We start from the raw sequence: 122,015 nt of genomic DNA, 5'->3' as shown, positions 1-122,015 counted from the left end.
GACCAGGATATTCTTCTCTCCTCATCAGGCAGAACTTGTCCAAGTCTTCGTTACAGAAAACCAGTTGCAAAGACTTGTCGCATGATCATTCTATTATTTGGTCAAGAAGTTGTGGGCTTAGATCGGATACGTTAATGGCCTCTTCAATGAAGGAGTTTAACATCCATCTTGAACCAGCACCTTCGTCGTTGGGAATATAGATATTACAGTTACTGTATCCACTGTCAGTGCCGGACGCCTAAAAAAGGGGCCACATATTTCGGAGGAGGTGTGTTACTCATGTTAGGAAAGTGCATGTGCACATGTGTAAAATAGAAGGAAAACGTAATAAAATGTGCTCAAAATTAAGGAAAGGTAGGGTTTATTTTGAAAATGTTATTGAGCTTCGTGCCAACCATGGTGGCGCTTCGTAGCTAGTCTGTCGACGTCACTCATATATACGGTGACATCGTACTATACTCTCGCCCCGGGCAATGATTTTCCATGGCACTGTTCACTATAAACAAAAAAATGGATTCTACTATTATAGAAATAGGTATGTTAAAAATCCCACACAAGCTTATTATAAAACAAATTATAAAAGGGTCGCTGGCAAGAGCGTGTGATAAAAGGGGATCGTGATAGGAATTAGATTGAGAACCACTGGCGTAGAGTAATTTTAACCACATTTCTTATAGTTTCAAAAAGAGTGCTGTCGGGTTACCTATGGTGAATGGGAGGGGGATACATATAAAAGATTGCTAGAAAATGATCGATATTAGATTCATAGTTTTCGGGGTCGCTTAGATAAATAGTGAGACTTTCAATTTCGCTTAACTCCGATTAAGCTCTCATTAGTAGGGATGGGCACGAACGACTTTTCTTTGAAACTCGACTCGACTCGAAACAGACATCTTTGAGGTCTACTCTTGGACTCGGCGCGAAAAATATCTTCCAACTCGACTCGGATTAGAGTCAAGTCGAACCAAAACGACCCAAATCCTGTGTGTAGTCCTACCTAGACAATACATAGACAATAATTATTCTATCATCAATTATACTACTGTTACTACAAATAATAATAATAATAATAATAATAATAATAATAATAATAATAATAATAATAATAATAATAATAATAATAATAATATATTATTATTATTATTATTATTATTATTATTATTATTATTATTATTATTATTATTATTATTATTATTATTATTATTATTATTATTATTATTATGACAACACCGTGTACAAACATGAACGATAGATGGTTAATAAAGGAATACTAAAAGCTAGTTGACTGCCGACGTCGGTAGTCATGAAGTCTACAAGGCAAGGACATCATTCATTACCCTAAGCTGTAAGCGTCGGTGGACTACAGATGGTCAACTATTAACCTCTCGCCAGAAATTGGTGGCCCCGCAGCGACGATCCGTGATGGCCCAAGTTCAATTTTGAAAACTTTACTACCAGCGGCAGAGACGCGATGAAACGCCAACGAACCACAAAAATTACTCTCCCAAAATATGTTAAAATGCCTGTATGTGTGATTTGTTTATATTTAGGTGAATCAAAAAAACACAAAACAAATACGCCGGGGTGGACGCGAACTATCAATATTACGATTACTAGGCACGTGTTCTTCTGACTTCCCCACGGAAACGATCATAAAAAGCTTGGTTGTTGAAGGATAAATCATTGACGTCTTAATTTAGCCAATCAGACAAACCCCTACATCTCGAGTTCTAGGAGGTGATACCGTGAACCGTTTCAGATTTATTGCTTTCTGGTGGAGTACTATCCATGCGCAAAATTTGAGCATAATAGCCGACATGCATCTTCGGTGCCTCTTATCTTTAGTACAATTTTAACCAGAGATGGTGTGGGTCAATGAAAATTTGATCCACGACCCACCATGACCCACTATCACCCACCACCCAAATGACCCATTGGCCCACTCTGACCCATCAACCATCGTGATCCACTCTGACCCACCACCAACTATGAACCACTCTGAACCATTGCGACCAACTCCGACCCACCAAAACCCATCGACATCAACTCTGACCGATGACCCACGTCCTCCTCTCCATTGACTAAAGAGATTACACTTGTAATAAAACAAGACTGTGAAATTATCACTTATCGGAGTTTGAATTTCTACCGTCATTGGCTCAAGCACCTCTTTGTTACAATACTGGTGGGTCTGACCTTTACGATATATAATGGCAAAGTGTTTCTCATTTTCTGAATTAAAATGAATTTAAATTTATCATATGTAATTATTTCTTTGTTGCCTTACAGACACATTCAGTAGAAAATAGGGTGAAATTTAAAAGTTTCGAATCAAGGAAAAGTAGACCAACGTTAAAAAAAAAAAAAAAAAAAAAAAAAAAAAAAAAAAAAAAAATGAAAATGCCCATGTAATTACGTTTAGAATACAAATTTTATGGCCATTTTCTCTAACTTTATGGCTTGATTGCCTTATGCTCGGAACGCTCCATATATTAAACACCAGCTTCAGCAATTATAAATAGAAAGCAGTGGGTATAAAATTCAAAAAGAACTTTAGTTTGCATTACTCAATTTTTTTTCTCAACTAATATCAATCGTTTTCGATTATTTTTACCAATCAACCCACTATTAATTTCCACTATATAGAAAAGGCACCCCCCGTCCCCCCGCTCATAAAAGACAATTTTAAAAAATGCCAGGGCATATTCTCTTTATTTTTAATAAAGAGTTGTATGCTGAATTTCAGCTCTCAGTTGAACGGCTTGTGAGATACTAAATTTTTCGCAAAAATTCGGACTTCTACTCCCCCTAAGGATATGTATTATAATGAAAGTGACACGGGTATGATAACTTCCCAGTTGGGATTGGAGCCTGATTATATACCAAACGTCAATTCATTTGACTTTGCAATTTGACCGTGATGATTACGCAGACATAGTTACTTTCAATTTTTTATGATACATATCCTTATTTCATATGTTACAGATGATTCAAAAATATTTTTTCAAGCAGTTAGCTCCTCTAGAATCTCACAGGCTGCATCCCAAAATCCAACTCCTACTATCCTATGACAATCCAAAAGTGACTGAACTTTTTTTATTAGGAACAAATGACAAAAGAAAAATGGAGATCTTGAAAGTAAAATGTAGAAAAGCTCGGTGCCGCCAATAACTACATATTTCTCCGCCCCTTCATTCCGAACTTAAAAATAAAACTTAATTCGAATATGGTTAATTACTGAATTTATTACAGTTAAATTCCACTCACTACATGCTATAGCTACAACTATGTAACAAAAAATAACAACTGTGAAACATGTTCTGAATTACTATTACATTTCTTACGCAATTATTAAACATATTAGAATAGTAAAAGAGGATTGTTCGTGAAATAGTATATTTGCCCATGATTTTTAACTTTTTCATACGGAAAAAATTAAAATATTATTCAAGTTTTAAAATTTGCACTCTGCAAATATGTTGCCCTCTAGGCAATGGGACTAATGTGGACTAATGGGAAATGCTACACTGTTAGCGGCGCTGAAAACTTACGATTCGATTCTAATATCGGTTGATTTCGATATCTTTATGTCGCTACGTAACCACCCTGGGTGCTAATGGGAGCTTAATTGGACTTGAATTGAAAGTAGAGCTATTCACCTAAGCGACCACGAAACTATGAATTCGATACTAATATCGACCCGTTTCTAGCATTTTTGATATGTATCCCGACAGTACTCTTTTTCCAGACTGTAAGAAATATAGTTAAAATTGCTCTAGATATATTAGAATTATGTTGAAACACACACATAAATCCACTTTTATATTCTGTATAAATAGAGAGTGAGCGAGCGAGCGAGCGAGAGAGGGCGACTCAAGGCATCACCACTTCCACATTGCAAAAGCATATATCAGGAATTGAATTGAAAATCTATGTAAAAACTTTCTGCTGTGGCATGCTTCATAAGCACAATTTCAGTCTGCTCACGTGACCATTGGGGTTCATGAATTTTTTTGCGAGCGTTCCGACTTTGGATTCTCTGTTTATACCCTCTGTTTATGCATCGAATAACTTTTCAAGAACATAAATGACATTCTGTATTATGAATGTTGAGAATTACTCTCTATATGACAAATAGCTGCAAATAAATACACTACATGATTTATTTATTGCTATTGAACGAGTTTCTTAACTTGTATTTACATCCTCATATATAATACCGACCTACTGTGAAAATTATCTCAGATGTTATATTTTAAACATAATAATTACTATGTTCTGCAATTATTATGTTATATATAAACAACTTATGTATTTTAATGTAATTATTTTATATAATTTTTCATGCATTGCGGAAAATGTAATTTTAAAAAAAGTATTGGCCCAGACGAGAATCGAACTCTCAACCATATGATTTGAAATCCGACAGCTTACCAATGAGCTAACACAAGGACTTCTAGAACTAAGCTTCTAGCAACGTATAACGGATCTCAAGATGATTATGACATTCATATTCATTACAAACGCAGTTTCTGTTCTACTTTGACTTTTATTTTAGTACTCAGGCGATAATTATGTTCTATTTCTTAATTTTGAGCATTCTTTTACATATGGAAAGATTCTTTAACGTATTTAAATGTTCCATTACGTATAGAGAGCTAAATGACAAACAAGCATGTGCTCACATTAATAAAAACGTTTCGAAATATTGTATCATTTAGTATTTCAATCAATGTTGCTTTTTTAAACACTTGGCAACAAGTCTTATTATATTTAAAAGAAGAAAAACACATCTGCAAACTTTTTCCCTTTTGCAAAGGCTGGCTTGGAGGTTCGAACCTGGCTTACTTTTTCCCGAAGATACCCGAAGCTGGACTTTGAAAATTTTTGCCTCAAAACACCAATAAAGAATGCGCTCAACCTTTTTGAGACAAGGTGTACATTATCTTCCACTTTGTTTAATTCGGTTTTCTACTTTTACATTATAAATGACAACACACTCTATTTTTTCTTAAGTACTATAAGAGCAATGAACAATACATTCACATAGTATCTTTGAAATAAAATAAGGCATGCTTCAATTCTTTTCTGCTTTTCCCCGAAGCAGTATTGCTAAGTTATACGCAAATAAAATCAGGAAACTAGCAGTCATGTTAAGAAAATTTAAATTTTTTTCTCTGTTATTTCTCTACTTTTTGGGAGTATTCAAACTGAACTTCTACCAAAGAAAGGTAACTTAATTGCAATTCAAGTTAGGTGTAATTCGTATTTCTATTTACTTAGGGCTTGAGCTATAGACGTGTAAGTAGGTTACGATTTTACCAGAAGAGTAAAATCTTATAACATGTAGAAGTTTTCAAGATTTTTTCTACCAAATCAATGGAAATTGGGTTGCGAATATTCTTATGAGAACTAGTTTTGACATGTTGAATATAATCAAAGGAGAAAAAACTTTTTTTTTTTTTTTTTTGTGCCCTCATCCGAATCTTTGCTTGTCTGTCAAAAAGTATTTGTAATTTTACTTCATTTTTGTAAAGAAGACAATCATCTGCGTATCAATAATATGGCATGTGCCTTACACGTGTTCTTTTACTTTTATCAATTAAAGATTCAAAACTATTTATAACCACATTACCTAACAAATTGGTAATGGACTAACCACAGCGGGGTGAATTTTGAATGTAAATAAATTTGTAAGCAATCTTAATGTTTTATGAACATTTATAAAATTTTGAAGCAGTCATCGTATCGACTTGTCCTTTTACTTCTATTACAAGGGTAGCAAACCACAATTTCTCTCACGTCTAGAGGTTTCAATTAAAAAAGAAAATGAAAAGAAGCACTACTTTTTGCTTCGTCCTGCAATGAAGGTTTATGTATATCAGCATCAACAATAATGCGCATAATATTCCGAGCCAAAGAAATTGCTGTTTTTTTTAAGTAAATTTCGTTAAGGGTTCGTTATATTTAAGTACAACGAACTTAAAAAAAAAAATATATATAACCTTCTCATTCCTTACTTATACCAAAAACACCCAAAATTAACTGATTATGGACGTTTTAACAAAACGTTATTGCCTTTCTCAGTACATATCCTTTCAGAAAAATAACGTATTTGTGGAATTAAATCCTGTTGATTATTTTCTGCCGAATATCACTTTTCTTACTTCCACTATACGCTGACAAAGGCAATAACGTTTTATTGAAACGTTCAAAATTACTTAATTTTGACACTTTTGGGGTAAATATATTTATAATGAATATGGAATATGCGTTTTCTTAACTAGCCATAGTATTCCTAATTTACAATTATTCTTGAAATATTTTCGGACATATGTTCTTTTTTATATATATATTCTTTTTCTTATATATGTTCTTTTTCTGCACTGTTTTCAATACTTTGTCTCATGAACGTTGTTTTCTTAATGTATGTAATTGCTAAAGACAGGTAACAAACTTTTTAGACACAGCAGTGCATTCAACTGAATAATGCTCGGTCAATGCATCAACTTCAAGGCCGCTATAATTGGCTCATTTTCGTCAATAGCCTGCGACTTCCTTACTCAAGTGGCTCACTATCATTTCTCACAACGATGGGTTGATGCCCCGAACTCTTGAAGTATAGGCAGAAAATGAGAGAGTATAAAACTACCTAGGACTTCCATTTTATAAAATGTTGTACACAAATATGTTTGATATCTGTTACGAACACAAGTATTTTAGTTTGAAACGTATTCGATATTGACCAATTGTATGATTGAACACTGGCCTTACAGAAACAAAGCGTTTCATTGTTCCATGCTCCTCCCAGGTTACCATTTTTCGATAGTTCACGTAAGAACTTCAGCTGAATTTTGCTGGTTAAGGAAGTACGTACTGGACGTTTGGCTGGTAAATGTCAAATCACTGGTATTTGCTTGGTCAATATATATATAATTGGGTTGGGTTTCACTTGACCATTTAGATAAAGATCACTGAAGTTTTACTAAACCAGCAAGAAATTTTACTCTCAGATTCCAACTGCTTGTTCCATTTACCTTAAAATATTTGATCCCAATGGTTTTCTAATATCATATATGTTAAATTATTTAAAACAAATCATATAAAATGTCCAATACAATTGTACTTGGTTCATTGTTTAAAAACAAATAAATGCAGAATTACTTGGGGCTGCAATCTCTTTACCTTAAGCCCTTTAATACCACCTCTTTTTCTTCTATACCATGTAATAAAATTTAAGGCCTTGAGTATAAAGAGTATGAGCGTCCAGAAGCAAACGTTTCTTTCTTATCTAAGCAGAGGAAGATCCCCATTTCATGTTATATTTTCCACACTCTCCTTTTAATCCTCTGTGTTTACGTTATTCAAAAATTTAAGTGGAAACAAATGTCCTCCCGATTCTTTTCCATCCTTTCCACTCTTGCTAGAAATACGTACATACGATAATGATCAAAACATACAAAATATCAGTACAATCAAGACGTTTACAAAATATAGGAAAGTGTACTTAAATCGTAAATAATGAATGGCATTACTCTGAAGATGACATGAAATAAAAAAAATATCTATGGAACTTTTATAGGCCTTGTACATCCTATACAATTTTGAGATGTATAATTGAAAGCAATTCCCAGCTTAATGGTTATCGTAATTCACTAAAGGTTGGTAGCGTCCTGACCAACCTCGTCTGTTGTCTGCTATGTTTTCATCCTGGAACATTCCTCGGTTAACAAGGCTTGGACCCAAAGTAGAACGGAGATTACCCCAGAAGGCTTCTTGGTTTGCACGATCCGATGGCCATTCTATTATTCGATCAGTTGGAATATGAGGAAACACAAGGTCATCAGCAACATCACACCGTTTTACTATGACAAGATTGGTATTTGTCTGCTGGTCAGTCTCCTCTGCTCGTTCCAACACTCGTCGACAGCTCTGGAATATGAGTGAATTGAGTGAGTATACAAGTTAGTTGACTACATGCTTTAATTAAAGAAAGGGGCTACTTAATAATTATTTAAAAATAAAAATTAAATTTAATCAATCAGAAATATATTACTTTACAATTCACCATTGATGCATCAGTCTATTTTTTTTTTCCTGAAGGGCGATATCTTGCGACAAATACGCTTCTAGTATATAGAATAATAAAATAATAACCACCAACACATATGGTGGTAAAACACATTTTGAAGAGAAAAGAACAACTAATTGGGGAAAATTAACAATTAATTAAAATTAACCATATATTATATATAAAATATATATAAGGGTGATCCTTATTCTTACTTCCAAGATTTTTTTTTTCGAGTTTCACCCTCTAAGATGGTTCCATGTAAGGCCAAAGTAACCCATAAAGAAAATTAGATCAATTGGATAATATTAAATGGTGCCTCAAGCGATCTCAAGTTTTGAATGTATTTACAGTATACAATATGAGGCAAAGATACCTTTTAAGTTTTGAAAAAAAAACAATTATAAGTTAATAAACAGATATTATGAAGTTAATAACTATTAAATGATTACAGGTAACTTGGAAATAACATTACATGTGTGTCTTTGGTGAAAAGCAACCCCAAAACCATGTCATATGACCCTTCTTACTAAAAGTTTTAAACGTGAATCCAAGGTGGCTAACTTCAAGATCACCGCCATGATGGTATTAGACACTAATAGATGCGGTTCTATTTCCGTTATCCTTATCCAAAATATGATGTTACTACCTCTAGCCATTCCATACTTGTAAGTTATCTTTGTCTCATATTCTATACTGTAAATGAATTCAAAACTTGAGGTCAGTTGGGGCACCATTCAATTGAACTAATTTTTCTCATGGATTTCTTAGGTCTGATATGAAACCGTTTGACGGGCTGACACTCAAAACCTTGCAAGTGGAAAAATAAGGACCATCCTATAGTAAAGTCGCTGTATCTCTGGCTCTGACAGCTATGCGAAAAAGAAAGCGAGAGTTGATACTACACTGACACACCCCCATAAGGCTCAATGAGTGACCGCTTTGTCACCACGCTGGCATGGAAACCAGACGGTGTTGCCGCTCCGTGTTCTTCCTTTTGTTTGTGCATAGTTGAGTGAAAAGTGCTTTGAGATTGTGTTCGGTTATTGCGACTTTGTATTTTTTTCTTTTCTTTTTTTGTGTTTAGGTGTGCTGTTAAGAATATTGTTGTAATTAATTGGTGACAATGGCTAGTTTTTCAGAACCGAAGCCAAAGAAAACAGAAGTGTATAAAGGACAAAGCCGAGAATTGATATACAGAGCCAAAAATAGAAATGTATAATGGACAAAGCCGAGAATTGATATACAGACTTCGTGAATATTTCGAGAAAGAGCGCGATAATGGTGGCCCTCTTCTCCCTGTGGCCAGAGTGGTGGACAAAGTGACTGACGCCCTGCGTGTGGGAAAATCAACTGTTAAGAACATAACAGAAGAAAGGTGTCCCCGAAGAACTACTGGAGTTCAACCTATCGATAGTGACGAATACATGTAGGCAGCGAAGGTAAGTCGGTTTACTCGATTAATTTGTTATGTTTAATTCTGGCTATTTTCGTTTTATTTCCTTATACAGAAAGTTTTAAAAATCCATGAAAATTCAGCATTTATTAAGCAATTTATTTCGATTGTATTGCTTGCTTTTTCTTCTTAGTGTGTGCGCTTAAATCCACGACAAATTAGAAACATTGTTTTGTCCAAGTGCAGAACTGTCAGAGCCAGAGACATTGGAAAGTAGTTCCTAAAAGCAAGAAAACGTCTAATAAATGACAATTTAAAAGAAAGGTGTTTACACATATAAGCTACTAATAACTAACTTACTAACTTTTAGAAAATTACCAACTAGTACAGACCTCTGTAAAATCTTTATCTAAATATCCACGTTTTATAACTGTTGTAACTGTACAACTCATTTTGAATTGAAAGCAGATTTTTGGAAGTATTTCCAGCTGAAAATCATCTTTCTTATTAACTTTGTTATGTAAATACGTGCAGTTTGCAAATATGGTTATTCCGATATAATTTATACAAGCTTGCATAGAAAGAAAATTACTTGCTGTGAATTACTTAAAAATACCATCACAAAACAAATATTAGAGAAAGTAAATATGCTGTAGGTACTTTCGCTAAAGCATCATCACAATGGAAAGGAAATAAGTAGGAACAAAAGAAATATTAAAGAAAAGGGATTACTCCTGACTAATTTCAGCTACATACTAGGGATATTCTTGTCTAAAGAAAAAATAAAAATAAAATAAAAAATGAAATATAAACCTATGTTTGGTGACGGTATTCATGAAATTTATGTGCAATATATCTTTTAAGTTGAGATAAGTTCATCCCCAAATTCTTGACCAATTCCAATCTGAGTGATGATGGTTGGAAAATCTCAAAAATAAGTTACATCTAATCAAAATTAAAAGACTTTCACAATAGTTATCAATGAATATTGTTTTAAAATACTGATATTATATATATATATATATATATATATATATATATATATATATGTATGTATGTATGTATGTATAGGGTGTTTCAAAACAACATCGACAACGTTTGGAAGGTGATTCCTGACACCAAAAAAAGACAAAAAGTGTAGATCAACCTTGGTGCACAAATGTTTCCTTTAGAAGTTATAGGCTGCCGAAAACATGAAAAAATGAACTTTAAAGGTTCATAGCTCCAAAACTATGGCACTTATCGTAGTCGGGTAAAGACTTCACTTAGGAACTAGTATGTGTGCTATTCAAAAATACATGTTTCAGAGTCCTGCGGTACTTACACAACAATTTTTATGCAGGAAGTTTGGTTACGGGCCTATAGTTTGAAGTACTCACCAACTACCTCTATAAAAATTGTTGTGGAAGTACCACAGGATTCGAAAACTTGGATATTTGGATCGAGCACGTATTAGTTCGTAAGTGAAGTTTTGACCTGACTACGATAAGTCCCATAGTTATTTAGCTACGTACCTTTAAAGTTCATTTTTTTATGTTTTCGGCAGCCTATAACTCCGAAAGGATACATTTGTGTACCCAGATTGGTCTATATTTTTTGTCTTATCTTGGTGTCAGAATCACCTCCCAAATGTTGACATTGTTGTTTTCAAATACCTTATATATATAGGCTTTTCAACACCAAAAATGGAAGTGATTGAAAATCTTAAAAGAAAATATAAGCCATATCAAATCAAAATCAAGTAACTTTTCGAAAGCTATCGTAGAAAATTGTTTTGTTATTACATTATTTTACAAAGATTAGGAAATGGTTGATTTTTACTTCATTCTATCCTTCAAATTCCTCACAGATTTTAACCCCAAATAATAGATTTCATTCCCAAGTTTCAGAAAAGCGCAAATAAAAATTTTCTTTAAAATTAGATACAATTTACGGAGGTTATTTTGGGGACAGATACACAAAAGAATGTTAAGTGGAATACTAGAAGCTGAAGCTTGGTTACACTCAACTGATATAGCTAGTTGATGTCATTATTGTAAAAGCGATCGACATTTTATTTTTCATTTATTTATTTAAACTTGGGAGATTTCACTACCTCATCCTTGACCAACAGAAATAATTCTAAAGTTCACCGTCTTACCCTTAACACTATATGTACATATTTTAGTAAAATCTCTAAATTTGTTAATTTTGCCTTATTTTTTTTAAACTACGCGGACATAAACTTGCATCTCTTTCAGACTGGGTGAGGTGTTATCTCCAAACATTTCTCAATTATGTTTCTGGTAAGAGGGTCCCCTTCCTTTCTCTTTACTATTACTTCTCTATGATAATGAAACACTTAAGATTTTAATTTCGCCACATGTTCCTTATCTATAGGAAATAAAATATAATCTTTTGAATATCCGGAGAGGGCATGATGTGTTTTACAACTCATATGTAGCGAAATGGACGCGTCACCGAGTCTTAAAATTATGCCATGCACTGTACTTTGGTCATTTCAAGAGGTACGATACTGATGGAAATGTCTAGTGGGTGGGATATGTGTGTACTGATTTGCTGTGCTGTTCCCATATTGAACAATGTGGTTATGAGCAACGTTTTTATTTGATACATCATGAACAAATATAGAACAACAGTAGTTGATTTCCCTATCTTCCCGTCTTCCAGTGCTTTTAAAACCTAAAAGGAAACTTTCTGTTTCTATTTTCCTCTCTTAAGTCAGTTCTTATAATGAGTTCTGTTTCAGTGTTGTTCTGTGATACAGTGGCAGAAAGATTTATCAAGATATTCTAATCACGATGAGGATCTGAGTTGTATTGATATAGTGACGTCCAAGCGCAAGACATTCGCTTTCGCAGTCGTAAAATTATTACATGTGCTTATATACATCAAACGAGAAAGAGAATGAAGTATAAGAACATTTAACCTTTCTTATACTATTTTCATTTATTTGTGCTACACACAGTGATGTATGTATATATATATGTGTGTATAGCGGTAGTGTAGTGGTCCGAAAAGATAACAAAATTATATGCAATATATATGAGCAACTCGGGAAAATATAATGATATGTCGTATTTTCTAACTTTCGAGTAAAATGCAAAAGCAGGTTCAATTCCTATGCAATCCAATGCAATGACACATACCAAACAAGTTTTCCCTGCCATCTGAAGGTACATTTCCGAAATTAAACTACCTACATACTATTCTGTGGTTCGATACCAACCCATTCCACCTAATAACTCAATTTTACCAGAAGTGGCGCTTACCATTATGTAGCCGAAACCGCTCATCTATATGCACAGGTAAATCAGAAAGCCCCTGCCACGACAGCGAGTGTACGTAGCCGGAATTGGTAATTGACGGACACGTCAGGCCAAGGGGAACCTTTACTGTGCGTGTCAAGTGAACGGCCTTCATCTTGTTGTCCACCCCGTTCCACATCTCGCTCGAAAAATGGCAAGGGTGTCATGTTATATACATATGAAACAGGATTAGAATTTTAAGAGAACCTTAATGGTACAATCTGATTTAACGTAACTGCAATAACTATGAAGTTATAATCACATGAAATTCAAATTATCTCTTATAAAAATGTGTTTAATGTGCTTGACGTGTTGCGTTATGCATGTTTGTAGACGTGTCTCCCAAGCTATATGAACACGGAGAAATGTGATTTGTCCACGTTCATCCTGTATCCGTTGCTCCAAATGATCCAGATTCCTAATCGCCATAAACCATTGCCTTTAGGTGACTCTACAGGTATTAGTCGAATGGTAATAAATCAGGTGATCTGGCAGAGCATTCCACTACACGTCGACCAATCCATCAATCAAAAAATTGTTTATCGAGATACTGACGAAACTGCAGTCCATAATGAAGTAGCGCACCATTATGTTGGTAAAATAAGGGAAAGCTGCCATCCGAGGCCGACACTGAGGGAAGAATGAATTGTTCTATTATGTCCAAATAACGCTCTCCGGTTAAGGTGCCAGGTATAACAAACAGTTCAATGATACACGTCACCCAGATCCCTATCCACACCATAATTTTCCATGCATCAAACATTTTACACGGATCCGTCCACTTAGTGTTATCCGATAGGAAACCAGTAGCATAGACTCCGTTTCTTTACCTCTCCTGTAATATAAAAATTTGCTTCATCGGTGTGTAAAATTTGCATTGCAAAGTTGGAGTCCTGCCGCAATTGTTCCACTGTCTACTAATAAAATTGTACTCTCCGATCTGGGTCATTCTCAGAAAGATGTAAGGATACCACTTATGGGTCTGTAATAACCAGCAAATGCAGGTTTGGCTAATTGACGTGACATTCTCGTGATAGTCAGCGTGTGTTGCGCTGTGGAGACTTTACAAATGATGCGAGCACTGCCGCAGCTGTGCCTTCGTCAATGGCAGTTTTGGCTCTACCTGATCGTGGGCTGTCCTCGATTACACATGTCTCTTCGAAGTTGGTTAGTAACTGTGCCAATGCAACGTGCGAAACTGAAGCATTTTAAGGATGTTTTTCATTGAAATCACGAGCTACAGCACGGACACTTCTACCATTCCACATTTTCACGATTTCGATGCGGTCTGTTTTGACTAATGGCATGTTCAGCACCTGGAAGTAAGAGATAAATTTGAGATTCATGTGATTATAACTTCAAAATTAATACAGTTACGTTAAATCTGATTACATCATTCAGTCTTTCAAAAAAATTCTAGTCGTTCCACAAATCACGTGACACCTTTTCCACTGAAACTTCCTGAGCAAGATGCGGGCAGCAAGATGGCTGCCGTTCACCTGACATGCACCATAAGGATTTCCTCTCGGTTTAACATTTACCAATTCCGGCTATCTACATTCTTTTTCATTTTATAAGGGGTGGTAGAGAATTTTGACTCATCCTGTACATAATGACATATAGGAATCAGCTCCTTTATTTAATATTTGGATGAATAACATTGTTTATATGTTGATTTCATGTATGACCTGCATAGGAAGTATGGTGTAGATCATCATACATGTACCATAAATATTTCGACTCATATATTAGTTGCCTGTATCAAGAATCCAATTCTCGGGAGCTCCAACTGAACAAGTTCCTGGATACTGTGCACCGTAAATTGTGTACTTCAATGTGGTATGATTATCTTTCGTCGACTCCACAAATGATTTTGGATCTTACGTTAGCGGGCTATTTGGTAACGAAATCGAAACCATTAGCTTTTATTGTGTATATATCAAATGCACAGGAGCTGAAAATCGAACGGAACGTGTATGTTGTAACTTTGACTTTTTCTCCACGGACGTGTGACAGAAATTGAATCATCGTACATAAAGTTGTAGATGAAAAACTTAGCGTATTTCTTCACCAAAATTTTTGTACATCATTTTGTTCCCAAAGCAGGACTGAAATATCTTAGCAGAAAACTTCAGCCGGAATTGTTGACTTTTGGTATTTCTGTATTCAACTAATAAGGACTTTACGGAATACCGTACTTCCGAGTCCTAAGTTGAATACGGTCGGCTGGCTTGATTAATGTTCAGAAGAGAGTGGAGTGCCTTGCTCATCACCAAGGCTAAGTTATGATACCCAACTTATCATTAGGGTTCTTATGTTTTAAAACTTACCCAGGTTTTATTATTATTATTATTATTATTATTTTATTTATACCAAGTTTTAAATCACTGAATATTTGTTTCTTTCGGTGTTTGACTAACTGTTTGGATTGCTTAACCACAATGTTATCAGTGCGTGAAATTTATACATATTGTTCCTTCTTCTTTGTGCGTAATTTCAAACTTGCAGGCACAACTAAAGGTAAACGCAGGTTTGAAAGGTAAATGTAAAGTAGTTCGAAATAGAGCAAAGAAACAAAAATAAGGCATTTTCCTTTTCTTCATTCATTCACTAGAAATAAATCCAAAAGTTTACTGTATCCAAAAAATAGTTGAAAAGATTTTATACGTCAATATACTAGGAAGAAAAATGTGCTTCATTCGCGAAGTTAGTAATGCATGGCTCTAGGTTCGATTTCTGATATGAGTGCGAAGTCTCGGATAAAAACGCTAATAACAATTTGGATTTCTTTGAAAGCAATAAATCTGTAAGCAATAAATCTTTTCACATACAGCCTCGATAGTGAAAAGGACACATTCAAAGCTAACTAACCAATCAGCTGAAATAGAAACTTTATTAATGGCGTAATGATTTGATAAGGCTTTCTTGTTATATGTTATAAATTATGTTTGGCCTATACTCCCTATAAAATGTAGCTTTAGAACATGTGAGTAACTGAAGTTTTAGTATAATGGTGATTCTGAGAAACAAAATATGATCACTACATTCTAAGAACAGTTAAATCTGACACTATTAGTCTTGCGATTAAACTACTTTTATCGTTAACCATTATACATTTTACATCACAAACTATAGAACATTAGTTGAATATGAAAAATCTCATCGAGTTTATGATTTGGCACTTCTATAAATGGGATTATTTCTCTTCTTTTATTCGTGAAATTTGTTCTCTTTCCAGAATAATAATACATTATTATTATTATTATTATTATTACAAGAACAGTAATATGGAATATATTTTTTCTTCAGTTACATTGAGATTCTGAAAAACAAGATATAAAAATTTTATTTAAGTTGATTATTTTGAAACTTTTGCATCTTTGCCTACAATTGAACACAGAAGGTACTAATTCAAAATAACTTACCTCATTATTTAAAAATCTGTCACTAACAATACAGATTATGGAGTTAGATGCAGCAACCAACATATCAAATAATATAAGAGAGCCTCCCATATCTTCAGCATTACAACGGTACACTCGGAAACTGTATGGTTCCATCACAAGATTGGGTTCCAGGGACTCGATCACCCAGTTTCGGTCATCCAAACTGCAATTAAAATCCACGCAGATTGGTAATGTAATTTTAATTTCCATAAAATATTCTGAACAGCGGTTATGTAAAGTAACATGCAACAATATCTGATCGTATTTTTAAGCAACAGAAGAAAAATTAAACATATGTACGCTAGTAACAAAGGCATAATAACATTACTCGAATAGTCATTTCTTCAATACTGATTCGAAAGATTCTTCTCCAACTGTTCTAATATTCGTTAGATTTCTAGAAATGTACGATCAGTTATTTGGAGATTGACTTATTCAAGTATTACTAGCTCTAGTGTAAGCTTTTGTTCATTCCAAAGAATCTTATTCTTTTTTCATCAATACTTCTACGTGTTAAGCAAGTTTTAAAACTAATTATAGCAAATACTCAAACCATATAATCAAGTGAGTATATACAAGTAACACGAGTGGTAATAAGTAAAGCTCGGAATTAATGGCAAAAGTGCCATTATTGCAATTTTCATGATATTTTCAGGAAAAGAGCAATTTCACAATTTAGAAGCAATTTGTTGCCATTGTTACAGGTTTTCTCTTCCACTACTCTTTATTTACTCATGAATGACAGCATATCACAGATCTGAGTCGCTCTTATCTGGCAGAGTGATCTCGGTGTCTGATAATAACTGGTCTATTCCCGTTGTTGGAATGTGATAAGTGGAGGGGCGGGGATGCTAGTGCGTACTCAGTTCTTGGAATTTTGAAGCAGTGTTCGGTTCTTGGAATGACAAACGAAGGTGCTTACTTTCAAGAAGTAGCCAGGTGGGTAGTTATTGTGAATCTTAGGCGTGCGTGATACAGAACTGGTATTTATGTGCGTTTCAATATTTCTAGATACCGAAAGTTGGTCTTCCTGGGCAACAGAAGTTGGAAAAAATTGTGAGTGAGTTCGGGCGTACTGTGTTTTCAACAGATGGTTCTGTACTGTTTTGTAAGTAATGTGAAATTGTGTGTCCGCTGAAAAGAGATATTTTTTAACACACCATACAAGCACTGCAAAACACAATTCTGCAAGGACACGCAAATCAGCTGGTGAAAAGGTTCCAAATCTTCTTGGAACAGTCACAAATCCCGCTTCGCGTACTAACAGTTTTGCGAATGATCTGTGTGAAGCTCTAATTAACGCGGACATTCCTTTATGGAAGTTAGAAAATGTTTCCTTTGGACACTTTCTCGAGAAATACACAAAACAAAAAGTTCCAAGTGAATCATCTTTGAGAAAAACTTACGTTGATAGCGCGTACAGCAGAACTATTGACGATATCCGTAAAAGTGTTGCTGACAAAAATATATGAATTCCAATTGATGAAACTTGCGATATTCTAGGACGTTCCATTGCCAGCGTTGTAACTGGAACTTTGGGAGGGGAAGAAGGCACAAACATTTTTGACTGCATCAGAAGTTCTGAATAAAGTAAATGGTACGGTAACTGCACAGCTTTTTACAAAATCGCTGAGTACTCTATGGCCAGAATGTGTAAAATACGATAAGGTCTTTGTCACAGGCGGAGCTGCATACATGAAAAGTGCAGCAAGTACAACACTCAGTTCGTTGAGAGTATCGTTGAAGATTTTCAGAGAACTAGCGAGAGTCTGTTCTTTTTCTCAAGCTTGGCAACAGCATCTGGTAACTTTGCAAAATGTTTTGCAATGAAGACTTTGCAAAATGTTTTGCAATGAAGACTAAGTCCTTCATTCGGCTTAAGTGTGATCGTGTTGTACGTGCTAATCCAGATTTGGGAAAATTGAAGGACATCGCTAGTGTTATGGAAGGTGATGCTGATACAACTGCCGACAGTGACATGGATCCTTCCCAAATTACATGTTTCAAGTATGCTCCAGTGACATCTGTAGATGTGGAAAGATCATTTTCACATCTAAAGCGAATTATTTCCGACAGGATACAAAGTCTTTCCTTTGTAAATCTTAAAAAGATGTTAATAATTTCAGAGAAAAAATATGAAAAACCTTTCGTAAGTGAAAACAAACTGCTAGTGTAGTGTAAAATGACTTCACTTTAGTATTTCTTGTGCTTTGAATGTTTGTGCTAATGTAACCACAGAATAAAATGTAATAGTGTTTTTAAGTTATTGTTTCATTGTTACTACTGAAGAATGGCGAATGAATTGTTACGATGTCGTCCCTTCACGGGTTGCACAAGTTTCCAGAATTTTAAATGGTAAGTACAAAGTGCAAAATGAAACATTTTATTCGATTAGTAAACGAATTATAGCCTATTATAGCTTTTACATACAGGGTCGTATCCAGTAGTAGGACTGATTTTTCCCGCGCGCGCGAAGCAATATGGGGGGGGGGGGGCTTCAAGGTCGGATGTTATGGATACAGGTGTCGACCGGTGGCAGTGACACATGTAGGGCCTATCCTGCGTGCATTACTTAAGTGTGGACCACTGTGTTAGTGACCTCCTGTTGTGACGCCTCGTCGTCAGTTGCGATGGAGCGAAATTTGGAGCAGCGGTACGCCATCAAGTTTTGCCTCAAACTGGGAAAATCAGCGACCGAAAACAAGGACATGCTTACGCAGGCCTACAAGGAGGATACCATGAGCCGCACAATCACCCCGCAAAAAGAAGGCCAGAATGTCGAAATCGAAAGTGATATCGATGTTGAATGCATTTTTTTTACTGTCGTGGCATTGTCCATAAGGAGTTTGTACCTCCTGGACAGAGTGTAAATGCAAGATTTTACGTGGAAGTGCTCACACGGCTGCGAAATCGGATCACACGTGTGCGACCAAACCTGGTGGGGAAATGGAAGCTCCACCATGACAACGCGCCGTACTACGGTGCGTGGATTGTGAGGGATCTCCTGACCAAATTCGGCGTTTCCACGTTGCCTCACCCTGATGTGGCACCGCCAGACTTCTTCCTGTTCCCCCGTATCAAGAGGCAGCTCCAGGGGCATCGTTTCGACTCAGTGGAAGCGGTCCAAGCGGCGACGACGAGGGTGCTGAACGGCATTCCGGAGGACGACTTCCAGAAGGCCTTCGCGACCTAGAAGGCTCGCTACCAGAAGTGTGTGAATGCTCAAGGGGTCTATTTTGAAGAGTATTAAGTCGTTGTACCAAATTGTTCAATATTAAAAAATAAATAAATAAATAAATAAATCAGTCCTACTACTTCTGAATACGACCCTGTATTTTAGTATCTATTTTTTCCCCAAAAAGTTCGTGATTGCTTGTTTATTTTATTTTGCCATTTTTGGGTGTTTATTTTGCAATTTTGCCAGCCATTTTCGGGCTTTTATTTCACCATTGATTCCGGGCTTCGATCCATTTCATATAATTTAAAGTTTACAAGTACCTTTTATAACTTTCAAGTCTATGAAACACAAACATTAGTACAACAGTAGAAAATAACTTCTAAATGCGCATAATCATCTTACGGCAGTTTATCAAATGCAGTTGCACTTCACACAAACCTAAACATTTTCTTTTAATAAATAGCACACAAATATAACAAAACTGTAGTATCTTTATGAAATGTCTCCAGAGAATTCTTTAAAGTGCACAACTCGTAGAAGTCAAAATTTTTACAAGTACAGGATCTGGCAGAAAATCCTAATGGTCTTCAAATTAAAATTGTGACCAGACTGATTATTTCACAAATGATCTTTTATTTCCGAATTGAACTAGAAAATCCACAGCGATTTGCTTCCAACAACAATCATTTATTAAACAGCGCACTTATTTTTTGAAAATTACATTTTTACATGATTCAGATGGTTTCCCATTTCTGAAAGCCGTTAAGTCACGACTGGCGTAAATGAAACCTTCGTTTCTCTTTGTCTTTATTTTCTTAGATCAATTCTGTGCAGATATGATTGTTAATGTTGGCTGTGACATTGTAGCCAGCTCGCTATGACATTCAGTCGCCATAGAGCGTTGGTCAGCAAAACATCGACCATCCACACTGGAGACTTCAAGAAAAAAATCAGTGATTGTTACACAGTGTGCATTTCGCTGCTGATTCAGCGCTCATAAGAGGCACACTGTTCAAAGCCCCAATACCATAACAGAACTTTCGGGAAGCAGCTTCAGCCGTAAACAAGTAACTATCAGGAAAAAAGCGTACCATTCGAACTCTAGAGAATATTGAACGTGTAAATTCCTCTGTTCTCCGAACTTCGTGGCGAGCTGCAATAAAATACTGTACGCTTGGAATTTCTGACCGCTCTATACGCAGAATATTTTATATGGACCTTAACTTCCACCTATGCAAACTTGTAATACAATAATTAAGTACTGCTGATGAGAGAATTTGCAATCTTCGTCCCAATGACATTTTGAATATTCTTAGTGTGGGATTTTTTAAATTGAATTTTCAAAAAGTAAAAGAGTGGTATGTTTCATATCTAAATGTTGTAAGCGAAATACTTCGAGTTATAGTCCAATTCGCAAATAAAACATCATTTGTAAAAAAAATCAGTCTAGTCACAATTTCAATTTGAAAATCGTCAAGTTTTTCTCAAATATGACAAACCGCAGGAAACCGAATTGGTGTACAGTCACGAACATTAATAAATGGAGGTTAAAGCCATAAGAAATAATGGCTTCAGCCTCCATTTATTAATATTCGTGACTGTACAAGTGACATTTACTATTGTACTAGTATGTTCGATTTTAAAAATACATCAAGTTTTAAAAGCTGCCTATAAAACTAGCTGCAAGTTAATAGATCAACGAATCCTTGTCGAAATTACAGATCTAAATTTTAAAGAAATTTGGAACCCGCCAGAAAGATTATACATATCTATAGGATAAAGATAAACCGAACCAAACATGGGAGATAAACCGAATACCGCTAGTGTATTGACATAGCAACCCGCAATAATATTTCGTAGTCCACGTAGTGAGTTGTGAAAGAAGCACACTGATCTTGAACGGAAAGAGGGGAAAAGATGATCTGCAGCTATGAAGGGAAAACAGTTAAGGTAAAATCAACCACCAATGTGGACACGACGAAGAAGGCCAATATATTCATCCTAAAATAAATATTATTTATAGGGCAAGATCGCTGAAAGGAATATAAGACAACTTCGTTCCGAGTTCAACAGCGATCCACCCGTCAAGTATCCATACACGAACTCATAACAAACAAACAGAAAAAAAAAAGGTTGACCGTGTTGGACCTGCGTTTCATAAGAAACATAAGTACCCGCGTTGAAAAAAGAGCAAGGCGAAGAAGGAAGATATTCGCCAGCAAATGCTACAGCACCACTAAGTCCATGATGAGTCTGGTGCAGCGGGCAGAAGTGTGTCGCAAACAATGTGCCGGTGTATTCTGAAAGACCTTAACCGAAAGTAATAGAGATACGGCAATGACTTAACAGAAGTTGAAGACTGTAGACCATGCTACACATGTACAGTATTGCACATGCAGGCAATCGGAAGTAGTATTCTCAATAGGATCATCTACTTCATGACGGATAAGGCGTGGTTCCACCGTAGTATCTACGATAGTTCGCAAAATACGCGATATTGATTTGATGAAAAAACGTGACAAATATTCGAGGTACCGCTGCATGATGAAAGGATTGAAGTGTGGTGCGCTGTATTGGGGACAAAAATCATTGGACTCATTTTCTTCGTAGTCACAGCGAACATCGTTACATTGCAGAAATCTTTAAGCATGGATCAACTGACGCCACACAAACGACTTTTTGCGTGTTTTCAGCAAGACAGTACAACAGCACACGCCTCCTTGGGAACAGTGAACTTCATTTTTGGACTTGACAGAATTGTTTCGAAAGATCTATAGCCTCCAAGGTTCCCTGATCTACTATATGTAGTTGCAATTTTTGTGGGGCAACTAGAAAGGTAAGATAAATCACAAAAGGTAAGATGAACCATTGACGCACTTCAACAGAACACACAACGCCATTTACAGCATCCAACGAGACGACTTACAGCAAGTCGCACTGAATGTGATTCACCGGTCAACCTGCGCCTGGAACATAGCGGTCAACATTTTCAGCAGTGTTTGTGGAAACGAAGAAACGCATATAAGTATGGCTTGTTTGTCTCTGATCTACTTGTATTCCCTTGCAATTCACATATTCATCACTTGGTTTGAGTTCGGTTTATATTGGCTCCTCTCTGTATCTATACGTATGAATGACTTTCACCAACAAACTTAAAAAAAAAAAAAAAAAAATGATTTCTCACATCAAAATAAGGGTCAAAAACGGTCATATGGTCTTGCAGGGAGAAGTGCTTAGTTTCGGAGTCAGGGCTACAACGATAACATTGTTATGTTGTTGTATATAGTATTGGCAATCTGTGCCAGCTTATAAAAAGGCGATCAGAGGCGAATTAGTGGAACAGTATTATGTGAAAAGAAAAGAAAGATACATAGAGATATCAAGAGATTATTCTTTTGTAATTGTAAATTAGAAAAAAAGAGTGGTTGCTATGGATACATAATAAATAAGTGTGTGTAGAGATAGACATCTTGATATGTACGCTTCTCGTGAGTGGATATTAAACTCAGTTAAGAAAGTGATACAACGTATATGAGTTTTATTATTTATGAAATTTATTCTTCTAAAATTGGTGCCTTAAACCCGGGAAATAAGTTTGTCGTTTCGAAGTACAGTAAAAACGGACAACATTATAAGTGAACTTAGTGTGACCACTCTAAGAAGCGGAAGTGATACGCCGAAATAGTATCATGAGTGTCACAGATAGAAATACAACTGGAGAGCGGAATACTCATCTAGAAATTAATCCCAACGAAAATCTTACTGACATCTTAAAAGATATAGCACAACAAATTAGGAATCTTGACGAAAGAGAAGCTCGAAAAAGTGAAGAAATAGCACAACAAATTAGGAATCTTGACGAAAAGACTCAAGATCAAGCTCGAAAAAGTGAAGAAATAGCACAACAAATAAGGAATCTTGACGTAAAGACTCAAGATCAAGCTCGAAAAAGTGAAGAAATCGCACAACAAATTAGGAATCTTGACAAAAAGAAGCTCGAAAAAATGAAGAAATAGCACAACAAATTAGGAATCTTGAAGAAAAACTAGACCGGAAAATAAGCCAATAAACGAAGGATTTTGAAGAAAAGCTAGAACAGTTAGAACAATGCAACGAAAACAAGTGGGAAGCTATTCAACGTCAACTTTCACAGATGAACCAGCATATTGTAGTCAAATTTGAGCAATATGACGAAAAGATGGAGAGAGTATCACAGAGAGTCACGGAATTTCAAAACTCTGTAGATCTCATAAAGGCAACATTAAACGCCCATGATACCCACATCAAGCTATTACAGGAGGAGGTTAATCTTATAAAAGAAAATTGTGTTTCCGAGAGTGCAACGTAAGACGATGGATATAGGAACATGGTGGGTCCTGCATTTAATACTCGTGAACCTAGTCGCCATCCTAGGACGATGTTGGAAGCTAATGAACCTTCAAGTTGTGGAGAGGAAAGTATCGATAGGGAAAGAAGAGTGAGACAGTCATCCCGGCGAAGCTCCAACAGGTATATGAAGACTATAACAGGTAAACCTATACGATTCAGTGAAGTTAAATCACTTACCAAATTCAGTGGCATACCGGAAGATGTACCCGCTAGGGAGTTTCTTGAAAAATTTGAGGATGAGTGCAAGCTTATAGGTGTAGATGAGTCGCAGTATTTAAAATTATTGCCGCATATATTGTTACCACCCTGTTTAACATGGTACAAGGCTATCAGGGGTAGTCTTCATACATATTCTGATTTTAAGAATGCTCTATTATCTAATTACGAAAATGATTTCATGACAGCGAATAGAGATGCCATCTTGAGAACAAAACATTTTAATCCAAAATTGCATAGGAGTATTACGGAATTTGTAGTATCTACATATAATGAGTTGAGATCACTAAATCCAAATCATCCGGAATCTCGTATTATAGCTTCCATTAGAATCTTATTGCCATTCCGATTACAACAACTGTTAATGTCGGCACAATGCATCAACTTTAACCATTTAATTATGCTTATTCAAAGTTATGAAAGTCAGTCAGCAATACAGAATAATAGAATACAAGATAGAGGTCAGGGTAATTCTGGACGTAATCAGCCACAATATGCTTCTGTTCGTAATGTAAATGTACAACCTGAAAATAATTCCAATGTGCCTAGTTTTAATAATAGAATAAATACTTCTAATCGTACCGGTAATCAAACACAACCCAATCACAGAAATGGTGTTAGGAATTTTAGAAACAGCAACAGAAATTTCAGTAAGAATAACAATTTTCGCCGATTTTCATAAAATCAATTTGTAGATGGCAGGAATTCTGTAAATCAAAATATGGTAACATCCTATGAAAGACAAGAATGTACACAAGATTGTGCTATACAATGTAGCTTAAATGAACCCTTTGAACGTATAACCTGAACTATCAAAAAGGCGTCCGATGGATTTGTATTAAATCGACCTTTGCTTACGTCTATGGTTATTATGTTCTTTATTCGATTTATTATTAAAATGTATGTTAAGTAATGAAATTATGTTATGGTAACTAAGGATTTTAAATTTGAACATCGAATCAAAATTTGTGTTCCGCCTAAAATTGGTGCCTCACATATTGAAATCTCATAATTACTTATATGAATATTATAAATATGTAAAAATCATAATTTTAATGTAAACGCATCAAGGTAATGACAGATATATAAAACAGATGCAACTTATTGAAAGAATATGAATAACAAATATCGAATCTCTTAATTTTTCATATGTTTATATGTTCTAATGCTTTCTGATCCTACTAATATTTAATATTTTAAAGATCTTTATTTGTGATTAATGTTGTTTGAACCTGAAGGAAACTATTAGTTAGATTTAAATTTTGAATAGGCCCATTGATGATAATTGTAAATCGACATATTAATAAATGTAAAAAAAAATGTAATGTTATAATATATTATATATTTGAAGAGTAAAATATTTGTATTAAAAATAATATTGAGTATATACGACAGCTATTCAAAAGGTAGGTGTTTCATGAACATTAACCCAGGGTTCTTTCCTTCATAGTGAAACTATTACAGAAGTCCCGTTCGGACGATATTCTACAACGATAACGTTGTTATGTTATTGTATATAGTATTGGCAATCTGTGCCAGCTTATAAAAAGGCGATCAGAGGCAAATTAGTGGAACAGTATTATGTGAAAAGAAAAGAAAGATACATAGAGATATCAAGAGATTATTCTTTTGTAATTGTAAATTAGAAAAAAGAGTGGTTGCTATGGATACATAATAAATAAGTGTGTGTAGAGATAGACAGCTTGATATGTACGCTTCTCGTGAGTGGATATTAAACTCAGTTAAGAAAGTGACACAATGTATATGAGTTTTATTATTTATGAAGTTTATTCTTCTAGGGCCGTATAAAAGCGTGAAAAAAATATATCGAAATACGTGTAATTTCAAACCTAGAAACCATGGAGCTGACGGTTTATGACATACAGGTAGTCACACATATTCTATCCAAATATACGTATCTCAGTAAGTGCAATGGGTTTACAAAGGATTCTCCACAAGGCATAAAAAATTCCCAGATATGCTTGGAATTAAAGTGGGTCCAAAGTAGGTAATAAATAAATAAATAAATAAATAAATAAATAAAACTTCAGCTTTGACAATGAAAACGGAATGAGTTCGTGGGAAGTTGGAAGTGTTATGTACCGTCAGCTACACAGTTTCTCGTGTTCAAATTAACGGGTGCTGTAATATATCTTTAGTGACACCTCGGACGGCTCTAGCTCCGAAACCTAGACGGTTATCAATATGCATATTGCTAACAACATTAACGAGGAAATTTTTAAAATTCAATTTATACAACTTTGGTTTCTGCAAAAGTTAGACATATATTTTCGATTCTGGAAACTCTGTTATTCAGTCAGACTCTAAGTGTTCAGAACTACGCTGTTTCATTGTTTCAGTTACTGAGAATTACATTTTATATTGTTTCCATGGTTTTAGTGAGTTACTCTGGCACTAGAATTGACGAATATCATTTTGTTTAACTCAAACATATAATGAAGACCGATATGCGCAACTTAATGTTTCACCTGAAATTTACACAAACACACACAGACACACGCACATATTTAAATAATAATAATAATAATAATAATAATAATAATAATAATAATAATAATAATAATAATAATAATAATAATAATAATAATAATAATAAAATAAAATAAAAAATTATGGTTACAGGAATCAACAGAGTCATGACAAGGCCACCACTCCTAGACTAGCTGAATGGTAAAAACAAAATTATAAGATGAAGAAAAGTTACGTTGTCTACTATGATTAAGAAAAATAATTGAAATTTTACTTACCAGTAAAATATGACAGCATCCCTCCTACGACGTATGGTTTGTCGGCGTCTAAATACTTGCGAAAGTGATAATGGTCTTTGTTGAGAATAAAGTGCGAAACATGAAATCCCCATTCCAACAAACAGAACTGCAGCTATTATTGTTAGTCCTATGATGTACGGAATAGTATCCGAACAATGTCCCCAACTGACTTTCACTTTGATCACAGGTTTGTCTTTCCATTCTTTAGGTATGGAGCATAATACGGGACTTGTTGTGCCATTCACTAAAATACGATCCTGTGGTTGACTTTTCAGCCACTGTTGAAATTCAATAATTGCACAATCACCACAGTCAACAGGGTTTCCACCCAGGTCGATTTTCTTAATGCCGTCTAAAGATGAAGTCATTTCTTCAGTAAATATGGATATTTTATTATTCGATATATTAAGCAATTTTACAGAACTCTCATCAGGATATGTAAAAATACTTCTACTGTTGCTCCAGTCAACAAATTCATTCCATGACAAGTCTAGTAATGTAATATTTCCTTTAGAAATAATGTTTACAGGAGATGTCATCATGTTCCACGACATATCTAGTTTCTCTAAATAAGTTACTATTTGTAAACCACTTACAACGTTAAGCTGGTTTCTAGACAAGTGCACAGATTTCAACGCTTGAAGATTCACAAACAATAATGATGGTAGTGTTACAATTTTGTTAAATGAAAGATCGATAATTTCTAAGGAAGAAAGCTTGTCAAAGGCATCTTCCTGCACAACGGTGAGACTGCACCTGCTCAAATTCAGGACTCGAAGCTGCGTTAATTCTGATGGAACTGTATACGCCGTTATCACTCTTATCCCATTACCCGAAACATCTAACGTAGTGACACTTTTCGGAAGAGAAAGTTCCATTAAACTCTGGTTTGTAAATTTATTCGAGCTTATATTCAAAGTTCTAAGTGTGCTTAGTTGAGAGAGATCAATATCATCGAGATCACCTAAACGGTTACCACTTATGTCAAGGTATTCCAAGTGTGGAACATCTCTCGCCTCTGAAAATAAAAATTTAGATACAAGCTATAGCACAAATGTGTGTGTGTGTAAAACTATCATTTCAATTATTATTATTAAATTAGTGCAAAATGAAAAATGAACACTCAGACGAAAACGACATACACGAAACGTGTTCACGCGAGTTACTTGTAGAGGGAGATACTTGTAAAAGTCACGAGAAACAGCATCGCACTATGAACACAGTACGATGCGAGCAGCAGCAGCGGTACAACTTTGAAATCGGAGCAATATTTAGTTACACAGCAAAGGAACGGTCAAGTATGTTCTGCACCGCAATGTGCGTCGTTTTGTGAGTGAACGTTGGAGACACACCAGTACGTTGTAAAGGAGCTCAATTCATGCAGTTAACGAGGGTTTTCGAAGATATATCGTAGACCTTGTTGGCCAGGAAATTTCACAGAATCGAGCCAACACGCTGCACAGCATCCGCTGTATATTAATATTGGTGACATTGGTTCGACGAAGGTGAACACCGCACACATACACGCACACACACAAACAAACATACATACCAGCCCGATCCTGAATCGCAGCACAATACAAATAAACGCCTGGATTACATTCCGATTTCTACACTACCAGGAAGATGTGTTCCTCCGATAGGACAATCCCCACCCATATAGTGCTGTATTACACGATGTGTTTTCCACAGTATGCGTCAACTTCACTTGGTTGTACGATCATCAGACACGTTTCTTATTGCGAACATGTGTGAGATTAGACAATGTCTGTTCCAGTTTGAAATTCGGAGACAAACCTTCGACCAACTGCGCCAACAGGTAGAAGAACATGGAACATTATTTCCTATGATGACATCCGATACTTCTACCACAGTCTTCACGTGAGAGTGGAAACCAATATTGCAACTGAAGAAGTAGGTATACAATGTACTCACGTATTTCTGACACACCTAGTACATTCTCCTTAGATGTAGCCCCCTAATGCATGATCATGTGTAGTATATAAGCTATATAGAATGTGTGAATAAAATTAATTTACGTGAAGCCATGATTTCGAGAAGTTCATTTTCCTTTTTCTGTAGGTATATTATTATCTAGAAAACATTTTACGAGCACCGTAAGTATAGTTCCAGATTGATACAATCTAAAGATCCTCAAAATGAGCTCCGAAGAACCTCGAGAGTTTTACAGAGCAGTTTTCGGATTCCGTAAAATATATCTGTAACGATGGGCAAAAGGTTACATACACTTAACAAAAGAGAAACCATACAGAATCTACACACTTAATCTTGGTAACTTCGAAAACTATCATATTACTATTAAATACACTTAAAATATTTATCCTATCAAAACTTCACCATATTTTCTCGGTTTTCCAGTGTTCTTTCTGAACTGTTAGAAACGTAATTGGAAACAATGATACTCAATTTTACAGAAAATATGATTTATTGATTGTATCGAGTTTTCCGCCACCGAATTAAATTGCTGCATTTATATAGCGATTTTACGTCAGTAGTGTGACCACGCCATCTCACAAGTTGGTTTTATTTATTTACTTCTCCGCCTAAGGAACTATGGCTTCGTACGGAAATACAATAATAATAATAATAATAATAATAATAATAATAATAATAATAATAATAATAATAATAATAATAATAATAGAAACACTTTAAAGATACTATACAGTGACAAGAAAACTAACATAACAGCAATTGTATTATAATAAAAGGCTGAATAATTTTTAAACATTAATTATCGTTTACAATAATCTTGCTAGTTACAATTTCCTATTAGCTATTAGCTATAAAGTTTCCATCATGATTGAGATTGGAAGTACATGTGTATCTGTCAGATTAACAGTAACGTATTTCACAACACGTTAGTAATGAGAATGGACGTCAAAAGAATTTTATGCACCAGATGTGTATCAGTTTTCTTCTCCACGAAGTTTTGCAGTCTTAATAAACAATGAAATCTACAGCGTAGAAGTGTTTCCAACTAATTAAATAAGAATATATACATATAATTTTGTTCTAAGAAATGAAGAAACAAACTGAAGAGAGGAAATAAGGAGATTAAGAATGAAATGGCATGGGCTTGTGATAACAGGACCAGGAGTCACTTTTTCTCTCCTGGAATCTTCCATTTAGTATTTAAACGTAGATACGCACCAACAGGAAGAAGGGCATAACCATACGTTAAATTCCCTCTGTCATTGTAATTTACAGCTGACCGTGACCAGACATAATTCTTTGTCCTATGTATATTTGAAAGTTCATGTTAATGGCCCAAAAGCTATAGTCGGCCACAACTAAACATAGTTATGTCTACTTGCAACGTTTCTGCTAGCTGCGAATCAACATAAAAATGTTGAAATCAGAGACATCTTCACCTATGCTCTGTTAACTTAATGGCCCCACTAGCAGATCTTAAGTTACATGAAGAAAATTGTTTGGTTAAGGAAATACTGTCATCTAAAAACCTAGGGTCGTATTCATACATGATGCCAAATTAAAACGTGTCTTGCGTAAAACTTAATCTTAGCTAGAATTTCGTTTCTGAGCAAATTCTTATTCATAAACATGCTATGCATCTTGGGAAAGACTACTATCCTTGTCTTGTAGAAAATATTAGGCCGCTACTCCTATCCACTGGTTATGACTATGAATTAGTGGATCCGAAACTTGTCTTGAAAAATATTTATAAATAAATTCAAATTGCCATTTTCACCAAGACCTTCTTATGGAAAATCTATACCTTAAAATCTTGCCTGAATGGGATTATGGAATAGCAATTCTATTCCTAGACAGATCTTTGAGATATATTTTCATTACATCTATGAATATAGCCTTAAGCAAGTTAGATCAGGCGAAGAAAAGTACAAACTCATTTTTAAAGGAATTTTCTTCTGTAAATTTCATGTTTTGAAAGAGTAAAATTGACGTCTTTCTTTTAAGTATGCCGGACGCATTTTATTCTACTTCTACAGATTGAAAATACTCCTGTTAAAAAACTGAGGATCCTAACACACTGATAAATTCTATGAAGAATATTGTACGGTTTAGAATTGTATTGTATTGTACTTATTTCGTCCTTTTTTCATACATTTAGCACTGTATTGCAATACATATGAAGTGGACACATCATTTAAACACAAAAGTAAAAAGAACAATAATAATGAAAATTACACACACTAGGTTAATAATTAAGCATTGCACCTTACATCTTATTATACATTACATTTTGCATGATATTATTAAAAATAAAGTAAGAGTACTTATTACTTGCAGTGTATGTAGAAATCCTTGAACATATATCAAATGCTAAAAACAAGCAACGATACTGGTTACTATACATAATGTAGTTTTTTAAAAAAAAAAGCAATTCATGTATTCCTTTATCGAGTAAAAGCAGTGTTGTAATAAATATTTCTGTAGTTCTTTTTTAAATTTAGCAACATATTCCTGAGTCTATATCTTTGGGAAGTTTATTGTATAGTACGATACCCGAGTATTTACAACATTTTTCATATAATACGGTTCTGTGTTCTACAATGGAAAAGTTTTTTTTTTTTTTTGTTTGTTTGTTTGTTTGTTTCTTGTATCATGATCATGTTTTAATTCTACCCGCGTAAGGACACCCTCTAGGTGTCTCTTTGCAAATATCAGTAGATTTAAAATGTACAAACAAGGTACTGGGAGTATACGATTTTTTTTTTTTTTTTTTTTAAATATTGGTTTGCAGTGATCTTTTGGTTTAGCGGCTGCCATCATTCTTATTATTCGTTTCTGCATCGTAAAAATTACCTTGGCTTTGTGTGTATTTCCCCAAAATATAATGCCATATGTTAAATTTGACTGGAATAATCCAAAGTAAGTCGTTTTTAAAGTAGACTCTTTTAAAACATTTTTAAGTACTTTAATTCCGAAATAAATTTGATTTAATTTTTTACTAAGCTTAGTTATTTGTACATCCCAGGAGAGATTTTTATCTATCCAAATTCCTAAGAACATAGTTGAGTTCACATAGTGTATTCCGTTATTTTCAATTAAAATACCGGTATTAACAGGCTGCGTATGTTTGTACAGGCTGCATACGATGAAAACTGGTTGCTTGTGTCTTTTCAATGTTTACTTTAAGTTTATTTTCTTTAATCCACTGAGATAGTTTATGAAGGATTTCATTTGCATTACCTTCAACATCCTCATTTGTGTTCCCTTTTACTATTATATTAGCATCATCTGCATAAAGGGATAGTTCTGCTGGAGCAATATTACATGGTAGATCGTTAATGTATATCAAAAATAATCATGGCCCTAATACGGATCTTTGTGGCACTCCACATGATATTTCTTGTTTTCCCGATGTGTAGTATGTAGTTTGGTTTGTATCTATGTTACTGTATGTAATTTCTACTACTTGCTGCCGATTTTCCAGATACGATTTAAACCATTTGGACGCAATGCCTCTTATTCAATAATCTTGGAGCTTTGAAAGAAGATTTCTATGCGACATTAAGTCAAATGCTTTGGAAAGATCAAGGAAAACACCTATACATTTCTCCTTACTATCTAAACTTGCATGTACAATTTCTACAAAATTACATATTGCTGTTTCCGTTGATTTCCCTTTTACTATAACCTACAAAGCTAAAGCAATTCACACCAGAAGAAGAAAAGTATCGTCTTACATTTTTCCATAACCAACTGCAATGTTAAATGTGAGATAATAAATTCAAAATTGATAGATTCAATGTCGAAACAGTAAAAGCAGAACTTAGACTAGAATTATGGACAAAGTGGAGTAGATGGTGATAATGAAAATGAAATGAAATCTTTGAGTTTTACGTCCAACGTTTATGCCGGTTAGGCTAAAGGAGACGGTGATGATGAGTAATGAATGAAATGGTGGAATGAAGAAAGTGGGAGGAAACGGGGGGACCCCGAGAAAACCCACGGACACGGTGTTTGTCCACCACAAAGTTCAATTGGCGGGGGCTGGGATCGAACCCGGGACCCCAAGCACCAGAGGTGAACGCTCTACCACTGAGCCACCACGGCCCTTCATGGTGATAATGAATCTAAAACATGTTTCTGTATTACAATGTATAGCAAATGATATTTTTAATATAAATAAAATTAACAGTTGTTTGTCTGTGTGTGACCTGGGGACCAGACGAGGTATCTTATTATTCGATATATTAAGCACTTTTACAGAACTCTCATCAGGATATGTAAAAATACTTCTACTGCTGCTCCAGTCAACAAATACATTCCATGACAAGTCTAGTAATGTAATATTTCCCTTAGAAATAATGTTTACAGGAGATGTCATCATGTTCCACGACATATCTAGTTTCTCTAAATGAGTTACTATTTGTAAACCACTTACAACGTTAAGCTGGTTTCTAGACAAGTGCACAGATTTCAACGCTTGAAGATTCACAAACAATAATGATGATAGTGTCACAATTTTGTTAAATGAAAGATCGATAATTTCTAAGGAAGAAAGCTTGTCAAAGGCATCTTCCTGCACAACGGTGAGACTGCACCTGCTCAAATTCAGGACTCGAAGCTGCGTTAATTCTGATGGAACTGTATACGCCGTTATCACTCTTATCCCATTACCCGAAACATCTAACGTAGTGACACTTTTCGGAAGAGAAAGTTCCATTAAACTCTGGTTTGTAAATTTATTCGAGCTTATATTCAAAGTTCTAAGTGTGCTTAGTTGAGAGAGATCAATATCATCGAGATCACCTAAACGGTTACCACTTATGTCAAGGTATTCCAAATGTGGAACATCTCTCGCTTCTGAAAATAAAAATTTAGATACAAGCTATAGCACAAATGTGTATGTGTGCAAAACTATTATTTGAATTGTTCTGGTGGAGACGAATTACCACATTTTGGTTACAGATACCTTCGTCCAGGTCCCAGACCAAGACGAATAAGTGTGTGTGTGTTTTTTTTTTTTTTTTTTTTTAATTTCGAGCGAGGGGGTCTCAGGGGGGAGGGGGTTTACTGCGACATGTAAAAGTAGTAGAAAATGACCGATATTAGTGTCGAATTCATAGTTTTCGCGGTCGCTGAGATCAATGGTGAAACTTCGATCGCATAAACTTCCAAATTCACTCCATTCGGCTGCGGGCCGGGGGTCACCGTGGAAGAGATTAGAGATGCAAGGGCTCGGGAAAAAAACGGCTTTTTTGGGAATGACTCGGTTTTTTCTGCTTCGCTTTTTTGCTTGGGAAATTTTGGGATTTTCTTTTTAAATTCTGCTTTAAATTGATAAACCAGATTTTGTTTCGCTTCTCTACAGCACAAGAACTCATTAGATTAGTGGTTGATGTAGATAATAATATAGAACCTCTAAAATAAAGCACGAATTTCGAAAAAGATTTTTTAAAAATTCTTAACATATTTACATTATGAATTCCATATATATATATATATATATATAATTTTTTAACTTTTTATGCACAAAAATAGGTACTTTTTTTAAAAAAGATACACAAATAAATAGCAAAATTGTATGTAGTATTTTTACTTCAAAATATCACACACCCTCTTTTTGCAACAAAAAATAAAACATGAGAGAAATGCATTTATATGATAATCTTAAAAGCTGCACATTAAGAGCTTGGTTTCGGGTCAGGGGCGTCATTTCAGACTTTGCTTGGGGGGGGGGGCAAGAGCACCACCGACATAAGACTTTCACGTTTTGTACTAGTATATTAGTAGGCAATCTATTAAAGTATATGTATTCCTCAAACTCTTGGGGGGGTGGCAATTGCCCCCTCCTGCCCCCCTAAATGACGCCCCTGTTTCGGGTGGTTCTGTACATTCTTGAAATTTTTAAGTTTTAACTTTCATACACATTATATGAATATTTCGAACAAATTTTTCATTCATTGATCACCTACGTAATAATGTTACCACCTATCAGGTGCTTGGAATCTGCAAAATCGGTAAAAAGGCACTGACTGTTCCTTAAGCTTGTTCAGAATCGGGAAAGTACCAAGTTTTCTGTTAATGGATCATATGCGTAGTACAGTAGACTGTTCATCTGATCGTGCGGTTTCCTAGACTTATAATCACCATCACGGTTTACCCAGTCCTGAAGATTTCTGAATTTTTAACGACAGGAATTCCACATATCATTACGAAAAAAAAAAAAAAAAAAAAAAGAGAGAAAAACTATGGAATACATTTAAGAAGAGTGGAAAGAATCAATCACTGTTCCAATTGACAAGAAAGGCGACAAAACTGAATGTAATAATTATCGAGGCATCTCTCTTAACATTCTGTTAACAAGATTGATTCCATACGCAGATGAAATTATTGGAGATTACCAGTGTGGATTTAGAGAAATCGATCAACTATCGACCAGATACTTATTATTCGATAAATACTCGAAAAGAAATGCGAATATATTACCCAGTACATCAGCTGCTTATTGGTTTTAAAAAGGCTTACGACTCGGATAGGAGGGAAACATTGTACAACACTCTTAAATTGTACAATTCGTAATGCCGAAAAAGCTAGTTAGATTAATTAAAATGTGTTTAAATGAATCCCAGATGAAACAAGGAGATGCGTTATCGCCATTATTGTTCAGCGTTGTTCCGGAGTACGCTATAAGGAAAATTAATGATAGCAGCCAGGCTCTAGAGCTGAATTGTATTCACCAGCTTACGGCGTATGCTGATGTTGTAAATTTAATAGGGGATGATAGGAGAACAATAGAAAGAAATGCAGAGTCCTTATTAAATGCTTGCAGCGACATTGGTTTAGAAGTAAATGCAGAGAGAACTAAAGTACATGGAAGTTCACCGGGATTGTAATATGGCAAATGAATGCGTTAAAATATCAAATAATACTTTCGACAAAGTGGATACTTTTAAATATCTGGCATAATATCACCAGACCAAAATCATATCCGCAAAGAAATTAAATGTCGACCAAAGTCAAGAAATTCGTGTTATTATTCAGTTCAAAATATCTTGTCGTCGCGAATTCTGTCGAGGAATTTAAAACTTAAAATATATAAAACGATAACCATGCCTGTTGTGTTTTATGGTTGTGAAATATGGTCGCTTGAGGGAAGAACGCAGACTGAAAGTATTTTAAAATAAAATCCTGAGACGAATATTCGGGCCCAAGAGGAACGGGAATGATGGAAACTTCATAACGAAGAACTGCATAATTTATACGGTTTACCAAACATAGTTACGGTCATCAAGTCTAGGAGGCTCAGGTGGACAGGTCATGCAGCCAGAATGGAAGGAGGTAGGAACGCTTTCAAAGTTTTAACTGAAAATCCAATCGGAAAACGTCCATTAGGAAGACTTAGGTGCAGATGGGATGACAATATTAAAATGGATCTAGCAGAAATAAGAATACAACGTAAAAACTGGATCCAGTTGTCTAAGGATTGAAGTCAGTAGAGAGCTTTTGTGAACGCGGCATTGAACCTTCGGATTCCATAGGCGATAGAGAGAGAGAGAATATATTTAAGTTAAGCACAACTGCACAACAACCATGAGTGAGTGGTTAGCTTTCGCGCTTCTATCGGGAAGTCCGGGATTCAACCCCGCATTCGACCATATTGACAAAAGTTTTTCTTAATTGTATCTGTGAATGTGGAGATAATGCGTGTACTGTGAGTTCTGGCCGACTTCCTTTCTTATCGTTTTTAAATTGTTATTATTAATTACCAGCAGTGACGGATTTGCGAAGGAGGTTAGGGTGGGGATGTTTTACGGGTGAAGCTTGTACCCCGAAATTACAGAATTTCTAAAACACACGAAATATTTGTTATGCCTTTACTCATAAACTTCAAGCTCTTCTCAAATAAAAATTAGGTATTTTTAGAAAAACTAAACATTAATAAGAAAAACCGCTCCCAAAATACTTTTCTAAATACGCCACTGATTATCAGTATAAAATGGTCTTCAAGGTTGTATCCGGAAGGTTATTGGTGAGTATACAAACAAAACGAAATATTAGTTATCAGGGTTGGCTGGTTTAAAAGTGTTTGTAAAATCTTGATGAACACACATTTGTGGGCTATCACGTTTCACTCTCGTATATTATTCGTATTATATTCAGACCTAAATTCCCCATTCATTACTCAAAAAGATTATAGTACAAAAGCAACTTTTTTTTACAAGTTTATAAATGTTTATTTTGTGATTTTTTTGTAGTTGTTATTATTGTTATGTAATTGCAATCGAAGAAAAATTCTAAATATTGTTTCGTTTCAATGTTTACTATTGATAAAATACATCGAAAATGCCGTACTTTTTTTTGTGTGTGTGTGTGGGGGGGGTCATACAGACCCCACGAGAGGCATTTAGTGAAATAAGTATCTTTGGTATCTATCTATGTATAAATGAGTTTGAGCCAAAGTGGACTCAAGTAATTCGTATCTTTATTCACTGTTCTTATTGATATGCAGATTAAGTCGGTGTATTTCTTTAATTTGGACCAATAAAAGTCGTTGTTAACTAACTTGAACTAAATTAGTTCTTCTGTACTCCGTAGTACTTTGAAATTGTTCATATGTAATTCTGTACAATGGTTTCACTTGTGCAACTGTTTATCTTTTTGTCCTTCTGAAATGACTCTTGACAGTTGTATTAAGAAGCATGTAAAGATCAGTACAACGTATTTTTTTTTATCAGGATTCCTTCGTGAGTGAGTCGGCAGACGTATCGCATTTGTGGCCAATTAGTCCTGGTTTTGAGTTCAAATGGAGGACAATTTCTCTCGGATGTAACTCGAGAAGCGGTTTTTATTCCGCTTTAATCGTATGTGACCCCTTCCAGCATAACCCCGTTGTTGCATAATAACATCAAGGCGAAACAAACTTATTTCTGTCCATATATGATATGAATATATAGAGCAAATCATTTAAACCATAAAAACCTGGTTTAAACAAAAAAAAAAAACGTTTTTTTTTTGTTTTTTTTTTAATAAAAATCATGGTTTTTGCCAACACTGTTAGTTATGCTTGTACTCATAAACTCCCAAATAAAGATTAGGAAATTTTAGAAAAAACAAACATTAAGCAGAGAAACACCTCCCAAAATACTTTTCTGAATCCGTTACTGATTATTTGTATAAAATGGTATGCAAGTTTGTATCCGGAAGATTATTGCTAAATCATTGCACAGCTACAGTATAACAAGAACGCTTTGACAGATATATTGACAAACGTACGCTCTGACCAAGGGCGCCGATCAGGGGGGGCAAGGTGGGGCGATTGCCCTCTCTTTAGAGGAAATTGTGCTTCTGAAGATCGAAAACCCAATAGATATTTTAGAATATTTACCGCAAAATTTGAGACTACATTTAAAATGTCGCTTATACTTGCCCGCCCCCCGGAAACCACAACATGGGCGCCCTTGGCTCTAACGGATATATTGAAAATGAAAAGTTTAACTTTTTTCCAAAAGCTAGAGTAGACCTACTAATCTCTAGGAAATGAAACACGGATGACTAAAAAGAAATGATGTAGAAAAGAAAAAATGTCGATAAGTCAGAAGTTAAAATAAAGTTAAATATCTTCTACAGTTGCCCTCAAATACTACGTACTTTATGTTTACTTTAATTCATAAAACATGTGTTCCATCTATCATGATGGTGAATTCCAGAGCGAAATATAGCATTTAGGTCATGAAATCTTATTTAACTTTAGAGTATATTATAAGAAAGCTATTTAAATAGAAAAATCATGAAAATGAAAAAAGCCAAAATTTCCAAAATTCTCGTTTTTTCCCCCAAAAAAAGCCGGCTTTTTATGTGCAAAAAACCATCGGTTCAAAAAAGCCGGTTTTTTTTTTGCATCTCTAGAGGAGATACCGAGACATGTAAAAGTAATCCAAAATGACCGATATTAGTGTCAGATCCATAGCTTTCGCGGTCGCTGAGATCAGTGGTGACACTTCCATTAGTGATGATTTTCAAATACAGCCCACATGCGAAGAATGGGTATTTCAGCTAGTACATATTAACTAACGAACTCTATGGCCTATGGAACCCGGAGGTTCAATGCCGCGTTCACAAAAGCTCTCCACTGACTTCTATCCTTAGCTAACTGCATCCAGTTTCTACTTTGCATTCCAATCTCTGCGAGATCTATCTTAATATTGTCCTCCCATCTGCGCCTAGGTCTTCCTAATGGTCGTTTTCCGATTGGTCTTCCAGTCAAGACTTTGAAAGCGTTCCTACTTTCTTCCATTCTAGCTACATGACCGCCCACCTAAGCCTCCTAGACTTGACGACCCTAACAATGTTGGGTAAACCGTATAAATTATGTAGTTCCTCATTATGAAGTTTCCGCCATTCCCCATTCCCGTTCCTCTTGGGTCCGAATATTCGTCTCAGGATCTTGTTCTCAAATACTTTCAGTCTATGTTCTTCCCTCAGAGTAAGTGACCATGTTTCGCAGCCATACAAAACAACAGGCATGATTATCGTTTTGTATATTTTAAGCTTCAAATTCCTCGACAGAATTCTCGACGACAAGAGATTTTGAACCGAATAGTAACACGAATTCCCTGCTTTTAGTCGACATTTAATTTCTTCGTGGATATGATTTTCCTCTGTTAATATTGATCCTAGATATTTGAAACTATCCACTTTATCAACAGTATTATTTAATATTTTAACGCATCTATAATTTGCTGTATTACGGTCCCGACGCACTTCCATGTATTTAGTTTTCTCTGCATTTACTTCTAAACCCATGTCCCTGCAAGAGTTTAATAATATCTCTGCATTTCTTTCTATTGTTCTCCTATCATCCCCTACTAAATTTACATCATCAGCATATGCCATAACCTGGTGAATACTGTTCAACTCTAGGCCCTATAAAGTGGAAAGCTATAATCGAAGCAGCTCAAGGTAACAAGTACCACTACATCTGCTTTCTTTCTGAGAGTCATAAGTATACACAAATTTCCCTTTGCATTACCTTTGTAATTAAAAAAGATATCAGCTGTTTATATAATACAAAGGAGTTACTGTACCTAAACATCAATATTGGTAGTTTCAGATCATTTTATTAGGAAAGGGACGAGGTGGTTTTAGATTTTAGAAATTGGCAACTTCTAGTTTTAATATGTGGTAAATTTGATGGATATCCCATAACATTGAACTCTGTGTTCTTAATTTTCCATAATCTCTACATACAACAATGAACTGAAGTTAGTGTAATAATAATCATCATCATAGGTATTCTGCCTTTATTGGCAGGGCACTTGCCGCAGCTGAGAAGCTTCCATGCTCCACGGTCCTCCGCTAACTTCTCCGTCTTCGCGTATGATCTTTCTGTTTTTATATCATCCATTAATTGTAGTCTCCTTCGCTCCCTCCCTCTCTTTCCCGACACCATACCCTCTAGGACAGGCCTGTCCATGAATTGGCTCCCGGAGCCGAAGCGTGAGCGAGCACGAGCGGAGGTAAGAACAGGTAAGCACTAGTTTCGCCCCTTCCACTGCATCCGATAAGTATTGCCAACCACACATGATGGCAAAAAACCTACGGCCAAGCCTAGGTCAGAAATTCGCACGATGTTGAAGCATTGAGCAGACGCAAGCGTGAAATGTGCAGGTGTGCTCTCCCCCTCCCCATTTCCAAAGCAGTGACTCGAAAACACTGCAGGAAATAAAATTGGTACTTTTTTGGTCGAGGAAGACGCATGATAGAGGTTACAGTTAGCGTTGAAGTAACTAACAAATGAACAAGAAAGAAAGAAACTAATATTAAACATGTCAGCTTACAGACGTACAAACGACTGCAAAAATCGGAAACGAATTGTTTCAGACCTCTTTAGCTTGCTTACTCAATTCGTGACGTTGTATTACATTAGCACTCGGTCTATAACTTGTCATTCGCTTCACGTTTGCTAAGTTGTAAACGCCTTTTGTTGCTGGAGTGATAGCAGAACGACGAGAGGTTGAATAATAATAATAATAATAATAATAATAATAATAATAATAATAATAATAATAATAATAATAATAATAATAATAATAATAATATTAATGGTATTATTATTATTATTAGTAGTAGTAGTATTAGTATTATTCGGACCAAACAGGAATGAAAATGGGGATTGGAGGAAATTCATAACGAGGAATTGCACAGTTTATACCGCTCACCTAACATTGTTAGGGTCATTAAGTGTAGAAGGCTCAGGTGGGCAGGCCATGTAGCTAGACTGGAAGAAAATAGAAACGCTTTCATAATTTTAACTGAAAACCCAATTGGAAGAAGACCACTAGGAAGACCTAAGGCGTAGATGGGAAGACAATATTAAGATGGATCTTGCAGAAATAAGAGTACAGAGTAGAAACTGGATCCAGTTGGCTAAGGACAGAAGTTAGTGGAAATATTTTGTAAACGCGGCATTGAACCTTCGGGTTCCATAGGCCATAGAGTTAGTTAGTTATTATTATCTAAAAGAAATGTTCAACTGTTGTTAAGAGAGAATTACACAGAAGAACTGAGTTCCGACCAAACACTAATTTGCCGGAAGGAAATTCCAGTGCAGTCCAGCCCACTTTAAGCGTTATCCGTGTAACCCACGTTTCATGTTCAAGACATTGGGAATAATTGTTCGTATCATTCAGTCGGAACGTTTCTTTTCGAGTTTACGCTGTTACAGTAGGCCTACAACATTGTGACTTTCAAAATCAGTCAGTAACTATCGAAGAAAGACAAGCGTGTAGCTTCAGTCGTTGATATGATTTAACATTCTTTTTCACTTTTAACAAGCCACCGGCAAGCAACCAGCCAGGGACAATATATTTTTCCTTATTAAAAAGACACTCCTTGTTAAAAAAAAAAAAAAAAACACTAATGGTAGTCACTAATGGCCACTCTTAAAAATGGAAAATCTCTTTGGCTCTCTTAATATTTTGTTTGATTCTTTGCGATCAAAGTAACTTTAAAAGTGGAGTAAGAAATACTATTCTTCCTATTGATAGTATAATAGTGGCTTCTAATCTCCACAACCAACCCCTTGCTAAGCCTATTCGCATACACATACATGCATAAGCTAATTTTCTGGAGATAATACTTAGATAATTACAAACAAGTGCTACAGTATTTTTTTCGTATCAACAGATTATCTCTTTTCCTAAAAAGCGAAACAACATAATATAACAAACCCACACTCGGATTAAGAACTTGATAATATATATATTGAAAACTGGTTTTCCATTGGGCAAACTAGCAAATTTTTATAAATGTAAGCGATGGTTTGGTTCCACCACATCCTTCTTTAACAAAAGAAAAGAAAAAAGAAGAAAAGGAGCGTACATAGTTTATCATTTGATTGCTGTTACAAGTTTGTGTTGTCTATAGTTAACGGTTACCACATTGTAAAAAACACTATACACTAAATGGCAATCAGTTACCATACATACTTTTTTTTTAATTTGGTAAGCTAGTGATTACCGCCAAGGTGGACAACACTTCCGCTCCTCGAAGGACGAAACCCGAAGATTCACGAAGCACGAACAACGATATTTGCACTTAGAATGCTCGTGAGCGCTCACGAGGAGAGTTTCCACTATCTGCTCGCCGTGGCCAGGGCTGCTCTAGGACGTCCCTCATGATACAATCTGTTCTTAGGCAATGCCCCAACCAGTTTCTCTTCCTCTTCCTAATAATATCTAAAAGCGTTCTTTTCTCACCCACCACTTTTAACACTTTCTCATTCGTTTTAATTTACGTTAATAATTAATTACGTTAATTAATTAATAAACGTAAATAATAATAAACAATTTGCATCAATAATAGTGTGTTTGTTTACCATTCTGCAGATTATGAAATAGATGGCTGATTATCAGGGCCCGGATCTTGTTGACAAGTCAACTTTCTTCTGTTACGCATAGGACAAGGCAAGTTCAAGTAAAAACGTTATCCATCAACTCTAGGTTCTAAAAATATAGTTTTTTAGGATCAACTTTTGGTCTCTTTTTGCTGTTTTGAAATTTCAGGTCATTTTTTAATATTTTAAGGTAACTTTTAGGTCACTTATGGTCTTTTTATTCTTTTTTTCTACATAAGGAAATCTTTAAATGAACACGGTTTACGGATGTGGAAAAGACGAAGTTGAATAATCTCTTTTCTTACTTCCTGACTATTGGAGTGGAAAAACTGCATTCTTAACAAGCTAATGAAAACTAAACTGTAGCTGGTTAACGAAAGGCGGGGGTTGGTAGGTGGCCAAACAGATAGTTTTGGGTTATTAACCACAAAGAATGTGATCACGTGAATAACTAAAAATGCATTAGAAGGCGTACAAGGGCTTTAAACGTGTTTTTATCTATTATTTTCATGTAGTCTAAACTTCCTAAGTTTTATTGTTTAAGAGTGCTTCCTAGTTTCAACTCGGGAGTGAACTGACGCTTTCAATACTTACAATGCCATACAATGGACTGATCAATGGACATAAGTGATCAATGGACTGCAACTAACTGAAACAAAACTTTTTGAATATGAGTGAGAAATGTTAATTAAAAATGCAATGGATATTAAAAAATGTTAATGTTTAATGAAATAAAAGTTTGAGAAAACGTAAGTTTTAAGGTCAATTTTTGTGATTTTTAGGGTCATTTTACAGGAATTTTAGTTTCATTTTATAGGTCACTTTTTAAAATTTTTTAGGTCGAGAAGATCCAGGCCCTGCTGATTATCAATAAAATTAACTCATTTATAAATAACGTGTCTTACCAATATCGAAGTAATCTATGCTGCACTGAATTAAGCTCAAGCTCGTCAGAAACTTCATATTTTTGAAGAACTTGCGAGAAAAATGCTGAAAGTAGCTCGAAATGAGATACAATTTATCCACTGGTAGGTCACCAAGTAAACTGATCAACTGATGGGAGCTGCCAACGTTATTTAAACTAGCGCTGAAATCTGACACCATGCCACCAAGAACTTCCACATAGAGGTCTTCAATAATTCGTTTCAGTTGATACTTAGTTACATTAAAATGCTTATTAGGCATTAGCACTCGTGATAATACTTGAACGCTGACAGTGCATGGGGCCCTATAATGAAAACAAAACAAATGCAATTATAAAATCATCGTATTGCACTACATTAATTTCTGGTTCACTTAGTGTTGCACAGGAATGTAATAAAAAGAAAGTAATATATTTTAGTTTTTTTTAAAGAAATATGTTTTCTTCATTTAGTAAGAATTTGGATTACCAAACAAACAAACAAACACACACACACACACACACACACACATACAAACACACACAAACACACACACATATATATATATAACTTAATTAATATAATATAATAAAATAAAAAATAAATAAATAATAGGCCTATAAATAAAATTTTAAAAAATAAATAACAATAGCAGTACGTATAGTATATTTGGATAGTATTAATATGAAAAACTGATTCTCTTTTATTTCACTTGCACAAATAAATTTTCCAAAATAGGGCAATACTTCTTTTCAAGCTTATTAAAATAGGGTATACGTAATCTTAGTCATTCATCGAAAAAAAAATCTTAGCGCAATGGTACTTATGATTTCAAACAAATTACGAATAATTCAGGAACTTGCAGTAGTGCCACTCTTATCAAGAGAACTTGAACTGTATTATGAATTAACTGGAAGAAATTTTTCCATTATATATTTCCTACTTTTAAGGGACTTTACTATTTGGTTCAATGCAAAAAAAGATTAATGTTGTTTCCAGCACGAAACAATTTTATTAAATTCAAGTGTAGAATTTGATTAACAAATTCCAGTATAATCAACTTTCATAACAGACTATATACAGTGGAAATGCTATCATTCTTGTTAATAATTTGTGTAAGTGCGATATTTCTGTAAGTTAATGAGCCATCAAGCATAACAAGTTTATTTCATTGAATTCTCAGCTGTATATTATAAATTAAATAAAGTAAATAAAGTTTATATTCACGTGCTAACAGAAAACAAAAACTCAGTCTGGATTTTCTTTTCAGTTTTGACCTTTGTTACTAGCTCTCCTGATAAACTGACAAAATCTCGTTTAGTCAATACTATTAAAAGCAATGCTATTGCCATACAGATTTGCTACCATAACGAATTAGGTTTTTTTTCTTTCTTTTCAGCAATAAGTCAACGCAATATTTCATTATATACAAAATCTTTGAGCTTTACGTCTCACGGTTATGCCGGTTAGGCTAAAGGAGACGGTGATAATGAGAAATAATTGAAATGGTGGAATGAAGAAAGTGGGAGGAAACGGGAGAACCCCGAGAAAACCCACGCACATGGTGTTTGTCCACCACAAAGTTCACTTGGTGAACCCGGGACCCCAAGCACCAGAGGTGAACGCTCTACCACTGAGCCACCGCGGCCCCTTCATTATATACATCAAGAAACACAGTATTATATTTCTTCAAGATAACAATTCCATATTCTATCAGCATAATGATTCAACACTCATTATCACGTGAAACAAATGCTTGAAAATTCTTCCGATTTGTATTTTAGGGTGTAGAATAACATTATCTATTATTGTGGTAAGTTACATTTCATTATCTCTTTACTTTCGAAACGGGCAAAAGAAAAATTGTTAGCTTTTGAAAAATATTTAGTAGTCTGCCCCCTTAATAATTAGTCTAAACTAGTAATGCAAAGTTTATACAGAGTTCCTCCTTGTCAGGGAAGTGAGGGAAAACTTAGCGAAAATGGTGCATTTCAGGGAAGTTCAGGGCGAAAGACTGGAAATCAAGGGAAGTCAGGGAAATTTTATGTGTTTTCGAACAGTAATTTATACCAATTTCAGAAGCCAACCATTATAATGGTCGTTGTTCAGATTTTTATGAAAAGTAGGTGGAATTTACATATGAACGATTGATTACTACTTGCCTCTATAGAATAAATGTTCTCATATATAAATATTCAATTATTTATTCCTTATTTATATGTCAACGTTATCCGACACCTGTCATGGAAGTCAGGGAATTCCCTGCCAAAGGTCAGGGAAAGTCAGGGAAAAGTCAGGGAAATAGATTTTTCCAGATCAGTAGGAACCCTGTTATACTTACATACAAGTTTTGATTATAATAGCTTTATCTACATTCAACAAATATCATAGAAAACTCAAGTTATGTTTGCACCAATATAAAAAGCAACATAAAGTTCGTGATTCTGGGATAATACATTTTAATATTTACGTAAGTCTCTCACTCACTGTTTGAGATAAATAGAGCAACAGCATTTATAAACTTAACGGTACTTTCCTTGCTTTCACACTTGCAAACTCTTTCACTAGGATTTTCGGATTTATTTTTTTATTTCATTTATTTATTTATTTCAACAGATACTCAGATACAGCACAACGAGTGCCATTTACACATAACAAACATGTATTAACAATAGAAGAAATAAAAATAATAAAAAAGACAAAACAAAGATGTTTTTTTAATTCATATTGAGTTATTTTGAATTTATATAATTATTTGTCAAAGCTGAGTACCTTAAAAAACGTCAGCTTAAATGATACGTCAGTTATCTGATTATATAAATTTGTACTCTGTGAAAAAGCACCTTTGAATAATCGACAGTCTAGGGCGGGGAAGGTAGAAGAGATTTGTATTTGATGCTACACGGGTAGGAATGTGTAGCGATTCTTGAAGTAGGGCTTCAGACCTTTTGTTCCCATTGACTCCTTATGTAGAAATTTCAGGTCAGTGATATTTCTGCAAGCATCCGGAATTTGGATATTCAGATAATGCAGGACATCTTCTTTAGTTATAGAATGAACAGTGAGAACACGGAAACGTACTATGGTCAGATAGATGTTCCCCTGCTCCATATAAGTAAGCAGTAATTGATCTTGGGTTATCCCACTTTTCATTAATTCCCTCTTCCTAAATGTGTGGGGCGCTGGCGCAAGAACGTTTTGGCTAATGTTCATAAACCGCACAAAAAAAAAAAAAAAAAAAAAAAAGACATTCCGCCCTAGGAAGCCGCCTCGGTTACCTATATGGACGAGCCAACCCTGGTAATAGTTGTGATCTATGAACCGTTGTGAGCCATTAATTGACTTCACACTTGGACTCCTTGTCTTTCGAAAATGTAGCCCAATCTGTCCCATGTTTAGGAACGCTTTGATGTCAGCACTCATATCCTAACGTGTGGACGTCTAGTGCTATTTGAAAACATAACACTTTGTACCAGGTGGCAACACTAACAACTTAGTAACCTCAAATGTTGATTAGTTTTATTCTCTATGTTACTGTACATGTATTTGCACAGGCATTAATATGGAACATTTCCATTCACTTTTCCATAGTGAGCCATTGGAGGGACTCGGGGGCGCGGTGGCTTAGTCGTAGAGCGTTCATCTCCGGTGTTTGGGGTTCCTGGTTTGATCCCAGCTCGCGCCGTGTGGACTTTGTGGTGGACAAACACCGTGGTCGTGGGTTTTCTCGGGATTCTCCCGTTTCCTCTCACTTTCTTCATTGCACCGTTTCATTCATTTCTCATCATCACCGTCTTATTTAACCTAACCGGCATAACTGTGGGACGTAAAACTTAAAGATTTCATTTCCATTGGAGGGCCTCGACATTTGAACATCCTGTATCTCGGAAACGAAGCAGCAATGGACCCATGTTTATAGGAACATTTTTAGTTATTTGGATGTCCACAATCTCCTCGTCACTTTTGGCCATGCATTTATGTTATACCCTGTATGTATATATATATACAAATATTTATGGTCCACTTAATTATTACAATTCATATGCTACTACTAATAATATTCATGTGGACTCAAAATCAATACATTACTTACGCACATAAGAGTAATATCCTTAACGTAAACTAGCCTATCCTAACCTAATTATGTTACTCATTTCATTAATATTACAGATACTACTACTGATACAATTGCTTATATTGTTGACATACATTTTCTTAATGATATTTGGTGTACGGGTTACCACAATGGACCAAGATTTATCAATTTGTTACTATCTTTCTAAATTAATACATACATATCCTTCAGACTGGATATCTTACTTTTAAAGTAACAAATGAGATATTCCATATGCTATTCTCATATTCTGCATGATTGACTGATAGATTATCAGAGTCAATTTACCCCCAATTACAGTTTTTTTTTTCCCCTAAAGACTTCGAAACCATTTGAATAACCCTAATAGAGTTTCAGTAGTTAACGCAGATGATCTATGCAATGACTAATACGCATAAATATTTTCATGTTAAAACGTACATTGGCCTCATTTCCAATTTTCCTGCAATAATCATTCATTTTCTTAATTCAATTAGAAAATAAAATGAAATTAAATCTTTAAGATTTACGTCCCACGGTTATGCCGTTAATTCAATTAAGTTCCAATTCGCCAGTGATCAAGTTTAACAAGGTACCATAATATAGGATTTATAATTTGGAAATAGCATTAACAAGCCTAAGCCTAACATATTGTGCCAGAAAACAAGTTAGGACACGCCCCCTTCATAGTTGGTTCGAATATATGTGACGGAACAAAACTAGTTAATTACTCATAGAAAAACATGATTAACGCAACTCTCAAAAGAAACCCATATATTTAAGATGAATCGTTTTTAAAAGTTATTATTCAGTTTCTTCAATAATAACTTGTCAGTGAGAATAGGTTCTGTGTAAATGGCGTCCAAAACGACTTCTGACATCGGAGTTCAATATTTGTCATTAAAATAATATTATCTGCATGCTATTAATCTTCCGATGGTAACAGGGGTTATACGTAACCCCAGTGAGAACATTTTTTCTGTATGTATGTGCCTCAGCTTTCAGTGCCTTTGTGTATTCCTGGGAAAAGGCAAAGCGTATTTACTGCTGATGTGATCGCGGTGGAAACCGATTTATCTACCGATAGATAGAACTGTTGGAGTGGTGGGTCACCCCTGTTACTATTCGTGTTAGTGAAATTTTGTGGTGGAATATTAATATTTTTCTTGTGTAATGGTTAATAGCACGGTGCCTGATCCACATTTTAAGGATTTTGTTTCCTTTGTGTTAGACGAAGAGACTGAGATTAGTGCTGATGATATTTCTAGTGAAGAAGATAATATTGAAATGCAATCGGAGTCAGAGTATGAAATAGGAGCAGAAGATTCAGATAATGAAATCGAGGAAGAGTCAGGTAATATAGTAAAAGGTAAAGCTCGACATGTTTGGTCCATTGTGGCTCCAAAATGTTCAAGGACCGCTGTTCGTAATATTGTGCACATTCCTCGTGCTTATTGTCAATATCAAACAAATTCTGGGAATGGAGAAGAACATCAATGATAGTGAACATCTTTAGAAATTGTCCAAGCAAACAAAACGTGTAATTTGTCTCCGTGCAAAGGAAAAAAAAAAGTGAAAACAACATGTTGCAATGTCACTTACCTATATGCAGTAAGCATAGAAGAGAAATTTGCATCAACTGTGTGTAATGACTTACGTGATACCTAAAAACCAATGCAGTGAGTGATGCTGCACTTCACTATCAAAGTGTATTTTAAAACATGCTTGTATTACAAATTATAGTTGTATAAACGACAACATTGTAATCTTAGCTTATATATAAAAGTTACTTTTCATTTCAAGTGGGAATATTTAAAATGTAGTGTCATTTTGTACAGTTTTAACGTTGGGGTTATGTGTAACCCCATGTTACTTATCTAGGGTGTTCAATTTATGTTACCGTCGGAAGGTTAATTGTCTTTACAGTCCTAATTACTTATGGAGACTGATTTTATGTCATCTACATACGGTAAGTCTAATTTTCTTCAATTTAAGATGCAACCTATTAACACTCAGCTATACATTCAAACTCCCACCATTTACATCATCCTCGGAAATATCTTCGTGCCCTCTCGGAAATAGGGCTGCCAACTCTGAAAATAAAATAAACGGCATCCCCTGAAAATTCCCTATGATATAGATCTAGGTGTGAAGTATCTCTGTCCAGGCCCATCCATGGGAGGGAAATGTTCTATCCTGAACAAAGGTGCATTAGCACCTGTATTTTACATATTCTTAGTACATTCACTAATAAGCCTAATAGATACATTGTGCTATAAATGAGAAACTGAAATCGGCATTGATCATTCTATTGTGTTTACCAGTAACTGCCACTTCTTTAAAATTATCGAAACAGATGAAGCAAAGCATATTAACCTTTACGTGACAATTTTGCATTTGAAAAATGAAATTTATTCTTTAAACTTATACTTCAACTACAGGAAATTGCTTTAAGAAGTCCCTTTTCACTCTCAATAAATGTATAAAATTCTTTACAAGTAAATTTTAAAATTTCCTTGCAATCTCTTTAAAATTATCTAAAACAGATGAATAAAATATATTAATCGTTGATAGATGGTAAAAGGTGACAGTTTTGGATTTACAGAATGGAAGTTAATTTATAAATTCGAACTAGATGAAATTATTTCGAACTAGATACAATTAAAAAAAAAAAAAAAAGATCATAAAGGCTGGTAAGAAGTTAGTACCGGTCACCGGCTTTAATCAAAATAACAGCAATATTTCTGGCCAGACCGGTGAAAAATCGGACAGTTGGCAACCCTACTCGGAAGACGAACAGCACTTGCAGTAATGAACCGGAATTTTAAGCAATTTAAATTTTATTATTTTTATACTTAAATTCCTTCCTCGTTAAAAGAAAGTTATTTTCACTCTTAGTCTTAATTACATTGTTCTATTTTGGGCGGTAATGACTACATCATTTCTAGGCTAGCCCATGAGATAAGAGTTGAAGCTGTCTTGTTTAGAAAAGGTGTAAAAGTAATATCTTATCTCGAAAAATATATGTTTCTATTGGAAGGCCTGTCTTGCCTCGTCTTGTGGTCAACTTTGATCATCATCTTCTGTATGTGCTGAATTCTAGAAATAGCCCAGGAAATGAAAGGGGAAAAAATCATGATTGTCGGGGAAAATTCGAAACAAGCTGAGTTTTTGCCAGTTTTTAGGATCCAACTAGAGGTGCATTTTCCCAAAAGTCCCCCTCCCTTGTGCTTACCCCTCCATACCTTCTTTAACAAACGATTTGCAAGGTTTTCGATTATCGCTCATATCTTTGTTTTAGTAATCCGATCTTCAAACTCTTTTTACAGTTTTTTTTTTCCCTAGAACCACGATCTAAAAGAAGTCTTTTTCTAATAGTGTAGTCTTGTTCACACCCAGCTCTTGGGCCTCTTATGGCCTGCTGTGAATAGGGAGGAGAAGGATTTAATTTTCGATTATTGTTCAGTTATTGATTTACCAGCTCACTTATCAATTCTAATGCACTCAACAAGTATGTGTTCAAATTATTCGACTCAACATTCAGTTTCTGAATATTTTACTGTTCTTACAATATTACATCAGAAAACGCGTTTGACTTAGTCCAAATTACTGTTCGGTAACTCTGTTCCAATTTCTTGTGGTCATGGCACATACTTTTCAATATCAATAAAACAAATGCGTACGTGATATTCAAGTATAAAATACTATACAGTGTGTGTATCTAAATTGGAAACAAAAATGAAATGGAATACTTATAAGAAAATAATCTCTCACACAAAGATTAATATTTCGTATGAAATCCGTTATTTATTATTAAGTCTTGTATTCTTTGTGGCATGCTATATACGAGTTTAGCACATTTTGACTCAATTCAGCATCATGATACCACAGATTGTTGATCTCCTCGATCAATTGATGTTTGGTTGTAATATGCTTCTTCTTTAGCTTTTTTCTTCATTGAGCTTCAAGGGTTTTCAATCGGGTTCATATCAAGACTATTGCCCGGCCACGGAAGAACTCGAATTTCGTTGTTATCAAAGAATTTTGTCACAGTTTTGCCCCGGTGGCATGGGGCTTCATCATGCATAAAGATGAAGTGTGCGTCATCAAACCAGACTGTACTCTGGGGAAGCAGTTCTTCTTGAAGAACTTGTACGTGTATTGGTCGTGCTTCATTGCTCCCTCTTTTATATAAAGTTTCCCAGGCCCGAAGACAGACATCACACCCCAGACCATGACTGAAAGATGCTTCACGGTTTGTTAGAGGCATTCCAACTTGAATTCCTCCCCACGTCGACGTCGCACATATTGTGAACATTCATCAGACAGAAGACACATGATTCATCACTGAAACACCTATTCTCCAATCATCAGCAGTCCAATGTTCTAGGCCTCGTGCCCATTCAAGGCGCTTCTTTGCCATGATTGGAGTAATTTTTGCTTTCTTTCTTGGTCTCAGCACACATAATCCTTCGAAAATTTTCAGGCGAAATGTCTACACCATACTCAGCCATTTTTATCCTTAAGTCTCTAGAAATCGAGTTTCTGTTTCTCAGACCAATCTTTTTAGTTTTCTGAAACCTTTCAGCGATAGCTTTGGTTTTCGCCCACACTTCCCAATTCTATTTTGCTGATACATTTGCTTCTTGCTTATCGCAACGGAGATTTTACTCATAGATTTTTGCCCTACCCCAACTCTACTGGCAATTTATCGTTGTGTATCTCTTTCTTCCGCCAGTACTATTTTGACAAATTCAACTTTACGCGGAAAAAGGTCTCCGACTTTTCCCATTATGCCGCGATTACAGGACTTCACAGAATAAAAGATTAGTACACAAAACACGTTACGATCACTTTAAACTGGCCCATTCGAACTGCTGAACGCTTTGAATGTCGTAACTGCTTACAACTGCAGCCACAATACTTCAGATTGTAACTTGTTGATAGAAACCACAATAGCTGTGTACAACTGAAATACCACTTTCAGAATTCCTTCCCCTCTACTAATGTCATCTGCTGTTCAACGGTGATATTACCACTTCAAATGTTCAGTAAACAAACGAAGGATCCTATATTGGTAGTTTAACCATTAAATTACATATTCTAGAACTCCGAAATTAGGACTGCAACATCAACTTTGTATTTTTCGAACGTGAGTCTAATAATTTGAACATGTCTGTATATCCTATTATTATCCTATTAATGCTGTTAGTTGATCCATGTAGAGATTATGACGTAACAGTAATTGGTGCTTTGCTTTATACATAACTTGAATATTACGTACCACAAGAGAAAATGTCTGTAGCGACTTTACTTCACGCTATTATTAAAATTCTTCAATCAGTTCCTTTAGTGCTTTCTTATTTTAGAAACTAATATTCAATGAAAACTCACAGTTTCAATAATATGCTATTAAAATACAGAAAATGTCTAACTACGGGACGAGAAGAACTATTATTTCTACCTAATAGAAGTATGCTCTAATTTGGGAGATAGAAGCGTTCTCCGCGTTCTGGTATGGCTTGGTTTACCAGAAGGTGAATTCCCCGGATCGTTCAAGGGATTGCCACACAATTTGTGAAATGTTACTATAAAGTAGACAAGTACTCATATAGTATACGTTAACACAGCATGATTTCACTGCTTTAATTAATACAGTCCTGATAGTATAGATAATGTCAGTATCTACACAGTCCGAAATCGACATTTCCAATTAACTTTAATGTAAAATGGAATGAAACTATTGTAGGTCCTATGTTCGGATAAGAAAGACAACAGTTCGTTAATAAAACACATTTGGCACTTCTGAAGAAATGATTGATTCTCTGGCTTGCATTACACTATCAAAAACGTTAATATTTTCTCATCAGTCAGGCTGGTGACAGTAAGTCGGCGAAACACCTGTTGTCGTAACCAAACAAGAAATTGTGCAGTTGCAATTCGTAAAAAAATTTAATTAATTAATTAATTAATTAAATAAAATAAAACTATTTTAATTTTCTTTGTATTTTTAAGTCTTTCTTAGCAATATATATATATATATATATATATATATATATATATATATATATATAGTAGTCGTATTGGGATATGTAACCTTCGTGTGTGTTCTTTATGCATTGAATTGCCGACAAACACCATTGTAATCGTACCAGATGCTTCTTTTGAAGCTGTCACGTATTTTCATCTTTGTGTCAATTAAGGAAGTAACAAAGTGTCAATTTAATGTGACATATGGATGTTGCACAATACTTTAAATGTTGGAAGGCAGAGAGACACGTCAAATAAATTTTAGAAACATGAGAAACATGAAAGAAAAAGGATAGAATTTAAAATTGAAAAGCTTCTTGTAAGTGTCACGTAATTCCATCATTCTGTCAATTAAGGAAGTAAGAAAGTACGAGTTGAAAGTGAGATATGGGTGTTTGAAAATAGTGTAACAGCAGGACGTGAGAAAGTCATGTAACCTAAGAATGGCATAGGTAGGGAGAGAATTCTTTGATGTGTACTAAAGAAAGAAAGAAAGAAACATATACACAGGTGTACTGTAATTTTGGGTGGTCCAGTTTTTGGACATTGCTTAATGAGGGGACTGTGATTTCTAATGCATGGAAACTGAAAAAGAAAGAAATAGGAGACACCTGCTTGTATGTGTGTGTTCCAGGTTTTTTTGGAGGTGGAGGGGGTGTACTGTACTTTTGGAGAAATACCAATGAGTATACTGAAGGAGAGAGAATGTAAGAAAGAGATAGTTACGTGTTACATTGCCCCATACTGAGATACATGGCACAAGATTGCATAGGGAAAGTGTAGTGTCCTTTTGACCAAAGGACCAGTTTAAATTAACGTGGGAATAGTTAAAATTACTACAATAGAAAGCGAAACTTTTTTTGTGTGTGGATGAGAAAACGTCATGTTGGTTGCGACACACGTGCATGTCTAAGTCTTTTTAGAAAAGAAAGAAAAAAAGATCTTTTAAGTTGTTAGGATGTAGAAAGTTATTTGAGAAAATGTATGTGACATTTATTGTTGACGGATGGGACCCCCAGTAATTTCGACTTGAACGTAGCTCTTTTTAGAAAAGAAAAAAAAAAGATTTTTCTGACTTAGACAGAAAAAATGTTCCATTTAGCATGCCCTGTTAGAATGAAAAAAGAAAGAAAGAAAAAAAAAGTCCTTTTTCTGGAAAAGATTTTTGTTAACTTTAAAGAATAGCTTTGTACTTGTTTTTGTGAAAAAACGGAAGTGTGTGTGTGTGTGTGTGTGTGTGTGTGTGTGTGTGTGAACGCTGGAACCACCCAGGTTAACGAATATATATAACGAAGTTTGAAATGAGAGCAGATTATATAGTGTGCTTTTGGCGTTGTGGAAACTTGCCTTGTGTATTTTTTCTGTGAGTGTGTTGTTTGGAGAATAATTTTGGAATTACCGGAAGGAAAAAAAAAGTAAGTTAAAATTTACCATTTATATAAATAAATATTGAACTTTGATTTTAAATGTATTTACATGCATTAAAATAACTTGTGTTGGCTTTTATTTATTGAACAAATGTGAGATAGAACCGTTGTTATGAGACTTATTTGTGAAGATTGAAATACGGAAACCAGAAATGTTGTGCATTTTGTGGATATTTAAAACACCAAGAAACCCAATAGTGAACGGATAGGTTACCTACCATAAGACAGCGAGAGAGAGAGAAATAATATGGGAAGCATGCATATACGCTGAATGCATGCTATGAAGCGAGGGCGGGAGGGGGTGTTTTTAGTTTGAAGGAAACAGGAATAGAGACGCGAAGGGTGTTTTACGGAAAGAGTGTATGCGATAAAGAGAGAGAGAAAGAGAATGTTTGCAAGGTTGGATAATTGAGTTTGGTGCGTAAGAGGAGAGGAGAGGGTGGGAGGATTTTGGTGCTTGTACTTTGACGAAAAGAGCAATAGTGTGCGTGAGAGAGAGAGAGAGAGAGAGAGAGCAAGCTTGGATAAATGCGTTGGGTGCGTAAGAGGAGAGGAGACGTGCGGGGGAAATTTTGTTTGTTGTTTGACTTGAAGAGTAAGAGCAATATAGACACGAGCAAAAAGATAGGGAGAGAGAGAGAGGTAGAGCGAAGCATGCATACGTGTGCTGCTGAGCGGAAGACAGGGGGAAGGCGCGGGCTTAACCTGCTTCAGGCCTTTTTTTTATTCCTAGTTGAATGCAATGGAATTTACGGTCTTTTAAAAGGAGGGGAAAAAGCGTGATGTTGAACACAGAAACTGCAAGTTTGTGTAAGCCAAGAGAAAACAAAATCGAATAATTTATCTGTTGATATCAGTGGCGTATATGCACGCGTTTATTGAAATTTTAACTGAATATGTAAACGGGTTTGAGTGACTATTTTTTTTAAAAAATATGTATGGGAAACTGTATAGTGTATGGGAAACTACATGTAAAGTATAGAAATGTTAAAATGTTAATACTTACCTAGGATAAACTGTTTTGTTTGATGTTTGAACCACATACGAAGCACTAATATATGCCAGGAAAAAAAAGACGGGAAACGAGAAAAAGATTTTATCGGTAAACGTATAAGGCATTCCCGGTTGTTTAAATAAGACGAGACCCATACGATGTGATGCTAACCGCACAAAAGCATGAATGGTACTGACACGTGTTGGTATATAGGTGGCGTTGATGCATAAAGACAGATTTTTTTCCGTATAATAACTTTAAATGCGCATAGCTCCTAAACGATTGATTGTACGATAAAATGGACTACAGAAATCGATTTGTCAGGTCGAAATTTATATAGAAAGACACCTTACATGATAAAATTGAACAATTTTTTGTGGGGGCTAACAGTGGCGGGTGGACATGTAGGGCTCTAACATTACATTTTTGGCTTTTGACGGCTAACTATTGGTTGTAGAAAGAAAAGAAAAGTATTTTCTTGAATGTTAGGACCTAACGAACACTACTATACAGATTAGAACAGTGCAACTTGAAAATAATTTTAAATGTGCGTGGCTCCTAAACGGTTCATCGTAGGTGAAAATGGACACCAGAAATCGATTTATCAGGTCAAAATCTATATAGAAAGACACCCTACATGATACATTTGAACAATTTTTATTTTTTTTGAAATTTATATACAGTGTGTTTCAAAAGTATAGTTCTTTTATTTTTCGCTTTTTTGGCCAAACTATTGGTCGTAGAAAGAAAAGAAAAGTATTTTCTTAATTGTTAGGACCTAAGGAACATGACTATACAGATTAGAACAGTGCAACTTGAAAATAATTTTAAATGTGCGTGGCTCCTAAACGGTTCATCGTAGGAGAAAACGGACACCAGAAATTGATTTATCAGGTCCAAATCTATATAGAAAGACACCCTACATGATACATTTGAACAATTTTTATTTTTTTGAAATTTATATACAGTGTGTTTCAAAAGTATAGTTCTTTTATTTTTCGCTTTTTTGGCCAAACTATTGGTCGTAGAAAGAAAAGAAAAGTATTTTCTTAATTGTTAGGACCTAAGGAACATAACTATATACATTAGAACAATGTAACTTGAAAATAATTTCAAATGGGCGTAGCTCCTAAACGGTTGATCGTAGGAGAAAATGGATTACAGAAATCGATTTATCAGGTCCAAATCTATATAGAAAGACACCCTACATGATACATTTGAACACTTTTTATTTTTTTGAAATTTATATACAGGGTGTTTCAAAAGTATAGTTTTTTATTTTTTCGCTTTTTTGGCCAAACTATTGGTCGTAGAAAGAAAAGAAAAGTATTTTCTTAATCGTTAGGACCTAAGGAACATGACTATACAGATTAGAACAGTGCAACTTGAAAATAATTTCAAATGGGCGTAGCTCCTAAACGGTTGATCGTAGAACAAAATGGATTACAGAAATCGATTTATCAGGTCAAAATCTATATAGAAAGACACCCTACATGATACATTTGAACACTTTTTATTTTTTCGATTTATATACAGGGTGTTTCAAAAGTATAGTTTTTTATTTTTTCGCTTTTTTGACCAAACTATTGGTCGTACAAACAAAAGAAAGGTATTTTCTTAATCGTAAGGACCTAACGAACATTACTATATACATTAGAACAATGTAACTTGAAATTAAAAATTTAATGAATTTGCATAAACAATATGGCGTCGATTTTTTTCAAACTTTGGAAATATGTTTATTAAAGGGTATATTTTTATATGAATAGGTAAAATGAATAATATTACTAAAATAAATACCTTTTTTGCGCGTTTTTTACCGCAACCGGTACGCGCCGCGCGTTTTTTACCGCGACCGGTACGCGCCGCGCGTTTTTTACCGCGACCGGTACGCGCCGCGCGGTATTTGCGCCCGGAAAAAGGTTTTCGCGACGCGGGACGCGTAAAATATTGCCGCCCGGAAAGTGCGCGGGGTATTGCCGGTTATAAAAAACAAACAACACTCGGTAACTTGCTATGGCACATGTACACACACGCACAGTCTTATACACACTAATGTGAATGTTATGGTACAGGTGGCGTTGTTTTAAGAAACAAACATGGCGGATGGATTTTAATTTGCATTAATCTAGTATACATTATTTTTAAAACAGTAATAATTAAAAATTTAAACAAGTTAACACGAACTTAACCGAAGTTTTCCGAACATTGCCGAACATAAACCTAAGAGTTTATTTACAATTTTGTACATGTTGGTTAATGTAACACACAAATGGTTCCGAACTTAACCGAAGTTTCCCGAACATTGCCGAACATAAACATAACAGTTTATTTACAATTTGTGTACATGATTACACAAACATTAACAAACTTAATCAAATATAATCATAAAAAACGTATTATGATTTACCGTACACGATTAGTATACGTATACTTTGCATTAAATATAATTTAATTACCGTCTAAAATAATAATTATAATATTAACACGAAGTATAACACTACTACTTGTATAAGCTACAACACAGTTTGTAGTCTCGTACCCAAACGCATTTTGTTTTGTAGTCTTGTACCCAAAAGCATTTGGTTTTGTAATCTCAAACCCAAAAGCATTTCGTTTTTTTTGTAGTGTTGTACCCAAGCACATTTTGTTTTTTTTTTTGTAATCTCGTACCCAAACGCAGTTAGCTTTGTAATCTCGTACACAGGTGCTTTAACATATTTTAAATTTAGTAACAGTAATATTACATAATGTAATATAATTTGTAAATGCACTATTAAAGTTTGCAACACTTTAAATAATTATAGCTACTTGTTTTGTATGCTTTTCCACTGTGTTATTGGCCTAAAACATTCCTTTGTTGCTAATGCTAGGAATTTCTTTTGTTTGCTTTGCTGCAGGTGTTTAAACAGGTTTAAACTGGTTTTATTGTTTTTTTGTTAGGCATTATGTATATATACCCCCGTTGCAAAGGAAATATTATCATATGTATGCTGGTAACCGTACCTTCAACACAACATTTACTTAGTGAATAAATTCATAGAAACATATAATAAAAGAAATATTAAAATATTATATTTACAAAAGAGTAGTAATATTAACTGTATTGTTGCAGTTGTTGAAATTCAAAACAAGATAAGAAGAAAAAACAAAAGAAGAAGAAAGGAAGTAAGGAAGAAATCCTGATTTTATCTCAAGTTTAGAATACACAACAGATTTACATACAAGATCATCGTAAGTATATTTACATACTATACATATTTGAATGATTATGTTTTTATACTTTGATTAAATATTTGTATATAAAGTATTATTTTTAAAAATTGTAATGTGATAAATATTTACAATAATATTTTATTTAAAACAAACGAAATTTGTTTTACCATTGTGCAAAACACGTTTTTAATACGATTACATTGTATTTTAAGAACAAAGTTCTTGCAGAATTTTAAAAATGTTTACACTGCATTTTAAGAACGAACTTTTTGCTGAATTTTAAAATGATCACACTCCATTTTAACATTGAAGTTCTTGCAGAATTTTAATGATGATCACACTCTATTTTAACAATGAAGTTCTTGCAGAATTTTAATGATGATCAACAGAAAAAATAAGTAGAGCTGCTTAGAAGAAAACTAAATAATATTGTTAACTGAATAACACTATATTTTTATATATTGTTGTATTTATTTTAATGTAAACTAATTTTTGTTTTAATATTTTACAGATGGAATTTCTCGGTGCATCATACGTAAACGAGTTTAACGAAATTGACGAAATTTACCTGGCTGGTGTCATAGAAGGTCTGAATACAAAGGAGCGCGTGTTGGAGACCTGGTGGCGTATTATGGATAAGCAACGTCAAGGATTTCGTGGCAGTGAAAGGTATGATACCTTGTTATCAGCTCTTTTTAATTTTTATCATGATAATCAAGCACTTATATTGCAATATGCAATGTCTAGTGCAGACATTGTTGAGTTATTTGCACACGGATTTTTCCGTGAGCAAATCATGTACCAGTGGGCATATGATAAATTCATTCATTTTAATTATTTTAATTGCTCACAAGGTGATAGGATGAATGCAGCAGAGGTAGCCGAATTTTGTAATTATGGATCGCGTTTTATTTCGCTTCATAATAATGTGTCGCCATCTGTTGAAAATTCCGTAACCTCGGTCCACCAAGAAAGTCAACCCTTGGAAAACATACTTCAAGAAGAAGATTTTAATTTAATTGATGAAATTATTAATGAACAAATACAAAATGAAGCAGCAGATGGTACACAATCAAATCAAAATTCCGCAGTTTTAGTAAATTCCGATGAGTTTGGAACATCTGATTATGTGGAGGCTTTATTAAACGAGTTATGTGAAAACGGACAAAATCCTGTGGATGTTGTAAATAATGAAGTACAGGTATCAAGTGTACAATGTTCACGGGATACTCGTGGTTACGGAATGGGTTCTCCACGGCCAAGTACATCCGGTTACGTTCCTCCAAGTGAACGTAGCGGACATACAGATGTTCAAAATACAGGGGAAGGTAATTTCGAAGTAGTACATGAAAGCAGAAAAAGTTTCACTAAGTTTAACTTGGTGGGACATGAAATTGCGGTAAGGCCAATGGGAAATGAAGAAATTAGAAATCCTGCGGCCTATATTGAAAACCTAATGAACTTCGCATTGGATAATGTATTGAACAATGCGAGACCTAATGATTTTGTTGGAATGTACATTGATTCCTCCAATAGTAAGGATAAGAAAGCAGTGTATGTTCCATGGAGACGCCGCAAAGATATTTCTGCTAAGTCCGTTTTAGCTTCCATTACTAGAGTGTTAAATAGTAATGAAGACTTCCTTTTAGGTAATCATGTCCTCTTTCGATTTCATATAGTAAATTCCATGTTTGGTGCTGGAAGAACACGAGATAATAATTCCACACTAAACAAATATTTGCCGTTAAATGAATTTTTAGTACAACATTTGGTTGAGCTTCCGGGAACCGATAATGACAAACTTTGTTTACCTAAAAGTATTGCTTGGGGTATAGCAAAGCATACCGAAACACGTGGAAATTTGACTCATTTAACAGATCCAACTCGAGATACATTAAAAGGTAGAGCTATTAAGCTTTGTACTGAGGCAGGTGTTAGCGTTAAAGATGGTTGCGATTTGAATGACGTAGAATTGTTTCAGAAACATTTAACTCCAAACTATCAAATTATTATTTATGAAAAAGTACCCGAAAGCAAACGTGAATTTAGAGTACGTTATCCGGAAACAGAAGTACAAAGACCAGAGTTACAAGATGCAAAACCCATTTATATTTATTACAATGAAAGGGGAAGTATTGGACATTTTCGTCCTATTCGTACTATAACGTCATTTTTAAGAAAAGAAAAGTACTGCTTGCATTGTTTAAAGGGTTTTAATGGTTTGAATCGTTTTCATAAGTGTGAGTTAATGTGTTCATCTTGCGAACATATGCATAAACTTGATGTTACGATGGATAAAATGAAATGCAATGCATGCAATAGATATTTTACTAGGGGTGAATGTTTCGACAATCACTTAAAAGGTAATAAAATTGGCAAGAATGTGTGTGAATATGTGAAAGTTTGCATCAACTGTAATGCACTCTATGATTTAAGAAGACGTAAATCTGATCATACATGTGGTGAATACTTTTGCAGTACGTGTCGTGAACATGTACAGGAAGGTCACTCATGTTATGTGAAGAAAGTAAAACCTACTCATATTAAGAGGTTCCTTTATATTGTCTTTGACGTAGAAACCATGCTCAAACCGGAAAATGAGCGTGGGGAGCGGGAACACGTTGTTTGCTTGGTATGCGTTAGACATGTATGTCATAAATGTATGAATAACGGCATTGATGAAGCCTGCAGTACATGTGGTGATGAAAACGGTAACCGCTCGTTTTCTTTTATAACCATTAATGAATTTATTACACATATTTTATTAGATAGACCCCTATTTAGTAAAGTATGCGTCATAAGTCATAATGGTAGTCGTTTTGATAGCATTTTCTGTTTGAGATCTCTCATTGAGTCCCAGCATATTATTCCAAAAACTTTAATTCAGGGTCAAAAGATTTTTAGTATTTCTATTCATAATAAAATTATTTTTAGAGATAGTTATTTGTTTGTTGGTGTAAAATTATCAAAATTAATTAAAACGTTAGGCCTTTCAGAAAATTTAAAGAAGGGAGATTTCCCATACTTGTTTAATACAGTAGAGAACCAAAATTATGTAGGACCATATCCCGGAATAGAGTACTATGATCCTGAATCGCGAACTGGTGAAGAAAGAAAGCGGTTGGAGGGATGGCATCAAGAACGGGTGCAATTGGGAGAGCAATTTAATTTGCAAAAGGAAATGCTGGAGTATTGTGAAAATGATGTGAGAATTCTCACAGAAGCTGTTATTAAATTTAGTAATATTATAGAAGAGAAAACGGGTGGATTACAATGTTTTCTAGTATCGTCTACGATTGCAAGTTTAGCCATGCAAACATATCGTACATCATATCTTCCAGAAGAAAGTATTTCTGTTATACCACCTTTGGGGTACCATTATAAAACGAAAACCAGTGAAAAAGCAATAAAATGGCTAAAGTATATGGAACACCAATTGGGTATAGAAATCCAGCATGCTGGACGAAACGGAGAACAATCTTTTGGAAGGTATAATGTTGACGGATACAGCGCAGAGCTTAATGCCGTGTTCGAATTTATGGGATGCTACTGGCATGCCTGTAAAACGTGTTTTCCAAATAACCGTAATGCCATAATAGATAATGCACATGGTCCGTACAACACATTTGAAAAAAGGTACAAACATACGGAAATCCGACGAAAATATTTCACAGAAATTCTAAAAATGAATTTGTATGAAATATGGGAGTGCTCTTGGGATAATAAAGTACGCACAGATGTAGATTTACAAAAGTTCCTTAAGGAACAATGTGATACTACTGCTGACTTTCTTATTCCTAAGAGTTGCTACAACGGAGGCCGTACTGAAGTATTTCGTTCTTATGTGAATTGTGCGGACGATGAATCCATTCTTTATTATGATATTACATCGTTATACCCCTACGTCATGGCAAGGAAACCTCTTCCGGTGGGGGCACCTAAGGTGCATAAGGGGCCGGTTTTCCCAGATGTGGGAAAAATTCATGGGATTGTAAAATGTACTGTATTGGCTCCTAAACAACTCTTTTTTCCCATCTTACCGTATGTAGCGCAAAGCCGATTAATATTTGGACTTTGTAGGCTATGTATGGAAGGAGAAACTATTGATAATTGCACACATAGTGATACTGAGCGTGCATTAACTGGAACTTTTTGTACACCAGAGCTTCACCGTGCTCTTGAAAACGGATATAAAATCGTCAAAATTTATGAAATATGGGAATTTGAACTCATGGGTTCTGAAGATCGGAATTCACCTAGTTTATTCCGGGACTATGTGAATACGTTTCTTCAGATGAAGCAGGAAGCTTCAGGCTATCCTGCTTGGTGTAAAACTGAAGAAGACAAAGATAAGTATATTGACGATTACTATGCTCACGAAGGCATAAAATTAAATAAAGATAATATTAGGACGAACCCTGGACTTAGACAATGCGCGAAGTTGTACCTCAATTCCTTATACGGAAAATGGGGACAACGTACAGATATGACACAGTGTGTAATTATTGATAGTGGGACAGAGTTCCATAGGTACCTTGCTACACCGAGATATGAGGTTCATAGTGTTATTCCAGTTGGTGATGAACATCTTATTCTAACATATAAAGACTTGGAAACCGAAAATGTACCTCTGCAATTTTCCAATGTCATCCTTGCTGGTTTTATTACTTCATGGGCCAGGCTACAATTATATGATTTACTTGTGACTGTAGGACCTGAAGACGTAATTTATTGTGACACAGACAGTATTATGTTTACGTGTAAAAAAGATAGGGAACCTCCGTTAAAGCTTGGCAGCTATTTGGGTGATCTTACTGATGAAATTGAAGAAGGGTGGGAGTTTGTAACGTTTATAGGATTAGGGCCAAAAAATTATAGTATGCGGCTTAAAAATGCCGCAGGGGAATTTCGGAATATTTTCAAAATTCGGGGAATTACACTAAATGATAGGACCTCTCAAAGAATAAACTTTGAGAGTTTCTATGGATTAGTGACAGGAAATATTAATTGTACAATTATAGAAAATCCAAATAGTATTGTGCGTAAACAGGGCTTCACTATCTTTTCACGTAAAGAGACAAAAACGCACCAAGAGGTAAACAAAAAACGTAAACGTATTGACGATACACAAAGTGACGAACCAATACCAAAGACAAAAAGTTTACCTCATGGATATGTACAATAATAATTTTAGCTTGGCTTATAAGTGATTGTTTTTATTTATTTATTTATTTATTTTTTAACATTAGAGTATCACTATTTTATTTATTTATTTATTCCATCGTTTGCTGTGCAAACTTATAAATTGTAAACCAAAGTATACATTTCATTCTAGTCATTCATTTATTCTAGTCATTCATTCATATTCTAGTCATTTCAAGCTTTAATATTTATTGTTTAACTTATTTTTTAATTTATTTTTAATTTATGTTGTTAATTGTGTGAGTGAGTGAGTGTGTGAATGAGTGTATATAAAGTAAAGTATCTATTGTATGCATTCAGTTTAATACAAGATGTTAAAGTTTCAACATCCATCAACCATTTTAATTGCTGGTCCTTCACGTGCAGGTAAAACATGTTTTGTAAATCGATTATTAAATGAACGTGATCAAATGTTTACTATGAAATTTAATGAAATTGTTTGGTGTTATGGTGCAGTCATACCAAATTTAGATGCAAGTTCAGAAATTCGATTTATAGAAGGAATTCCAGATATGAATAATTTTGAAATACAAGAAAATTCATTATTAATATTAGATGACTTAATGTCTGAAACCAATGGTGATGTTGCAAACTTATTTACAAAATATGCACATCATAAAAAATTAACAGTAATATTTATTGTTCAAAATTTATTTCCAAAAGGAAAACATGCTCGTGATATAAGTTTAAATGCACATTATATTATAGTATTTAAAAATCCTCGTGATAAATTACAAATACAATATTTAGCAAGACAAATTATGCCACGATATAGTAAACAAGTTGTGAATGTGTTCGAAGATGTAACACGTGAACCTCACACTTATTTGTTATTTGACTTGACTCAAAAAACAAATGATGCATTACGATTACGTACAAATATTTTTCCTAATGAAACACTGCATGTATATGCAAATGTAAAAGACAGTAATTCAGTCGTTTACGTTTAGTTTAGTTCAAGATGTTGAAGGTGAAACAACACTTTGATACTCTCCGTGCTTTGTGCAAATGCAAAAGCGCAAAGCGAAAACAAATTATACGACATGCATCTGGTGATTTAATACGTACTATTTCACAAGTTGCTAAAAACACAATAAAAGGAAACATTCCGTTGAATTCGCGTCAGAAGCAACGTTTACGTAGACATAAAAAGATCTTGCGTGCTTTATCTGCACAGCGTACAGCACTTAATAAGAAAAAGAAAATTTTATTGCAGAAAGGTGGTGCATTTTTACCATTAATCTTAGGACCATTACTTGGTGCAGTAGCAAGTAGTTTGTTTGGAAGATAAGTATGTCGGAATTTCGTAAAATGATATTAGTGCCTGAAAATGCAATGCAACAAATGCATGCAAATATAAAATCAATAGATTCACATCAATCGCGTTTAGACGAAGAAATGAATAGTATTTTACAACGTCGTAATCTTAGTATTGAAGAAAAATGGAAATTGTATCAGCAAGCATTACAACAATATTTAAATTATACTTCATCAGTTTCACAAAATCCAATTACATTACCTATTATTGAAAAAGATGTTCCTCAAACATCATCATCATTATCTCAAGAAGAAGAAAAAAATAATTCTATTTTACCCTTTGTATCAGACATTTTACAATCAGTACCAAAAACACAACGAAGGAAAACAGATCTATTATTAAAACAGTTAACAAGTTCTGATAAAATTCATTGGGATCAATCAGGAACAGTACGTATTCAAGGAAAAATAATACCAGGTTCTAATATTATTGATTTAATAAATGATGTTGTTCGTACACGAAAATATTCAAGAAATCCTATAGGCATTCACGAGTTTAAAAATTTATTGGATGATCTTAATGTACCACGTGAATTTATTTCTACTCCTATAGTAAAATCACATAGCAAAATTAAAAAATCACAAAGTCCAACACTAGTAACAAATATTTTTAAAAACTGGAAAGAATATAAAATGTAAATAAAAAATGGGAAAATTGTCAAAATTATATTATGATTATACGAATCCTGCTTCTTTATCAAGTATTAAAACATTACAAGGAAAAACAAAATTATCAAAAAAGAAAATTAAAAATTGGTTAGCATCTCAAGATGCATATACATTACATGCACCAGCACGTAAAGTATTTGAACGTAAACAATATTATGTTAGTGCACCAAATGAAACATTACAAATGGATTTAGCAGATATGCAAAATATTGCAAAGTATAACAAAAATTATAAGTATATATTATGTTGTATCGATATTTTTTCACGCTATGCGTATTGTGTTCCCTTAAAAACAAAAACAGGTCCTGAAATGGCAAAAGCAATCAAAAAAATTTTAAAAAATTTTAAACTACCCGTGTTTAATGTACAAACGGATTTAGGTACAGAATTTTATAATCAACATGTAAAACGTTTATTTAAAGAATACGAAATTAATCATTATAGTGTACATTCAGAAATTAAATGTGCATTAGCTGAACGCTTTATAAGGACATTAAAAGAAAAATTGTATCGTTATTTTACGGCTAAAAATACATACCGTTATATAGATGTCTTAGATCAATTTGTAAAAAATTATAATCATTCGTATCATAGTAGTATTAAAATGGCACCGGCAAATGTAAATTACTCTAATGTTGATCAAGTTTTAAATACGTTGTACGGTGATAAAACGAATAAAAAGAAATTAACATGTAAATTTCAACCTGGTGATTATGTGCGTGTTAGTAAATATAAACATAAATTAGAAAAGGGATATTTACCAAAATGGTCACAAGAAATTTTTATTGTTGATAAATGTATTCCGACAAATCCTATTACATATAAATTAAAAGATTGGAATGATGAGGAAATTAAAGGAATATTTTACACAGAAGAATTACAAAAAGTAAATGTAAATTCAAACAAAACATTTTTAATTGAAAAAGTACTAAAACGAAAAAAAGATATGATGTATGTAAAGTGGTTAGGATATCCATCAAGTATGAATTCATGGATTAAAACAAATTCTGTTCAGTCTTCAAAATGAGTTCAATGATAGAACATGATTTCTATGTTACTCTTCCTTCAAATGCTAGTACTGAAATTTTTACTAATAATACAACTTCTTCATTTATAGTAAAGTTAGCACAACCTATTCACTTAAGTGAAGGAGAATGGTATGTTGCCTTAACGCAACTTAATGTTCCTTTTAGTTTTTATAATGTAGGTAAAAATGAAAAAATTGTAATTGAAACCATCGTTAATGATGAACTTGAAATTGTAGATGTTGATATTACACCAGGATACTATACTTCTATTTCATCCATTTTAGAAATGATTCCTGAAGAATTACGAATGTTAAAATATTATAAAAATAAAAATCAAGTTGGAATTAGACATTCTTTAAAATTGAAAGATTTTTGTGTTATTGCAATGACACGCGGATTGCAACATTTACTTGGATTTATAAATGAAAATACAACAGAGTTTACAGATGCTGTTTTTGTAAAACCAGTTAATGAAGATGTTCCAACCGTAACACGTGCAAAATTTTCATGCAATTTAGAATATAATATACCAAACGTTTTTAATGTATGTGTTGATATTGTAAAACAACAAGAAAATATTGGACCAGTACTTCGTAAAGTTAGTGCCTATAATATTGAGCACGGAGATGTAAAATGTTTTCTATTTCACACACCACAATATGTTAAAGTTGTAAAATCTTATTTTAATACGATTGAAGTAAACTTAAAAGATGAGCACGGTTTAAAATTGCCATTTGAATTTGGAACTTCAAACTTAACACTTCACTTTAAACGAAAATGATTTCTGAAAGTATTGATGATAGTTTTTACATTACACTTGTATCAAACGCAAGTACTGATGTATATCCTACAAATAGTCCAACACATTTTATTAATCAACTAAAAAATAATATTCAATTATCAGAAACCGATTGGCATGTAGGATTAAGTGAACTACATGTTCCTTTAACATGTTATAATGTTAACGATGGAGAAAATGTTATGTGGTATAAAATAAAAAATGAAGAAGCACAAAAAGGTAAAATTGTAAGTGGATATTATCACTCTGCACATCATATCATTGATGAATTAAATAAAATATCAAAAGATATAAAATTTTCTATATCAAATATTGTACAAGTAGATTGTAGTGATCGTGTTGAATATGCCTTATTATCAGCAACATTAGCAATGCAATTAGGACTTCGTCAACATAAAGATCTTGTTTTGTATAAACGTGGATTTAAACAACCATATGTTGATATTGGATATCCTCATCAAATTTTTATTTATACTGATATCATACAATATCAGTTTTTAGGTGATACAAAAGCACCTTTATTACGTATTGCAACAATATCAAATGTAAAATACGGTAAAGTAAAAACATTAACATTTCAAGATATTCATTATCTTCCACTTGCAAAGTTTTCATTTAACAGTATTGAAATACTATTAAAAGACCATGCAGGACGAAATTTGCCATTTCGTTCTGGGACACTAAGTGTTACACTTCATTTTAAGCGCTCTCCTAATAAAAAGTAATTAATCAATTAATTATATTTTAAAAATGAAATTTAGACGACATTACGGACATGGTATCCCATACTTTTCAGGACCTGTATATCAACGGGGACATGGTATAGGTAGTTTCTTTCAAGGATTATTTCGTTTTGCATTACCATTTCTTAAACAGGGTGCAAAAACTTTAGGCCGACAAGCATTACAAACGGGAATACAAGTAGCGGGTGATGTATTAGAAGATAAACCATTTAAAGAATCTGTTCGTGCACGTGTAAAAGAAGCTGGTGAAACATTAAAGACAAAAGCTGCTAACAAAGTTGGTCAGTTATTAACTGGAAGTGGTAAGAGACGGCCACGCAAGCGTAAAGCTCCGGCAATTGTTCGTTTTGGACCTCCAACTAAACGTAAGCGTACAAACAAAAGCAAAAGCAAAAGAAAAGTAAAAAGAAAAATAAGTCGTGTTACAGATATATTTTCATAATGGCACTACTTAATTCAAACAGTGTTGAATGCTGTACCAATGATTTCGATTTATTTAGTACTCCAATGACACAAACTGCAATTGAATCTTGCTTTAATGCTGAATACCGTCCAATTTCAACATTAAGTTCTGATGGACCTATTGAATTTTTTATTCCCGGTGAAACAGGAGAATTTATTCATACTGCATATCTTTATCTTTACGTACGTTGTAAAATTACAAAACCTGATGATACACCATTAGCTGACACTGATGTTGTAGCACCAACAAATAATTTCCTACATTCGTTATTTAGTCAAATTGACATTTCATTAAATGATAAATTAATTACTTCTTCATCAGGATTTTATCCTTATCGTGCGTACCTTGAAACATTATTAAATTATTCCCGTGATGCTTCTGATACACATTTGAAATTAGGTATGTGGTATAAAGATACCGCTAAACAATTTGATACCATAGGTAATGCTAATGTAGGTTTTCAACAACGTGCTAATTATATTAAAAATAGTAAATCGTTTGAAATGTATGGTCGTCTGTATACAGATATTGCTGGATTACCAAGAGCACTTGTAAATAAAGTAGGTCTTCGTATAAAATTACATCGTAGTAAAGATGCTTTTTGTTTATTATCTCCTGTAAATACTTCTTATAAAGTAAAACTTGAAGATGTTACTCTACATATACGTCGCATTGATGTTGCACCTCATTTGGCAATGGAAATCAATACTAATATGAATCATGAAACAGCAAAATATCCCCTTACAAGAGTACAAACAAGATCGTATACTATTCCTGCAAACGTTAATTCATACAATCTTGATAATATTTTTCTGGGTAACGTACCTAAAGGTGTTGTTATCGGGTTTGTTTCCAATTCGGCATTTAATGGAAAATCTGAACTAAATCCATTTCATTTTCAACACTTTAACGTTAACAAACTGCAGCTACAAGTTGGATCAAAATCTTTTCCTCCCAGTCCCCTCACCCCCGATTTTAAAAACAATTTGTACCTTCTAAGTTACCATTCTCTGTTTTCCGGTACTGGTTTATATTATAAAGATGATGCACATACTATTACTCCTGAAGAATATCCACACGGCTATACTCTTTATGCATTTATTCTATCACCTACAGCAACATTAGATGACTGCACTTGGGACCTTGTGCGTGATGCGCCTGTAAATATTAAAGTTTCCTTTTCTGAAAATTTAACTGAGCCTATAACATGTATTGTTTACGCTCAGTTTGATTCTTTAATTCAAATTGATAAAGATAGAAATATATATACTGATAATACTTTTTAAAAGTATCATTTTAATAAAAGAAGTATAACTGTTCACTTCTAAGCATATGAATTACATGTGTCCTACTGGTACAAAGTGTGTTAAACATTGTATATTGTAATATTTGTGCTTGATTATTCAAAGAGCTCATAACAAGGTATCATACTATGAAGTTTGTCAAAAGTATTTTTTATGCGTTAGCACCATTCATCGTTATTGGAAAAGTTATAAAAAAATCTGTCATGAATATTTTAAACATGTTATTTCGTTTTATGAAAATATTCCATATACTCCACTAGGTCTTCCAACATATACGCGTATAAAGTGATGTAAAGTGAAGTGAAGTGATGTGAATTTAAAAAACAAAAGTTATGTACACGGATGATTTAATAAAAGTGTTACTTCGTGATAAAGTTACTGGTGCAAATGTACATGGCATTTATCCTATTGATAGAATACCAAAAACTGTGCAACCACCGGCTGGACTTATTATAAATTTAAGCAATTCATCTTCAAGTGGAACACATTGGGTGTGTGTATTCATTGATGAAAATCAAAGAGGATACTATTTCGATAGCCTAGCATTACCATTTCCAAAAGAAATAAAAACTTTTTTAAATAAAAATTGTAAAATATATTTTACAAATAGTTCCGCATATCAAGATGATAATTCAATCTTGTGTGGACAATTTGTGTTGTACTTTCTGCATCATATTGTACGAAAGAAAAGCTTTAACGAATGTTTAAATTTGTTCAAAACAAATAATCTTAAACAAAATGATAAAATTGTATTCAATCATGTATCCAATATAATGAAAAAGAAAAAACAAGTAGATTAGTTTAATAAATTTTTTTTTATTTACAATTTAAAATCTTGTATTTTTATTTACAAGAACATATCATATATCCTTTTTACAACTTTGCAAATGCATTAGTTAATGTTATAGTACGTTGAAACTTCCACCAATAACATAACTGTTGTGCATTACGAAATGCACATCCTGATTTTTTATCAAGTTTAATATTTTGTTCATGAAAAGCACAATAATCATTAAATACGTTTGCTTGCATTGTGTTTAATGGTGGACACTGTTTACTTTCCAAATCAATAACATTAGCTAGTGCAAAAATATTTTTAATCCAAAGTGTTTTTTCTGCACCTTTACAATAAAAGGTTGCATCTTGTTTACAAAGTTGATATATAAGGTTACGTATGTGTGATACAGTATAACCGCATTTATCATTCCAAGTTAATCCATGTAAGTTTAATGTTAACCATTCAATTTGTTTTTGACAACCTAATGGAAGTACATTGTATTCTACTGGTGATTTTATTAAACAATGCAAATTTACTGTATCATCACACGCAGTTAAACAAAATTCACGTATAATAAATTCATTATTTGAAATCTTAAAACCTTGTATGTCAATAATGTATTCATTAACACATGGTGAAATTTTATGTTTACGATCTAAGAAAAATGGTATAATTTGTCCAACAAATTCGGTGTTCTTTAAACAATCACGCACTTTGCGTGTAAAGTTTATACTTGAAATTTCACTATGGTGTTCTTCAAACACTTCAAATAAATCAATAAGAGTTATATCGTTGGATAAATATCCTACAGCAAAAGTTCCAATATCATGATGAAATAAACATTGATGTTCAAGATGCATCAAACATTGTTCACAAGAAATATTATTATTAAAGCGTAAGTATGCACTTATAGTTTTTAAAACACAAACTTCACTAATATGTTCTTCACTACATGATACACAAAAATTATTTTCAAAATACATTATGTACAGTACGTTTTCTTAACACACTTCACTATAGTCGTTCGATCTGTCTTTTTCAAGAAAAATACTTAAAAGTTCTTTTCGTACATTCACATCCACTGATAGTTCACCAAATGTAATATTAAAATAATCTCTTGTTAATGGTGTAATAACTGTATGTGTTTCTGCATAAATGTCAAATAATTCCTCCTGTACACGCGGATTCACTAACAGAGACCAAACACGAATGTCTAAAACGTCGTCATTACAATAAAAACATTCATGAGACCATTCGCATGTATCATGCCAATAACATGCATAGCATATTAAATAGTCATTTGGTTTCCATTTCAATATGCAATCTCTTACACAGTTCACATCCACATAGTTAACACCACATTCACAGTTCCAACTTAATTCTGATAAATCAGATGAACATGGCGGCGTATCCACATTTGATACCACTTCGTCATTTGATTCCGCCTCAAAATCTGAGTTATCTTGCGAAAATTCATACACTTCATTATCTATTCCCGCCTCACTATCACTTGCATAAACTTTTATATTATCGTTTTCATATCTTTCTAATTCATTTTCATCAAATGTACAATCTGGAGAATCTGGATATTCATTCTCACCGTCTAACTTATGCTTCACATCAACGTCTTCTACAAACTGACGGTTCTCCATCGCTAACAAAACTATACATGCCTATTTTTTAAAACCAATATTTAAATAAAAATTTCAAATGACGTCACGCGCTCGCGCCCGCGCACGCGTGTATTTTCCGTTCGCGCCCCCGCGCCTTCCCGCGCCGCGTCCGCGTTTCCGCCGCCGCCGGGTTAAAAACTCTTTTTATAACAATCCGCTATTGTTCAGCACCTAAATTATTATTCTTTAACGCATACAGCTGCAAGGTTTCTCTTTTATTATTTTATACATACACCTGCCAGGTTTCTCTTTTATTATTCTTTATAACAAACTACCCTTTGTTCAACAAGTTTTCCAAAGTTTTTTAAAATCATTTATCTTTTCAACTTTGACATCTTTTATTATTCTCTTTTGTGTCAGTACTATACATACAATAGTACAACAACCATTACCTGTCATCATATGTCATTTAAACAATCGTGTATTTCTATAGCACTATACTATCTACCCATTGTCTCCGGGCGCCCCACTGATGCTTCACTATTACGAATACAATAGGTAATTGTCTGCAATCCATTGTTCTATTACCACACACGAAGGTTACATATCCCAATACGACTACTATATATATATATATATATATAAAGTGTGTGTGTGTGTATTAAAGAATAAATGTCGACTAAAGTGTGTTGTACACTAGTAATAATACGCGTGAAGTTTCGCAAGTCTTCCGGGAGCCGAATTCACTAAATTCGACGAGCGTGTTTCCTGCCTTAAACCTACGCAACACGATTTGAGAATTGAATATATAATATTATCTACTTATTGGTATTTTATAACTATTTATTTCAATTAGAAATGTAGCACTCACATGCTTATCTGTGGCTTTTCATGTCTGCTTTTACAGTAGTATTTTAGAGATAAATTAATTTAAAATGTAGTTCAAAAATATTAATGCTTGCGAAAGAAAGTTATTTAAACATACATCAAGTATTATTAAATTCAGATAAGAAAATGCTTCTTACTTCATAATTTATATAAGACCGTCGCAAACCACATCTAACACGCACTTCGAAAATCTACTTCGGAGTTACGCAAACATCTCGCACAACAAATCCCTCCCTGTTCCTCCTATGAAGCGCTTGAGTTATCAGCACAGAGCTTAGATGCTCCTTCCTATTTTCTTTTCTCCCGTCTGCCACAGGTAAGTAGAAATACGTAGTTTCCAATGACGGCAAAAGTGTAGTTGCATCGTACGTAAAGGCAGGCGTTTAAAGGACTGTTCTGTGACGCCGGTGAATGCTAGAAAGAGCCAAACCAGAATGTGTCAACAGCGGGTAACATCAAGCATTTCATGAACACGAATCAAGTTGCAGGCTCCTTATTACAATTTTTTATTCGGTCTTTCCTGAATTGTATACAGGAACGTGAGTTTGTGACTAGAATATAAAGCCACCCCTGCGCACAATTATTCCGGGAATTCCAAGGCGGTGTTAAGTTTCAGTTGCTAAATCTCCAGAAGCACACATCGACTAGTCCTTAAAATGGTGCCATCGAATCGATTGCACCACCATTATCAATCGATTCCACTACTGTCGAGGGATAGAATCGAGGAAGTTTTGGCGATCTAAGAAATGAATGAATGTATACTTATGTACACATTGCTTCGTCAGTTGGACGTCTGGAACATTGCCTGTCGTCGACTGACCCTCTTCCCCGGAACTTCTAAAGTAAATTAAATGTATTTAATTCTAAAGGAAGTAAGTGCCAATGTTTGATATTTATTTTCAATTTTTTCACAGAATCCCATCTTCCACCTTCCATTGGGGGTTGACAATTTCAATTTTTTTGAAAATTTTAATTTTTTTTTATTTTTGAATGGAATTGAGTGGAAAAATTTTCTTTTAGTGAGACAAAGAAAATATTTATATTCATTTTTTTTCATAAAAATGCATCTTTTAACTAAAAGGTTTTTTTATTTTATTTATTTATTTATTTTTTTTTTTGAAGTAGGTAGGAGATACAATAAGGAAACGAAATAAAAGATTATTTAATTAATAGCAATTTTTTGTAACGCAATATTTACAATTTTACATCAATGTTTAAAAAATCACCACAATGCATTGGTGCTCAGAAAGTAGTATACACCAATTCTTTTACCAACTTATTGGCTGAAGCCTTTCTTTGTTTCGTGAATGTACTCTTGCTTTAATGAAGCCATCTCTTCTATTCAAGCCAAATACAGATACAAAAGCTTCCGTCACTAATCTGACACACCTCTCTATTGCTTAAGTGTGATAAGGATATGACAAATTCAAGAATTTTCTCTGAACAGTTCATTATGACACTTTTGATATCTTCAACGTTCAAGTGCTGTACCTAGGTAGTATTGGAGGAGAGGTAATGTTGTTTTCTTGTGAGTTGATCAAATCGATATATTAATCAGCGTCAAAGTTAAGTTTTGGTACTTTGAACAGCCGAATATGTTTGTGATCTTTAGTTTTAGCATTCAAAATCTGTCTAAGAGCAAGTTTTCTAACGAAAAGACGATTATCACATAACATGCACAACAGATTGCTCTCTGGGTGTGTAAAAATATGAATTGCGTTGGATCACAGGATCTACGAATGATACTTTTTAACTCTTCATTTAAGACCGACTTAGCTTGATGGTTTGAAGAACATACTCTGCTCCATTTTTAACTAACGGCTTGAATTTTATTTGAAACCACACTGGGGCATAAACGTTTAAAATAAATGTCACCAGCCCCTTTACATTTGCATCGGGATTATCTGTGGCGAAGACGTAAAATCCTACTTGCCAAAGTGAGCCATCTAGAGTGGTTGAATTTTCCCGGTGATCGGTACAAGTTATTGGGGAAAACGCCTGAGGAAACTGCATTATATATTTCATACAAGTACTTCTGTTCTGTACTCAAATCACTACAGTTGACAGAAGGTAGCACACACTCTATTTGTTCATATTTTATGATCGGCGAATTGTCACGCTCTTGTATTTGTTTTCCCAATGGACTAGCAAAACCTGTCGGACATGTTGCTTGTTCATCAATATGTTGGAAGACATGGAGCAGAACATGTTCTTCAAACCATCAAGTTAAGTCAGTACTTAAATGAAGAGTTAAAAAGTATCGTAGATCCTGTGGTCCAACATAATTCATTTTTTGCACACTCAGAGAATATTCTGTTGTGCATGTTATGTGATAATCCTCTTTTTGTTAGAGAACTTGCTCTTAGACGGATTTTGAGTGCTAAAACTAAAGATCACAAACATATTCGGCTGTTCAAAGTACCAAAACTTAACTTTGACGCTGATGAATATATCGATATGATCAACTGGCAAGAAAACGACATTACTTCTCCAATACTACAGCACTTGAACATGGAAAATATCAAAAGTGTCATAATGAACTGTTCAGAGAAAATTCTTGAACTTCAATCATATCCTTGTCACACTCAAGCAGTAGAGAGGTATTTCAAAGTAATCACGGAAGCTCCTGTATTTGTGTTTGGCATGAATAGGAGAGATGGTTCCATTAAAGTAAGAGAAGATTCACAAACATCAATGGCATAATTTGAAACAAAAAAAGATTTCAGCCAATAAGTTGCTAAAAGAATCGGTGTATACTACTTTCTATGAACTAATGCATTGTGGTGATTTTTTTAAACATTAATGTAAAATTGAAATATTGCGTTATAAATATTTTTGCCATTAAATGAAAACATTTCCATCCTATTCCATATCGGTGTTCCATGGTTTGGATTTTTCGGGACTTTCGAAGTTCTCAGCCCCCGATGGGGACGGAGGATGGGATTCTGTGAGGGGCTTGAGAATGAATGTTTTCTTGGTCTCACTAGGGAGAAGCTTTTCCACCCTATTCCAGATGAAAGTACCAAATTTAATTTTTCGGAATTTTTGAGGATTTCAACCCCCAGTAGACGCTGGAAGAAGAAACTATGAAAAACTTGAAAATAAATATTTTCTTAGTTTCACCAAATGAAAAAACCCTCCACCCCATTCCAAATGAAAACTCCAAAATTTAATCTTTCCAAAATTTTGAAACTTTCAACCCCCGATAGAGGGTGGAAGATTAAATTTTATGAAAAAATTGAAAATTTTTCTTGTCTCACCGAAAGGAAACTTTTCCCGACCATTCCAAATCGAAATTCCAAAATTGCTATATATATATATATATATATCGGGTGTTGCAAAATAAGTGTTACAACGCTTGGGAGGTGACTCCTGCCACTGAGACAAGAAAAAAAGTTCTCTTGAACTTTCCGCTATCGGACATAGTTTCGGATCTACAACGTGCCGAAAGCGTGGGAAAATGACTTTTGGACGCCAATAGTTCGGAAACTATCCAATGTAAAGAGAGCGGGTAAAAAATTCACTGAAGAAGTCATACCTGCTGTATTGAATTTTGCATGTTTCACAATCCTATCATGCACGCGCAAGGGATTCCCCAAAGTAACGTAGGGATTCCCGGATAATCCGTCAAATGAAAATTGGTCTAAATTGATATGAATTGATAGGGTTTCTACCAGGTAACAATAATTCGTTTGTATTAAGTCGATATCTGCAACAAATACAAAATGGCGGACACCTTCTTGCCCGTTGTGTGTGGTTGCATAATCGCCAGGTACGGATGCTGGCCAACAGTGACGTTCTGAGTATTAAGTGTATCGAATTTGTACTCAAATGCTCTAGAAAGACATCTGGAGTGTCGGTAAAGCACAACAGATGAAGCAGGGTGATCACATGTGTGGAAATACTTAACGAAAAATGCCCAGAAAAAATGTACTCATACTAAGTAAACGTGAGTTCAAAGCGTTGGAAATGTAAGGATTAGCATAAAGAACATGAAAGCCATTGCCAATTCACCAATAATATTCCCTTAAACCGATGCAATATGATCTGCACGGTTGCATACCAATAAGGGTGCAACAACTGAGGCCAAGTTGAAATTGTGCAAGGGGACTCACAAAGAAACTGGGTAAACTAAAGGAATGTCACTAGTGGGATCGCATGGTCGATATTGAAATGTGGCCAGTGTGTGTGTTGATATCGACATGTAGTTAATGGACAAATGTCAACATGTCCCACTACTGCGAAGACACCGTCCCACGTGCGAAAAATAGGAAAATAACTACTCGGGTCTTGAATCTGAGGCCGTGGGCTCCCAGTAGGATTGGAAACTGCGACCACACGATCGAAAGCGAGCGCTCTAGCCCTGAGGCTCGAGGAAGCCTCACTTTCTCTGTATTCATTTCTTTGAGGAGTACCCACTTTGTTTGGCAAGCGCTCTTGTACAGCCTCCCGACATGCTTGTGTGTTTCATGTTATTACTCCTACTGCACAGTTGTAAACAATCAGAGTTTTAAGACGTTTCTTTCTATTTCTCATGTCGTTTTATTTTCCATATGTATGGTGTTCCAGCTGTAGTGTTATGTGTGCTAAATTGGTTGATTTTCATCTTTGTATTGGCATGTGTACTGTGTATAAGACACGAATTTCTGGAGGTATTTTCCTATATTTTGAGTACACCGTATGTCCCAGAAGACGTGGGACATTATACAAGTTTGTTATTTTCATGCTCTATCAGAATTTGAACCATGGATTAAGAGATTTATTTTCATATGTGTCGACTGTGGGAAATGTCCCAAACAAAGAGAGTCATTGATACAATCGTGTTCTAGTTACGTTCTACCTAAAAGTGCACCAGATGTAATAGCAGAATGCACAACGTTATTTTCCTAGTTTTTCCAGGTGAGACGGTGTCCCAGCAGTAGTGGGACATGTTGACATTTGTCCATTAACTACATGTCGATATCAACACACACATTGGCCACATTTCAATATCGACCATGCGATCCCACTAGTGACATTCATTTAGTTTACCCAGTTTCTTTGTGAGTCCCCTTGGACAATTTCAACTTGGAATCAGTTGTTGCATCCTTATTGGTATGCAACCGTGCAGATCATATTACATCGGTTTAAGGGAATATTATTGGTGAATTGGCAATGGCTTTCATGTTCTTTACGCTAATCCTTACATTTCCGACGCTTTGAACTCACGTTTACTTAGTATGAGTACATTTTTTCTGGGCATTTTTCGTTAAGTATTTCCACACATGTGATCACCCTGCTTCATCTGTTGTGCTTTACCGACACTCCAGATGTCTTTCTAGAGCATTTGATTACAAATTCGATACACTTAATACTCAGAACGTCACTGTTGGCCAGCATCCGTACCTGGCGATTATGCAACCACACACAACGGGCAAGAAGGTGTCCGCCATTTTGTATTTGCTGCAGATATCGACTTAATACAAACGAATTATTGTTACCTGGTAGAAACCCTATCAATTCATATCAATTTAGACCAATTTTCATTTGGCGGATTATCCGGGAATCCCTACGTTACTTTGGGGAATCCCTTGCGCGTGCATGATAGGATTGTGAAACATGCAAAATTCAATACAGCAGGTATGACTTCTTCAGTGAATTTTTTACCCGCTCTCTTTACGTTGGATAGTTTCCGAACTATTGGCGTCCAAAAGTCATTTTCCCACGGTTTCGGCACGTTGTAGATCCGAAACTATGTCCGATAGCGGAAAGTTCAAGAGAACTTTTTTTCTTGTCTCAGTGGCAGGAGTCACCTCCCAAGCGTTGTAACACTTATTTTGCAACACCCGATATATATATATATATATATATATATATATATATATATATATATATATATATATATATATATATATATATATGATCGAAAATGACCGGTATCAGATAGAGATGCAGCAATAGTAAAAAGGGCTGACTAACGAAAAGTATTACTAATTTTTCTTATTTTAACTCAGCGATGCAGATAATTGACGCTAGTACATCATATAATTATTTAAACATGTATCCTTATTAAGTACAGTAAATAAACCATAGTAGCCTTAATTAAAAATAAAATCCGACAAAACAAATAATTTTTATTACCTTCTTAAAAGTGATCTGCTTTGGTCAGATTTTATTTTCAAATAAAGCCTAGCACTTCCAAAGCTAGGAAGAACAGCATTCAGATACGAAATATTTGAGTTTTACGTCCCACGATTATGCCGGCTAGGCTAAAGGAGAAAGTGGTGATGAGAAATGAATGAAATGGTGGAATCAAGAAAGTGGAAGGAAACGGGAGAACCCCGAAAAAAAAAACACGCACACAGTGTTTGTCCACCATAAAGTCAGACCTGTCAACCTGGGAGAAATTTTAGGCGGGAGGCTTCCTAGAAACTAGAATAGTAGCAACCATTGGAGGACGGATAGACTATCTGTCTCTCCTTCACTCACTCTCTCTTTCTTCCTCTCTCTCTCTCACACACACACACACACGCACGCACACGCACACGTGTAAACACAGCTCGGCCCTAAATTCGATCCGTTAATTTTTACTGTGAGTGACCAACACAAAATTGTCTAATGATGGGGAACAGGTGCCTATGGATGAGGAATAGGTACCCACTATTATTGTAGTTCAATGTATACTTTGTTTCAACCGAAAAATAAATTAGGTGAAATTTCAATGGTATTTTTTAAAAATAGAAAATGTATGTTAAGCGGTTACTTTCCCCCTTCCCAATTCCGCCTATGCGGGAGTTTGCTACTTCGTTGCGGAATAGCGGGAGTGAACGTCGAAAAGGGGGAGACTCCCGCATAATGCAGGAGAGTTGGTAGGTCTGCAAAATTCACTTCGCGCGAGCCGGGATCGAACCAGGGACCTCATGCACCCGAGATGAACGCTCTACCACTGAGCCACCGTGTCCCCGCATTCAGATATGGTATAGTATTTAATATAAATATATTAAGTACTGCAATATGTGAGAGCAAATTAGAATGTCTCGACATGTACTTCCAATTACTGAACACTTCGAAAATCCAGGGGGCAACTGCCTCCTGCTACGAATGACTACGCATTGCAGAGAGGGACTCTTGAATTCTTTTTTCCCCATTACGACCAATTAAAAGATGAAACTAGAACAAAAGGAATAGTGTTCAATTTTTATTAAACTGATGACATACAGAACAGACGCGGATTCCAGGAAGTTAGCAGAGGATGTTTAACATAATTTTCTTTGTAAGCAATCGCCTATTAACTGAAAGGGAACTTCCCGTTCATCAATCTGCAGTTTTCTTAATCTTACTTAACAGGAAAATGAGTCAGTATTTGTGCATATAAGCACTTTCTTCCGCTAGACAGATAACGTATGTTTTACAAAGATTATGCTGTACCAAAAGACAAGAGAAGTTTGTTTAAAAATATTTCTACACAGAACAAGGCCTCTTATTTTTATCTGAAAGTAATGCAAAAAAAAAAAAAAAAAAAAAAAGTGACGCAAAGATTACAATTACGATTGGAGACATTATTACGTCATTCGCATTCAATAGAAACATATTTGTCATTTAATCAAGAGAGTCTGCGATACCAACAGTCGGGTACATCTTTTTAGATAGATGAACCGAATGTCTTCAGATAGGGCAGTAAAATTAAATGAAATCTTTTAATTTTACGTCATTTTACCGGCTAGGCTAAAGGAGACAGTGATCATAAGAAATGAATGTAATGGCCGAATGAATAGTGGGAGGAAACGGGAGAACCCCGAGAAAATTCACGAACACGGTGTTTGTCCAACACAAAGCCCACTTGGATTGAGCTGGGATCGAACCAGGAACCCTACGCGCCAGAGGTGAACGCTCCACCACTAAGCCATCATGCTCCTTTAGATAGAGCAGATTACGAGTAAATAATGGGCACACATTTTACCCTGAAACTCGTAAACTACCTTGGACATTGGTTAATATTCTGTATAAACTGTTGAGAATGTTGCCCCCAAGGAAAGCCAAGCCAAAAAAAAGTCCCTAATTTGAACAAAGTCGTTTAAGCCGTTTTCGAAAAAAATAGTTTAAAAATGTATCCCAACAATAAACTACCTCTCCTGCTTTAACCAAAATAGCTTTTAACGTATTGTAGGACTGCTGCTATTGATAAATTGCGGACCACGAAAGAAAAAAAAATTTTGACAGTCACTTGAGAAATTTACCTCCACTACTGAACTACCCTTTGTGGCTTTATCCAAGAAAAAATATTCACATTAGAGGGATCTTGATGAAATATTAATATTAAATCGCGTGAGCAGTTTCTCTTAAGTTTTTTGACCCCCCCCCTCGCCCCTTCCCTCTGCACTTAACTATTCATTCTGATTTATTCCAAGAGAAATGACTGACTGAAGTATTGTAGTGTTCATATGTTTTTTTTTTTTCTTTTTAATTAAAATTTCAACGAACTAGCCTGAGCAGTTTATGAGACCGTTACAAAAAAAAAAAAAAAAAATCCCTTCTAAACTTTCCCCAGAAAAATAACTTACACATTATTATAGAGCTGGTCAGTGACGCAACTACGCTAGTTGCCGCCCGGGTCAAGAACTCGCCTTAGCCCCCCCCCCCGACCAACCAAACCAAAACGCTTCCCCAAATATTTGCCCAATTTTGAGCCCTTCCAGTCCAGCGCCCGCAGCACAACCCCTGTTTGACCCCTCCTAGTTACTTTACTGGAGCTGACAATGAAGTATGTATTTACGAACGATCAGCAAGACTGCCATAGCAGTCTTTTGACAAAATCCTTCTTGAAAACTTATTCGACATTATCGTTTCTTTTTCCGTAATAGCGAATACAAATAATTTACACAATAATTTAAGACTTTATGTGAAATAATTGTATATGAAATATAAACAGAATTATCTGTACAGTTTTTGATAATATAATATCGTTCTTTAAAAAAAAAAAAAAAAAAAAAACTATTCTTCCGTTTTAGGACTGATATAGGAAGAGAATTGTGTGATATAGAAATTATTTCTGTATTCGCTGACACCATTTTTACCACATTACATTGGCATCAGGGGTTCCTATCCCCATGAAAACCAGCGGCTGACTTCGTCCTCTCTCTTCCGATGAACTAAATAGCAAACTATATGCGAATCAAGTATCATAACTTGAGGGGGCGCCTGAAGTTCGCCCCCTCCCAGCACAGCGGGGTCCGCGGCATCGTTATCGCCGCCACTGCTCATGATACAATTCCCTTAATTCTATTGATAGATATCCCATCAAATAATAGATACTTTCAACTTCTCGGAGGGCACGATGGCTTAGTGTTAAAGATGTGCTAGGGATTCTAGTTCGATCCCAGGTGACTTTCTGGTCCACATCATGTTCATGAGTTTCGAGGTTCTACCGCTTCCTCCCACCCACTTTACTTAAACATCTGTCTCCTTTCGCTTAAAGGGCATAAATGTGAGACATAAAACTAGAAATATCATTTCATTTCATTTTCCAATAACCTCTTCATGCTACAGCATTTATTTACAGTGTTATTTATATCACATTTAATTTCATGTTCACTTACATTCCGTTCTTTACAAGTTAACGTTAGAAGGTCTGATAACATTAGCATTAGCTTATATTTGTATAATCATCCAAGAAAATTACTGTAGATGCTAAACTCCTACTTTTACTCTACTTTGCCAGTTACTTTACACAGTGTTCGCCTCTGGACCTTAATTCTTTGTATTAGTGCATCATAAGCCCGCCTATTGTAACAATATTAAAATAGAGTGCAATGGGTCTGATTATGCTCCAAGACTAAGGGAGACTGTGATAATAATAATGAACGAAGCAGTGGGATTAAGAAATTGGGAGGAAATCGGGGAACACAGAGAAAACCCACGCACACGGTGTTTGTCTACCACAAAGTTCACTTGGCGTGAGCTGTCATCGGACTAGGGACCCACGTAACAGAGTTGAGCACTCAACTACTGAGCCACTATATTCCAACTTATCTTTATAGTGTCTATGATTCTAAAGCAAACAGTAGATAAATTAAAGAAATGTACTCTTTCACACCTGACCTACAGTAGATACTATCTCCATATTCCTAGCTCCTATATACGGTAGCATGGAACAACGGTTCCTCAATAGCGGTCGTCTTATGTATTCGGCTTTGGATTGCAAGACAAGAGGTGATCCTGTGTTTCCCTCCCGTAGCTACACAATCCCCCTCGGAGTCATATCTCCGTTCATGTTCAGTGTAGCTTAGCAGCATATTTGCCAGGATTATTGGAATTCTCCCACCCCCCCCAAAAAAAAGCAGTGTTTCTTGAGGGGATTACGGATAAAATTCCCAATAAAAAAACTTTGAAAATATACTTCAAAACTTGGATTGAAATGATAACCTTAATGAAAATCATAATTAGTTTCTTCAATCGTGTTTTTCAGTTCACGCCTAGTTTCAAAATGACCTGTAAGTATACCCCACGCCGGGAAACTAAATTAGGCTCAGTAAACCGGAAGTAGTTAAATTTGGTATCGATCGATCTGCTTTGTCAAGCTGAATCGACTGATATATAGATTGTATATGTTTCGTTGCTGATTATACCCCACCCCCGGAAACTAAATTAGGCTCAGTAAACCGGAAGTAGTTAAATTTGGCATCGATCAATTTGTTTTGTCAAACTGAATCGATTGATATATAGACTGTATGTTTCGTTGCTGATTATACCCCACCACCGGAAACTAAATTAAGCTCAGTAAACCAGAAGTGGTTAACCGGAAGTAGTTAAATTTGGTATCGATCGATTTGTTTTGTCAAACTGAATCGATTGATATATAGATTCTATATGTTTCGTTGCTGATTATACCCCACCCCCGGAAACTAAATTAGGCTCAGTAAACCGGAAGTAGTTAAATTTGGCATCGATCAATTTGTTTTGTCAAACTGAATCGATTGATATATAGACTGTATGTTTCGTTGCTGATTATACCCCACCACCGGAAACTAAATTAGGCTCAGTAAACCAGAAGTGGTTAACCGGAAGTAGTTAAATTTGGTATCGATCGATTTGTTTTGTCAAGCTGAATCGATTTATATATAGATTGTATATGTTTCGTTGCTGCTTATACCCCACCACCGGAAACTAAATTGGGCTCAGTAAACCGGAAGTAGTTAAATTTGGTATCGATCGATCTGCTTTGTCAAGCTGAATCGATTGATATATAGATTGTATATGTTTCGTTGCTGATTATACCCCACCACCGGAAAATAAATTAGGCTCAGTAAACCGGAAGTAGTTAAATTTGGTATCGATCGATCTGCTTTGTCAAGCTGAATCGATTGATATATAGATTGTATATGTTTCGTTGCTGATTATACCCCACCACCGGAAACTAAATTGGGCTCAGTAAACCGGAAGTAGTTAAATTTGGTATCGATCAATTTGTTTTGTGAAACTGAATCGATTGATATATATAGTGTATGTTTCGTTGCTGATTATACCCCACCACCGGAAACTAAATTAGGCTCAGTAAACCAGAAGTGGTTAACCGGAAGTAGTTAAATTTGGTATCGATCGATTTGCTTTGTCAAGCTGAATCGATTTATATATAGATTGTATATGTTTCGTTGCTGCTTATACCCCACCACCGGAAACTAAATTGGGCTCAGTAAACCGGAAGTAGTTAAATTTGGTATCGATCGATCTGCTTTGTCAAGCTGAATCGATTGATATATAGATTGTATATGTTTCGTTGCTGATTATACCCCACCACCGGAAACTAAATTGGGCTCAGTAAACCGGAAGTAGTTAAATTTGGTATCGATCGATCTGCTTTGTCAAGCTGAATCGATTGATATATAGATTGTATATGTTTCGTTGCTGATTATACCCCACCACCGGAAACTAAATTGGGCTCAGTAAACCGGAAGTAGTTAAATTTGGTATCGATCGATCTGCTTTGTCAAGCTGAATCGATTGATATATAGATTGTATATGTTTCGTTGCTGATTATACTCCACCACCGGAAAATAAATTAGGCTCAGTAAACCGGAAGTAGTTAAATTTGGTATCGATCGATCTGCTTTGTCAAGCTGAATCGATTGATATATAGATTGTATATGTTTCGTTGCTGATTATACCCCACCACCGGAAACTAAATTGGGCTCAGTAAACCGGAAGTAGTTAAATTTGGTATCGATCAATTTGTTTTGTGAAACTGAATCGATTGATATATAGACTGTATGTTTCGTTGCTGATTATACCCCACCACCGGAAACTTAATTAGGCTCAGTAAACCAGAAGTGGTTAACCGGAAGTAGTTAAATTTGGTATCGATCGATTTGCTTTGTCAAGCTGAATCGATTTATATATAGATTGTATATGTTTCGTTGTTGCTTATACCCCACCACCGGAAACTAAATTGGGCTCAGTAAACCGGAAGTAGTTAAATTTGGTATCGATCGATCTGCTTTGTCAAGCTGAATCGATTGATATATAGATTGTATATGTTTCGTTGCTGATTATACCCCACCACCGGAAACTAAATTGGGCTCAGTAAACCGGAAGTAGTTAAATTTGGTATCGATCGATCTGCTTTGTCAAGCTGAATCGATTGATATATAGATTGTATATGTTTCGTTGCTGATTATACCCCACCACCGGAAACTAAATTGGGCTCAGTAAACCGGAAGTAGTTAAATTTGGTATCGATCGATCTGCTTTGTCAAGCTGAATCGATTGATATATAGATTGTATATGTTTCGTTGCTGATTATACCCCACCACCGGAAAATAAATTAGGCTCAGTAAACCGGAAGTAGTTAAATTTGGTATCGATCGATCTGCTTTGTCAAGCTGAATCGATTGATATATAGATTGTATATGTTTCGTTGCTGATTATACCCCACCACCGGAAACTAAATTGGGCTCAGTAAACCGGAAGTAGTTAAATTTGGTATCGATCAATTTGTTTTGTGAAACTGAATCGATTGATATATAGACTGTATGTTTCGTTGCTGATTATACCCCACCACCGGAAACTAAATTAGGCTCAGTAAACCAGAAGTGGTTAACCGGAAGTAGTTAAATTTGGTATCGATCGATTTGTTTTGTCAAGCTGAATCGATTTATATATAGATTGTATATGTTTCGTTGCTGCTTATACCCCACCACCGGAAACTAAATTAGGCTCAGAAAACCGGAAGTAGTTAAATTTGGTATCGATCAATTTGTTTTGTCAAACTGAATCGATTGATATATAGATTCTATATGTTTCGTTGCTGATTATACCCCACCCCCGGAAACTAAATTAGGCTCAGTAAACCGGAAGTAGTTAAATTTGGTATCGATCGATTTGCTTTGTCAAGCTGAATGGATTGATATATAGATTTTATATGTTTCGTTGCTGATTATACCCCACCACCGGGAACTAAATTAGGTTCAGTAAACCGGAAGTAGTTAAATTTGGCATCGATCGATTTGTTTTGTCAAGCTGAATCGATTGGTATATAGATGTTTTGTTGCTGATTATACCCCACCCCTGGAAAGTAAGTTAGGCTCAGTAAACCGGAAGTGGTTAACCGGAAGTAGTTAAATTTGGTATCGATAGATTTGTTTTGTCAAGCTGAATCGATTGATATATAGATTGTATATGTTTCGTTGCTGATTATACCCCACCACCGAGAACTAAATTAGGCTCAGTAAACCGGAAGTAGTTAAATTTGGTATCGATCGATTTGTTTTGTCAAGCTGAATCGATTGATATACAATTTGTATATGTTTCGTTGCAGATGAAACCCCACCCCTGGAAAGTACTTTAGGCTTAGTAAACCGGAAGTGGTTAACCGAAAGTAGTTACATTTGGTATCAATCGATTTGTTTTGTCAAGCTGAATCGATTTATATATAGATTGTGTATGTTTCGTTGCTGCTTATACCCCACCCCTGGAAACTAAATTAGGCTCAGTAAACCGGAAGTAGTTAAATTTGGTATCGATCGATTTGCTTTGTCAAGCTGAATCGATTGATATATAGATTGTATATGTTTCGTTGTTGATTATACCCCACCACCGGAAACTAAATTAGGCTCAGTAAACCAGAAGTAGTTAAATTTGGTATCGATCGACTTGTTTTGTCAACCTGAATCGATCGATATATAGATTGTATATGTTTCGTTGCTGATTATACCACACTCCTGGAAAGTAAGTTAGGCTCAGTAAACCGGAAGTGGTTAACCGGAAGTAGTTAAATTTGGTATCTATCGATTTGTTTTCTCAAGCTGAATCGATTTATATATAGATTGTATATGTTTCGTTGCAGATTAAACCCCACCACCGAGAACTAAATTAGGCTCAGTAAACTGGAAGTAGTTAAATTTGGTATCGATCAATTTGTTTTGTCAAGCTGAATCGATTGATATACAATTTGTATATGTTTCGTTGCAGATTAAACCCCACCACCGGAAACTAAATTAGGCTCAGTAAACCAGAAGTGGTTAACCGGAAGTAGTTAAATTTGGTATCGATCGATTTGTTTTGTCAAGCTGAATCGATTTATATATAGATTGTATATGTTTCGTTGCTGCTTATACCCCACCACCGGAAACTAAATTAGGCTCAGAAAACCGGAAGTAGTTAAATTTGGTATCGATCAATTTGTTTTGTCAAACTGAATCGATTGATATATAGATTCTATATGTTTCGTTGCTGATTATACCCCACCCCCAGAAACTAAATTAGGCTCAGTAAACCGGAAGTAGTTAAATTTGGTATCGATCGATTTGTCAAGCTGAATCGATTGGTATATAGATGTTTCGTTGCTGATTATACCCCACCCCTGGAAAGTAATTTAGGCTCAGTAAACCGGAAGTGGTTAACCGGAATTAGTTAAATTTGGTATCGATAGATTTGTTTTGTCAAGCTGAATCGATTGATATATAGATTGTATATGTTTCGTTGTTGATTATACCCCACCACCGGAAACTAAATTAGGCTCAGTAAACCGGAAGTAGTTAAATTTGGTATCGATCGATTTGTTTTGTCAACCTGAATCGATTGATATATAGATTGTATATGTTTCTTTGCTGATTATACCACACTCCTGGAAAGTAAGTTAAGCTCAGTAAACCGGAAGTGGTTAACCGGAAGTAGTTAAATTTGGTATCTATCGATTTGTTTTCTCAAGCTGAATCGATTTATATATAGATTGTATTTGTTTCGTTGCAGATTATACCCCACCCCTGGAAAGTACTTTAGGCTTAGTAAACCGGAAGTGGTTAACCGAAAGTAGTTACATTTGGTATCGATCAATTTGTTTTGTCAAGCTTAATCGATTGATATATAGATTGTATATGTTTCTTTGCTGATTATACCACACTCCTGGAAAGTAAGTTAAGCTCAGTAAACCGGAAGTGGTTAACCGAAAGTAGTTACATTTGGTATCAATCGATTTGTTTTGTCAAGCTGAATCGATTTATATATAGATTGTATATGTTTCGTTGCTGCTTATACCCCACCCCTGGAAACTAAATTAGGCTCAGAAAACCGGAAGTGGTTAACCGGAAGTAGTTAAATTTGGTATCGATCAATTTGTTTTGTCAAACTGAATCGATTGATATATAGATTCTATATGTTTCGTTGCTGATTATACCCCACCCCCGGAAACTAAATTAGGCTCAGTAAACCGGAAGTAGTTAAATTTGGTATCGATCGATTTGCTTTGTCAAGCTGAATCGATTGATATATAGATTGTATATGTTTCGTTGTTGATTATACCCCACCACCGGAAACTAAATTAGGCTCAGTAAACCGGAAGTAGTTAAATTTGGTATCGATCGATTTGTTTTGTCAACCTGAATCGATTGATATATAGATTGTATATGTTTCGTTGCTGATTATACCACTCCTGGAAAGTAAGTTAGGCTCAGTAAACCGGAAGTGGTTAACCGGAAGTAGTTAAATTTGGTATCTATCGATTTGTTTTCTCAAGCTGAATCGATTGATATATAGATTGTATATGTTTCGTTGCAGATTAAACCCCACCCCTGGAAAGTACTTTAGGCTTAGTAAACCGGAAGTGGTTAACCGAAAGTAGTTACATTTGGTATCGATCGATTTGTTTTGTCAAGCTGAATCGATTTATATATAGATTGTATATGTTTCGTTGCTGCTTATACCCCACCCCTGGAAACTAAATTAGGCTCAGAAAACCGGAAGTGGTTAACCGGAAGTAGTTAAATTTGGTATCGATCAATTTGTTTTGTCAAACTGAATCGATTGATATATAGATTCTATATGTTTCGTTGCTGATTATACCCCACCACCGGAAACTAAATTAGGCTCAGTAAACCGGAAGTAGTTAAATTTGGTATCGATCGATTTGCTTTGTCAAGCTGAATCGATTGATATATAGATTTTATATGTTTCGTTGCTGATTATACCCCACCACCGGGAACTAAATTAGGTTCAGTAAACCGGAAGTAGTTAAATTTGGCATCGATCGATTTGTTTTGTCAAGCTGAATCGATTGGTATATAGATGTTTCGTTGCTGATTATACCCCACCCCTGGAAAGTAATTTAGGCTCAGTAAACCGGAAGTGGTTAACCGGAAGTAGTTAAATTTGGTATCGATAGATTTGTTTTGTCAAGCTGAATCGATTGATATATAGATTGTATATGTTTCGTTGTTGATTATACCCCACCACCGGAAACTAAATTAGGCTCAGTAAACCGGAAGTAGTTAAATTTGGTATCGATCGATTTGTTTTGTCAACCTGAATCGATTGATATATAGATTGTATATGTTTCTTTGCTGATTATACCACACTCCTGGAAAGTAAGTTAAGCTCAGTAAACCGGAAGTGGTTAACCGGAAGTAGTTAAATTTGGTATCTATCGATTTGTTTTCTCAAGCTGAATCGATTTATATATAGATTGTATATGTTTCGTTGCAGATTATACCCCACCCCTGGAAAGTACTTTAGGCTTAGTAAACCGGAAGTGGTTAAACGAAAGTAGTTACATTTGGTATCGATCAATTTGTTTTGTCAAGCTTAATCGATTTATATATAGATTGTATATGTTTTGTTGCTGATTATACCTCACCGCCGGGAACTAAATCATTCCCCGAAATCAATCCACCGGCCGCCACTGTTTTAAAGCCTGAAACTACTGGATCTACTGCAGCATAGAGACCTATGCTAACCTGAACTAACTTAAACTAACCTAAAATTTGTAAAAATAAGTAAAATTCTATCATTTAATGGAAAATTATGCTGGACTCCTACACTAACATAATGTAACAAAAACTAACCTTATCTAACCTAAACTATCTTAACCTTACCTAAACTAACCTAATGTGAACAGAAATTACCGAAATTGTAACATTTTTGGAAACAATTGCTGAACCCCTTCTGTTAAACCTTAGCCCCCTAAATTCTACCGGCCCCCCTACATTTTTGGGCTGGCTACGGTCCTGGGCAACTGCTCCCCTTGCCCCTCCTGTATAACTATGAAACATTGGTGCAGATTGAGGATGTGAACACAAAATAATTAAATAATAATAATAATAATAATAATAATAATAATAATAATAATAATAATAATAATAATACTTATTATTATTATTATTATTATTATTATTATTATTATTATTATTATTATTAGTATTAGTATTAGTATTAGTATTATTATTATTATTATTTAAATTATCACAAGCCGCTCAGTTCCGAGGACTGAATTCCCTTGTTTCATCCCCGCATTAAGTGAATCCTACAGCCTACTGACTTACCTGAACTCTCCTGCACAGTTTGTAGTATTTACAATCCCAATGGGTATCTGCCTGTCTTCTAGAAATGGAACTGTTATTTTCAAATAAACTGGCGCATCTTTGAACTCATGGAGGTACTGAGATGCATTGAAATGTTGTAGTTCTTTCTTATTTACATCCACGTAAAAAGCATACGCATGATGCATTGCCACACAATGAGAAGTAGTATTCTTTACATTACTTCCACTTGCTAACACATAAAACTGAATAATAAAATGCATATATTGATCCGTATTGCTCGCGGTCGCTAGCAACATTTCGCACGAAACAGTGGCATTTCTAACATCACGTTGTTCGAGTGAACAGTTGTACAAAGTTTCGAATTCCATTTGCTGGATAGACGGACACGTATAATTTAAAATATCTATGAAGTCGTTTTTTAACGAAGTATTGCATTCTATATTAGTCTGTAACTGAAGAAACACACTACAGCAAAATATGATAGCCCAATTTGCACGTTGCTTAAACATTGTAGCACGTTGCTCTCAGTCTTGAGATGAATACACAAACGAATGGTGACCTCGAGACTGCGTGTAGAAATATATTTCCGTTCATTACGTCACAGTCACATGCTGAGTGAAGTAGTGATGCTCAAGCATCGATTTAACCGTCGGGAAGTTCCCGAATTTTTCCTGATTCAAGGTTCGAGGGTTCAAGGTTCAAGGTATTTTCCTTCCCTTCTCCTCGGAAGTTTGGATCCTGGAAAAAAAGAAAAAAAGTAAGTACTGTTTTTTTTTTTTTTTTTCTCATTTAACGTTTTCCATTTTCTTTTTCCACCAAAATTCAAGAAGTTCTTTGGTTTTTTCCATTTCTTTCTCACTTAGTTCCCTTCCATTTACATTAAAGCCTAGCCTCCAAGCTAATTTAACCAAATTTCCTTCCTCTTTCATTTCATCGATCCATTTCCATTTTTCCCTGATTTTTTGGGTTTCTTCACATTTTAACAATATGTGTTCTAAAGTTTCATCTTCTTTAAAACATAATTGACATTTTTCATTCACTTCTTTAAATTTTTTCAGTCTTACCCCTGTTTCAAGGCTCCCTGACCTGGCTTTGAAAAGTAAAATGCTTCCTAAATCATTGTTCATGTAATTTATTTTCTCATAACTCTTTTTATGTGTGTATATTCCTTTTAAACTGCTCTTCTTAACAACTGTGCACGCAGAGCTTCCAACTCAGGATCAAATTCACGTACATTTTCTTATTTTCACGTTCCTTTAATAGTATTGAATTTATAATCAGCAGCAACCATTTAAGCAATACGACGAGCACATGGGAGTGAAAATACGTACTTGATCGTTTACCTTTAATAAGAAATGTCTTTGGTTCAAACCCAGGCTATCTAGGGTGACCAGATTCTGACAAGCGAAAAGTAGGACACAAATAAAATAGTATATAATAGTATACACAAATATAATAGTTTACTGCGTCGGCAACACGTAAGTCTTTATTCCACTTAACGTTATCCTGAAGTTAATCCTTCATTTTTGTTATTTAAAAGAAAAATAGCGAACGAATATATTGAAGGAATTCAACACAACTCCAAATGCTTTAGTGAATGACAAGGTGGTTTATTTTTATGAACGTAAAGTGAAACTTGGCTAAATATTTTTTTTTAATCGATTTTCCGAGCGTGGGATTATTTTAAGGAATGAGAGAAAATTTAGACCGGCACGAGGAAACTTCTACTAACTTGGTTAGCATCACCCATCAGTGGGGGCAAGGTGGGGCGATTGCCCCCCTAGAGGAAATTGTACTTCGGAATATCGAAAACCCAATAGAATTTTTACATTAGTTACAGCAAAATTTGAACCTATATTTGAAATGTCGCGTATACTTGCCCCCCCTTGGAAACCACAATATGGGCGCCCTTGGTTAGCATCACTGTTAGGGTGACCAGATTGAAATAGAATCTTTCCTACTTTACCAATATGACAATAAGTCCTTCTCAGTAGAAACAATGTTTCATAAAACAATAGTTTGTTGGTTATTCTTCCCTAATCTTTTGAGGAGTATTAAAAAACACAGCTGTTCATCATTCAGCAAAAGAGTGACTGTAATTCAAAATGTTGTGAATAAAGAACGAAACATAAAAATATTGGTAATAAGTTAACTCGGGACATTTCGTAGGACATTTTTAAAAGGAAGGACATTTCTAGGGTAAATAGGATGTCTAACTCAGATCCTGAAAAAAATGGTTAGAACTATTTTTATTATTTTATGGCAAGCTTACTTTTGCACCTAGAAGATCGAAATTTTGCACAAACATTCCTTCTACCAACTAGTATGTATCATATTTTTTTCAGATCTCTGGGTTAACACAGGGGAGATCCAGAGGGGCAAAATTTTTTAAAAAGGGATATTTTAACCAAAAATTCCTTTCTTCCCTATTTTCCCGTCTTAGTTTCTCAGTGGATGTCTCAGGTTTTTTTTTTTTTTTAACCTAAGATCAGGGTCTTTTGTAAGCTAGGGCGTTGTGGGGATTATTGAAAAATGTTTTTCTCGCCCTTACTATTCAAGATAGAAGTTTGAAATTATGTACACACATTTAGCACACCCCTCACTATTTTTCACGTGATTTTCAGATCTCTGTGTTAACATATGGGGGTCCAGAGGGGCTCAAAATTAAAAAAAAAATATTTTCAGAGAAAATCCCGATTTCTCTCAAAATTACTCGCCTCAGAGGCAATATAGGGAAATGTAAATAATACCATTTGAAAGGCTGCTTTGTTGTGAGAAAAACTAGGCATGAACCATGATCCTACGATAAATAGGGATGATGCACTAGCCGCTTGACTGAAAGTCTATAATTTACCTAATGTCTTCTTAGACCTTTGTCTCCAACCAGAGAAATCGGCGCCCTTGGGTGTAATCAAAGTCGATGACCATACATGAGGGAATTTCCCGTAGTTCTGACCCCGATATTCCTCCGCCCTCTTCCTCTTCCTTAATATGACCTTGAGGGACGTTTTTCATCCTTTTTTCTTTCTTTTTTTAAAGTTACTTTTTTAAAGAAATGAGTCTCACATTCTTTCGACCTCTTAAGATTTCAGACTCATTTTACACCAGTGTTGCCAGGTCCCCAGTTCGAAAAGTCGCTACTGTACTGCCAAAATTCCGCCACGTTCCGCTACCCTAACTGAAATTCCGCTATTTTCCGCAAAATTATAAAATTATACTTAAATGATCAAAAAAAGAACGCTGTTAACAAAGTTTCAAAAAATTCACACATTAATAATAGGTCTAAATTCTAAATGGAAAGCCCTGATTTAGTGCTGCACTGAATTTTATGAATTAAAAGAAACAGAATTTCAATCTTAGACCCTATTTGAATTAATATTACTAAAGTAAAAATCACGATCAATGCTTATTCTTTTATTGTAATGTTCTTTATTAACAGGCCAGCCCAAAACTGTAGGGATGCCCGGTAGAAGTTAGAGGAGGCCCGATCCAATCATATTATACTTTATCACTATATTATAGTCCATTTGCAAACCTACCCTGAAAATTTTAGGGGGCAGCAAAAATTTAGAGGGGGCGACCCTCTAGCCCCCCGTGAATACGGGTCTGGTGTAACATCAGTTGTAAACGTTTTTTTTTCTTTTGAAAATAGAAGAAATAAACGAAAAGGGATACATTTGTTTCATTCGTAACTGCATACAATAACTTCTAAATAATTATGTAATAATAATTATGTAATAATAATAATTCAATAATGGCACTTGACAACAAATTAAACAAAGATTAGCGTGCAAATAATATTGATACATGTATCAAATATAAAATTTATAAAATGTTTTATTGCAATTACCTTCAAGAAAAATATTTTTTTCGTTTAATGCTATTTTTTAAAAATTTCTCTTCCTAAGAAATTACTATAAAATACTATTTAACTGCATAAAAAATCTATATTTTTGTTTCAACAGTATTTCTACCTTACAACAAGTGGGGCTTCTCTTCCTAAAACTATACTCTGATTAAGCCTGGACAAGCATAAATGCACAAGATAGACTTCACCTTATGCAGAGACGTTTTGACGTATAATTAACGCCATACTAAAGGTCTGACTACTAAAGGTCATACTAGGAAACATATATTCGGCTAGTTTTATACGGAAGCATTTATCGTAGCAGATGTGCTGCCAAAAATCTCGTATAATATTCTAGGGCTTCAAAAGTATATGGTGGTTTTACACGGTAACATTTTGATAAGCATTTGTTGTGACGTAGCAAACAAATAACTGGAGAAGAGCGCAATTACTGCTCCGAAACTAAAAACAGAGATTTCAGTCGATTTTTCTTCTAAAACCCTTTGTCGCATAGGCTTATTATGATACAAAGGACTTTTAACTTTGTAAAAACAAGGATGCATCCTCATTTTTTCAATCAGCATAATAATAGCATACCTACTCCAACTCATTTTTGTTTACCACAATTCAATTTCCCCACACAAAACAAAGAGCATAGATATTTGGCACAAAATCTTTCTCTTCTTTTTAATACACCACGGCGCTGCAATCGGACCAGAAATGCTGGGGAAGATGCTACGAAATGAAGCAAGTTCTATCGACAAGAAATGCCATAGGATATGACGTCATGGGAAATGCTATAGCATTTACTACACAGTAGGATATCGATGATACGATTTTTGCTATGAGAAATGCTACGATAAATGTTTCTGTCTAAAACTAGGCTTACTCGAACTCTTTAGTATGTCACTAATCACGTGTCAGAACGACTCTGCACTTGATTAAATTTTGTCATATTTTCTAACCTAATATAAATGTTTTGTAACCTAATTTGTTCACTTCTTTCAAGCTACGGGGAAAAATTGTAGGTTTTAAGATAGGTTTTCAAAAGTCGCTACATTTTCCGTATTTTTCGTCCATCGCCGCTTTGTCGCCAGGGCAACGAAAAGTCGCTACGCGTAGCGGAATTCCGCCACGGTTGGCAACACTGTTTACACCCTGACACACTTGCTGTTGCGGGAACGATGACTCAGTGCTAGATCTCTCACTTCTAGTGTTTAGGGTTTCCTGGTTCAATCTCAGGCCAGCTAAGTTTGCGGTGGAGAACATCGTTTCCGTGGATTTGTTTGGGTTCTCCCACTTCCTTTCACATTCTCATTCCACCAGTTATTCAATTATCATTCATGTTCATTAATCATCCGTTTCTTTAACAGCTCTTTTATGCACAAGTGTTTTCGCAGTTTTGTTGCGTGCATGAAAAGCTGTCCTGTTCTGAATGTTTGTACTCTTTATGCCTGTGACGATGACATCAGTCGAACGATTGCAGTGTTGCTAACCACGTTCTGCAGGCTGCCAGCAAATAGTGATAATAATATAATAAAAATCCTACATAGTTCATAAGTAGCTTTTTTATGAAAAGAAATAGTATGAGAATCATAACCTAAAACTATCAATATTTTCTTTTTCAATTTTTTTAGAGAGAGAGAGAGTGCAGTGAAAGTCCTCAACTTGGATACCCCATTATCTTGGACACTTTCTTTCGGAACCGTAGAAGACCTATACACTCTACTTACTAGAACTTCAAAAATTCGCTTTCGTTCATGAGATATTGTGTGGAGTAAAGAACTGACGTCATTCACCGATACACATGAATATATTAACAGATTGAGTTCATTGATTGGAACGAAGGGGTCTGTGTCAAATATAAAAGTAGGAGGGGAGAAAATAGAACAAGTGAACATTACGTAAAGGTGATGAAAATCGACTGGAAGCCTTCGAAATGTGGGTGTGGAGAAGAATGGAAAGAATTAGTTGGGTCGAGCGGAAGACGAATGAGAGAGTGTTAGAAATGGTGGGTGAGAAAAGAACACTTTTAGATATTATTAGGAAGAGGAAGAGAAACTGGTTGGGACATTGCCTAAGAAGAGATTGTATCATGAGGGACGTTCTAGAGGGTATGGTGGCGGGAAAGAGAGGGAGGGGGCGAAGGAGACTACAATTAATGGATGATACAAAAACAGAAAGATCATACGCGAAGACGAAGAAGTTAGCGGAGGACCGTGGAGCATGGAAGCTTCTCAGCTGCGGCAAGTGACCTGCCAATAAAGGCAGAATACCTATGATGATGATGATGATGAGTTCATTGACGAACTTCGCCGAGATAATCACTCTACCCATCTGTTGTAAAAATAAAAACAGAATTCAAAAATTAGCTTTCCTTCAAGAGATATCGTGTGGTGTAAAAGACTGACGTCAGTCACCGTAATACTTAAATATATTAACAGATTGACCCCATTAACGAATTCGGCTGAGATAATCATTGTAGCTATCTATTGTAAAAAAAAAATCCAAAAATTAGGTTTTGTTCAAGAGATATCGTGTGAAATAACGGACTTGCGGACGGACGGACAGACATGCTAACATTCACAATGCTAAATTTTCCACTTTTGTGATCCTAATAAATGCTTCAGTAAATAACAACAGCATGACGTAAATTAATTTAAAAAGCTGTGGGCGAAAATGTTTGATCAACTAGCCTATATTTTTTATTTCATTTTGGAAGCCCAAATAAGATCTTATCAATACCTCTTTTTTGTCCGTTTGAAGAAAAAAAGGAGTCTTTGGCGTTCACAGCCGTTAAACAACGAACAGCAATTGTGAAATGAAATATCTAGTTTTACATTGAAAGTTATGTCCTTTAGACTAAGATCCTTTTATGCATTGGATCTTTTGCCATAGCAGGGCATTTTTTAAGCTACCGTTTTGTATTCAAACGGATACAGGCCCAGGACTTGGATACCCAGGCTCAGCAGTTTGGATACCCAGTGCACTTCATAAATCCTTAAATTACTAGAAGAGTACTTGAACAATAAATTACTTGAATTACTATAAATTTAATATTACTTCAATATACTTTGGTTTATGTATTAGCTTGCATTCTGTAGATAGGTATAAATTAGAGAGCCTTATTCTTGAAATTTAGTATATTTCTCTTTCCTTCGTTTCGCATAGTCATTTGTCTGTCTCGAGATGCTAGCACTTTCATTCTACTCTAATACAGAGAAAGTTAATAGACCAACTAAAGAGGTAGGAAGGCTGAAGCCAATCTCTCACATGTAACGGTCCAAATAACGTTTGGTTTATATGCCTTTTGAATAGTCTCTGAGAGAAAATAACAGAAGAAAACAATTTTCTGTTTGGATAGTTAATTTTTATGAAATGGAATTTTTACTTGTCTTTAGCTTACAACATTGTTTTGGTGCATTACAATTAAGATTCATTATTTCTGATAAAATATTGTGAATAGAACTTTTACACTTTCGGGAAACATTTTGCGTTGCGACGATAGCCACTTGTGTTTCTGACCTGACAACCTTAGATCGAAAACGGCGAGATGTAGAGCAAGGAGGAGCTGCTGATTCAGAGTATCGACGCAGATGGCTTTTTAGTGAAAATTTCTCACTCCGAATGATTAATGTGGCTATGTGAAGTCAAAGCCAGGATTGTCGTCTGTCATCTATAATGTAGGCCCACGTCTTAGAACATATTTGAGGCTAAGCTAACGTGTCTATTGAAGAGACAGTTATGGTAAATAGGAAGGAACTAGAGCGACCGAATTAGTTAGACTTGTCATGTTTGTTTTGTTTTGCTGCTTGTGCGGTTTCTGGAGACAATTCCGCAGATCCGATCTTGCAATGGAGAACATGTTGGACTGTCCCTGAAATGACACATTAGCTGTCAAGTTTGAAAAGTGTTGCAACGTATTTCAGAACATCGAAAATAAAAACAAAAATGTTGCACAAAACAATGCCTAATTTCTATACTTTTTCCGCCTACTTCGAGGTACGATTTGCTGAACATTTGCATACATTGATTGTCGCCGTACTCCACAACTTACCTGCATACAAGATGGTTTGGGAGGCAATTGTCAAAGAAAATGGAGAAGAAGAATCGAGCTGCCGCCAAAGGAATGTTAAACGCTTGGGCCGAAAATTCCATGCAGCTTAAGCTAAAGTTCTCATGTATGACATCAACAGTATCTTCCAGCAGATACAGAAGATTCTTCTGGAAAACCCGGGTTCGATTCCCGGAGGGAGTTCATGTGGTTCGGACTCCACGTTAGTCAGTAGGTCCCGTTTCATATAGCATCGCAGCTGACAGGGACGTTAAACTCAAAATCAACTCAAGAAAATTCTTGAGTTGAGTCTGATCTACTGCTTGATGTTCTTACAGCAAGGGATGCAGCATCAAGAAAACTGAATTTAATATTAAAGAATCTCTTTTCCGGTGAAAAGGAGGACTGTGTAGTTAGCAAGTTTCCCAACAACCAACTCCTGTTTCCATGTCAAATTTTGCAGATGACCCCGTTGGAGATATTCACGATACGCCACTGGTCAATCTACTATTTTTATTGACGTCTACACATACGATTTGGTTGTTCAATTGCTTGTTTGACGGCTGTATGTGCATTATTAGCTGAGATAAAGGCCTGCTACGGGTAGTCACATACAAGTCTGCAACAACACCTCTAGTGGCTAAATGGGAAAGGATATGACAAAGTTTGTCCTCTTAAAGCTGCATGGCATTTAATGTCCTTTCGAACGATTCCAACAGTTATACCACTTTCCATTTCAAATTTTGAAGTTGCCCCCCGTTGGAGGTATTCACGAGACGCCATTGGTCTCGCTACTATTTTTATTGCATTCTACACATACGATTTTGTAATGCATTTTTTTTTTTTTTTTTTTTGGAAGCTCTACGTGCAGTATTAGCTGCGATACAGGCCTGGTACGTTCTTATTGAATCATCCTATATATATATATATATATATATATATATATATATATATATATATATATATATATATATATATATATATGTGTGTGTGTGTGTGTGTGTGTGTGTGTGTGTAAATAATTGTGTTCAAGTTTTTCAGCAAATAGCGTGCCTGTCCGATAATTTTCGTAATGGTCCCGACCTTATGTTTTTTTTTTTTTTTTAATTCTGCAATACTGATAAAAATTGTATGAATCTATGTTATAAATGTGTTTGTGTTAACCCTATGTGTTTAACACCCCAATGTGACCAACATGCATGTAGTTGTTTGGATAAGATAACAGGCTTCGATCAGAATTTTCATTCGACGAACCTAATGGTAACAAACTAACTCAGTGATCCAAATTAAGTTCATTCTCACCTCTTTTCCTATGTACTGTACATAAATTCACGGAAAGTTCTACGTTATACTTATAGTGTTTTAAAAAGGCTACAAAATATTTCTTTTGGAATTATGATAACTAATCTAACCCAAAAATGATAGTGTGACTCATCAGATTTCCCAGTGTAATCGTTCCGAAACATTTAAAATTCGTCACAAGGTCTGTACTGTACCTTTTGAAAACAATTTATAAATTTTGATATTTGTAGCAAGAAATTTGCTTTTCCCTGAATAGATGGTGAAATATTGAATTGATCCAAGGTCAATGTAACCTTTGCCAATATATTCACTGACTGTGAAGTGAAATATTCTCTTTAACGTAATAGGATTAATGTTTTCGAATGAAACAGGACTCATTAATATTAACTATTAATCTATGAGTGTGGATGAACTAAATTGAAAGACAATTTAATATATGAGCTATAAAGATTCACATACGAATTTCCGAATATTTCTCTTCAGGAGAAATGATGTACATAAGAAATACAAAATTCATTAGAACCTTTGTTTTAATTTTCCACATTTTTTTAAATTCTTACAAAATGTGTAATAAGAATCTTGAACTACCTACAACTATTTTATTGGTTTATGTATACGTAGTCACAGAAAACCTAATGCGTCGTATTTGAAATATTTATTTTGTATCTTACAATAATTAGATTGTTACCAAATTTCGGGATGTACATTATTTCAAGTTGTAAGGAATAATGATAATAATAATAATAATAATAATAATAATAATAATAATAATAATAATAATAATAATAATAATAATAATAATAAAGGGATTTTGTGAAATAATTGGTTTCATAATCTTGATGTGAACATTAGTTGATATTTATTTTCTGACTTTGATATATATACATACACACGATATATATATATATATATATATATATATATATATATATATATATATATATATATATATATATATATATATATATATATATATCCTTTATTATAATAAAACATTTCTTACCCTGAAGATAAAATTTTTTATTATTGTGTTTAATGTACCCTATACGCTTTGGTCTATGTCTTGAGTGAGAGTTGTGTGTGAATGTCATCTTAGGTTAAGAGTACAATTTAGTTATACGTGGGAACCTATCGTAGCTAATATTTGTTTCGTCAGCTGAAATCTTCGATTTCTCAGATAGTAAGTAATAAGCTATTGGAAGTGACTGATGATGTTAGCACGTAGTAGCAATGGAACTACAAGATTTATCTATTAAACCTCCATGTAAAAAGACATAAGGAGTAAATGATACACCTCTTCATTTCCGACCGATTAGTCTATCTGCAGTAAATCTAAAATGTTTTTTTTTTCTTTTCACTTAAGGGGCCCATAGACGATCCACGGTTTGTGCAAACATCATGTTTGTGCAAATACTGTTTGCGCAAACACTCGACCATAAAGGGACCATAGACGATCCACGGTTTGTGCAAACACTGTGTTTGCACAAACATTCGGCCATACACGGTTCAACTATTTGCACAAACTTCAGTTGTATTTTGACTTTGATCGCGTAAACATGTCGTTTAGCGATAGTAATTGCTTGTGCTTTGGAAGCGGAAAGGCCTGTGAAACAAAAACAGAAGAAGAGGGTGTGGATGAAAGAGTGGTTCAAGAAACGGTCTAAGTTTAGTCATCAAAATTTACCTCGGTAATATCCGAACTTGAGATAAGTTCGACTGTGGACTATAAAAATTATTTACGAATGGATTCAACTACATGTGGTGAAATACTGGAAAATTGATTTTATTCCTCACTGACACTCTATCCGCCTTCTAATCTATGTTCTTCATTTTAGCCACCAATTTCTCATACGCCGCATTTTTTCAGATTTTTTTTTTTTTTTTTTTTTTTTTTTTTAATAATCTTCACTCTTTACCTTCCACAGTTCAGGTAAGTTTCGATCAAGTTCAATAAATTCTCTCCAGAATTCTTGATTCCTATTCATTGACGCCATATTGAAAGAACTAAGCGTCTGTCCTACTCGGAAATCAAGCTCGTGTTCAGGGGCGCCGGAACCGGGGGGACAAGGGGGGCAGTTGCCCCTTCTGAAATTGTCAAAGGGGGCAAGATACCCTTTTTGCCCCCTCACTTTCAGACTGTAGAAACATCACACTGATTATATGAACTAAATTTTGCTTTTTATAGTAATGTGAAACAAATTCTCTATTCCAGATTCATCTTTCTCTTTGAAACAAGAGACCGGGCGCTTTTTTTGCACTCATGTTAGACTGAAAGAGTTAGGAAAAAGAATTGAATATTCTCTTTATTTCCATTGGTGTACATTCTCAAAACACTGTAGATTCTTTTAAAATTGTTGTTTAAGTAATCGTAAGTCTGCAATATGAAACGAGTCGTCGAGCAGATTTTAAAGTTTGAAAAATATAACAGTTTAAATGAGTAACCGGACATTTAGGGCCTAAATACATTTTCCATAAAGTTAAATTAATGTCCTTACAAACAATATGCAGAGTGCAGTAAGTTTTATAGTGAGGAGGAAAAATGTATAAGGTAGGATTAATAATTCAGAGCATTGAAAATTGCGAACTCCATTGTCGTTCCGTTCGTTTAATCCTTTCACTACCATTTTTTTCGGAGTGAGAAACATTAATATATGGCTATTTTAAGTTGTTTTCAAACGTATAAATATATATAAAAACATTTTCCACCGTTTCGTTTTTCGATGTGGGACATTATGTATCCCTCTAATATTTTTACGTGGGACCTATATGTCCCAGTGATATTGACATGAATGATCATCTTGTATTTTCAATTATGAAATGTATATTGTCAGAAAAACAATTGGGCCGTATTTATGATTACATATATCTTACATTTCGGAATCCTTTTCCAAATTACAGTACATGCAACCACTGCTTTATCACTAGCACATTGTTCCTCACTTTCATCTGTTCCATTATCACTTTCATTGTTCACGTTCACTTCCACTACTGTCTATTTGATAATGTGAATAATAATTCTGTGAACCATTAGCGGGCTTCTCTTTACCAGTGGAACATCGATTCATAGCAATAAAATGTAGTAAATTACCAGGGGTTCTCTGAGAATGTATCGTGGGACACATATATCCCAGTGGTAGTGAAAGGGTTAAGATATAAGTGCAGAAACAGAACATCTATTTCAGCTCTCCTTTCAGACCAAGTTTGTAAACAAGAATAAGGAAGTACGCACCTTTGGCGTGGGAGACCCGGGTTAGATTCCCGGTGGGAGCTCATGTGGTTCGGATTACACGTTAATCAGTAGGTCCACGTCTCATATGGCCTCGGCGCGTAACGGGTATAGAACGGGACGTAAAACTCAAAATCAAATCAAATCAAGAATAAGGAAGACAGTCACTGCTTATAATAACTAGTAGTGTTAGATATTTAGCTCGCAGTGATCAAGCAATCAGTGGACATTTGCATAGTACGGGTATTTTGATGTCACTCCTGGATGAAAGAAAAATGGGTGTGCCTGTTCTCAACCAATGGATTAATCGACAGGATAACTGGCTTAGTGCTGATTGAAAAAATGAAATTTTAAAGATTATAGGAGATGCAATATAGAGAGACTTGGTAGCAGAAGTTAGTCTCTTCATTTTATGCAATCATAGCCGACTCCACGACTGATATTTCAAAGAAAGAACAGTTGTCTCTATGTGCGCTGTATTGACTCTGATTCATCAAATCCAACAAAATATTTATGGAAATGATCACCCCACATGGCACAAAATCGGAAACAGAATTTACGATCAAAGATATTCTAACGAAACCTAACCTGAATGCAGAAAATATGATGGTGCAGCTATCATGTCAGGACGAGTGAAAGGTGTGCAGAAGATAACTTCGACTCAGCATCCGAATGCTGTATACATTCATTGCAGTAATCATGCATTAGATCTTCCATTGCAGGAAGTAGCATGAAAATACGAATCTTTGTGTGACGTGCGGGCCATAGTGAAAGACGTTTGAAACATCAGCCTGGATTCTGCAAAACGATAGACAACATACGCCGACATTGTTCTTGAAGCCTGTAAAACTATCAACGAAAGTAATCCTAAACATTTGTTGAATGTTTGTCCTACTCGCTGGTGTATTAGGCGAAAATCTCTAGTCAGATTTCAATCTACTACAAACGAATTCAAATCACGTTCGAAAAGAATCATCAGTAATGCAAGTGGTCCAAACGATGATCAAAAAGTAATTAAAAAAGGGCATTTGAAAAGAATGAACAAATTCGGAATGATATTTTTTCTGATAGGCAGTATACGTGCTTTTGTACCTTGAGGACAACTGACGAAAGTGCTTCAAAATTCTGAAGCTTCTGCTTCTGGAGCTAAAAGAGCAGCAACACTCTGAGAAACCTACGAACGGACAGTGCATTTGAAAACATCTATAAGGAAGCAAAGGAAAATGCAGACATACTACGCTTAAAATTGCCCACTTCATGAAGATCAAAGAGAACACCAATTAGGTTGGAGAAGACTGATAATCCTTCTATAGCAGCTACCCTAGAACCTGTATCAGATCTTCGAAAACTGTACTTTGAAATCATTGACTATTTGTTGAATGAAGTGCAGCGTCGTTTCAATCAGCTAGGCCTCAAACAACTCATAAAACTCTAAAAGATACTTTCTGAAGGAGCTATATGTGCTGGTGAGCCTTTTTCAAGAGAATATTTGAATCAGGAATTGGGAGTTCACTCGTCGGATTTTAACCTGGATAAATTATGAGCTCAGCTCAGGCTGCTTCCACCTACTTTCATGACGACTGAGTCGCTGACGATCATCAGAATATTAAAAACTATTAGTGCTGAAACCCAAACTGTTCGCAGCCTTCTCGACCAAGTTGTTCGTCTAGGGGCTTTCATTCTCACTATGCCAGCTTCTTGAGCATTTGCGAAAGATCATTCAGCTATTTGCGTTAGTCTAAAGACATATTTGAGGACGTCCATGACGAAGGAAAGATTGGTTCATCTGCTTTTGTTGCATATGTGTAGCGACCAGACTTAAACACCATTGCAAGAGAATTCATATCAAAGACAAGCGAAAGAAAAGATACTATTGGCCAATTTTGAATAGAAATAAATGTAGAATTACGTAAGTGAAAAGATTATGCGTATTATAACCAATTATTTAAATTACAAAATAGCACTTAAAATTCAATAAACTAAACTAACTAACTAACTAACTCTATGGCCTATGGAACCCGGAGGTTCAATGCCGCGTTCACAAAAGCTCTCCACTGACTTCTATCCTTAGCTAACTGCATCCAGTTTCTACTTTGTATTCCAATCTCTGCGAGATCCATCTTAATATTGTCCTCCCATCTGCGTGTCGTACTTTATCAGTGTGAAGTGAAGTGAATATAGTGAGATTAGGAAGAGAGGTGAAGGTAATAACAAACTGGATATACTGAAGTAAGTGTAGTAAAAAATACAAATAACTCTGGATAATTAGTGTAATTGAATTTTCTATATAAATTTTATGAAGTCTTTAGTAAAAATTCCATTTTTCCATTTCTGGTACGAAGTCAAGTAGGTAGAAAAAATATTTTTCTTATTTTTTACTTAATTATGTAGCCTGTTTTATAATGTACAAGTTACTTTCTACCACAAAGTGCTACAAAGTTTGTAGTTCTAAATAGCAATTCCTAGTATTACAGTGTACTGCAACACCAGAACTGGATTTTTAAAAATATAATTTTAATTTCCTCATTTCCAAGTGATTTAAGTAGCTTTAAGATTCTTTAATAGTGTCCGTGTGACCATATCCAATACAGTTAAAAATATGTACCAGTATATAAAATAGTAAAATTTGTACTTACAAACTGTCATTATGAGCAGTACAAAATTTACAATTTTATATGTTTTTAATTCTGATTTCAGTGGTTGAAAATTTCTACACCAGACGAAAATCTAGCACAAAACTGACACGGGATTAATTAATCTAAAGATGTAAACTAAGATGCCTTTAATAGATGGAAATTTCACTCTTACGAAACTGTTTACAGCTTCATTATATTATTATTATTATTATTATTATTATTATTATTATTATTAACCAATCAAATCGAATTATTGTTACATTACAAACATATATTCGTATTATGTTACATTCCCGTGTCTATTTTCAAGACAGCAGTTCCCCCCCAGCTGAAAAATACTTCCGACGCCACTGCTCGTGTTTCCACAAACATGTCCATACACGGTCCATGTGATTGCCCAAACATCATGTTCGTGTAAACAATTTTCGAACGAGTTCGATGTGGAAAATGTTTGCACAATCGTTTGCGCAAACAGTTCATACAGCAGCATACACGGTCAAACTGCACAAACAGCCTTGTTTGCACAAACCGTGGACCGTGTATGGGCTCTATTACAAAAGATGAGTTAACATGTGTCGGATTACATTGGGGTTTCATCCTAAGTTTGTCCTTTTTTTTTTCAATTTTTCTTTGTTCTCAGGATGGATCTTAATTTTTTTTCCTTTTCCTAGATTTGTTTCTCATTTCGTGTCACAGGTGTTTAAGTTTTTATCATTCTTTCTAATTCTCGGCTTTCTCTACTTGTCTTTTTCTGCCTTTGAATCTTCTTTTCGTACTTTCTCTTTTTCTGCTTTTCTTGTCTATACTTTGTCCTTTTTTCGAATTTCCCGTAGTCAATAATGACGCAAATATTGTTGTCTTTCACATACACGGTCGTAATTGAACTAATCCAAATATTAGTCTTGAACGGAAAGATAATTATCATTGAGCTGATGATAAATGCGCTTCTTAAACGACAATATTTGACAATTGGTCATTGCATTGCTTACGAGGAGTTCTGGGGACCGTTTTTTCCTATAATTAAATATCCACTACATAGTAACTGTTTCGTTTGTAATAGAATGACGTGCCATTGCCGTTATATATATATATATAGGGTAGACCATTTATTTTCATACACCTTTGTAACTTTTAAACAAATGAATAAGGAAAAATACTGAACCTTTTTACCATGCAAATATCGACAGGGATACATTGTTTGTCATACTCTGTGATACTACAAGATCAACAGTTTTATCAACCCAATAGTAAATTTTATATTTTTTCCCCAATGACACTACGTCAAGTTATTACATATTTCAAATCGACATTTTAAACGAAAACGCTACAATATCACAAATATCTAAATTTTGAGGCCACTATAACAGTAATAATGCAAAAGAGATAGACGGGGCAATACACATCCTAAGTACTTCAGTGCCTAATGTTATGATCATAATTTGACGAATTTCGAATTAATACGAAAAAAAGTTACAAGGGATTGAAAACTTGATTTTTCAAAAGGCTTTGCTCCGAAACACTGTTTAGATAAGTGCCTCATCCAATTGCATACGTGGTTTTCAATAGATGTAAGGATACCAATGCCTTTTACAGAAAATTTATATTTTAAACCATTCTGAAGGTATGGTAAATTCTGTTACAGTTTGCAATACTCATAAAAGTTTGTAATCCCGAGAACTTACTGTAATTACATCTACCAAACAGTATTGTTTTAATGTCAGAGAATTACAGTAATTTAAAAAAAATCTTAAAGTTACAAGTAATACAAAATTTTAAGCAATATATCAAATTTTACATTTTTAAGATTTTTAGGGCTATTGTAAACCATGTACGGGATTGGATTTGACTCTTATCTAAATACTTTTTCGAAATAAGGTCCTTGAAAAATGTCAAATTTTTATTTGCTTGGAGCTTTCTTCCTACTAATTCGAAATACATCATATTATGTTAATATATTCAAGTGCAACGGTGACTGACGTCAGTTCTTTACTCCACACGATATCTCTTGAACAAAAGCTAATTTTTCAATTCTATTTTTTACAATAGACGGCTAGAGTGATTATCTCGGCGAAGTTCGTCAATAAACTCAATTTTTTAATATATTTATGTGTATCGGTGAATGACGTCAGTTCTTTACTCCACACGATATTTCTTGAACAAAAGCTAATTTTTCAATTCTATTTTTTACAACAGATAGCTAGGGTGATTATCTCATCCGAGTTCGTTAATGGAGTCAATCTGGTAATATATTTAAGTGTAACGGTGACTGACGTCTATCTGTTACTCCACACGATTACAATAGATGGCTAGAGTGACTATCTCGGCCAAGTTGGTTAATGAACTGAATCTGTTAACAAATTCGACGGTAGCATGATTGACGTCAGTCCTTTACTCCACACGATATCTCCTGAACGAAAGCGAATTTTTGAATTATGTTTTTGCAGTATGTAGCTAGAATGATTATCTCATCGAATTTGTTAATGAAATCAATCTGTTAACATATTGAAGTGTAACTGTGAATGACGTCAGTTCTTTACTCCATGCGATATCTCTTGAACGAAAACGAATTTCTGAATTCTAGTTTTTACAATGATGGCTAGAGTGATTATCTGACCAAGCTCGTTAATGAACTCAATCTGTTCACATATTGAAGTGTAACGGTGAATGACGTCAGTTCTTTACTCCATGCGATGTCTCTTGAACGAACGCTATTTTTTAAATTCTATTTTGCTACAATAGATGGTTAAAGTGATTATCTGGGCCGAGTTCGTTAATAGAGTCAATCTGTTAACATATTCTAGTGTAACGATGACTGACGTCATTCCTTTACTCCACACGATATTTCTTGAACAAAAGTGAAGTTTTGAATTCGTTTTTTACAATAGACAGTTAGAATAACTATCTCAGGCGAATTCGTTAAAGGAGTCAATCTGTTAACGTATTCAAGTGTACCGGTGACTGACGTCAGTCCTTTATTCCACATAATATCTATGGAACGAAGCGAATTTTTGAATTCATTTTTTTTTTACAACAGATTTCTGAAGTGATTATCTCGGCAGAGTTCGTTAATGGAGTCAATCTGTTAATATGTTCAAGTGTATCCATGACTGACGTCAGTCCGTTGTCCACATATCTCGATCGATAGCGAATTTTTGAATTTTGTTTTTTTGAATAGATAGCTAGAGTGATTATCTCGCCGAGTTTGTTCACGTACTCAATCTGTTGAGATATTCAAATGTAACGGTGACTGACGTCTCTCTGTTACTTCACACAATATCTCTTGAACGAAAGCGAACTTTTAAATTCTGTTTTGTTACAATAGGTATCTAGAATGATTATCTCGGCCGAGTTCACTAAGGGGGTATAGGCAGAGTGCTGTTCTCGGCCGAGTTCATTAATGGAGTTAACATATTCAAGTGTAACAGATGACGTCAGTCCTTTACTCTAAATAATATCTCTTGAACGAAACGAATTTTTGAATCCTGCTTTTTACAGTAGATAGATGGAATGACTTTTCGGTCGAGTTCGTTAATGGACTCAATCTCTTAACATATTCAAGTGTAACGGTGACTGACGTCAGTGCTTTACTCCACACTACATCTCTTGAAAGAAAGTTCATTTTTGAATTCTACTTTTTGCAGTAAAAGCGTTTGTCTCACTCGCGTTTATTAATGGAGTCGATCCTTAACATGTTCGTATTCCATTTTGTACTATTGAAACAAAATAGTAGAAGTTACACATCGTGGCGTTAGATGGCAGCAAATATGATCCAGTGGTTGGCATATAGCGGACGAATTTCAAACTTCTAGTTTATGCAGTGGCGGCCGGTGGGTTGCGGTTTCGGGTGTTGCAGTTCGAACGATCGGAGACAGAAGATATAAAGTGGACTTATTGACTAATCAGCTTAACTTTAGGTGCAAATGCTATCTGACATGTAAAATTAAATGAAGTTCTGTTTTTAAAAAATAACAAAAAATGCAGAACATTTTTTCCGATTAATCACCTTATTTAATTAATAAGTTCATTCTCCTCTCTTTGATTGGAGCAAATCTGCCTAATACATGCTGGTTGAACTCTGGTATTCTTATTGTCAGGTCTTTTTCGATGGAAAGCATAACCAATGGTGATGACCTTTCTTGGGACATTCAATCCCTTGAAAGTGTCAATTCTTTTTGATGTGGATAAAAGCTTTTCTTCTTTTACTGACACCATAGGTACAGCTAATATTAATTTCAGAAGCTTTGTAGATTCACTAAATATTTTTTCTAGATTATTGCGAACAATTCACTCTAGCAAACTCAGTCCCTGACAGTGATCCGAATTCCCTTTCAGCGTAGTCTGAAGAGAGTTCGTATCAGAGATTAGTATTATAAAAAAAAAAATGTACATTGAAAACACTTTATTCACAGTTTATCTAGGAAAATTTAAAATAAATTGTGGAAATGTATCTAGTGCAAACAACATTACTGCCATATGATGTCCTGTAAATTTAAATCGGACTTTTTCCAGCACTCTCTTGAATTGCCCTTTGCTTGTTTTGTCGAAGCCTTAATTGCAAGTTTTCCCTCAGCTGAAAGCTGGGCTTTTTTTCTTTCTTGTTATTTACAGAAATCATGGTATACAATTCACTCAGAATTTTTATGTTATTTACAGAATTAAACCACACACAATAAAATTAAATCTAATTACTAATAAACAAAACAGCTGATACAAAAGAGGTACTTGTATATGAATTGCGAATGTCACATATTCATACACCAACACACACATGTGTGTAAAAGAAAAACTGCATTCCAAATCATCCGTCTTGGTTGTTACGCAATGCACGATGAACACAAAATAGTTCCACATGAGGCGAAACAATGATTATTAATGTCATATGTTCTGGAAAGAAAACCTTGAAACCCGCCAGATGTAACATGTAACAGAAGTCAAAAATCAAAGATCGTCAAAGCAAACAGCATAGCCAGTTCTACACCCAGAAATGTTAGCTGGGAGGGGTCCAAAGGATTTGAGGGAGGTTCAATACGTCTACGTAATATGGAACCTGTCTTCTACTGCACCCGAAAATACGATAAGTACGGTAATTCTTAATTACTGTCACCTATATTTTTAGAAAAAATGATAGAACAATCATTTTTATAAGAAAGGAAAGAATACATGATGGGGCGTAAAATAAAATATTTAGCCTACATTAATCATTTCTCTGTTAAACAAGTATAGTTCGTTAGGAAAGTCTACAAATGTTAGTCAAGTTTCGAAATTTTTAGGAGGTCCGGAACCAGTGGCTACGCCCCTAAGCATTACTAATTAGTCCGAAATTCAATGTGGCGTTCCCCACCATACAGTTTTATGTAGAAATTATCAAGAGTATAAAATATAGGTCTACTTATTTTATAAAATAAATATGTATAAAGTAAAATACTATCCACAGAAGGGGGCGATTCTAATATTGACTTATTAATATTTGGTTCATAAACTACTGTAGAAGAAGCCTTCATTATCTATATAAGCTAAGAATTAACATGTAGCTGCGGGTCTACTTTCATTTGTTTTCTGCTCTACTACATATTTTCTTTCTTATTTTGTAATTCTGCAATCACATTTTTTTTAATTGTCATTTGTTGATTTGCTTCAGTATAGTCCCGTAATTTAAAATATGAATGCATAAAAACAAATTCCATTTGTTAACTGGTAGTGAAATAAAATTCAGAAATCTTATTTAATGTGAAAAACCTTCTCGTTCACTGAAAACCGTGCTGTGTTGCAGAAGCACTGCAACGACCAGTCCCTTTAACTTCTGAGATAGGGGAAAGGAGATTTAACATTCGCTCCAATTGCCGCGCTGAAGGAATCTGGTCCTTGTATGCTCGCTGCAACGCAACATAAATTAGAGACTCTGTGACGGATTGTTTTTCGCTTTTTAAAACGGATTAACGAACGGACAGTTATACAAGTAAAAAATATGTTATTTAAAGTATATATGGGAGTATTAGAAAGTATTTTTTCTGTTCTTTACTACTATTGCTAATAATATTTTTTTCTTGAAATACTTTGGTCGTTGCGCAACGCTGCAACACTAGCATTAGCATACACTGAGTTTGATTCCTTTTATTGCCTATCACATGTTATTTATAAGATATTAACAAAATTACCTGAGTTGTATGTGAGGTCCTTCCAAAACAAACACACGCCCAAAAGTAAAATATAACCCATGTGATTTTTTTTTCAGAACAAATGAATTACATAACGTACTGCAGAGTTGTTAATTAAACTTGTGCTTTTAATGAAATGTAAACAGAATAACTGATGTAATTTTGAAAAAAAAAATCCAAAAAATTCTTATACCAAGATCAACTACCGCTTCTAGATTTTTTTTCAGAAAAAATAATTGTGCCACATTATAGGATTGCCATACGCGCCTATTTTATCGGGACAGTCTCAATTTGGGAGAAAGTGTCCCACGTCCTAACGTATCTCTATCAGGACTTTAAAATATTCCAACTTCCATACTTATTACTGTAATTGGAACTTAGTTTCCACATTATTATAAAGAACCTTCGCTGTTGCAGCAATAGCAGAGGCATCAGAAGTATTTTTCAGCTGGGGGGTGTAATGATTAGAGATTTAAATCTCTATTCCGTAGTTTAAAAAAAAAAGGTCTCTCGAGAGTCCGGATAATTTGGGTTAGTTTCCTACCCTGTAGTGCTTTCAGCTACTGTCGAGAGGAAGCTTAGTATCATTCTCCGTATGCTTGGTTGTCAGCGCCAACGGTCATTTTTGGAACTACTCGTTCTACGTTTGAATAGCTCCGGGTTGGGCTAAATATAATAGTTCGGAATTGCTAAGGTGCAACATCACCTAATAAGTGAAGTAAAAATCGGCGGAGAAAAGGTCTTTACAATGTTTGAAAATTCCAAGTATAATTAATCGTGAAGTTATTACCAGAATTGTTATATAGAGCAAATCCTAATATGAAGTTAATATATATATTTTTTTAATCGTGAAGTGTGTTTGAGTAAGAAAAAGGATTTGGAAGTAAGTTTCATTACTAGTGACCATTTTGATTGTGATCAACATGTGATAATCGGTCATTTAAGGTGGTGTATTTCGTTATTGAATTTTGGAAGATCTCCTATTATTCAATTTATACATTAAATTGGTAAGTTCTTTAAATATATATATATTTAACGTTAATATTTTTGTATCTATTTTGAAGATTGTTGTAATTCTATTCCTATCAGTTGTATCGAAAAGTCACTTGCTTAGATTTTTGTATTCAACTCTATTTGACCATATATAAATCATACAGTAAGAATTACCTTCTTTTCTTATATAATTAATCACTATATAAACCTTAGTTAGCACATTTGTATTTGACATTTTGAACCTTAGATGAGTAATTATTTACTTTTTCGATGTGATATAAATTCACGTCATTTTTAAAATAATAATAATACTAAAAATAATTCTCCCCGATTTAGCTGAGCTAGATTCCTATTCTGAACAATTATCCCGAATTAAAGGACCTGAAGCTAATATTCTATTCTGTGCAACTGCATTTTTGTTTAAAAATTTTTTATTTTTCTAATGTGCGTTACACAGTTAAATTCCGAACTATTATCTTTCCTTACAAGCACCAAAGTTTTGGATAGACCTTGTATAAGTGCTATAAGAGTAGTTTTCTTAAATGTATTTAAGAGAATGATCGTAAGGATAAATGATATTAGCAATCAGTGTCCTTGTTAAGATAGAGCAGTCAGAAGGTCAGTTAGGAGGTGTTTCTATTTGTATATGTACATACAAGAGACATATTTTTAAATTACGTAAACTTCAAGTTAATAATTTAGGGTCTAAGCAAGTGAAAAATACAAAACGTTGCATTCTACATCTTAGTTTTGTTGTTGTTAAGTACGCATCGAATCCAAAAGCTGTGCCTTATTAATTGTAATCCTTCTGATAGCAGGAGTATATTAAAAAAAAAAAAAAACTCAATAAAATGTACAGGAGTTCTTCCAGTAATAGTCGTCCTGAAGGCTTGTGGTTAAACGGGTTTTCCAATGGTGACCATGGCCTCTTTATTAGGAGTCATTGACCACGAACAGAAAGTAACAGTTCGAGTGAATTGTCAACTCCCGATCCTTTCTTGCATACCTATAGCGATTCTTGGTTAGTTACGTCTGGTAGCTATTCTTCATCGCGTGGTGACAGGCAAGCAGGAACTAACGTGATGCAAAATGTAAACAAGGACGATACGACTCGATCAGCCGTATCTTGTGTAAGTCCACATAATCCTTTCGTCCCATGGAACAAAATTCATTGATGAGACAAGAACCAGTTTCTGTTCCGATGGAACCAGGTTTTCATAAGTTTGTAGAAAAAGAAGGAAATAAAAACACAAATCCTTTTATTTCTCATAACGCTAATCAGCCAACAGGATTGGAAAATAGTAGACTTATAAATATTGGAGTACCTTTTTCTACCAATATTGACAAGTTAACAGTAGATATAACTAGTAACAACTTCACAGATATATGTAGATCTATACCAATATGTGACGGGAGTAACGACCTATTAATTTTTGAATTTTTGTTATCGGTATATCGGATTGTCAAGCAAGGCATATATCCGATAGAGGCAATACTCATGGCATCTATTGGGAAAACTCGTGGTGGTTTTCATACTGAATTGTTAAGAGAAATAGGGTTATCACATGATTGGATATACATAGCAAATGTAATTTTTACAAATGTGGTCACACCCATAGGCCAGAGGCATATTTATGATAAATATATTTACTGTTTACAACAGACTACAGAAGGTGTGTTGGAATACGTAAACAAAGTGATAGACAGTTTTACGATTTGTTATGGAGGTATGCAGGACAATAAATTGAGAGACATATTGTTGCGGGGTTTGAACCCAGTAGTCAGACATGAGGTTTTTCGATATAATACACCCTCATCTTTACCAGTATTTGTGCAAGAATTAAAGAAATACAGCATTCACCAGCGTAATGTTGACATGTATAATTCGTTGGTAGGTGCCAGGCGTGAAAGGTCGAACTTTACAATTCGAAGGAAGAAAACAACACCGAGGTGTTTTGAATGTTTAGGTCTGCATCTGGTAGCTCAGTGTGATCTACGACGTAGATTCGTTAGTGTTAATAGAGCTACGACTAATAGTAGTGATAGATAGAAATTTGCGAGTGGGCAAGGTTCTAGCTTCAAAACTGACAGGACCTCAGTTCGATCTCAATCCTTGAGAATAGAGCCAGAAGTTAGTACAGAGAACTATATAAGCCAAAAACATAATGCAAATTGTGTCCTGGCATCGCACTCAAGAAAACTAGTGGCGGCTTTTATAACAGGCTACATTTTAGGTGCGCAGAATTGTGGCGCCATCGATAGTTGTGCTTCCGCTTCGCTAGTAAATAAAGAGAGCTTTTTAAAATGGAATAGATCTTTGAAAAGACCGGTTAAGATTTTCACAGAAAAATTTATTGGTGTTGGTGTAGGAAATACGAAAATCAAGTTAGACAGTGTGGTATGGTTACCAGTGAGATTATATCAGAAAGTATATAGACTCAAATTTTATTTAGTACCTGAACTTAAACCTATATTTTTGATAGGCATAAATGAATTGAAAATGTTAAAGGCGCGAGTAGATATTGAAAACAATCAGTTATATCTTGGAATAGAAAAAGTGAATATACCTTTACGGTATGAGTGTAAGGAAAACTCGTCTTCGGACAATTTACATGACATTAATAGTGTTTCTCAAAGTGAGGAACAAGTAACATTCAGTGACAGTGTTAATATTTCAAATATATTTTTGAATTCTGAGTTAATGAATATTCAAGATAAATATGTGTGTTTAGGGAAGGAAGATGATGTAAGGGGCACCGTTAAGGTAGGTTCCTCTGAGTGCACCCCTACGAGGGAGATGGAGCCGAATGGACAGCAGATACATCTTGCATCCAGAGATCTTCAATCCTCAAATCCCTTTAATAAAGATATTCCTCATCCCTCTAATCTTTATTATGGTCGCGTTGATAGGTCTATGGAGCACAGGGTTGCCATATCAGATAGAGAATCACGAGTGTCTCATATAAAGAAGATCTTGCATACTCATGATGCGATCAGTGGTCCATCACATCTCCACACCAGTAGTGATCTAACTTCATCAGTGGCCCATCTAGCATCCCACCATCAACAGATGAGAGGACAGCATCCTTCATTAGATGAGCCGGGAACATCTTCCAGTACTTGGGTGTTACTTTCTCCAAATGGACATAGTGATCATCAATCAATGGGATGCACAGGTTTATGGGAGAGAAGAGATGCTACATCTGGAGTTACAGTCCAGAGTGACAGCAGTGTTGCCAGTTCTATAGTGAAAACATCAGTTGAGAATGGTACAAACAATTTTCGGACTTCTTTTATTCATCGAACTTCTTCGAAGGTTGGGGACTTAGACCATACATTAGGTTCGGTACACAGTGTTGCCAGACTTAATCCTTTTCTTAGTGACAATGAAAATCCACGTTTACATTTGGAACTTAAACAATCCAGAGATGTGAATGAACATGAGTTAACATCCGAACATGATGTTCTCCCATCATGTTCAAAGAGTAACAGTGTTGCCATCTTCATGCAAGAAAACACCAGTGATAATGATTCAAGAGAAGAACATAAAACTTCTTTGTGTAATGAAAATCTGTTGGATTTTAATCAACTTTCTGCTACTCGGAAGTGTAGTGTTGCCAACTCTAAATATTTGAAGAATTCTTTATTAGATGATGGTGATTTGGAACTTCAACCTCTTATCAAACATGCATCTTTTTCGAACTCAGTATCGTGTATTGACAATAATAATGATCCATTTACTTTAAATCTTCATCATCCGAGATTCCAATTTAGGTCCAATGATAATAGATGTCTCGATCCTACTAATGATAGCAGAACTAGTGGTGGAAATGGAGGAGCGGCTTTCCATGATGGTGCCAGTCCAGTTCAAGGTTCCAGTCAGCTATTTGGAAGTCAGGAAATATGGATGGAGGCTAAGCCAAGCAGTGTTCCCGGTAGTCCAGCCAAGCTGAACTTAGGTACTTCTGCCAGTACAAATGATTCTGAGTGTTCATCCCGAATGTTCCAGATCCTGAAGGACGATGATCGACCACCAGCTATGACAGTGGATCCAATTCTCCTAGAACAAGATCCTAGTTTGGATGAATATATAAAAAAGTTAAGTATAAAGTATCCTAGTGTATTTTGTAATAGAGTAGGAGAAGTTCCTAATTTTCAATATAATATTCAACTTAAAGATTATAAACCAATTAGACATAAGGCATATCCGATGTCCAGGGTTGCACAAAGAGAGTTAGACAAAATATTAGATTCACTATTGGAACAAAATATTATTCAACCTAGTTCAAGTGAGTATGCTTTCCCATGCTTTTTAGTGGGAAATAGGGATGGTTCTAAGAGGCTAGTTGTCAACTATACTGATCTGAATAAAGAACTAATAGTTAATACTCAATATACACCACGTATTGAAGATGTCTTAGCAGAATTATCAGAAGGTGTTGTGCTATCTAGAATAGATATAAAGAAAGCTTATCACACTATAAGATTAGCTCCAGACTCATATAAATATACTGCATTCCTCACGCATAGAGGATTATTTGAGTTTAAGTATGTTCCATTTGGCATTGCCTCTGGATCTTTTCTACTTAGTAAATTGATAACAGATATTTTGTATCCTCTAAAAGATCTAGGAGTAAGTTGGTATGCAGATGATGTAGTAATTGCCAGTTCCGATATTCATTCACTTATGAAAACATTAGATTTAGTCCTGAGTAAACTTGCTCAGAGTGGATTAACGTTGTCAGTAGATAAATGTTGTTTCTTTCAACGACGAATTTCCTATTTAGGTCAAATAGTAGAAAATGGTAAAATGTATTTAGATCCAGCTCGATTAGAAGTAATAAGGAAACTACCAAGACCTAAAAATAGGCGCGCTGTAATTGCCTTGTGTAGTTTTGCTCAATATTATAGTAGGTATATACCAGATTTTCAAGAAATTTTAGAGCCAATTAGTCGCCTACGTTCTCCTAAGGTTCCCTTTGAGTGGAAAGAAGAACAAGATGTAGCTCTTAAGAGATTGAAAGAATGTTTGGAAGTCATGTAATATTGAAATCACCGGATCTAAATAAGCCTTTCGTTATCTCAAGTGATGCCTCAAGTCATTCAATTGGAGGCGCTATCTCACAATTAGATGCTGAAAATAGACTAGTTCCTGTAAGTTTTTATTCTAGGAAGCTTAAAAAGTATGATGTAAACAAGCCAATCTTTGTTCTTGAACTCATTGCAGCTTTAGAAACCATGGAACGTTTTCGTACATTTTTACATAAACCCTTTGAGTTGAGAATCGATAATTTGGGTCTAGCTTATGCTCTTAGAAACTTGAAAAGAGTTAAGAGATATGGTAGTTTATTATATAGGCTTTTTGAATTTAACTTTACAGTTAAGAGTGTACCTTCGTCCTTAAATGTACCTGCAGATTTCTTATCACGTTTACACAATATAGAAGATTTCGAAGATTTTAATGAAGACCCCTCATTAGATGAAGAGGTCATTAACTTATTTATGGTTAATATATGGAATATGCCTTATGCACAACTTTCTATTAAGGATCATCAAGAAAAGGATCCCGAATTGAGCCCTATAATTGCTAGGTTGAAAACTAGAGAGGAGGTTCAGGGATATAAACTTGTAAAGGATATCCTATGCAAGCGTACTAAAGCTTTGAAGAACCCTTACAAGATTTGTTTGCCCAGGAGTTTATCAAGAAACATCATTGAATTCTACCACTCTTATATTCTTCCAGGGGCGCACTTGGGTTTTTCCAAATGTGCTTCTAAGATCTGTGCGAGATATACGTGGCCAGAAATGATAGCAGAAATTCGAGATTATGTGACTTGTTGTATTGAGTGCCAGAAGTCCAAAAGTAAGAATACTAAACCTATGGGACAGTTGGTATCAACCTATGAGACGTTTCCAAACGGGAGATGGTCTTGTGACGTCATTGGACCACTCGTACAGTCCAGTTCTGGCCGATTTTGTTTAATTGTTGTAGATTCTTTTACGAAAAGAATTTTCTTAGAACCTTTTCGAACTTTATCTAGCCAAGTAATCATAAATAAGCTATATAAGTTGATGAGTCGTCATGGATTTATCCACGCCTTATGCCATGACAATCACTCTGTTTTCGTATCAGCAAGATTCCAGGATTTCTTGTATGCAAACGGTATCAGGGATATTAGAATCGCACCGTACCACAGTGGAAGTAACGCAAGTGAACGTTATATACGAGTGATCAAGGACTCTTTGAAAGCATACTTTGCAACGAAGCAACATCATTGGGACAAAGGCATTCATGAAATTGAATTTTCTCTGAATACATCTGTCCACTCAGAACATAAACACAGTCCGATGGAATTAGTATATACATATCCAGTGTTTGATCCACTAGATGTGAAATGGAATGTTGATTCACTTGATGTTCGACACAGGGATCCAGATATCTGGTTGAATGCCTTGCGGAATATGGAACGAGCATGGCTGCGTAGAAAGAAGCTATATGACAAAAACAGAGTAGTGTCATCATATCGAGTGGGAGATAAATTATTAATTAAGTCCCAATTCCAATCTTCCCTTGCGGATAAGGTTACGAAAAGCTTATGTCATCGATGGCTAGGGCCATACACTGTTATTAAGCTGTTAACGAAAAATACAGTCCAGGTACAAAATGATTCGGACGAGCGTGATATTAGGAAATGTCACGTCTCTTTAACAAAGAAATTTAGGGTACCACGATCATAAAGATATGTGTTTACAATTCTGTAAATTGTTATAGTGGGATAACTTAGTGTAAAAGTGATGGTATTGGTAGATATTTCTATATGAATACATCATAATTTCATAGTTCATTTTTGCATATGTATATAGTAAAATCATTGATATCATTCTTGTATAAATGTTATTTATTTGTATTGTTTCGGAACTCAGTCATTAGGTATTGTAGTATGATTGTTATCATTTGTATGTTTCTATCTTGTAAAAATTTTAAATTAATGTGTACACATATACTAAAGTACTTTTATTTTCAGGAATAACAAAGACCTTAATGTAAATTGGAAGATGTAAAGTCGCTGATTCGACTATTCCATAATTATGTATTTGGCCTTATTATGTGGATGTTATGGAATGAATGAGCTCATCACTCTCATAATTTATCTAGTCATTGAGAAATTGGAAATATCTGAAGAAATCTACCATCAAGATAACTATTAATACTCACACATAGATAGATTTGAAATAAATGAAAGAATTAAATTTGTCAACTGTTAATAAGACAAATAGATATGCTTATATTAGAGGTTATATATGATGATAAAATTCTATATATTTATATTCCATATTATTCAGCTTCTTATTTATTGTAAAATAGGAGATCAATATATGTATGTATATATAGAGCAGATTTTGTATAATTTTAGATATGCAGTTTTGGTTATGTACATATAATTTATGAATGTATATTGTTATCATACAGTAGATTATTTTTATTTTACATACTTATTATTTGGGAATTTTCTTTAGTTCTATTCTGTTTAAGTTTTGCATTTAATTTTATTTAATTTCCTTTGGTTTTCTTATTTTGGGTTAGTTTATAGTAGTTAATAGTAATTAACAATTATTCGACAACAATATAACTTCATAATAGCATTTAGCTTACAGGTTGTTATACATTAATGACATTAGACTTAAAAAAGCTAGATTATTATTATAAAAAAAATATTGCATTTTTTTTAAATGGACGAAGGGATGTGTGTAACGATTAGAGATTTAAATCTCTATTCCGTAGTTAAAAAAAAAGGTCTCTCGAGAGTCCGGATAATTTGGTTTAGTTTCCTACCCTGTAGTGCTTTCAGCTACTGTCGAGAGGAAGCTTAGTATCGTTCTCCGTATGCTTGGTTGTCAGCGCCAAC

At 34.8% G+C, this 122,015-nt stretch overlaps 1 protein-coding gene across 1 annotated transcript; it reads right to left on the bottom strand.

The window, feature by feature from the left end:
• Positions 1-1,228: 1,228 nt before the first annotated feature.
• LOC145662842 (uncharacterized) lies at positions 1,229-92,454 on the bottom strand. The gene is made up of 5 exons (XM_081728759.1): positions 91,896-92,454; positions 43,549-43,871; positions 26,773-27,811; positions 16,201-16,384; positions 1,229-7,932 (listed from the first exon to the last, which is right to left on the bottom strand). The coding sequence occupies exons 1-5, from the start codon at positions 92,402-92,404 to the stop codon at positions 7,636-7,638; spliced, it is 2,352 nt and encodes a 783-aa protein (XP_081584885.1). The 5' UTR covers positions 92,405-92,454; the 3' UTR covers positions 1,229-7,635.
• Positions 92,455-122,015: the final 29,561 nt, after the last annotated feature.

This window comes from Thermobia domestica, chromosome 10 (genome assembly GCF_964235325.1).
Source record: "Thermobia domestica chromosome 10, izTheDome1.hap1.1, whole genome shotgun sequence".
NCBI lineage: Eukaryota > Metazoa > Arthropoda > Insecta > Zygentoma > Lepismatidae > Thermobia > Thermobia domestica.
Note: the sequence above shows the minus strand (reverse complement) of the source record. Positions and strands in the feature narration are given on the sequence as shown.

Excerpts from the sequence above, each read along its gene's own strand:
- LOC145662842 (XM_081728759.1), bottom strand. The coding sequence starts at position 92,404 with ATGTTTAAGCAACGTGCAAATTGGGCTATCATATTTTGCTGTAGTGTG. Across the intron at positions 16,385-26,772 it reads GATGCTGTCATATTTTACTG|TTTGGATGACCGAAACTGGG; the intron begins GTAAGTAAAATT and ends TTTTAATTGCAG. Across the intron at positions 7,933-16,200 it reads ACAGATTTTTAAATAATGAG|AGCTGTCGACGAGTGTTGGA; the intron begins GTAAGTTATTTT and ends CTCATATTCCAG.